Here is a 142250-nt window from a genome sequence, read left to right on the forward strand (position 1 = left end):
CCTGGTCTGCCCTCCGAAGACGCGGGTACTTACCTGCAGGCAGACTGGAACCGGGGCACCCCCTTCTCTCCATTGAAGCCTATGTGTTTTGGGCACCTCTTTGACCTTTGCACCTGACCGGCCCTGAGCTGCTGGTGTGATAACTTTGGGGTTGCTCTGAACCCCCAACGGTGGGCTACCTTGGACCAAAAACTGAAACCTGTAAGTCACTTACTTACCTGTTAAAACTAACAATAACTTACCTCCCCCAGGAACTGTGAAAATTGCACTGTGTCCACTTTTTAAACAGCTTATTGTGTTTTATGTGAAAAGTATACATACTAAAGTAATGATTCAAAGTTCCTAGAGTACTTACCTGCAATACCTTTCAAACAAGCTATTACATGTAAAATTTGAACCTGTGGTTCTTAAAATAAACTAAGAAAAGATATTTTTCTATAACAAAACCTATTGGCTGGATTTGTCTCTGAGTGTGTGTACCTCATTTATTGTCTATGTGTATGTACAACAAATGCTTAACACTACTCCTTGGATAAGCCTACTGCTCGACCACACTACCACAAAATAGAGCATTAGTATTATCTCTTTTACCACTATTTTACCTCTAAGGGGAACCCTTGGACTCTGTGCATGCTATTCCTTACTTTGAAGTAGCACATACAGAGCCAACTTCCTACAGGGGCTGTGGGAGATATATCACTTGGGGACTCATGGCAGGTTGTGTTACAATACCACCAGGCGGTACCATTTGTTGGCCATAATTTGCCCTGGTCTGGTTGCTAAGTTCATCTTCCTTTTTAAACCTACAGTCTCTAATGAAATGTCCTGTCATTTTGCAACAGTGGCATGTCTGTCCCCTCTGGAATGTGTTTACTCTATTTCCCCCAAACCTTCCTCGCCCTCCTCTTCCATTATTCCTGTTATTGCTTCTCTGGGCATACTGGTAGGGTTGCATTGGGGTGCCTGAAGGGGGCATTCCCAGGGAAACTGCAGCTAACTGGGTGGTGGCAGTGGCAATTCCTTCCTCTGTTTTCTTGGCTAGTTTCTGCTGGACCAATTTAGCTGCTGCTTTCTCTATTTTATCTTTCTCGCTCTTTTCCTTTTCTTGTCTCTTCTTACAAAAATGTATTATGTGTGCTTGTATCTCTGTCCATGGTTTGGCCTCCAAGGCCACTATATTATCTAATTTATCCTGCACTTCAACTGGCAGACCCTTTTTCACTATATTGAAAAATAGTATTGCATTCTGTCCAGTGACATCCCAACTCTCCCCCACTTCCTGTGTCCATTTTTCCTTCATTTTGCTAAGGAATTGGGCTGGGCCATCATTTGGCTGCATTGTTTGTGCCATAAGGGACCCAATGTCTGGCCTGTCTGGATACATTTTCCTCAGTTGTTTCCAAACAATTCCCCTTACTCTATTAAAGGGTGCCCCATCACATTTTGGGTTAGTCAGTGTCACATCTTTTACTCCTGCCTTTGTGAACAGTGTGTCTGTCTCATCCCCTATAAGGGAACTTAGTAAACTCTTAATGTCCCCTATTGCAAGAGTAATCCCTGCAGTATGTTTTTCCAGAGCTGCTATCCATTTCCCAGCACCCTCAGCAAGTTGTGGCAACTGTTTTTTAAGATTTTCTTTGTCCATCTGGGGCCATGGTAAATATTGAAGCGCCCCTGGGCCCTTGAATATCAAGGGCAGTTGTGACAGGACTGTAGTCCTATTGCCAGTAGGGTGACGTGAGTCATACTTACAAGCATATCTCTGCCACACTCTTAAACGTTCAAAGGAACCCTCTCGTGGCCATGGTGTCATCTGTGATGCCAATCCTTCTGTCCAACCTGCTAGGTTGTCAGTAAAAGGGACAACATTATACCAACTATTTTCATACTGAGCTACTATTTCATTGGGTGTCAAATTATTGCCAGGACATACAGGGAATGCACGTGTCATGTCTTTTCTCAGTGTCATTTTTCCTGCCATATCAAATGTTCCCTTTCTCTCATATGGGCGTGCATGCGCCCCATCAAATACTAATCTCTGTAATTCTCTTGGCTTCTTTTGTAAAGTCTGTCCTGTCTTACTGTTTTCGTCTCCCTCACAGGCATATTGTGACTGTTCCTTGTTATGATCCTCAAGAAGGGACATTCTTTTAACATGTTCAGTGACGTCATCTAATGCCCCCTCTGATCCTTTGTAGGATTTTTCTAAACCCATATCTTCTTCATCTAAGCTGCTATGTGTGGAGACTGTGTCATCTAGTCCTTCTTGTTCAATTATTTGTGGGCTAATGTGGGCTCTTGACTGCCTCAGGGGCCCTTCCCCCTTTTCCCAAGCCGCTCTTTTGTCTACCCATCCATCTTCCTGCTCTGTGAACCACTTGCCTACACTATTCTCTTCTGCTCCTGAGTGCATGAACCTCCAGCACCCTGTGGGAGGACTTTCTGGTGTGAAAGCTAACCTTCTTGTCTCATTTTTAATATTGGCACTCAGTTTTTTCAAAACACCTTCCTTTTTTCTAGCCCCCTCCATTCTCTGTACCCCTCTTGATCCCTCATTAGGTATACCTTCATTCTTTCTAGTGGGGGACATCTCGTCCTCTAAATGAAGTGTAAATGTAGCATCTACTGTCCCTATGTATTTAGTACTGTCCCCACCTGACATTTCCTGTGGTGTACTGGCCATTTGAGGACATGGAGATGGGTGAACATATTCTCTATGTTTAGAAAAAGATTCTAATGGTGGGCTATACTCTGGGTCTGTATATCCCACAGCAGGGGGATGTGAAGAGATAGGTAATGAGTGTGGGGCACCAGGTTGCAATGTATACATGCCCTGTACCTTTGCACTGCCTAACCTTAATGGCACATCTTGATAGGGGGGTGGAGGAGCCGAAGGGAGGGTTTGAGGCTTTGTATTTGACTCATTCATATTTGTTTCACAAAAGACCCTCCATTGGTCTAGTGTGATCTTCCTTTTCTCTAGTTTATTTCCCTTGTATTTACTCTGTAGGAAGGTGCCCATGTGTTCTATTATTGTATTATCAAGTGTGCCCTCTTTGGGCCATGCATGTGCAAGTTTTAATGTTGTTTTGTGCCATTCCTTACAGTATTTTCCTATCCTGTCCCTGTCTCCTGAGAACACTTTAACCATGTATTCTAAAGGAGACCCCATGTCTGTTTAGTGAACTTAATCTTTTGTACCATATGTTTTTCACTCTAAATGGACTTCTATTTACTTCCTAGGGTATTTCCAGACTTCACATAAACTATTATTAGGCTATGAAGGTGAACATTAGATATACATATATATATATACATACATATATCCCTAATCTCTTTAACAACTTTGTTCATTTACATATATATTGGGTAGGTGCATTAATGTGTGGCCTAAGTGGTTTGTTTGCCTGACACAACAAACAATAATGTTATTGTGATATATGCATTTTTATAAATTATTCATATCCTAAATTCCATACTGGGAGGTCCCTAATAAATGCATACAGTAGGAGGTCTAATACTAAATATGAGTCTGTTATTATTGCAGGGAATTCATGTGACTGTTGCCCATGGTTCCACTGAAAAATTGCAGTAACTTCAATATATTCACTTTCCTGCCACAAGGTGGCACCAGTGTCACACATGAAAACAAATTTAAAACTTTACTCTTGGAAAGACAACTGCAACAGGTTTTGTAGATTTCAAAATAAACTCTTTTATTCTAATTATGCGAAAATCCTGTTCACATTTATCTGAAAGGTAGTTAAATATATTTGTATGTATAGTAGCTGATAATTCTCCTTCTATTTGTATATCTTCAATATATGTGTGTATGTCCCAGTCTATACTATTTGATATTTCATCTAGCCTCCAATATTGAGGCTCTATAGTTTCATAATGGGAATAATAGTTAGTAGTGTCAATATTTGTCATGGGGTTCATGAGGCTACTACACTACGTTTAACTTGGAGGATAATGTCCTTGTATTAGTTCTTTGAATATTGTTTTTATAATTGTCTAACAAGCATTTATTTTATGTCAATGTAGATTGTTTTTAAGGCCTAGGGGTGATATACTATAAATACTTAGACATTCCTAAACTTCTGACTTAAAAAATGATTCTATGTTATTGATATTGCTGATCTACTAAGGTCAGTTCTGTTGCAGAGGGCGACAGCCTGAATGTTATAAAAATGAATAATTAATTCAGGGATGTGGAATTAATTAGTTGACTTTTTTGGGACAGTACTTCACTTTTGAGTATACTGTTATGACTTAACCTTCATAAGAATAGGAGGTCAGATACTTATTCCTAAATTATACACTAAATAACAAACTTATATATTGACATTATTATGTGGCCACATTTCTGTCTATACATGCATATACATACACCATAAATTTTAATATACATACACAGTCATTCTTAATTTCATACTAGGGCAAACAAAATACTACTGGTCACTTCCCTCTGGATTCATAGAGGGGACAACTTTTCACTATTTTCAACAACAACAAAAAATGGTGACTTCCAGATTCAATATCTGGGTTAGGTTGACATGAGTGTTCTTTAAAACATACACTGATTGCTCAGCCCCCAAGCCCAACACTACTCCTGACCACTTTTGACTTACTTAGTCAAGCTCCCTGTATCTTCCGGATTTACCACCGGGATCCCTTAATATTATCTCAATTCATACACAATCTTGCATGCAAACACAAAAATTACATACATTACAGTGTCAAAATTGTAACTGTCTTTATAAAATAAAAGGAACAGACCTCATACTTTGTCCACTTCACTACCTTCCACTGAGACCCATCTGTCCCCACGAAATCAGAGATTTTTAAATAAATGTTGGCATCTCTCTTACCTCTTTAAAAAGTGCGCAAATCACCTCGTGGAGACAGGCTGGGCCCCCAGTCCAGCAGTTGGTGAGATCAAAGTAGTGCTCCTGGCTTAGCTGGCCAATATGTTAGAGGGAAATCTGTTAACAAAATGAGACAGATCAATTTGACACAATAATATAGGTTTAATCGATTTTCAGCTGGGAACAACAGGCAGTCTCAACATAGAGGCCATGACTGAAGTTCAAAGTTCTGGTTCAAACACCAGTAGCATTTATACTGTAAAAACTACAAAAAACTGTGGTGAAGAGTTCACCATTGACGTAAGCAACTACAAGCAGTACAGATAAGATAATGAGGTGCCTTTGGAAAGAAGCACATGCACTTGTTGGCCTCATGGGTGGGTAAGTTACACTGACGTCATTCACCATATCTATCTTTCTGCACAACAAGAGATTATATGTTGCGTGCTGCTCATGGTAGCCCTGCCTTGCAACTACTTATCTGACCCGTTACACAATTCCCCTTAACACGATATGAATGACTTGTGGTTTTTAGGACCCCTGTGCTAAGGAAGGATACACCCTTCTGTTCCACCCTGTTCATGCTGAGTGAACATTATGAAAGCAACAGTTGGTGCAGCTTTAAAGAAAAAAAATCATTCTAATGTGGCTGGGGCCTCTTGTGTGTTTCAGCACAGCTAACTTAACAATGCAGCATGTATATATGTTTCCTAACTAATAAGTGTTTGTTTGTCCTAAATATGACCTGTCTTTTCTATTGAACCCACAGTCTGTCTTTTTTAAACATGTCATGTATTAAGCCTTTCACTACTTACATTGGTTTACAACTATCTAGCCTAAAATGCTTGTATTGGGTTTTGGGAATTTATGTTTGTTTGTATGTGATGTATTCCTATTCTTCCTACATCAGATTAAAGTAGGTATGAAAACTACTTTATGTCGGCAGCGGTATTTGATCACAGGACTGGGGAAGATACTGCTCTTGAATGTGGCGCCTTACACCTCTCGGCCATTCCGGCAGCCTCAGGAACACAGCTCTGGAGGCTGACTGCCACCTCGCGAAACAAGGAGCGTTCACACTGTTCTCTACTGGACATTTAAGTATGTGCCCAGAGAGAGGTTGAGAGGACAGATGCATGTGCCTGTGTCGAGTCAGCAGCAGAAAAAATGAAACAAAGGGGCCTCCTGGGATAACCACACACTACTTCCTCACAAAGAACACACAGAGGGTGTGCGATATGACATAGGCACAGCAGCCCGGGTAGCTCAGTCGGTAGAGCATGAAACTCTTAAGCTCAGGGTCGTGGGTTCGAGCCCACTTTGGGCGTGATGCTTTTTAAAGGCTTCTCCATTTTCGGGTTTAACATTAACTCTCACCTTTTTCAGATATTTTGCTGAGGCTTAAAACTACACACACACACACATCCTGCAGTTTGCCTCACGATTCCCACAGGACTCCACACAACGCAACACTTCCCGCCCTGGTAGGCGCAGCTGGGAGCGGTCCTAGGCCGAGCCTTTCCTGCGCCCTTTCCTAGCCTGAGCCGCCCGTGCTTACAGCGAGCTCTGAGTCCGCTCCAGTCCGTCCTGTCCCCCCCCATCCTTTCAAAAAGAGGAGTTTAAGGTCTCATCCCCGCTGGTGTTTATGATTAAAGTAGGTATGAAAACTACTTTATGTCAGCAGAGGGATTTGATCACGGGATTGGGGAAGATGCTGCTCTTGAATGTGGCGCCTTACACCGCTCGGCCCTTCCAGCAGCCTCTGGAGCACGGCTCAGGAGGCTGACTGCCACCTCGCGAAACAGGGAGAGTTCACACTGTTCTCTACTGGACATTTAAGTATGTGCCCAGAGACAGGTTGAGAGGACAGATGCATGTATTTACCAGAGTGAGCTCCAGAGAGACTGATGGGGACATAAGACTGGGGTAGAGCGAGAGATGGAGAAAGAGAAAGGTGCCTGTGTCGAGTCAGCAGCAGAGAAAATGAAACTAAGGGGCCTCCTGGGATAACCACACACTACTTCCTCACAAAGAACACACAGAGGGTGTGTGATATGACATAGGCACAGCAGCCCGGCTAGCTCAGTTGGTAGAGCATGAGATGCTGAATCTCAGGGTCGTGGGTTCGAGCCCCGTGTTGGGTGTGATGCTTTTTAAAGGCTTCTCCATTTTCGGGTTTAACATTAACTCTCACCTTTTTCAGATATTTCGCTGAGGCTTAAAACTACACACACACACACACATCCTGCAGTTTGCCTCACGATTCCCACAGGACTCCACACAAAGCAGCACTTCCCGCCATGGGAGGTGCCGCTGGGAGCGGTCCTAGGCCAAGCCTTTCCTGCGCCCTTTCCTAGCCTGAGCCGCCTGTGCTTACAGCGAGCTCGGAGTCCTCTCCGCTCCGTCCTGTCCCCTCCCATCCTTTCAAAAAGAGTATTTTAAGGTCTCATCCCCGCTGGTGTTATGATTAAAGTAGGTATGAAAACTACTTTATGTTGGCAGCGGTATTTGATCACAGGACTGGGAAAGATACTGCTCTTGAATGTGGTGCCTCACACCGCTCGGCCATTCCGGCAGCCTCTCAAACACAGCTCTGGAGGCTGACTGCCACCTCTCGAAACAGGGAGAGTTCACACTGTTCTCTACTGGACATTTAAGTATGTGCCCAGAGACAGGTTGAGAGGACAGATGCATGTATGCACCAGAGTGAGCTCCAGAGAGACTGATGGGGACATAAGACTGGGGTAGAGCGAGAGATGGAGAAAGAGAAAGGTGCCTGTGTCGAGTCAGCAGCAGAGAAAATGAAACAAAGGGGCCTCCTGGGATAACCACACACTACTTCCTTACAAAGAACACACAGAGGGTGTGTGAAATGACATAAGAACAGCAGCCTGGCTACCTCAGTCGGGAGAGCATGAGACTCTTAATCTCAGGGTCGTGGGTTCGAGCTCCGCGTTGGGCGTGATGCTTTTTAAAGTCTTCTCCATTTTCGGGTTTAACATTAACTCTCACCTTTTTCAGATATTTTGCTGAGGCTTAAAACTACACACACACACACATCCTGCAGTTTGCCTCACGATTCCCACAGGACTCCACACAACGCAACACTTCCCGCCCTGGGATGCGCCGCTGGGAGCGGTCCTATGCCGAGCCTTTCCTGCGCCCTTTCCTAGCCTGAGCCGCCCGTGCTTACAGCGAGCTCGGAGTCCGCTCCGGTCCGTCCTGTCACCCCCCATCCTTTCAAAAAGAGGAGTTTAAAGTCTCATCCCCGCTGGTGTTATGATTAAAGTAGGTATGAAAACTACTTTATGTCAGCAGCAGGATTTGATCACAGGACTGGGGAAGATACTGCTCTTGAATATGGCACCTTACACCGCTCGGCCATTCCGGCAGCCTGCGGAACACAGCTCTGGAGGCTGACTGCCGCCTCGCGACACAGGGAGAGTTCACACTGTTCTCTACTGGACATTTAAGTATGTGCCCAGAGACAGGTTGAGAGGACAGATGCATGTATGTACCAGAGTGAGCTCCAGAGAGACTGATGGGGACATAAGACTGGGGTAGAGCGAGAGATGGAGAAAGAGAAAGGTGCCTGTGTCGAGTCAGCAGCAGAGAAAATGAAACAAAGGGGCCACCTGGGATAACCACACACTACTTCCTCACAAAGAACACACAGAGGGTGTGTGAAATGACATAGGGACAGCAGCCCGGCTAGCTCAGTTGGTAGAGCATGAGACTCTTAATCTCAAGTTCGTGGGTTCGAGCCCCATGTTGGGCATGATGCTTTTTAAAGGCTTCTCCATTTTCGGGTTGAACATTAACTCTCACTTTTTTAAGATATTTTGCTGAGGCTTAAAACTACACACACACACATCCTGCAGTTTGCCTCACGATTCCCACAGGACTCCACACAACGCAGTACTTCCCGCCCTGGGTGGCGCCGCTGGGAGCGTTCCTAGGCCGAGCCTTTCCCGTGCCCTTTCCTAGCCTGAGCCGCCCGTGCTTACAGCGAGCTCGGAGTCCGCTCCGGTCCGTCCTGTCCCCGCCCATCCTTTCAAAAAGAGGAGTTTAAGGTCTCATCCCCGCTGGTGTTATGATTAAAGTATGTATGAAAGCAACTTTATGTCAGCAGCGGGATTTGACCACGGGACTGGGGAAGATACTGCTCTTGAATGTGGAGCCTTACACCGCTCGGCCATTCCGGCAGCCTCCGGACACGCCTCTGGAGGCTCACTGCCACCTCGCGACACAGGGAGAGTTCACACTGTTCTCTACTGGACATTTAAGTATGTGCCCAGAGACAGGTTGAGAGGACAGATGCATGTATGTACCCGAGTGAGCTCCAGAGAGACTGATGGGGACATAAGACTGGGGTAGAGCGAGAGATGGAGAAAGAGAAAGGTGCCTGTGTCGAGTCAGCAGCAGAGAAAATGAAACAAAGGGGCCACCTGGGATAACCACACACTACTTCCTCACAAAGAACACACAGAGGGTGTGTGAAATGACATAGGCACAGTAGCCCGGCTAGCTCAGTTGGGAGAGCATGAGACTCTTAATCTCAGGTTTGTGGATTCGAGCCCCATGTTGGGTGTGATGCTTTTTAAAGGCTTCTCCATTTTCGGGTTTAACATTAACTCTCACCTTTTTCAGATATTTCGCTGAGGCTTAAAACTACACACACACACACATCCTGCAGTTTGCCTCACGATTCCCCCAGGACTCCACACAACGCAGCACTTCCCGCCATGGGAGGCGCCGCTGGGAGCGGTCCTAGGCCAAGCCTTTCCTGCTCCCTTTCCTAGCCTGAGCCGCCTGTGCTTACAGCGAGCTCGGAGTCCGCTCCGCTCCGTCCTGTCCCCTCCCATCCTTTCAAAAAGAGTATTTTAAGGTCTCATCCCCGCTGGTGTTATGATTAAAGTAGGTATGAAAACTACTTTATGTTGGCAGCGGTATTTGATCACAGGACTGGGGAAGATACTGCTCTTGAATGTGGTGCCTCACACTTCTCGGCCATTCCGGCAGCCTCCCAAACACGGCTCTGGAGGCTGACTGCCACGTCTCGAAACAGGGAGAGTTCACACTGTTCTCTACTGGACATTTAAGTATGTGCCCAGAGACAGGTTGAGAGGACAGATGCATGTATGCACCAGAGTGAGCTCCAGAGAGACTGATGGGGACATAAGAATGGGGTAGAGCGAGAGATGGAGAAAGAGAAAGGTGCCTGTGTCGAGTCAGCAACAGAGAAAATGAAACAAAGGGGCCTCCTGGGATAACCACACACTACTTCCTCACAAAGAACACACAGAGGGTGTGTGAAATGACATAGGCACAGCAGCCTGACTAGCTCAGTCGGTAGAGCATGAGACTCTTAGTCGTGGGTTCGAACCCCACGTTGGGCGTGATGCTTTTTAAAGGCTTCTCCATTTTCCGGTTTAACATTAACTCTCACCTTTTTCAGATATTTTGCTGAGGCTTAAAACTACACACACACACATCCTGCAGTTTGCCTCACGATTCCCACAGGACTCCACACAACGCAGCACTTCCCGCCCTGAGAGGCGCCGCTGGGAGCGGTCCTAGGCCGAGCCTTTCCTGCGCCCTTTCCTAGCCTGAGCCGCCCGTGCTTACAGCGAGGTCGGAGTCCGCTCCGGTCCGTCCTGTCCCCCCATCCTTTCAAAAAGAGGAGTTTAAGGTCTCATCCCCGCTGGTGTTATGATAAAGTAGGTATGAAAACTACTTTATGTCAGCAGCGGGATTTGGCCACGGGACTGGGGAAGATACTGCTCTTGAATGTGGCACCTTACACCGCTCGGCCATTCCGGCAGCCTCCGGAACACGGCTCTGGAGGCTGACTGCCACCTCGCGAAACAGGGAGAGTTCACACTGTTCTCTACTGGACATTTAAGCATGTGCCCAGAGACAGGTTGAGAGGACAGATGCATGTATGTACCAGAGTGTGCTCCAGAAAGACTGATGGGGACATAAGACTGGGGTAGAGCGAGAGATGGAGAAAGAGAAAGGTGCCTGTGTCGAGTCAGCAGCAGAGAAAATGAAACAAAGGGGCATCCTGGGATAACCACACACTACTGCCTCACAAAGAACACACAGAGGGTGTGTGAAATGAGATAGACACAGCAGCCCGGCTAGCTCAGTCGGTAGTGCATGAGACTCTTAATCTCAGGGACGTGGGTTCGAGCCCCACGTTGGGTGTGATGCTTTTTAAAGGCTTCTCCATTTTCGGGTTGAACATTAACTCTCACTTTTTTCAGATATTTCGCTGAGGCTTAAAGCTACACACACACACATCCTGCAGTTTGCCTCACGATTCCCACAGGACTCCACACAACGCAGCACTTCCCGCCCTGGGTGGCGCCGCTGGGAGTTGTCCTAGGCCGAGCCTTTCCCGCGCCCTTTCCTAGCCTGAGCCGCCCGTGCTTACAGCGAGCTCGGAGTCCGCTCCGGTCCGTCCTGTCCCCCCCCATCCTTTCAAAAAGAGGAGTTTAAGGTCTCATCCCCGCTGGTGTTATGATTAAAGTAGGTATGAAAACAACTTTATGTCAGCAGCGGGATTTGACCACGGGACTGGGGAAGATACTGCTCTTGAATGTGGCACCTTACACCGCTCGGCCATTCCGGCAGCCTCCGGACACGCCTCTGGAGGCTGACTGCCACCTCGCGAAACAGGGAGAGTTCACACTGTTCTCTACTGGACATTTAAGTATGTGCCCAGAGACAGGTTGAGAGGACAGATGCATGTATGCACCAGAGTGAGCTCCAGAGAGACTGATGGGGACATAAGACTGGGGCAGAGCGAGAGATGGAGAAAGAGAAAGGTGCCTGTGTCGAGTCAGCAGCAGAGAAAATGAAACAAAGGTGCCTCCTGGGATAACCACACCCTACTTCCTCACAAAGAACACACAGAGGGTGTGTGAAATAAGATACGCACAGCAGCCCGACTAGCTCAGTCGGTAGCGCATGAGACTCTTAATCTCAGGGTCGTGTGTAGGAGGCTGGACTGGCTTGTAGTGAGTACCAAGGGGTACTTGCACCTTGCACCAGGCCCAGTTATCCCTTATTAGTGTATAGGGTGTCTAGCAGCATAGGCTGATAGATAATGGTAGCTTAGCAGAGCAGCTTAGGCTGAACTAGGAGACGAGTGAAGCTCCTACAGTACCACAAGTGTCACTTGCCCAATATCATAAGAAAACACAATACACAGATATACTAAAAATAAAGGTACTTTATTTTTATGACAATATGCCAAAGTATCTCAGTGAGTACCCTCAGTATGAGGATAGCAAATATACACAAGTTATATGTACACAATACCAAAAATATGCAGTATAGTCTTAGAAAACAGTGCAAACAATGTATAATTACAATAGGATGCAATGGGGACACATAGGGATAGGGGCAACACAAACCATATACTCCAAAAGTGGAATGTGAACCACGAATGGACTCCAAACCTATGTGACCTTGTAGAGGGTCGCTGGGACTATTAGAAAATAGTGAGGGTTAGAAAAATAGCCCTCCCCAAGACCCTGAAAAGTGAGTGCAAAGTGCACTGAAGTTCCCCAAAGGACAAAGAAGTCGTGATAGGGGAATAATGCAGGAAAGACACAAACCAGCAATGCAACAACGATGGATTTCCAATCTAGGGTACCTGTGGAACAAGGGGACCAAGTCCAAAAGTCACAAGCAAGTCGGAGATGGGCAGATGCCCAGGAAATGCCAGCTGTGGGTGCAAAGAAGCTTCTACTGGACATAAGAAGCTGAGGTTTCTGCAGGAACGAAAAGGGCTAGAGACTTCCGCTTTCGTGGACGGATCCCACTTGCCGTGGAGAGTTGTGCAGAAGTGTTTTCCCGCCGAAAGACCGCCAACAAGCCTTGCTAGCTGCAAATCGTGCGGTAAGCATTTTTGGATGCTGCTATGGCCCAGGAGGGACCAGGATGTCGCCACTTGTGTCAGGAGAGAGAGGGAATGTGGTGCAAGAGAAGGAGCCCTCTCAGCAGCAGGTAGCACCTGGAGAAGTGCCAGAAACAGGCACTACGAGGATGCAAGAAACGGTGCTCGCCGAAGTTGCACAAAGGAGTCGCCGGAGACCAACTTAGAAAGTCGTGCAATGCAGGTTAGAGTGCCGTGGACCCGGGCTTGGCTGTGCACAAAGGATTTCCGCCAGAAGTGCACGGAAGCCGGAGTAGTTGCAAAAGACGCAGTTTCCAACAATGCAGTCTGGCGTGGGGAGGCAAGGACTTACCTCCACCAAACTTGGACTGAAGAGTCACTGGACTGTGGGAGTCACTTGGACAGAGTTGCTGGATTCAAGGGACCTCGCTCGTCGTGCTGAGAGGAGACCCAAGGGACCGGTAATGCAGCTTTTTGGTGCCTGCGGTTGCAGGGGGAAGATTCCGTCGACCCACTGGAGATTTCTTCGGAGCTTCTAGTGCAGAGAGGAGGCAGACTACCCCCACAGCATGCACCACCAGGAAAACAGTCGAGAAGGCGGCAGGATCAGCGTTACAGAGTTGCAGTAGTCGTCTTTGCTACTATGTTGCAGTTTTGCAGGCTTCCAGCGCGGTCAGCAGTCGATTCCTTGGCAGAAAGTGAAGAGAGAGATGCAGAGGAACTCTGATGAGCTCATGCATTCGTTATCTAAGGAAATCCCCAAAGCAGAGACCCTAAATAGCCAGAAAAGAGGGTTTTGCTACCTAGGAGAGAGGATAGGCTAGCAACACCTGAAGGAGCCTATCAGAAGGAGTCTCTGACGTCACCTGGTGGCACTGGCCACTCAGAGCAGTCCAGTGTGCCAGCAGCACCTCTGTTTCCAAGATGGCAGAGGTCTGGAGCACCCCGGAGGAGCTCTGGACACCTCCCAGGGGAGGTGCAGGTCAGGGGAGTTGTCACTCCCCTTTCCTTTGTCCAGTTTCGCGCCAGAGCAGGGCTAAGGGGTCCCCTGAACCGGTGTAGACTGGCTTATGCAGAATTGGGCACATCTGTGCCCATGAAAGCATTTCCAGAGGCTGGGGGAGGCTACTCCTCCCCTGCCTTCACACCATTTTCCAAAGGGAGAGGGTGTAACACCCTCTCTCAGAGGAAGTCCTTTGTTCTGCCATCCTGGGAGAAGCCTGGCTTGACCCCAGGGGGGTAGAAACCTGTCTGAGGGGTTGGCAGCAGCAGCAGCTGCAGTGAAACCCCAGAAAAAGCAGTTTGGCAGTACCAGGGTCTGTGCTACAGACCACTGGGATCATGGGATTGTGCCAACTATGCCAGGATGGCATAGAGGGGGCAATTCCATGATCATAGACATGTTACATGGCCATATTCGGAGTTACCATTGTGAAGCTACATATAGGTAGTGACCTATACATAGTGCACGCGTGTAATGGTGTCCCCGCACTCACAAAGTCTGGGGAATTGGCCCTGAACAATGTGGGGGCACCTTGGCTAGTGCCAGGGTGCCCTCACACTAAGTAACTTTGCACCTAAACTTTACCAGGTAAAGGTTAGACATATAGGTGACTTATAAGTTACTTAAGTGCAGTGTAAAATGGCTGTGAAATCACGTGGACGTTATTTCACTCAGGCTGCAGTGGCAGGCCTGAGTAAGAATTGTCAGAGCACCCTATGGGTGGCAAAAGAAATGCTGCAGCCCATAGGGATCTCCTGGAACCCCAATACCCTGGGTACCTCAGTACCATATACTAGGGAATTATAAGGGTGTTCCAGTAAGCCAATGTAAATTGGTAAAATTGGTCACTAGCCTGTTAGTGACAATTTGTAAAGAAATGAGAGAGCATAACCACTGAGGTTCTGGTTAGCAGAGCCTCAGTGAGACAGTTAGGCACCACACAGGGAACACATACATATAGGCCACAACCTTATGAGCACAGGGGTCCTGACTAGCAGGGTCCCAGTGACACATAACAAACATACTGAAAACATAGGGTTTTCACTATGAGCACTGGGCCCTGGCTAGCAGGATCCCAGTGAGACAGTGAAAACACCCTGACATACACTCACAAACAGGCCAAAAGTGGGGGTAACAAGGCTAGAAAGAGGCTACTTTCTCACACAGTGGGTTCGAGCCCCACGTTGGGCGTGATGCTTTTTAAAGGCTTCTCCATTTTCGGGTTTAACATTAACTCTCACCTTTTTCAGATATTTCGCTGAGGCTTAAAACTACACACACACACATCCTGCAGTTTGCCTCACGATTCCCACAGGACTCCACACAACGCAGCACTTCCCGCCCTGGGAGGCGCCGCTGGGAGCGGTCCTAGGCCGAGCCTTTCCTGAGCCCTTTCCTAGCCTGAGCCGCCTGTGCTTACAGCGAGCTCGGAGTCTGCTCCGGTCCGTCCTGTCCGCCCCCCATCCTTTCAAAAAGAGGACTTTAAGGTCTCATCCCGCTGGTGTTATGATTAAAATAGGTATGAAAACTACTTTATGTCAGCAGCGGAATTTGACCACGGGACTGGGGAAGATACTGCTCTTGAATGTGGCGCCTTACACCGTTCGGCCATTCCGGCAGCCTCCAGAACACGGCTCTGGAGGCTGACTGCCACCTCGCGAAACAGCGAGAGTTCACACTGTTCTCTACTGGACATTTAAGTATGTGCCCAGAGGCAGGTTGAGAGGACAGATGCATGTATGTACCAGAGTGAGCTCCAGAGAGACTGATGGGGACATAAGACTGGGGTAGAGCGAGAGATGGAGAAAGAGAAAGGTGCCTGTGTCGAGTCAGCAGCAGAGAAAATGAAACAAAGGGGCCTCCTGGGATAACCACACACTACTTCCTCACAAAGAACACACAGAGGTTGTGTGAAATGTCATAGGCACAGCAGCCCGACTAGCTCAGTCGGTAGAGCATGAGACTCTTAATCTCAGGGTCGTGGGTTCGAGCCCCACGTTGGGCGTGATGCTTTTTAAAGGCTTCTCCATTTTCGGGTTTAACATTATCTCTCACCTTTTTCAGATATTTCGCTGAGGCTTAAAACTACACACACACACATCCTGCAGTTTGCCTCACGATTCCCACAGGACTCCACACAACGCAGCACTTCCCGCCCTGAGAGGCGCCGCTGGGAGCGGTCCTAGGCCGAACCTTTCCTGCGCCCTTTCCTAGCCTAAGCCGCCTGTGCTTACAGCGAGGTCGGAGTCCGCTCCGGTCCGTCCTGTCCACCCCCATCCTTTCAAAAAGAGGAGTTTAAGGTCTCATCCCCGCTGGTGTTATGATTAAAGTAGGTATGAAAACTACTTTATGTCAGCAGCGGGATTTGGCCACGGGACTGGGGAAGATACTGCTCTTGAATGTGGCACCTTACACCGCTCGGCCATTCTGGCAGCCTCCGGAACACGGCTCTGGAGGCTGACTGCCACCTCGCGAAACAGGGAGAGTTCACACTGTTCTCTACTGGACATTTAAGCATGTGCCCAGAGACAGGTTGAGAGGACAGATGCATGTATGTACCAGAGTGAGCTCCAGAAAGACTGATGGGCACATAAGACTGGGGTAGAGCGAGAGATGGAGAAAGAGAAAGGTGCCTGTGTCGAGTCAGCAGCAGAGAAAATGAAACAAAGGGGCCTCCTGGGATAACCACACACTACTGCCTCACAAAGAACACACAGAGGGTGTGTGAAATAAGATAGGCACAGCAGTCCGGCTAGCTCAGTCGGTAGCGCATGAGACTCTTAATCTCAGGGTCGTGGGTTCGAGCCCCAGGTTGGGCGTGATGCTTTTTAAAGACTTCTCCATTTTCGGGTTTAACATTAACTCTCACCATTTTCAGATATTTCTCCGAGGCTTAAAACTACACACACACACACATCCTGCAGTTTGCCTCACGATTCCCACACGACTCCACACAACGCAGTACTTCCCGCCCTGGGAGGCGCCGCTGGGAGCGGTCCTAGGCCGAGCCTTTCCTGCGCCCTTTCCTAGCCTGCGCCGCCCGTGCTTACAGCGAGCTCGGAGTCCGCTCCGGTCCGTCCTGTTCCCCCCCCCCCCATTCTTTCAAAAAGAGGAGTTTAAGGTCTCATCCCCGCTGGTGTTATGATTAAAGTAGGTATGAAAACTACTTTATGTCAGCAGCGGAATTCGACCACGGGACTGGGGAAGATACTGCTCTTGAATGTGGCGCCTTACACCGCTCGGCCATTCCGGCAGCCTCCAGAACACAGCTCTGGAGGCTGACTGCCACCTCGCGAAACAGGGAGAGTTCACACTGTTCTCTACTGGACATTTAAGTATGTGCCCAGAGACAGGTTGAGAGGACAGATGCATGTATGTACCAGAGTGAGCTCCAGAGAGACTGATGGGGACATAAGACTGGGGTAGAGCAAGAGATGGAGAAAGAGAAAGGTGCCTGTGTCGAGTCAGCAGCAGAGAAAATGAAACAAAGGGGCCTCCTGGGTTAACCACACACTACTCCCTCACAAAGGACACACAGAGGGTGTGTGAAATGACATAGGCACAGCAGCCTGGCTAGCTAAGTTGGTAGAGCATGAGACTCTTAATCTCAGGGTCGTGGGTTCAAGCCCCACGTTGGATGTTATGCTTTTTAAAGGCTTATCCATTTTCGGGTTTAACATTAACTCTCACCTTTTTCAGATATTTCGCTGAGGCTTAAAACTACACACACACACATCCTGCAGTTTGCCTCACGATTCCCACAGGACTCCACACAACGCAGCACTTCCCGCCCTGGGAGGCGCCGCTGGGAGTGGTCCTAGGCCGAGCCTTTCCTGCGCCCTTTCCTAGCCTGAGCCGCCCGTGCTTACAGCGAGCTCGGAGTCCGAACCTGTCCATCCTGTCTCCCCCCCATCCTTTCAAAAAGAGGAGTTTAAGGTCTCAACCCCGCTGGTGTTATGATTAAAGTAGGTATAAAAACTACTTTATGTCGGCAGCGGGAATTGATCACGGGACTGGGGAAGATACTGCTCTTGAATGTGGCGCCTTACACCGCTCGGAAATTCCGGCATCCTTCTGAACACGGCTCTGGAGGCTGACTGCCACCTCGCGAAACAGGGAGAGTTCACACTGTTCTCTACTGGACATTCAAGTAAGTGCCCAGAGACAGGTTGAGAGGACAGATGCATGTATGTACCAGAGTGAGCTCCAGAGAGACTGATGGGGACATAAGACTGGGGTAGAGCGAGAGATGGAGAAAGAGAAAGATGCCTGTGTCGAGTCAGCAGCAGAGAAAACGAAACAAAGGGGCGTCCTGGGATAACCACACACTACTTCCTCACAAAGAACACACAGAAGGTGTGTGAAATGACATAGGCACAGCAGCCCGGCTAGCTCAGTCGGTAGAACATGAGACTCTTAATCTCAGGGTAGTGGGTTTGAGCCCCACGTTGGGTGTGATGCTTTTTAAAGGCTTCTCCATTTTCGGGTTTAACATTAACTCTCACCTTTTTCAGATATTTCGTTGAGGCTTAAAACTACACACACACACACATCCTGCCATTTGCCTCACGATTCCCACAGGACTCCACACAACGCAGCACTTCCCGCCCTGGGAGGCGCCGCTGGGAGCGGTCCTAGGCCGAGCCTTTCCTGCGCCCTTTCCTAGCCTGAGCCGCCCGTTGTAGGAGGCTGGACTGGCTTGTAGTGAGTACCAAGGGGTACTTGCACCTTGCACCAGGCCCAGTTATCCCTTATTAGTGTATAGGGTGTCTAGCAGCTTAGGCTGATAGATAATGGTAGCTTAGCAGAGCAGCTTAGGCTGAACTAGGAGACGTGTGAAGCTACTACAGTACCACTTAGTGTCATATGCACAATATCATAAGAAAACACAATACACAGTTATACTAAAAATAAAGGTACTTTATTTTTATGACAATATGCCAAAGTATCTTAGAGTGTACCCTCAGTGAGAGGATAGGAAATATACACAAGATATATATACACAATAGCAAAAATATGCAGTATAGTCTTAGAAAACAGTGCAAACAATGTATAGTTACAATAGGATGCAATGGGGAAACATAGGGATAGGGGCAACACAAACCATATACTCCAAAAGTGGAATGCGAACCACGAATGGACCCCAAACCTATGTGACCTTGTAGAGGGTCGCTGGGACTATTAGAAAATAGTGAGAGTTAGAAAAATAACCCTCCCCAAGACCCTGAAAAGTGAGTGCAAAGTGCACTAAAGTTCCCCTAAGGACAAAGAAGTCGTGTTAGAGGAATAATGCAGGAAAGACACAAACCAGCAATGCAACAACTGTGGATTTCCAATCTAGGGTACCTGTGGAACAAGGGGACCAAGTCCAAAAGTCACAAGCAAGTCGGAGATGGGCAGATGCCCAGGAAATGCCAGCTGCGGGTGCAAAGAAGCTTCTACTGGACAGAAGAAGCTGAGGTTTCTGCAGGAACGAAAAGGGCTAGAGACTTCCCCTTTGGTGGACGGATCCCTCTCGCCGTGGAGAGTCGTGCAGAAGTGTTTTCCCGCCGAAAGAACGCTAACAAGCCTTGCTAGCTGCAAATCGTGCGGTTAGCGTTTTTGGACGCTGCTGAGGCCCCGGAGGGACCAGGAGGTAGCACATTGGACCAGCAGAGAGAGGGGACGTCGAGCAAGACAAGGAGCCCTCTCTGAAGCCAGTAGCTCCCGTAGAAGTGCCAGAAACAGGCACTACAAGGATGCGTGAAACGGTGCTCGCCAAAGTTGCACAAAGGAGTCCCACGTCGCCGGAGACCAACTTAGAAAGTCGTGCAATGCAGGTTAGAGTGCCATGGACCCAGGCCTGGCTGTGCACAAAGGATTTCCTCCGGAAGTGCACAGGGGCCGGAGTAGCTGCAAAGTCGCGGTTCCCAGCAATGCAGCCCAGCGAGGTGAGGCAAGGACTTACCTCCACCAAACTTGGACTGAAGAGTCACTGGACTGTGGGGGTCACTTGGACAGAGTTGCTGGATTCGAGGGACCTCGCTCGTCGTGCTGAGAGGAGACCCAAGGGACCGGTAATGCAGCTTTTTGGTGCCTGCGGTTGCAGGGGGAAGATTCCGTCGACCCACGGGAGATTTCTTCGGAGCTTCTGGTGCAGAGAGGAGGCAGACTACCCCCACAGCATGCACGAGCAGGAAAACAGTCGAGAAGGCGGCAGGATCAGCGTTACAGAGTTGCAGTAGTCGTCTTTGCTACTATGTTGCAGGTTTGCAGGCTTCCAGCGCGGTCAGCAGTCGATTCCTTATCAGAAGGTGAAGAGAGAAATGCAGAGGAACTCAGATGAGCTCTTGCATTCATTATCTAAAGTTTCCCCAGAGACAGAGACCCTAAATAGCCAGAAAAGAGGGTTTGGCTACCTAGGAGAGAGGATAGGCTAGTAACACCTGAAGGAGCCTATCACAAGGAGTCTCTGACATCACCTGGTGGCACTGGCCACTCAGAGCAGTCCAGTGTGCCAGCAGCACCTCTGTTTCCAAGATGGCAGAGGTCTGGAGCACACTGGAGGAGCTCTGGACACCTCCCAGGGGAGGTGCAGGTCAGGGGAGTGGTCACTCCCCTTTCCTTTGTCCAGTTTCGCGCCAGAGCAGGGCTAAGGGGTCCCCTGAACCGGTGTAGACTGGCTTATGCAGAATTAGGCACCTCTGTGCCCAACAAAGCATTTCCAGAGGCTGGGGGAGGCTACTCCTCCCCTGCCTTCACACCATTTTCCAAAGGGAGAGGGTGTCACACCCTCTCTCAGAGGAAGTTCTTTGTTCTGCCATCCTGGGCCAGGCCTGGCTGGACCCCAGGAGGGCAGATGCCTGTCTGAGGGGTTGGCAGCAGCAGCAGCTGCAGTGAAACCCCAGGAAGGGCAGTTTGGCAGTACCAGGGTCTGTGCTACAGACCACTGGGATCATGGGATTGTGCCAACTATGCCAGGATGGCATAGAGGGGGCAATTCCATGATCATAGACATGTTACATGGCCATATTCGGAGTTACCATTGTGAAGCTACATATAGGTAGTGACCTATATGTAGTGCACGCGTGTAATGGTGTCCCCGCCCTCACAAAGTTCAGGGAATTGGCTCTGAACAATGTGGGGGCACCTTGGCTAGTGCCAGGGTGCCCTCACACTAAGTAACTTTGCACCTAACCTTTACCAGGTAAAGGTTAGACATATAGGTGACTTATAAGTTACTTAAGTGCAGTGTAAAATGGCTGTGAAATAACGTGGACGTTATTTCACTCAGGCTGCAGTGGCAGGCCTGTGTAAGAATTGTCAGAGCTCCCTATGGGTGGCAAAAGAAATGCTGCAGCCCTTTGGGATCTCCTGGAACCCCAATACCCTGGGTACCTCAGTACCATATACTAGGGAATTATAAGGGTGTTCCAGTAAGCCAATGTAAATTGGTAAAAATGGTCACTAGCCTGTTAGTGACAATTTGAAATAAATGAGAGAGCATAACCACTGAGGTTCTGGTTAGCAGAGCCTCAGTGAGACAGTTAGGCACCACACAGGGAACACATACATATAGGCCACCAACTTATGAGCACTGGGGCCCTGACTAGCAGGGTCCCAGTGACACATAACAAACATACTGAAAACATAGGGTTTTCACTATGAGCACTGGGCCCTGGCTAGCAGGATCCCAGTGAGACAGTAAAAACACCCTGACATACACAGGCCAAAAGTGGGGGTAACAAGGCTAGAAAGAGGCTACTTTCTCACACCCATGCTTACAGCGAGCTCGGAGTCCGCTCCGGTCCGTCCTGTCCCCACCATCCTTTCAAAAAGAGGAGTTTAAGGTCTCAACCCCGCTGGTGTTATGATTAAAGTAGGTATGAAAACTACTTTATGTCGGCAGCAGGAATTGATCACGGGACTGGGGAAGATACTCCTCTTGAATGTGGCACCTTACACCGCTCGGCCATTCCGGCAGCCTCTGGAACATGGCTCTGGAAGCTGACTGCCACCTCACAAAACAGTGAGAGTTCACACTGTTCTCTACTGGACATTCAAGTATGTGCCCAGAGACAGGTTGAGAGGACAGATGCATGTATGTACCAGAGTGAGCTCCAGAGAGACTGATGGGGACATAAGACTGGGGTAGAGCGAGAGATGGAGAAAGAGAAAGGTGCCTGTGTCGAGTCAGCAGCAGAGAAAATGAAACAAAGGGGCCTCTTGGGATAACCACACACTACTTCCTCACAAAGAACACACAGAGGATGTGTGAAATGACTTAGGCACAGCAGCCTGGCTAGCTCAGTCGCTAGAGCATGAGACTCTTAATCTCAGGGTCGTGGGTTTGAGCCCCACGTTGGGCGTGATTCCTTTTTAAAGGCTTAACCATTTATGGGTTTAACATTAACTCTCACCTTTTTCAGATATTTCACTGAGGCTTAAAACTACACACACACACATCCTGCAGTTCGCCTCCCGATTCCCACAGGACTCCACACAACGCAGCACTTCCCACCCTGGGAGGCGCCACTGGGAGCGGTCCTAGGCCGAGCCTTTCCTGCGCCCTTTCCTAGCCTGAGCCGCCCGTGCTTACAGCGAGCTCGGAGTCTGCTCCGGTCCGTCCTGTCTCCACCTCATCCTTTCAAAAAGAGGAGTTTAAGGTCTCAACCCCGCTGGTGTTATGATTAAAGTAGGTATGAAAACTACTTTATGTCGGCAGCGGGAATTGATCACAGGACTGGGGAAGATACTGCTCTTGAATGTGGCACCTTACACCGCTCGGAAATTCCGGCAGCCTCCCGAACACGGCTCTGGAGGCTGACTGCCACCTCGCGAAACAGGGAGAGTTCACACTGTTCTCTACTGGACATTCAAGTATGTGCCCAGAGACAGGTTGAGAAGACAGATGCATGTATGTACCAGAGTGAGCTCCAGAGAGACTGATGGGGACATAAGACTGGGGTAGAGCGAGAGATGGAGAAAGAGAAAGATGCCTGTGTCGAGTCAGCAGCAGAGAAAATGAAACAAAGGGGCCTCCTGGGATAACCACACACTACTTCCTCACAAAGAACACACAGAGGGTGTGTGAAATGACCTAGGCACAGCAGCCCAGCTAGCTCAGTCGGTAGAGCATGAGACTCTTAATCTCAGGGTCGTGGGTTCAAGCCCCACGTTGGGCGTGATGCTTTTTAAAGGGTTCTCCATTTTCGGGTTTAACATTAACTCTCACCTTTTTCAGATATATTTCGCTGAGGCTTAAAACTACAAAGACACACACATCCTGCAGTTTGCCTCACGATTCCCACAGGACTCCACACAACGCAACACTTCCCGCCCTGGTAGGCGCAGCTGGGAGCGGTCCTAGGCCGAGCCTTTCCTGCGCCCTTTCCTAGCCTGAGCCGCCCGTGCTTACAGAGAGCTCGGTGTCTGCTCCGGTCCGTCCTGTCCCCCCCATCCTTTCAAAAAGAGGAGTTTAAGGTCTAATACCCGCTGGTGTTATGATTAAAGTAGGTATGAAAACTACTTTATGTCGGCAACGGGAATTGATCATGGTACTGGGGAAGATACTGCTCTTGAATGTGGCGCCTTACACCGCTTAGCCATTCCGGCAGCATACGGAACACGGCTCTGGAAGGTGACTGCCACCTCGCGAAACAGGGAGAGTTCACACTGTTCTCTTCTCGACATTTAAGTATGTGCCCAGAGACAGGGTGAGAGGACAGATGCATGTATGTACCAGAGTGAGCTCCAGAGAGACTTCCGGGGACATAAGACTGGGGTAGAGCGAGAGATGGAGAAAGAGAAAGGTGCCTGTGTCGAGTCAGCAGCAGAGAAAATGAAACAAAGGGGCCTCCTGGGATAACCACACACTACTTCCTCACAAAGAACACACAGAGGGTGTGTGAAACGACATAGGCACAGTAGCCTGACTAGCTCAGTCGGTAGAGCATGAGACTCTTAATCTCAGTGTCGTGGGTTCGAGCCCCACGTTGGGCGTGATGTTTTTTAAAGGCTTCTCCATTTTCGGGTTTAACATTAACTCTCACCTTTTTCAGATATTTCACTGAGGCTTAAAACCACACACACACACACATCCTGCAGTTTGCCTCACGATTCCCACTGGACTCCACACAACGCAGCACTTCCCGCCCTGGGAGGCGCCGCTGGGAGCGGTCCTAGGCCGAGCCTTTCCTGCTCCCTTTCCTAGCCTGAGCCGCCCGTGCTTTCAGTGTGCTCGGAGTCCGCTCCTGTCCGTCCTGTCCCCCCCCGATCCTTTCAAAAATAGGAGTTTAAGATCTCATCCCCGCTGGTGTTATGATTAAAGTAGGTATGAAAACTACTTTATGTCGACAGCGGGATTTGATCACAGGACTGGGGAAGATACTGCTTTTGAATGTGGCACCTTACACTGCTCGGCCATTCCGGCAGCCTCCAGAGCACAGCTCTGGAGGCTGACTGCCAGCTCGCGAAACAGAGAGATTTCACACTGTTCTCTACTGGACATTTAAGTATGTGCCCAGAGACAGGTTGAGAGGACAGATGCATGTATGTACCAGAGTGAGCTCCAGAGAGACTGACGGGGACATAAGACTGGGGTAGAGCGAGAGATGGAGAAAGAGAAAGGTGCCTCTGTCGAGTCAGCAGCAGAGAAAATGAAACAAAGGGGCCTCCTGGGATAACCACACACTACTTTCTCACAAAGAACACACAGACGGTGTGTGAAATGACATTGGCACTGCAGTCCGGCTAGCTCAGTCGGTAGAGCATGAGACTCTTAACCTCAAGGTCGTGGGCTCGAGCCCAATGCTGGGCGTGATGATTTCTAAAGGCTTCTCCATTTTCGGGTTTAACATTAACTCTCACCTTTTTCAGATATTTCACTGAGGCTTAAAACTACACACACACACATCCTGCAGTTTGCCTCACGATTCCCACAGGACTCCACACAACGCAGCACTTCCCGCCCTGGGAGGCGCCGCTGGGAGCGGTCCTAGGCCGAGCCTTTCCTGCGCCCTTTCCTAGCCTGAGCCGCCCGAGCTTACAGCGAGCTCGGAGTCCGCTCTCGTCCGTCCTGTCCCCCCCATCATTCAAAAAGAGGAGTTTAAGGTCTCATCCCCGCTGGTGTTATGATTAAAGTAGGTATGAAAACTACTTTAATTCGGCAGAGGGATTTGATCACGGGACTGGGGAAGATACTGCTCTTGAATGTGGCGCTTTACACCGCTCGGCAATTCCAGCAGCCTCCGGAACACGGCTCTGGAGGCTGACTGCCACCTCTCGAAACAGGGAGAGTTCACACTGTTCTCTACTGGACATTTAAGTATGTGCCCAGAGACAGTTTGAGAGGACAGATGCATGTATGTACCAGAGTGAGCTCCAGAGAGACTGATGGGGACATAAGACTGGGGTAGAGCGAGAAATGGAGAAAGAGAAAGGTGCCTGTGTCAAGTCAGCAGCAGAGAAAATGAAACAAAGGGGCCTCCTGGGATAACCACACACTACTTCCTCACAAAGAACACACAGAGGGTGTGTGAAATGACATAGGCATAGTTGCCCGGCTAGCTCAGTTGGTAGAGCATGAGACTCTTAATCTCAGGGTTGTGGGTTTGAGCCCCACGTTGGGCGTGATGCTTTTTAAAGGCTTCTCCATTTTCGGGTTTAACATTATCTCTCAACTATTTCATATATATTTCGCTGAGGCTTAAAACTACACACACACACACATTCTGCAGTTTGCCTCACGATTCCCACAGGACTCCACACAACGCAGCACTTCCCGCCTTGGGAGGCGCCGCTGGGAGCGGTCCTAGGCCGAGTTTTTCCTGCGCCCTTTCCTAGCCTGAGCCGCCCTTGCTTACAGCGAGATCGGAGTCCGCTCCGGTCCATCCTGTCCCCCCCAATCTTTAAAAAAGTGGAGTTTAAAGTCTCATCCCCGCTGGTGTTATGATTAACATAGATATGAAAACTTCTTTATGTCGGCAGCGGGATTTGATCACGGGACTGGGGAAGATACTGTTCTTGAATGTGTCACCTTACACCGCTCAGCCATTTCGGCAGCCTCATGGACACGTCTCTGGAGGCTGACTGCCACCTCGCGAAACAGGGAGAGTTCACACTGTTCTCTTCTGGACATTTAAGTATGTGCCCAGAGACAGGTTGAGAGGACAGATGCATGTATGTACCAGAGTGAGCTCCAGAGAGACTGATGGGGACATAAGACTGGGGTAGAGCGAGAGATGGAGAAAGAGAAAGGTGCCTGTTTCGAGTCAGCAGCAGAGAAAATGAAACAAAGGGGCCTCCTGGAAAAACCACACACTACTTCCTCACAAAGAACACACAGAGAGTGTGTGAAAGAATATAGGCACAGCAACCTGGTTAGCTCAGGCGGTAGAGCATGAGACTCTTAATCTCAGGGTCGTGGGTTCGAGCCCCAGGTTGGGTGTGATGCTTTTTAAAGGCTTTTCCATTTTCGGGTTTAACATTAACTCTCACCTTTTTCAGATATTTCGCTGAGGCTTAAAACTACACACACACACACACATCCTGCAGTTTGCCTCACAATTCCCACAGGACTCCACATAACGCAGCAGTTCCCGCCCTGGGAGGCGCCGCTGGGAGCGGTCCTAGTCCGAGCCTTTCCTGCGCCCTTTCCTAGCCTGAGCCGCCCGTGCTTACAGTGAGCTCAGAGTCCGCTCCGGTCCGTCCTGTCCCCCCCCCATCCTTACAAAAAGAGGAGTTTAAGATCTCATCCCCGCTGGTGTTATGATTAAAGTAGGTATGAAAACTACTTTATGTCAGCAGTGGGATTTGATCACAGGACTGGGGAAGATACTGCTCTTGAATGTGGCGCCTTACACCGCTCGGCCATTCCGGCAGCCTCCGGAATACAGCGCTGGAAGCTGAGTGCCACATCGTGAAACAGGGAGAGTTCACAGTGTTCTCTACTGGACATTTAAGTATGTGCCTAGAGACAGGTTGAGAGGACAGATACATGTATGTACCAGAGTGAGGTCCAGAGAGACTGATGGGGACATAAGACTGGGATAGAGCCAGAGATGGAGAAAGAGAAAGGTGCTTGTGTCCAGTCAGCAGCAGAGAAAATAAAACAAAGGGGCCTCCTGGGATAACCACACACTACTTCCTCACAAAGAACACACAGATGGTGTGTGAAATGACATAGACACCGAAGCCCGGCTAGCTCAGTCGGTAGGGCATGAGACTCTTAATTTCAGGGTTGTGGGTTCGAGCTCCACATTGGGTGAGATGCTTTTTAAAGGCTTCTCCATTTTCGAGTTTAACATTAACTCTCACCTTTTTCAGATATTTCGCTGAGGCTTAAAACTACACACACACACCTCCTGCAGTTTGCCTCACGATTCCCACCGGACTCCACACAACACAGCACTTCCCGCACTGGGAGGCACCGCTGGGAGCGGTCCTAGGCCAAGCCTTTCCTGCGCCCTTTCCTAGCCTGAGCCGCCCGTGCTTACAGCGAGCTCGGAGTCCGCTCCGGTCCGTCCTGTCCCCCCCCCAATCTTTCAAAAAGAGAAGTTTAAGGTCTCATCCCCGCTGGTGTTATGATTAAAGTAGGTATGAAAACTACTTTATTTCAGCAGTGGGATTTGATCACGGGACTGGGGAAGATACTGCTCTTGACTGTGGCGCCTTACACTGCTCAGACATTCCGGCAGCCTCCGGAGCACGGCTCTGGAGGCTGACTGCCAGCTCGCGAAACAGGGAGAGTTCACACTGTTCTCTACTGGACATTTAAGTATGTGCCCAGAGTCAGGTTGAGAGGACAGATGCATGTATGTACCAGAATGAGCTCCAGAGAGACTGATGGGGACATAAGACTGCAGTAGAGCGAGAGATGGAGAAAGAGAAAGGTGCCTGTGTCGAGTCAGCAGCAGAGAAAATGAAACAAAGGGGCCTTCTGGGATAACCACACACTACTTCCTCACAAAGAACACACAGAGAGTGTGTGAAAGAATATTGGCACAGCAACCTGGCTAGCTCAGGTGGTAGAGCATGAGACTCTTAATCTCAGGGTCGTGGGTTCGAGCCCCAGGTTGGGTGTGATGCTTTTTAAAGGCTTTTCCATTTTCGGGTTTAACATTAAGTCTCACCTTTTTCAAATATTTCGCTGAGGCTTAAAACTACACACACACACACACATCCTGCAGTTTGCCTCACAATTCCCACAGGACTCCACACAACGCAGCAGTTCCCGCCCTGGGAGGCGCCGCTGGGAGCGGTCCTAGTACGAGCCTTTCCTGCGCCCTTTCCTAGCCTGAGCCGCCCGTGCTTACAGTGAGCTCAGAGTCCGCTCCGGTCCGTCCTGTCCCCCCCCATCCTTACAAAAAGAGGAGTTTAAGATCTCATCCCCGCTGGTGTTATGATTAAAGTAGGTATGAAAACTACTTTATGTCAGCAGTGGGATTTGTTCACAGGACTGGGGAAGATACTGCTCTTGAATGTGGCGCCTTACACCGCTCGGCCATTCCGGCAGCCTCCGGAATACAGCTCTGGAAGCTGAGTGCCACATCGTGAAACAGGGAGAGTTCACAGTGTTCTCTACTGGACATTTAAGTATGTGCCTAGAGACAGGTTGAGAGGACAGATACATGTATGTACCAGAGTGAGGTCCAGAGATACTGATGGGGACATAAGACTGGGATAGAGCCAGAGATGGAGAAAGAGAAAGGTGCTTGTGTCCAGTCAGCAGCAGAGAAAATAAAACAAAGGGGCCTCCTGGGATAACCACGCACTACTTCCTCACAAAGAACACACAGATGGTGTGTGAAATGACATAGACACAGAAGCCCGGCTAGCTCAGTCGGTAGGGCATGAGACTCTTAATTTCAGGGTTGTGGGTTCGAGCCTCACATTGGGTGAGATGCTTTTTAAAGGCTTCTCCATTTTCGGGTTTAACATTAACTCTCACCTTTTTCAGATATTTCGCTGAGGCTTAAAACTACACACACACACCTCCTGCAGTTTGCCTCACGATTCCCACCGGACTCCACACAACACAGCACTTCCCGCACTGGGAGGCACCGCTGGGAGCGGTCCTAGGCCAAGCCTTTCCTGCGCCCTTTCCTAGCCTGAGCCGCCCGTGCTTACAGCGAGCTCGGAGTCCGCTCCGGTCCGTCCTGTCCCCCCCCCCAATCTTTCAAAAAGAGAAGTTTAAGGTCTCATCCCCGCTGGTGTTATGATTAAAGTAGGTATGAAAACTACTTTATTTCAGCAGTGGGATTTGATCACGGGACTGGGGAAGATACTGCTCTTGACTGTGGCGCCTTACACTGCTCAGACATTCCGGCAGCCTCCGGAGCACGGCTCTGGAGGCTGACTGCCAGCTCGCGAAACAGGGAGAGTTCACACTGTTCTCTACTGGACATTTAAGTATGTGCCCAGAGACAGGTTGAGAGGACAGATGCATGTATGTACCAGAATGAGCTCCAGAGAGACTGATGGGGACATAAGACTGCAGTAGAGCGAGAGATGGAGAAAGAGAAAGGTGCCTGTGTCGAGTCAGCAGCAGAGAAAATGAAACAAAGGGGCCTTCTGGGATAACCACACACTACTTCCTCACAAAGAACACACAGAGGGTGTGCGAAATGACATTGGCACAGTAGCCCGGCTAGCTCAGTCGGTAGAGCATGAGACTCTTAATCTCAGGGTCGTGGGTTTGAGCCTGACGTTGGGCGTGATGCTTTTTTAAGGCTTCTACATTTTCGGGTTTAACATTAACTCTTACCTTTTTCAGATATTTTGCTGAGGCTTAAAACTACACACACACACATCCTGCAGTTTGCCTCATGATTCCCACAGGACTCCACACAACGCAGCACTTCCCGCCCTGGGAGGCGCCGCTGGGAGCGGTCCGAGGCCGAGTCTTTCCTGTGCCCTTTCCTAGCTTGAGCCGCCCGTGCTTACAGCGAGCTCGGAGTCCGCTCCGGTCCGTCCTGTCCCCCCCCATCCTTTCAAAAAGAGCAGTTTAAGGTCTCATCCCCGCTGGTGTTATGATTAAAGTAGGTATGAAAACTACTTTATGTTGGCAGCAGGATTTGATCACTGGACTGGGGAAGATACTGCTCTTGAATGTGGCGCCTTACACCGCTCGGGCATTCCAGCAGCCTCTGGAACACGGCTCTGGAGGCTGACTGCCACCTCGCAAAACAGGGAGAGTTCACACTGTTCTCTACTGGACATTTAAGTATGTGCCCAGAGACAGGTTGAGAGGACAGATGCATGTATGTACCAGAGTGAGCTCCAGAGAGACTGATGGGGACATAAGACTGGGGTAGAGCGAGAGATGGAGAAAGAGAAAGGTGCCTGTGTCGAGTCAGCAGCAGAGAAAATGAAACAAAGGGGCCTCCTGGGATAACCACACACTACTTCCTCACAAAGAACACACAGAGGGTGTATGAAAAAACATAGGCACAGTAGCCTGGCTAGCTTATTGGTAGAGCATGAGACTCTTAATCTCAGGGTCGTGGGTTAGAGCCCCATGTTGGGCGTGATGCTTTTTAAAGGCTTCTCCATTTTCGGGTTTAACATTAACTCTCAACTTTTTCAGATATATTGCGCTGAGGCTTAAAACTACACACACATATTGCAGTTTGCCTCACGATTCCCACAGGACTCCACACAACGCAGCACTTCCCGCCCTGGGAGGCGCCGCTGCGAGAGGTCCTAGGCCGAGCCTTTCCTGCGCCCTTTCCTAGCCTGAGCCGCGCGTGCTTACAGCGAGCTCGGAGTCGGCTCCGGTCCGTTTTGTCCCCCCCATCCCTTCAAAAAGAGGAGTTTAAGGTCTCATCCCGCTGGTGTTATGATTAAAGTAGGTATGAAAACTACTTTAATTCGTCAGCAGGATTTGATCACGGGACTGGGGAAGATACTGCTCTTGAACATGGCGCCTTACACCGCTCGGCCATTCCAGCAGCCTCCGGAACGTGGCTCTGGAGGCTGACTGCCACCTCGCGAAACAGGGAGAGTTCACACTGTTCTCTACTGGACATTTAAGTATTTGCCCAGAGACAGGTTGAGAGGACAGATGCATGTTTGTACCAGAGTGAGCTCCAGAGAGACTGATGGGGACATAAGACTGGGGTAGAGCGAGAGATGGACAAAGAGAAAGGTGCCTGTGTCGAGTCAGCAGCAGAGAAAATGAAACAAAGGGGCCTCCTGGGATAACCACACACTACTTCCTCACAAAGAACACACAGAGGGTGTGTGAAATGACATAGGCACAGCAGCCCGGCTAGCTCAGTCGGTAGAGCATGAGACTCTTAATCTCAGGGTCGTGGGTTCGAGCCCCAAGTTGGGTGTGATGCTTTTTAAAGGCTTCTCCATTTTCGGGTTTAACATTAACTCTCACCTTTTTCAGATACTTCGCTGAGGCTTAAAACTACACACACACACATCCTGCAGTTTGCCTCACGATTCCCACAGGACTCCACACAACGTAGCACTTCCCGCCCTGGGAGGCGCCTCTGGGAGCGGTCCTAGGCCGAGCCTTTCCTGCGCCCTTTCCTAGCCTGAGCCGCCCGTGCTTACAGCGAGCTCGGAGTCCGCTCCGGTCCGTCCTGTCCCCCCCCATCCTTTCAAAAAGAGGAGTTTAAGGTCTCATCCCCACTGGTGTTATGATTAAAGTAGGTATGAAAACTACTTTATATCGGCAGCGGAATTTGATCACAGGACTGGGGAAAATACTGCTCTTGAATGTGGCACCTTACACCGCTCGGCCATTCCGGCAGCCTCCGGAACACAGCTCTGGAGGCTGACTGCCACCTCGCGAAACCGGGAGAGTTCACACTGTTCTCTTCTGGACATTTAAGTATGTGCCCAGAGACAGGTTGAGAGGACAGATGCATGTATGTACCAGAGTGAGCTCCAGAGAGACTGATGGGGACATAACACTGGGGTAGATCGAGAGATGTAGAAAGAGAAAGTTGCCTGTGTCGAGTCAGCAGCAGAGAAAATGAAACAAAGGGGCCTCCTGGGATAACCACACACTACTTCCTCACACAGAACACACAGAGGGTGTGTGAAACAAAATAGGCACAGGGGTCTGGCTAGCTCAGTAGGTAGAGCATGAAACTCTTAATCTCAGGGTCGTGGGTTCGAGCCCCACGTTGGGCGTGATGCTTTTTAAAGGCTTCTCCATTTTCGGGTTTAACATTAACTCTCACCTTTTTCAGATATTTCGCTGAGGCTTAAAACTACACACACACACATCCAGCAGTTTGCCTCACGATTCCCACAGGACTCCACACAACGCAGCACTTTGCGCCGCTGGGAGTGGTCCTAGGCCGAGCCTTTCCTGTGCACTTTCCTAGCCTGAGCCGCCCGTGCTTACAGCGAGCGCGGAGTCCGCTCCGGTCCGTCCTGTCACCCCCCCATCCTTTCAAAAAGAGGAGTTTAAGGTCTCATCCCCGCTGGTGTTATGATTAAAGTAGGTATGAAAACTACTTTATATCGGCAGCGGAATTTGATCACAGGACTGGGGAAGATACTGCGCTTGAATGTGGCACCTTACACCGCTCGGCCATTCCGGCAGCCTCCAGAACACGGCTCTGGAGCCTGACTGCCACCTCGCAAAACAGGGAGAGTTCACACTGTTCTCTACTGGACATTTAAGTATGTGCCCAGAGACAGGTTGAGAGGACAGATGCATGTATGTACCAGAGTGAGCTCCAGAGAGACTGATGGGGACATAAGACTGGGGTAGAGCGAGAGATGGAGAAAGAGAAAGGTGCCTGTGTCGAGTCAGCAGCAGAGAAAATGAAACAAAGGGGCCTCCTGGGATAACCACACACTACTTCCTGACAAAGAACACACAGAGGATGTGTGAAATAAAATAGGTACAGCAATCCGGCTAGCTCAGTTGGTAGAGTATGAGACTCTTAATCTCAGGGTTGTGGGTTCGAGCCCAACATTGGGAGTGATGATTTTTAAAGGCTTCTCCAGTTTCGGGTTTAACATTAACTCTCACCTTTTTCAGATATTTCGCTGAGGCTTAAAACTACACACACACACATCCTGCATTTTGCCTCACAATTCCCACAGGACTCCACACAACGCAGCACTTCCCGCCCTGGGAGGCACCGCTGGGAGCGGTCCTAGGCCGAGCCTTTCCTGCGCCCTTTCCTAGCCTGAGCCGCGCGTGCTTACAGCGAGCTCGGAGTCCACTCCGGTCCGTCCTGTCCCCCCCCATCCTTTCAAAAAGAGGAGTTTAAGGTCTCATCCCCGCTGGTGTTATGATTAAAGTAGGTATGAAAACTACTTTATGTCTGCAGCAGGATTTGATCACGGGACTGGGGAAGATAATGCTCTTGATTGTGGCACCTTACAGCGCTCGGCCATTCCGGAAGCCTCCGGAACATGGTTCTGGAAGCTGACTGCCACCTCGTGAAACAGGGAGAGTTCACACTGTTCTCTACTGGACATTTAAGTATGTGCCCAGAGACAGGTTGAGAGGACAGATGCATGTATGTACCAGAGTGAGCTCCAGAGAGACTGATGGGGACATAAGACTGGGGTAGAGCGAGAGATGGAGAAAGAGAAAGGTGCCTGTGTCGAGTCAACAGCAGAGAAAATGAAAAAAGGGGCCTCCTGGGATAACCACACACTACTTCCTCACAAAGAACACACAGAGGATGTGTGAAATAACATCGGCACAGCAGCCCGGCTAGTTTGTCCGTAGTGCATGAGACTCTTGATCTCAGGGTTGTGGGTTCGAGCCCCACATTGGGCGTGATGCTTTTTAAAGGCTTATCCATTTTCGGGTTTAACATTAACTCTCACCTTTTTCAGATATTTCGCTGAGGCTTAAAACTACACACACACACATCGTGCAGTTTGCCTCACGATTCCCACAGGACTCCACACAACACAGCACTTCCCGCCCTGGGAGGCACCGCTGGGAGCGGTCCTAGGCCGAGCCTTTCCTGCGCCCTTTCCTATCCTGAGCCGCCCGTGCTTACAGCGAGCTCGGAGTCCGCTCCGGTCCGTCCTGTCCCCCCCCAATCTTTCAAAAAGAGAAGTTTAAGGTCTCATCCCCGCTGGTGTTATGATTAAAGTAGGTATGAAAACTACTTTATTTCAGTAGCGGGATTTGATCACGGGACTGGGGAAGATATTGCTCTTGACTGTGGCGCCTTACACCACTCGGCCATTCCGGTAGCCTCCGAAGCACGGCTCTGGAGCCTGACTGCCAGCTCGCGAAACAGGGAGAGTTCACACTGTTCTCTACTGGACATTTAAGTATGTGCCCAGAGACAGGTTGAGAGGACAGATGCATGTATGTACCAGAGTGAGCTCCAGAGAGACTGATGGGGACATAAGACTGGGGTAGAGCGAGAGATGGAGAAAGAGAAAGGTGCCTGTGTCGAGTCAGCAGCAGAGAAAATGAAACAAACGGGCCTCCTGGGATAACCACACACTACTTCCTCACAAAGAACACACAGAGGGTGTGTGAAATGACATAGGCACAGCAGCCCGGCTAGCTCAGTCGGTAGAGCATGAGACTCATAATCTCAGGGGCGTGGGTTCGAGCCCCACGTTGGGTGTGATGCTTTTTAAAGGCTTCTCCATTTTCGGGTTTAACATTAACTCTCACCTTTTTCAGGTATTTTGCTGAGGCTTAAAACTACACACACACACATCCTGCAGTTTGCCTCACGATTCCCACAGGACTCCACACAACGTAGCACTTCCCGCCCTGGGAGGCGCCTCTGGGAGCGGTCCTAGGCCGAGCCTTTCCTGCGCCCTTTCCTAGCCTGAGCCGCCCGTGCTTACAGCGAGCTCGGAGTCCTCTCCGGTCCGTCCTGTCACCCCCCATCCTTTCAAAAAGAGGAGTTTAAGGTCTCATCCCCACTGGTGTTATATTTAAAGTAGGTATGAAAACTACTTTATATCGGCAGTGGAATTTGATCACAGGACTGGGGAAGATACTGCTCTTGAATGTGGCACCTTACACCGCTCGGCCATTCCGGCAGCCTCCGGAACACAGCTCTGGAGGCTGACTGCCACCTCGCGAAACAGGGAGAGTTCACACTGTTCTCTACTGGACATTTAAGTATGTGCCCAGAGACAGGTTGAGAGGACAGATGCATGTATGTACCAGAGTGAGCTCCAGAGAGACTGATGGGGACATAAGACTGGGGTAGAGCGAGAGATGTAGAAAGAGAAAGGTGCCTGTGTCGAGTCAGCAGCACAGAAAATGAAACAAAGGGGCCTCCTGGGATAACCACACACTACTTCCTCACAAAGAACACACAGAGAATGTGTGACATGATTTAGGCACAGCAGCCCGGCTAGCTCAGTCGGTAGAGCATGAGACTCTTAATCTCAGGGTCGTGGGTTCAAGCCCCACATTGGGCGTGATGCTTTTTAAAGGCTTATCCATTTTCGGGTTTAACATTAACTCTCACCTTTTTCAGATATTTCGCTGAGGCTTAAAACTACACACACACACATCCTGCAGTTTGCCTCACGATTCCCACAGGACTTCTCATAACGCAGCACTTCGAGCTGCTGGGAGCGGTCCTAGGCTGAGCCTTTCCTGTGCACTTTCCTAGCCTGAGCCGCCCGTGCTTACAGCGAGCGCGGAGTCCGCTCCGGTCCGTCCTGTCCCCCCCCCCATCCTTTCAAAAAGAGGAGTTTAAGGTCTCATCCCCGCAGGTGTTATGATTAAAGTATGTATGAAAACTACTTTATATCGGCAGCGGAATTTGATCACAGGACTGGGGAAAATACTGCTCTTGAATGTGGCACCTTACACCGCTCGGCCATTCCGGCAGCCTGCTGAACACTGCTCTGGAGGCTGACTGCCACCTCGCGAAACAGGGAGAGTTCACACTGTTCTCTACTGGACATTTAAGTATGTGCCCAGAGACAGGTTGAGAGGACAGATGCATGTATGTACCAGAGTGAGCACCAGAGAGACTGACGGGGACATAAGACTGGGGTAGAGCGAGAGATGGAGAAAGAGAAAGGTGCCTGTGTCGAGTCAGCAGCAGAGAAAATGAAACAAAGGGGCCTCCTGGGATAACCACACACTACTTCCTCACAAAGAACACACAGAGGATGTGTGAAATAACATCGGCACAGCACCCCGGCTAGTTTGTCGGTAAAGCATGAGACTCTTGATCTCAGGGTTGTGGGTTCGAGCCCCACGTTGGGCGTGATGCTTTTTAAAGGCTTATCCATTTTCGGGTTTAACATTAACTCTCACCTTTTTCAGATATTTCGCTGAGGCTTAAAACTACACACACACACATCGTGCAGTTTGCCTCACGATTCCCACAGGACTCCACACAACGCAGCACTTCCCGCCCTGGGAGGCACCGCTGGGAGCGGTCCTAGGCCGAGCCTTTCCTGCGCCCTTTCCTATCCTGAGCCGCCCGTGCTTACAGCGAGCTCGGAGTCCGCTCCGGTCCGTCCTGTCCCCCCCCAATCTTTCAAAAAGAGAAGTTTAAGGTCTCATCCCCGCTGGTGTTATGATTAAAGTAGGTATGAAAACTAATTTATTTCAGAAGCGGGATTTGATCACGGGACTGGGGAAGATATTGCTCTTGACTGTGGCGCCTTACACCGCTCGGCCATTCCGGTAGCCTCAAGAGCACATCTCTGGAGGCTGACTGCCAGCTCGCGAAACAGGGAGAGTTCACACTGTTCTCTACTGGAAATTTAAGTATGTGCCCAGAGACAGGTTGAGAGGACAGATGCATGTATGTACCAGAATGAGCTCCAGAGAGACTGAATGGGACATAAGACTGCAGTAGAGCGAGAGATAGAGAAAGAAAAAGGTGCCTGTGTCGAGTCAGCAGCAGAGAAAATTAAACAAAGGGGCCTCCTGGGATAACCACACAATAATTCCTCACAAAGAACACACAGAGGGTGTGTGAAACAACATAGACACAGCAGCCCGGTTAGCTCAGTCGGAAGAGCATGCGACTCTTAATCTGAGGGTTGTGGGTTTGAGCCCCATGTTTGGTGTGATGCTTTTTAAAGGCTTCTCCATTTTCGGGTTTAACATTAACTCTCACCTTTTTCAGATATATTGCGCTGAGGCTTAAAACTACACACACACACACACACACTGCAGTTTCCCTCACGATTCCCACAGGACTCCACACAACGCAGCACTTCCCGCCCTGGGAGGCGCCGCTGGGAGAGGTCCTAGGCCGAGCCTTTCCTGCGCCCTTTCCTAGCCTGAGCCGCCCGTGCTTACAGCGAGCTCGGAGTCCGCTCCGGTCCGTTTTGTCCCCCCCCCCATCCCTTCAAAAAGAGGAGTTTAAGGTCTCATCCCTGCTGGTGTTATGATTAAAGTAGGTATGAAAACTACCTTAATTCGTCAGCAGGATTTGATCACGGGACTGTGGAATATACTGCTCTTGAACGTGGCGCCTTACACTGCTCGGCCATTCCGGCAGCCTCCGGAACGTGGCTCTGGAGGCTGACTGCCACCTCGCGAAACAGGGAGAGTTCACACTGTTCTCTATTGGACATTTAAGTATTTGCCCAGAGACAGGTTGAGAGGACAGATGCATGTATGTACCAGAGTGAGCTCCAGAGAGACTGATGGGGACATAAGACTGGGGAAGAGCGAGAGATGGAGAAAGAGAAAGGTGCCTGTGTCGAGTCAGCAGCAGAGAAAATGAAACAAAGGGGCCTCCTGGGATAACCACACACTACTTCCTCACAAAGAACACACAGAGGGTGTGTGAAATGACATAGGCACAGCAGCCCGGCTAGCTCAGTCGGTTGTGCATGAGACTCTTAATCTCAGGGGCGTGGGTTCGAGCCCCACGTTGGGTGTGATGCTTTTTAAAGGCTTCTCCATTTTCGGGTTTAACATTAACTCTCACCTTTTTCAGATATATTGCGCTGAGGCTTAAAACTACACACACACACACACACACACTGCAGTTTCCCTCACGATTCCCACAGGACTCCACACAACGCAGCACTTCCCGCCCTGGGAGGCGCCGCTGGGAGAGGTCCTAGGCCGAGCCTTTCCTGCGCCCTTTCCTAGCCTGAGCCGCCCGTGCTTACAGCGAGCTCGGAGTCCGCTCCGGTCCGTTTTGTCCCCCCCCATCCCTTCAAAAAGAGGAGTTTAAGGTCTCATCCCTGCTGGTGTTATGATTAAAGTAGGTATGAAAACGACCTTAATTCGTCAGCAGGATTTGATCACGGGACTGTGGAATATACTGCTCTTGAACGTGGCGCCTTACACCGCTCGGCCATTCCGGCAGCCTCCAGAACGTGGCTCTGGAGGCTGACTGCCACCTCGCGAAACAGGGAGAGTTCACACTGTTCTCTACTGGACATTTAAGTATTTGCCCAGAGACAGGTTGAGAGGACAGATGCATGTATGTACCAGAGTGAGCTCCAGAGAGACTGATGGGGACATAAGACTGGGGTAGAGCGAGAGATGGAGAAAGAGAAAGGTGCCTGTGTCGAGTCAGCAGCAGAGAAAATGAAACAAAGGGGCCTCCTGGGATAACCACACACTACTTCCTCACAAAGAACACACAGAGGGTGTGTGAAATGACATAGGCACAGCAGCCCGGCTAGCTCAGTCGGTAGAGCATGAGACTCTTAATCTCAGGGGCGTGGGTTCGAGCCCCACGTTGGGTGTGATGCTTTTTAAAGGCTTCTCCATTTTCGGGTTTAACATTAACTCTCACCTTTTTCAGGTATTTCTCTGAGGCTTAAAACTACACACACACACATCCTGCAGTTTGCCTCACGATTCCCACAGGACTCCACACAACGTAGCACTTCCCGCCCTGGGAGGCGCCTCTGGGAGCGGTCCTAGGCCGAGCCTTTCCTGCGCCCTTTCCTAGCCTGAGCCGCCCGTGCTTAAAGCGAGCTCGGAGTCCTCTCCGGTCCGTCCTGTCCCCCCCCATCCTTTCAAAAAGAGGAGTTTAAGGTCTCATCCCCACTGGTGTTATGATTAAAGTAGGTATGAAAACTACTTTATATCGGCAGTGGAATTTGATCACAGGACTGGGGAAGATACTGCTCTTGAATGTGGCACCTTACACCGCTCAGCCATTCCGGCAGCCTCCGGAACGTGGCTCTGGAGGCTGACTGCCACCTCGCGAAACAGGGAGAGTTCACACTGTTCTCTACTGGACATTTAAGTATGTGCCCAGAGACAGGTTGAGAGGACAGATGCATGTATGTACCAGAGTGAGCTCCAGAGAGACTGATGGGGACATAAGACTGGGGTAGAGCGAGAGATGTAGAAAGAGAAAGGTGCCTGTGTCGAGTCAGCAGCACAGAAAATGAAATAAAGGGGCCTCCTGGGATAACCACACACTACTTCCTCACAAAGAACACACAGAGAATGTGTGACATGATCGAGGCCCAGCAGCCCGGCTAGCTCAGTCGGTAGAGCATGAGACTCTTAATCTCAGGGTCGTGGGTTCAAGCCCCACATTGGGTGTGATGCTTTTTAAAGGCTTATCCATTTTCGGGTTTAACATTAACTCCCACCTTTTTCAGATATTTCGCTGAGGCTTAAAACTACACACACACACATCCTGCAGTTTGCCTCACGATTCCCACAGGACTTCTCACAACGCAGCACTTCGCGCTGCTGGGAGCGGTCCTAGGCCGAGCCTTTCCTATGCACTTTCCTAGCCTGAGCCGCCCGTGCTTACAGCGAGCGCGGAGTCCGCTCCGGTCCGTCCTGTCCCCCCCCCCCCCCATCCTTTCAAAAAGAGGAGTTTAAGGTCTCATCACCACTGGTGTTATGATTAAAGTAGGTATGAAAACTACTTTATGTCGGCAGCAGGATTTGATCATAGGACTGGGGAAGATACTGCTCTTGAATGTGGCACCTTACACCGCTCGGCCATTCCGGCAGCCTCCGGAGCAACGCTCTGGAAGCTGACTGCCACCTCGCGAAACAGGGAGAGTTTACACTGTTCTCTACTGGACATTTAAGTATGTGCCCAGAGACAGGTTGAGAGGACAGATGCATGTATGTACCAGAGTGAGCTCCAGAGAGACTGATGGGGACATAAGACTGGGGTAGAGCGAGAGATGGAGAAAGAGAAAGGTGCCTGTGTCGAGTCAGCAGCAGAGAAAATGAAACAAAGGGGCCTCCTGGGATAACCACACACTACTTCCTCACAAAGAACACACAGAGGGTGTGTGAAATGACATAGGCACAGCAGCCCGGCTAGCTCAGTCGGTAGAGCATGAGACTCTTAATCTCAGGGGCGTGGGTTCGAGCCCCACGTTGGGTGTGATGCTTTTTAAAGGCTTCTCCATTTTCGGGTTTAACATTAACTCTCACCTTTTTCAGGTATTTCTCTGAGGCTTAAAACTACACACACACACATCCTGCAGTTTGCCTCACGATTCCCACAGGACTCCACACAACGTAGCACTTCCCGCCCTGGGAGGCGCCTCTGGGAGCGGTCCTAGGCCGAGCCTTTCCTGCGCCCTTTCCTAGCCTGAGCCGCCCGTGCTTAAAGCGAGCTCGGAGTCCTCTCCGGTCCGTCCTGTCCCCCCCCATCCTTTCAAAAAGAGGAGTTTAAGGTCTCATCCCCACTGGTGTTATGATTAAAGTAGGTATGAAAACTACTTTATATCGGCAGTGGAATTTGATCACAGGACTGGGGAAGATACTGCTCTTGAATGTGGCACCTTACACCGCTCAGCCATTCCGGCAGCCTCCGGAACGTGGCTCTGGAGGCTGACTGCCACCTCGCGAAACAGGGAGAGTTCACACTGTTCTCTACTGGACATTTAAGTATGTGCCCAGAGACAGGTTGAGAGGACAGATGCATGTATGTACCAGAGTGAGCTCCAGAGAGACTGATGGGGACATAAGACTGGGGTAGAGCGAGAGATGTAGAAAGAGAAAGGTGCCTGTGTCGAGTCAGCAGCACAGAAAATGAAATAAAGGGGCCTCCTGGGATAACCACACACTACTTCCTCACAAAGAACACACAGAGAATGTGTGACATGATCGAGGCCCAGCAGCCCGGCTAGCTCAGTCGGTAGAGCATGAGACTCTTAATCTCAGGGTCGTGGGTTCAAGCCCCACATTGGGTGTGATGCTTTTTAAAGGCTTATCCATTTTCGGGTTTAACATTAACTCCCACCTTTTTCAGATATTTCGCTGAGGCTTAAAACTACACACACACACATCCTGCAGTTTGGCTCACGATTCCCACAGGACTTCTCACAACGCAGCACTTCGCGCTGCTGGGAGCGGTCCTAGGCCGAGCCTTTCCTATGCACTTTCCTAGCCTGAGCCGCCCGTGCTTACAGCGAGCGCGGAGTCCGCTCCGGTCCGTCCTGTCCCCCCCCCCCATCCTTTCAAAAAGAGGAGTTTAAGGTCTCATCACCACTGGTGTTATGATTAAAGTAGGTATGAAAACTACTTTATGTCGGCAGCAGGATTTGATCATAGGACTGGGGAAGATACTGCTCTTGAATGTGGCACCTTACACCGCTCGGCCATTCCGGCAGCCTCCGGAGCAACGCTCTGGAAGCTGACTGCCACCTCGCGAAACAGGGAGAGTTTACACTGTTCTCTACTGGACATTTAAGTATGTGCCCAGAGACAGGTTGAGAGGACAGATGCATGTATGTACCAGAGTGAGCTCCAGAGAGACTGATGGGGACATAAGACTGGGGTAGAGCGAGAGATGGAGAAAGAGAAAGGTGCCTGTGTCGAGTCAGCAGCAGAGAAAATGAAACAAAGGGGCCTCCTGGGATAACCACACACTACTTCCTCACAAAGAACACAAAGAGGATGTGAGAAATGACAAAGGCACAGCAGCCCGGCTAGCTCAGTCGGTAGAGCATGAGACTCTTAATCTCAGGGTCATGGGTTCGAGCCCCACGTTGGGTGTGATGCTTTTTAAAGGCTTATCCATTTTCGGGTTTAACATTAACTCTCACCTTTTTCAGATATTTCGCTGAGGCTTAAAACTACACACACACACATCCTGCAGTTTGCCTCACTATTCCCACAGGACTCCACACAACGCAGCACTTCCCACCCTGGGAGGCGCCTCTGGGAGCGGTCCTAGGCCGAGCCTTTCCTGCGCCCTTTTCTAGCCTGAGCCGCCTGTGCTTAAAGCGAGCTCGGAGTCCGCTCCGGTCCGTCCTGTCTCCCCCCCATCCTTTCAAAAAGAGGAGTTTAAGGTCTCAACCCAGCCGGTGTTATGATTAAAGTAGGTATGAAAACTACTTTATGTCGGCAGCGGGAATTGATCACGGGACTGGGGAAGATACTGCTCTTGAATGTGGCGCCTTACACCGCTCGGAAATTCCGACAGCCTCCCGAACACGGCTCTGGAGGCTGACTGCCACCTCGCGAAACAGGGAGAGTTCACACTGTTCTCTACTGGACATTCATTTATGTGCCCAGAGACAGGTTGAGAGGACAGATGCATTTATGTACCAGAGAGACTGATGGGGACATAAGACTGGGGTAGAGCGAGAGATGGAGAAAGGTGCCTGTGTCGAGTCAGCAGCAGAGAAAATGAAACAAAGGGGCCTCTTGGGATAACCACACACTACTTCCTCACAAAGAACACACAGAGGTTGTGTGAAATACCACAGGCACAGCAGCCCGGCTAGCTCAGTCGGTAGAGCATGAGACTCTTAATCTGAGGGTCGTGGGTTCGAGCACCATGTTGGGCGTGATGATTTTTAAAGGCTTTTCCATTTTCGGGTTTAACATTAACTCTCACCTTTTTCAGATATTTTGCTGAGGCTTAAAACGACACACACACACATCCTGCCGTTTGCCTCACGATTCCCACAGGACTCCACACAACGCAGCACTTCCAGCCCTGGGAGGCGCCGCTGGGAGCGGTCCTAGGCCCAGCCTTTCCTGCGCCCTTTCCTAGCCTGAGCCGCCCGTGCTTACAGCGAGGTCGGAGTCCGCTCCGGTCCGTCCTGTCCCCCCCCATCCTTTCAAAAAGAGGAGTTTAAGGTCTCATCCCCGCTGGTGTTATGATTAAAGTAGGTATGAAAACTACTTTATGTCAGCAGCAGGATTTGATCACGGGACTGGGGACGATACGGCTCTAGAATGTGAAACCTTACACCGCTCGGCCATTCCGGCAGCCTGCGGAGCACTGCTCTGGAGGCTGACTGCCACCTCGCAAAACAGGGAGAGTTCACACTGTTCTCTACTGGACATTTAAGTATGTGCCCAGAGACAGGTTGAGAGGACAGATGCATGTATGTACCAGAGTGAGCTCCAGAGAGACTGATGGGGACATAAGACTGGGGTAGAGCGAGAGATGGAGAAAGAGAAAGGTGCCTGTGTCGAGTCAGCAGCAGAGAAAATGAAACAAAGGGGCCTCCTGGGTTAACCACACACTACTTCCTCACAAAGAACACACAGAGGATGTGTGAAATGACATGGGCACAGCAGCCCGGCTGGCTCAGTTGGTAGAGCATGAGACTCTTAATCTCAGGTTTGTGGGTTCGAGCCCCACGTTGGGCGTGATGCTTTTTAAAGGCTTATCCATTTTCGGGTTTAACATTAACTCTCACCTTTTTCAGATATTTCGCTGAGGCTTAAAACTACACACACACACACACATCCTGCAGTTTGCCTCGAGATTCCCACAGGACTCCACACAACGCAGCACTTCCCACCCTGGGAGGCGCCGCTGGGAGCAGTCCTAGGCCGAGCCTTTCCTACGCCCTTTCCTAGCCTGAGCCGCCCGTGCTTACAGTGAGATGGGAGTCCGCTCCGGTCCGTCCTAACTCCCCCCCATCCTTTCAAAAAGAGGAGTTTAAGGTCCCAACCCCGCTGGTGTTATGATTAAAGTAGGTATGAAAACTAATTTATGTCGGCAGCGGGAATTGATCACGGGACTGGGGAAGATACTGCTCTTGAATGTGGCGCCTTACACCGCTCGGAAATTCCGGCAGCCTCCCGAACACGGCTCTGGAGGCTGACTGCCACCTCGCGAAACAGGGAGAGTTCACACTGTTCTCTACTGGACATTCAAGTATGTGCCCAGAGACAGGTTGAGGGGACAGATGCATGTATGTACCAGAGTGAGCTCCAGAGAGACTGATGGGGACATAAGACTGGGGTAGAGTGAGAGATGGAGAAAGAGAAAGATGCCTGTGTCGAGTCAGCAGCAGAGAAAATGAATCAAAGGGGCCTCCTGGGATAACTACACACTACTTCCTCACAAAGAACACACAGAGGGTGTGTGAAATGACATAGGCACAAGAGCCCGGCTAGCTCAGTCGGTAGAGCATGAGACTCTTAATCTCAGGGTCGTGGATTCAAGCCCCACGTTGGGCGTGATGCTTTTTAAAGGCTTCTCCATTTTCGGGTTTAACATTAACTCTCACCTTTTTCAGATATATTTAGCTGAGGCTTAAAACTACACACACACACACACACATCCTGCAGTTTGCCTCACGATTCCCACAGGACTCCACACAACGCAGCACTTCCCACCCTGGGAGGCGCCGCTTGGAGCGGTCCTAGGCCGAGCCTTTCCTGCGCCCTTTTCTAGCCTGAGCCGCCCGTGCTTACAGCGAGCTCGGAGTCCGCTCCGGTCCGTCCTGTCTCCCCCCCATCCTTTCAAACAGAGGAGTTTAAGGTCTTAACCCCGCCGGTGTTATGATTAAAGTAGGTATGAAAACTACTTTATGTCGGCAGCGGGAATTGATCACAGGACTGGGGAAGATACTGCTCTTGAATGTGGCGCCTTACACCGCTCGGAAATTCCGGCAGCCTCCCGAACACGGCTCTGGAGGCTGACTGCCACCTCGCGAAACAGGGAGAGTTCACACTGTTCTCTACTGGACATTCAAGTATGTGCCCAGAGACAGGTTGAGAGGACAGATGCATGTATGTACCAGAGTGAGCTCCAGAGAGACTGATGGGGACATAAGACTGGGGTAGAGCGAGAGATGGAGAAAGAGAAAGGTGCCTGTGTCGAGTCAGCAGCAGAGAAAATGAAACAAAGGGGCCTCCTGGGATAACCACACACTACTTCCTCACAAAGAACACACAGAGGGTGTGTGAAATGACATAGGCACCGAAGCCTGGCTAGCTCAGTCGGTAGAGCATGAGCCTCTTAATCTCAGGGTTGTGGGTTCGAGCCCCACGTTGGGCGTGATGCTTTTTAAAGGCTTCTCCATTTTCCGGTTTAACATTAACTCTCACCTTTTTCAGATGTTTCGCTGAGGCTTAAAACGACACACACACACACATCCTGCCGTTTGCCTCACGATTCCCACTGGACTCCACACAACGCAGCACTTCCCGCCCTGGGAGGCGCCGCTGGGAGCGGTCCTAGGCCCAGCCTTTCCTGCGCCCTTTCCTAACCTGAGCTGCCCGTGCTTACAGCGAGCTCGGAGTCCGCTCCGGTCCGTCCTGTCCTTCCCATCCTTTCAAAAAGAGGAGTTTAACGTCTCATCCCCGCTGGTGTTATGATTAATGTAGGTATGAAAACTACCTTATGTCAGCAGCGGGATTTGATCACGGGACTGGGGACAATACTGCTCTAGAATGTGGCACCTTACACCGCTCGGCCATTCGGGCAGCCTCCAGAACACAGCTCTGGAGGCTGACTGCCACCTCGCAAAACAGGGAGAGTTCACACTGTTCTCTACTGGACATTTAAGTATGTGCCCAGAGACAGGTTGAGACGACAGATGCATGTATGTACCAGAGTGAGCTCCAGAGAGACTGATGGGGACATAAGACTGGAGTAGAGCGAGAGATGGAGAAAGAGAAAGGTGCCTGTATCGAGTCAGCAGCAGAGAAAATGAAACCAAAGGGCCTCCTGGGATAACCACACACTACTTCCTCACAAAGAACACACAGAGGATGTGTGAAATGACATAGGCACAGCAGCCCGGCTAGCTCAGTCAGTAGAGCATGAGACTCTTAATCTCAGGGTCGTGGGTTCAAGCCCCACGTTGGGTGTGATGCTTTTTAAAGGCTTCTCCATTTTCGGGTTTAACATTAACTCTCACCTTTTTCAGATATATTTCGCTGAGGCTTAAAACTACACACACACATCCTGCAGTTTGCCTCACTATTCCCACAGGACTCCACACAACGCAGCACTTCCCACCCTGGGAGGCGCCGCTGGGAGCGGTCCTAGGCCGAGCCTTTCCTACGCCCTTTCCTAGCCTGAGCCGCCCGTGCTTACAGCGAGCTGGGAGTCCGCTCCGGTCCGTCCTATCTCCCCCCCCATCCTTTCAAAAAGAGGAGTTTAAGGTCTCAACCCCGCTGGTGTTATGATTAAAGTAGGTATGAAAACTAATTTATGTCGGCAGCGGGAATTGATTACGGGACAGGGGAAGATACTGCTCTTGAATGTGGCGCCTTACACGGCTCGGAAATTCCGGCAGCCTCCCGAACACGGCTCTGGAGGCTGACTGCCACCTCGCGCAACAGGGAGAGTTCACACTGTTCTCTACTGGACATTCAAGTAAGTGCCCAGAGACAGGTTGAGAGGACAGATGCATGTATGTACCAGAGTGAGCTCCAGAGAGACTGATGGGGACATAAGACTGGGGTAGAGCGAGAGATGGAGAAAGGTGCCTGTGTCGAGTCAGCAGCAGAGAAAATGAAACAAAGGGGCCTCTTGGGATAACCACACACTACTTCCTCACAAAGAACACACAGAGGTTGTGTGAAATACCACAGGCACAGCAGCCCGGCTAGCTCAGTCGGTAGAGCATGAGACTCTTAATCTCAGGGTCGTGGGTTCGAGCCCCACGTTGGGCGTGATGATTTTTAAAGGCTTTTCCATTTTTGGGTTTAACATTAACTCTCACCTTTTTCAGATATTTCGCTGAGGCTTAAAACGACACACACACACACATCCTGCCGTTTGCCTCACGATTCCCACAGGACTCCACACAACGCAGCACTTCCAGCCCTGGGAGGCGCCGCTGGGAGCGGTCCTAGGCCCAGCCTTTCCTGCGCCCTTTCCTAGCCTGAGCCGCCCGTGCTTACAGCGAGCTCGGAGTCCGCTCCGGTCCGTCCTGTCCCCCCCCATCCTTTCAAAAAGAGGAGTTTAAGGTCTCATCCCCGCTGGTGTTATGATTAAAGTAGGTATGAAAACTACTTTATGTCAGCAGCGGGATTTGATCACGGGACTGGGGACAATACGGCTCTAGAATGTGAAACCTTACACCGCTCGGCAATTCCGGCAGCCTGCGGAGCACTGCTCTGGAGGCTGACTGCCACCTCGCAAAACAGGGAGAGTTCACACTGTTCTCTACTGGACATTTAAGTATGTGCCCAGAGACAGGTTGAGAGGACAGATGCATGTATGTACCAGAGTGAGCTCCAGAGAGACTGATGGGGACATAAGACTGGGGTAGAGCGAGAGATGGAGAAAGAGAAAGGTGCCTGTGTCGAGTCAGCAGCAGAGAAAATGAAACAAAGGGGCCTCCTGGGTTAACCACACACTACTTCCTCACAAAGAACACACAGAGGATGTGTGAAATGACATAGGCACAGCAGCCCGGCTGGCTCAGTCGGTAGAGCATGAGACTCTTAATCTGAGGGTCGTGGGTTCGAGCCCCACGTTGGGCGTGATGCTTTTTAAAGGCTTATCCATTTTCGGGTTTAACATTAACTCTCACCTTTTTCAGATATTTCGCTGAGGCTTAAAACTACACACACACACACACATCCTGCAGTTTGCCTCACGATTCCCACAGGACTCCACACAACGCAGCACTTCCCACCCTGGGAGGCGCCGCTGGGAGCAGTCCTAGGCCGAGCCTTTCCTACGCCCTTTCCTAGCCTGAGCCGCCCGTGCTTACAGCGAGATGAGAGTCCGCTCCGGTCCGTCCTAACTCTCCCCCATCCTTTCAAAAAGAGGAGTTTAAGGTCTCAACCCCGCTGGTGTTATGATTAAAGTAGGTATGAAAACTAATTTATGTCGGCAGCGGGAATTGATTACGGGACTGGGGAAGATACTGCTCTTGAATGTGGCGCCTTACACCGCTCGGAAATTCCGGCAGCCTCCCGAACACGGCTCTGGAGGCTGACTGCCACCTCGCGAAACAGGGAGAGTTCACACTGTGCTCTACTGGACATTCAAGTATGTGCCCAGAGACAGGTTGAGAGGACAGATGCATGTATGTACCAGAGTGAGCTCCAGAGAGACTGATGGGGACATAAGACTGGGGTAGAGCGAGAGATGGAGAAAGAGAAAGATGCCTGTGTCGAGTCAGCAGCAGAGAAAATGAATCAAAGGGGCCTCCTGGGATAACCACACACTACTTCCTCACAAAGAACACACAGAGGGTGTGTGAAATAACATAGGCAAAGGAGCCCGGCTAGCTCAGTCGTTAGAGCATGAGACTCTTAATCTCAGGGTCGTGGGTTCGAGCCCCATGTTGGGCGTGATGCTTTTTAAAGGCTTCTCCATTTTCGGGTTTAACATTAACTCTCACCTTTTTCAGATATATTTAGCTGAGGCTTAAAACTACACACACACACACACACACACACATCCTGCAGTTTGCCTCACGATTCCCACAGGACTCCACACAACGCAGCACTTCCCACCCTGGGAGGCGCCGCTTGGAGCGGTCCTAGGCCGAGCCTTTCCTGCGCCCTTTTCTAGCCTGAGCCGCCCGTGCTTACAGCGAGCTCGGAGTCCGCTCCGGTCCGTCCTGTCTCCCCCCCATCCTTTCAAACAGAGGAGTTTAAGGTCTTAACCCCGCCGGTGTTATAATTAAAGTAGGTATGAAAACTACTTTATGTCGGCAGCGGGAATTGATCACGGGACTGGGGAAGATACTGCTCTTGAATGTGGCGCCTTACACCGCTCGGAAATTCCGGCAGCCTCCCGAACACGGCTCTGGAGGCTGACTGCCACCTCGCGAAACAGGGAGAGTTCACACTGTTCTCTACTGGACATTCAAGTATGTGCCCAGAGACAGGTTGAGAGGACAGATGCATGTATGTACAAGAGTGAGCTCCAGAGAGACTGATGGGGACATAAGACTGGGGTAGAGCGAGAGATGGAGAAAGAGAAAGGTGCCTGTGTCGAGTCAGCAGCAGAGAAAATGAAACAAAGGGGCCTCCTGGGATAACCACACACTACTTCCTCACAAAGAACACACAGAGGGTGTGTGAAATGACATAGGCACCGTAGCCTGGCTAGCTCAGTCGGTAGAGCATGAGCCTCTTAATCTCAGGGTTGTGGGTTCGAGCCCCACGTTGGGCGTGATGTTTTTTAAAGGCTTCTCCATTTTCCGGTTTAACATTAACTCTCACCTTTTTCAGATATTTCACTGAGGCTTAAAACGACACACACACACACATCCTGCCGTTTGCCTCACGATTCCCACAGGACTCCACACAACGCAGCACTTCCCGCCCTGGGAGGCGCCGCTGGGAGCGGTCCTAGGCCCAGCCTTTCCTGCGCCCTTTCCTAACCTGAGCTGCCCGTGCTTACAGTGAGCTCGGAGTCCGCTCCGGTCCGTCCTGTCCTTCCCATCCTTTCAAAAAGAGGAGTTTAACGTCTCATCCCCGCTGGTGTTATGATTAAAGTAGGTATGAAAACTACCTTATGTCAGCAGCGGGATTTGATCACGGGACTGGGGACAATACTGCTCTAGAATGTGGCACCTTACACCGCTCGGCCATTCGGGCAGCCTCCGGAACACGGCTCTGGAGGCTGACTGCCACCTCGCAAAACAGGGAGAGTTCACACTGTTCTCTACTGGACATTTAAGTATGTGCCCAGAGACAGGTTGAGACGACAGATGCATGTATGTACCAGAGTGAGCTCCAGAGAGACTGATGGGGACATAAGACTGGAGTAGAGCGAGAGATGGAGAAAGAGAAAGGTGCCTGTATCGAGTCAGCAGCAGAGAAAATGAAACCAAAGGGCCTCCTGGGATAACCACACACTTCTTCCTCACAAAGAACACACAGAGGATGTGTGAAATGACATAGGCACAGCAGCCCGGCTAGCTCAGTCGGTAGAGCATGAGACTCTTAATCTCAGGGTTGTGGGTTCAAGCCCCAAGTTGGGTGTGATGCTTTTTAAAGGCTTCTCCATTTTCGGGTTTAACATTAACTCTCACCTTTTTCAGATATATTTCGCTGAGGCTTAAAACTACACACACACATCCTGCAGTTTGCCTCACTATTCCCACAGGACTCCACACAACGCAGCACTTCCCACCCTGGGAGGCGCCGCTGGGAGCGGTCCTAGGCCGAGCCTTTCCTACGCCCTTTCCTAGCCTGAGCCGCCCGTGCTTACAGCGAGCTGGGAGTCCGCTCCGGTCCGTCCTATCTCCCCCCCCATCCTTTCAAAAAGAGGAGTTTAAGGTCTCAACCCCGCTGGTGTTATGATTAAAGTAGGTATGAAAACTAATTTATGTCGGCAGCGGGAATTGATTACGGGACTGGGGAAGATACTGCTCTTGAATGTGGCGCCTTACACGGCTCGGAAATTCCGGCAGCCTCCCGAACACGGCTCTGGAGGCTGACTGCCACCTCGCAAAACAGGGAGAGTTCACACTGTTCTCTACTGGACATTCAAGTATGTGCCCAGAGACAGGTTGAGAGGACAGATGCATGTATGTACCAGAGTGAGCTCCAGAGAGACTGATGGGGACATAAGACTGGGGTAGAGCGAGAGATGGAGAAAGGTGCCTGTGTCGAGTCAGCAGCAGAGAAAATGAAACAAAGGGGCCTCTTGGGATAACCACACACTACTTCCTCACAAAGAACACAGAGAGGTTGTGTAAAATACCACAAGCACAGCAGCCCGGCTAGCTCAGTCGGTAGAGCATGAGACTCTTAATCTCAGGGTCGGGGGTTCGAGCCCCACGTTGGGCGTGATGATTTTTAAAGGCTTTTCCATTTTCGGGTTTAACATTAACTCTCACCTTTTTCAGATATTTTGCTGAGGCTTAAAATGACACGCACACACACATCCTGCCGTTTGCCTCACGATTCCCACAGGACTCCACACAACGCAGCACTACCAGCCCTGGGAGGCGCCGCTGGAAGCGGTCCTAGGCCCAGCCTTTCCTGCGCCCTTTCCTAGCCTGAGCCGCCCGTGCGTACAGCGAGCTCGGAGTCCGCTCCGGTCCGTCCTGTCCCCCCCCATCCTTTCAAAAAGAGGAGTTTAAGGTCTCATCCCCGCTGGTGTTATGATTAAAGTAGGTATGAAAACTACTTTATGTCAGCAGCGGGATTTGATCACGGGACTGGGGACGATACGGCTCTAGAATGTGAAACCTTACAACGCTCGGCCATTCCGGCAGCCTGTGGAGCACTGCTCTGGAGGCTGACTGCCACCTCGCAAAACAGGGAGAGTTCACACTGTTCTCTACTGGACATTTAAGTATGTGCCCAGAGACAGGTTGAGAGGACAGATGCATGTATGTACCAGAGTGAGCTCCAGAGAGACTGATGGGGACATAAGACTGGGGTAGAGCGAGAGATGGAGAAAGAGAAAGATGCCTGTGTCGAGTCAGCAGCAGAGAAAATGAATCAAAGGGGCCCCCTGGGATAACCACACACTACTTCCTCACAAAGAACACACAGAGGGTGTGTGAAGTGACATAGGCACAGGAGCCCGGCTAGCTCAGTCGGTAGAGCATGAGACTCTTAATCTCAGGGTCGTGGGTTCGAGCCCCACGTTGGGCGTGATGCTTTTTAAAGGCTTCTCCATTTTCGGGTTTAACATTAACTCTCACCTTTTTCAGATATATTTAGCTGAGGCTTAAAACTACACACACACACACACACACACATCCTGCAGTTTGCCTCACGATTCCCACAGGACTCCACACAACGCAGCACTTCCCACCCTGGGAGGCGCCGCTTGGAGCGGTCCTAGGCCGAGCCTTTCCTGCGCCCTTTTCTAGCCTGAGCCGCCCGTGCTTACAGCGAGCTCGGAGTCCGCTCCGGTCCGTCCTGTCTCCCCCCCATCCTTTCAAACAGAGGAGTTTAAGGTCTTAACCCCGCCGGTGTTATGATTAAAGTAGGTATGAAAACTACTTTATGTCGGCAGCGGGAATTGATCACAGGACTGGGGAAGATACTGCTCTTGAATGTGGCGCCTTACACCGCTCGGAAATTCCGGCAGCCTCCCGAACACGGCTCTGGAGGCTGACTGCCACCTCGCGAAACAGGGAGAGTTCACACTGTTCTCTACTGGACATTCAAGTATGTGCCCAGAGACAGGTTGAGAGGACAGATGCATGTATGTACCAGAGTGAGCTCCAGAGAGACTGATGGGGACATAAGACTGGGGTAGAGCGAGAGATGGAGAAAGAGAAAGGTGCCTGTGTCGAGTCAGCAGCAGAGAAAATGAAACAAAGGGGCCTCCTGGGATAACCACACACTACTTCCTCACAAAGAACACACAGAGGGTGTGTGAAATGACATAGGCACCGTAGCCTGGCTAGCTCAGTCGGTAGAGCATGAGCCTCTTAATCTCAGGGTTGTGGGTTCGAGCCCCACGTTGGGCGTGATGCTTTTTAAAGGCTTCTCCATTTTCCGGTTTAACATTAACTCTCACCTTTTTCAGATATTTCGCTGAGGCTTAAAACGACACACACACACACATCCTGCCGTTTGCCTCACGATTCCCACAGGACTCCACACAACGCAGCACTTCCCGCCCTGGGAGGCGCCGCTGGGAGCGGTCCTAGGCCCAGCCTTTCCTGCGCCCTTTCCTAACCTGAGCTGCCCGTGCTTACAGTGAGCTCGGAGTCCGCTCCGGTCCGTCCTGTCCTTCCCATCCTTTCAAAAAGAGGAGTTTAACATCTCATCCCCGCTGGTGTTATGATTAAAGTAGGTATGAAAACTACCTTATGTCAGCAGCGGGATTTGATCACGGGACTGGGGACAATACTGCTCTAGAATGTGGCACCTTACACCGCTCGGCCATTCGGGCAGCCTCCGGAACACGCCTCTGGAGGCTGACTGCCACCTCGCAAAACAGGGAGAGTTCACACTGTTCTCTACTGGACATTTAAGTATGTGCCCAGAGACAGGTTGAGACGACAGATGCATGTATGTACCAGAGTGAGCTCCAGAGAGACTGATGGGGACATAAGACTGGAGTAGAGCGAGAGATGGAGAAAGAGAAAGGTGCCTGTATCGAGTCAGCAGCAGAGAAAATGAAACCAAAGGGCCTCCTGGGATAACCACACACTACTTCCTCACAAAGAACACACAGAGGATGTGTGAAATTACATAGGCACAGCAGCCCGGCTAGCTCAGTCGGTAGAGCATGAGACTCTTAATCTCAGGGTCATGGGTTCAAGCCCCACGTTGGGTGTGATGCTTTTTAAAGGCTTCTCCATTTTCGGGTTTAACATTAACTCTCACCTTTTTCAGATATATTTCGCTGAGGCTTAAAACTACACACACACATCCTGCAGTTTGCCTCACTATTCCCACAGGACTCCACACAACGCAGCACTTCCCCCCCAGGGAGGCGCCGCTGGGAGCGGTCCTAGGCCGAGCCTTTCCTACGCCCTTTCCTAGCCTGAGCCGCCCGTGCTTACAGCGAGCTGGGAGTCCGCTCCGGTCCGTCCTATCTCCCCCCCCATCCTTTCAAAAAGAGGAGTTTAAGGTCTCAACCCCGCTGGTGTTATGATTAAAGTAGGTATGAAAACTAATTTATGTCGGCAGCGGGAATTGATTACGGGACTGGGGAAGATACTGCTCTTGAATGTGGCGCCTTTCACCGCTCGGAAATTCCGGCAGCCTCCCGAACACGGCTCTGGAGGCTGACTGCCACCTCGCGAAACAGGGAGAGTTCACACTGTTCTCTACTGGACATTCAAGTATGTGCCCAGAGACAGGTTGAGAGGACAGATGCATGTATGTACCAGAGTGAGCTCCAGAGAGACTGATGGGGACATAAGACTGGGGTAGAGCGAGAGATGGAGAAAGAGAAAGATGCCTGTGTCGAATCAGCAGCAGAGAAAATGAATCAAAGGGGCCTCCTGGGATAACCACACACTACTTCCTCACAAAGAATACACAGAGGGTGTGTGAAATGACATAGGCACAGGAGCCCGGCTAGCTCAGTCGGTAGAGCATGAGACTCTTAATCTCAGGGTCGTGGGTTCGAGCCCCACGTTGGGCGTGATGCTTTTTAAAGGCTTCTCCATTTTCGGGTTTAACATTAACTCTCACCTTTTTCAGATATATTTAGCTGAGGCTTAAAACTACACACACACACACACACACACACATCCTGCAGTTTGCCTCACGATTCCCACAGGACTCCACACAACGCAGCACTTCCCACCCTGGGAGGCGCCGCTTGGAGCGGTCCTAGGCCGAGCCTTTCCTGCGCCCTTTTCTAGCCTGAGCCGCCCGTGCTTACAGCGAGCTCGGAGTCCGCTCTGGTCCGTCCTGTCTCCCCCCCATCCTTTCAAACAGAGGAGTTTAAGGTCTTAACCCCGCCGGTGTTATGATTAAAGTAGGTATGAAAACTACTTTATGTCGGCAGCGGGAATTGATCACAGGACTGGGGAAGATACTGCTCTTGAATGTGGCGCCTTACACCGCTCGGAAATTCCGGCAGCCTCACGAACACGGCTCTGGAGGCTGACTGCCACCTCGCGAAACAGGGAGAGTTCACACTGTTCTCTACTGGACATTCAAGTATGTGCCCAGAGACAGGTTGAGAGGACAGATGCATGTATGTACCAGAGTGAGCTCCAGAGAGACTGATGGGGACATAAGACTGGGGTAGAGCGAGAGATGGAGAAAGAGAAAGGTGCCTGTGTCGAGTCAGCAGCAGAGAAAATGAAACAAAGGGGCCTCCTGGGATAACCACACACTACTTCCTCACAAAGAACACACAGAGGGTGTGTGAAATGACATAGGCACCGTAGCCTGGCTAGCTCAGTCGGTAGAGCATGAGCCTCTTAATCTCAGGGTTGTGGGTTCGAGCCCCACGTTGGGCGTGATGCTTTTTAAAGGCTTCTCCTTTTTCCGGTTTAACATTAACTCTCACCTTTTTCAGATATTTCGCTGAGGCTTAAAACGACACACACACACACATCCTGCCGTTTGCCTCACGATTCCCACAGGACTCCACACAACGCAGCACTTCCCGCCCTGGGAGGCGCCGCTGGGAGCGGTCCTAGGCCCAGCCTTTCCTGCGCCCTTTCCTAACCTGAGCTGCCCGTGCTTACAGCGAGCTCGGAGTCCGCTCCGGTCCGTCCTGTCCTTCCCATCCTTTCAAAAAGAGGAGTTTAACGTCTCATCCCCGCTGGTGTTATGATTAAAGTAGGTATGAAAACTACCTTATGTCAGCAGCGGGATTAGATCACGGGACTGGGGACAATACTGCTCTAGAATGTGGCACCTTACACCGCTCGGCCATTCGAGCAGCCTCCGGAACACGGCTCTGGAGGCTGACTGCCACCTCGCAAAACAGGGAGAGTTCACACTGTTCTCTACTGGACATTTAAGTATGTGCCCAGAGACAGGTTGAGACGACAGATGCATGTATGTACCAGAGTGAGCTCCAGAGAGACTGATGGGGACATAAGACTGGAGTAGAGCGAGAGATGGAGAAAGAGAAAGGTGCCTGTATCGAGTCAGCAGCAGAGAAAATGAAACCAAAGGGCCTCCTGGGATAACCACACACTACTTCCTCACAAAGAACACACAGAGGATGTGTGAAATGACATAGGCACAGCAGCCCGGCTAGCTCAGTCGGTAGAGCATGAGACTCTTAATCTCAGGGTCGTGGGTTCAAGCCCCACGTTGGGTGTGATGCTTTTTAAAGGCTTCTCCATTTTCGGGTTTAACATTAACTCTCACCTTTTTCAGATATATTTCGCTGAGGCTTAAAACTACACACACACATCCTGCAGTTTGCCTCACTATTCCCACAGGACTCCACACAACGCAGCACTTTCCACCCTGGGAGGCGCCGCTGGGAGCGGTCCTAGGCCGAGCCTTTCCTACGCCCTTTCCTAGCCTGAGCCGCCCGTGCTTACAGCGAGCTGGGAGTCCGCTCCAGTCCGTCCTATCTCCCCCCCCATCCTTTCAAAAAGAGGAGTTTAAGGTCTCAACCCCGCTGGTGTTATGATTAAAGTAGGTATGAAAACTAATTTATGTCGGCAGCGGGAATTGATTACGGGACTGGGGAAGATACTGCTCTTGAATGTGGTGCCTTACACCGCTTGGAAATTCCGGCTGCCTCCCGAACACGGCTCTGGAGGCTGACTGCCACCTCGCGAAACAGGGAGAGTTCACACTGTTCTCTACTGGACATTCAAGTATGTGCCCAGAGACAGGTTGAGAGGACAGATGCATGTATGTACCAGAGTGAGCTCCAGAGAGACTGATGGGGACATAAGACTGGGTTAGAGCGAGAGATGGAGAAAGAGAAAGATGCCTATGTCGAGTCAGCAACAGAGAAAATGAATCAAAGGGGCCTCCTGGGATAACCACACACTACTTCCTCACAAAGAACACACAGAGGGTGTGTGAAATGACATAGGCACAGGAGCCCGGCTAGCTCAGTCGGTAGAGCATGAGACTCTTAATCTCAGGGTCGTGGGTTCGAGCCCCACGTTGGGCGTGATGCTTTTTAAAGGCTTCTCCATTTTCGGGTTTAACATTAACTCTCACCTTTTTCAGATATATTTAGCTGAGGCTTAAAACTACACACACACACACACACACACATCCTGCAGTTTGCCTCACGATTCCCACAGGACTCCACACAACGCAGCACTTCCCACCCTGGGAGGCGCCGCTTGGCGCGGTCCTAGGCCGAGCCTTTCCTGCGCCCTTTTCTAGCCTGAGCCGCCCGTGCTTACAGCGAGCTCGGAGTCCGCTCCGGTCCCTCCTGTCTCCCCCCCATCCTTTCAAACAGAGGAGTTTAAGGTCTTAACCCCGCCGGTGTTATGATTAAAGTAGGTATGAAAACTACTTTATGTCGGCAGCGGGAATTGATCACAGGACTGGGGAAGATACTGCTCTTGAATGTGGCGCCTTACACCGCTCGGAAATTCCGGCAGCCTCCCGAACACGGCTCTGGAGGCTGACTGCCACCTCGCGAAACAGGGAGAGTTCACACTGTTCTCTACTGGACATTCAAGTATGTGCCCAGAGACAGGTTGAGAGGACAGATGCATGTATGTACAAGAGTGAGCTCCAGAGAGACTGATGGGGACATAAGACTGGGGTAGAGCGAGAGATGGAGAAAGAGAAAGGTGCCTGTGTCGAGTCAGCAGCAGAGAAAATGAAACAAAGGGGCCTCCTGGGATAACCACACACTACTTCCTCACAAAGAACACACAGAGGGTGTGTGAAATGACATATGCACTGTAGCCTGGCTAGCTCAGTCGGTAGAGCATGAGCCTCTTAATCTCAGGGTTGTGGGTTCGAGCCCCACGTTGGGCGTGATGCTTTTTAAAGGCTTCTCCATTTTCCGGTTTAACATTAACTCTCACCTTTTTCAGATATTTCGCTGAGGCTTAAAACGACACACACACACACATCCTGCCGTTTGCCTCACGATTCCCACAGGACTCCACACAACGCAGCACTTCCCGCCCTGGGAGGCGCCGCTGGGAGCGGTCCTAGGCCCAGCCTTTCCTGCGCCCTTTCCTAACCTGAGCTGCCCGTGCTTACAGCGAGCTCGGAGCCCGCTCCGGTCCGTCCTGTCCTTCCCATCCTTTCAAAAAGAGGAGTTTAACGTCTCATCCCCGCTGGTGTTATGATTAAAGTAGGTATGAAAACTACCTTATGTCAGCAGCGGGATAAGCTGTGTTACTCTCTGGCAAAGAAGGAACCCCCTGATGGAATAAGAGCTCATTCCACCAGAGCTAAGTCGGCCTCTTCAGCCTTGGCTAAAGGTGTTCCTGTGGTTGACATCTGCAAGGCCGCAACTTGGTCATCCCTTGACACTTTTGCAAAGCATTATTGCTTGGATTCGGAGGTGAGGAGGGATGGCCATTTTGCATGGTCGGTGCTGCAGGATTTCTTGGTTTGACCATTCAGGCACCCTCCACCGAGTGCGGTACTGCTTTGGGACTCTATTTAATGAGCGAGGAATCCACAGGTAGTTGTATCCATCAGAAGAACAAGTTACTTACCTTGGGTAATGCCTTTTCTGGTGGATACACTAGCTACCTGTGGATTCCTCACGGTCCCACTCGCCTCCCCGTTGCCTGTCTGGTCTTTCCAAGATTTCTTTGGGTGAGCTCCTGTAAGTTATTGATTTGTTTATACTGGTGCAGATGTTATTCATGCTTGTGTTGTTTTTATATATGTATATATCTATATAATTCTATATATGCATATATATTTTTGTTATGGTATATTTGTTTATAATTTATATGTATATATTTTTGCATATATGCATATTTATATGAATGTTTTTTCGATTTAATTTAATTAAATATTATGGCATAAGATTTTATTTGATGTGGTCGTTTCAGATATATTTTGTTGGTATTTGCTTGTTCGCCTCAAAGGCACGTAAGGAATGTTGGTGCTGACGTCGGCACGCCGGCGAGGGCCTCTTGTTGCCCGTATGACGTCAGACGGCGTCGCGTGGGAGCCGGCCAGTTGTGATGTCCTCGTCGGCGTGCAGAGGCTGGGGGGGGGTTTCCGTCGGATGCTGGCGCATGGGGGAAAATTCGGTGAGTGAGGAATCCACAGGTAGCTAGTGTATCCACCAGAAAAGGCGTTACCGAAGGTAAGAAACTTGTTCTTCAGGTCTGCTTTGTGAATAGGCTCAAACGGTTGCTTCATCAATTGGGAGAGCACAATATTTAAATGCCAGGAAGGTGGAGGACGGTGAATCGGCGGAAACATCCTGAACAAGCCTTTTAGAAATTGCTTTATTATCCTGGATGACCATAAAGATGGTAAGTGTGATGTTCGTCGGAAACGGGATATAGCAGCGAGGTGGACCTTGATAGACGAGTGGGAAAGACATGACTTCGCTAAATGCAACATGTATGGAAGGAGCTGTTATGGAGAGGACTTCAGAGGATGAACGTTAGAAGTTGAACACCATATGCAGAACCTCTTCCACTTGAGCTTATACGTCCTATTTGTAGACTGGGCTCTGGCAAAGGCAAGCACTTCCCTGCAGTCTGAAGGGATATCTAGGCCGTCAAACTCATAGAATTCAGCAGCCAGGCTGATAATCGAAGAGAAGTCTGGTTGGGATGACAGACCTGCCCCTGATTCATTGTTAGCAAGTTTGGTGCTGGTCTCAGTCGTATGTGAGGCTGTTCCGAGAGCAATATGTGGACGCGGCAGATGCCACGGTTGAAGCTCACCTTCTGGAAAGGACGGCCCACCTTGGCTCTTGGGCTTAGCAGGGATGGGGCGGGGCGGGGCTGAGCGCTCAGAGATCCCATGGCAGAGGGGATCTGGAATCCTTCCTGGAGGTGAGCTGATGATGTGCTGGAGCGTGGTCTATGTCTGACTGGGACGCGCGGTTTCTGTCTTCCTCTGCTGGAGACACAGAGTGGAGGGTTTCTCCCTTTGTGGAGCACCTGTGGGCTCCGCCCGCTGGGCCACGCCCCGTCCACCCTCGAGGTAGGTGGGGGAGTTCCCGCCTTTTTACCAGGATGATGGATGGACGACTAAGTATTTTTTACCCATGATTCTAATTATGTATTGTATGTGCAGATGTGTGTGTATAGTCATGTGTGTGTGTGTATAAATATATATATATATGTGTATGTATGTGTATATGTTGTTTCTGTGCCTGGCATGTTTCTATGAATTTCTGCTCTCTTTTTATCACACTTATCTACTCATTGCTCTTATGTCATGTCTCTATCAAACTATCCTCCATTCTCACTCGGACTCATCCCAAATCCCTTCGACCACTTTCATCTCCTAAATATCTCTGCCTAAGCTCATCCCTCCACCCCCACATCTAACTCACCAAACCTCACTCTACCTCTGTGACCTCCCACACAACCCTACTAAATTCTCCTGCATTCATCTCACCCTGCTACTATGCTCTCCCTAACCCTTCCACATCCTCTTTCCCCTCCGCCCCCCTTTTATTCATCTCAAGCCTTTGGATTGAGTAAATGAAGGATAAACTCCCAATTAACACTTCTGGATTTCTTTCCTCCTCCACCCCTCCATTACTCCAGTCAATCTAACTAACAAACTCTCATATCCGCAACTCAAATTAACTCATAATAATACTAAAACTGTACTCCTTATTAAATTATACTAATCCATCACTAATTCTTGTTGGGTACCGGAGTAGCGTGCTACTCATCGAAAAGCGCTTCGACGCCTCGTCAGGGGTAGTAAGCGCTATATAAATACGATTACAATTACAATAACAATTACAATTTGATCACGGGACTGGGGACAATACTGCTCTAGAATGTGGCACCTTACACCGCTCGGCCATTCGGGCAGCCTCCGGAACACAGCTCTGGAGGCTGACTGCCACCTCTCAAAACAGGGAGAGTTCACACTGTTCTCTACTGGACATTTAAGTATGTGCCCAGAGACAGGATGAGACGACAGATGCATGTATGTACCAGAGTGAGCTCCAGAGAGACTGATGGGGACATAAGACTGGAGTAGAGCGAGAGATGGAGAAAGAGAAAAGTGCCTGTATCGAGTCAGCAGCAGAGAAAATGAAACCAAAGGGCCTCCTGGGATAACCACACACTACTTCCTCACAAAGAACACACAGAGGATGTGTGAAATGACATAGGCACAGCAGCCCGGCTAGCTCAGTCGGTAGAGCATGAGACTCTTAATCTCAGGGTCGTGTATTCAAGCCCCACGTTGGGTGTGATGCTTTTAAAAGGCTTCTCCATTTTCGGGTTTAACATTAACTCTCACCTTTTTCCAGATATATTTCGCTGAGGCTTAAAACTACACACACACATCCTGCAGTTTGCCTCACTATTCCCACAGGACTCCACACAACGCAGCACTTCCCACCCTGGGAGGCGCCGCTGGGAGCGGTCCTAGGCCGAGCCTTTCCTACGCCCTTTCCTAGCCTGAGCCGCCCGTGCTTACAGCGAGCTGGGAGTCCGCTCCGGTCCGTCCTATCTCCCCCCCCATCCTTTCAAAAAGAGGAGTTTAAGGTCTCAACCCCGCTGGTGTTATGATTAAAGTAGGTATGAAAACTAATTTATGTCGGCAGCGGGAATTGATTACGGGACTGGGGAAGATACTGCTCTTGAATGTGGCGCCTTACACGGCTCGGAAATTCCGGCAGCCTCCCGAACACGGCTCTGGAGGCTGACTGCCACCTCGCAAAACAGGGAGAGTTCACACTGTTCTCTACTGGACATTCAAGTATGTGCCCAGAGACAGGTTGAGAGGACAGATGCATGTATGTACCAGAGTGAGCTCCAGAGAGACTGATGGGGACATAAGACTGGGGTAGAGCGAGAGATGGAGAAAGGTGCCTGTGTCGAGTCAGCAGCAGAGAAAATGAAACAAAGGGGCCTCTTGGGATAACCACACACTACTTCCTCACAAAGAACACACAGAGGTTGTGTGAAATATCACAGGCACAGCAGCCCGGCTAGCTCAGTCGGTAGAGCATGAGACTCTTAATCTCAGGGTCGTGGGTTCAAGCACCACGTTGGGCGTGATGATTTTTAAAGGCTTTTCCATTTTCGGGTTTAACATTAACTCTCACCTTTTTCAGATATTTTGCTGAGGCTTAAAATGACACACACACACACATCCTGCCGTTTGCCTCACGATTCCCACAGGACTCCACACAACGCAGCACTACCAGCCCTGGGAGGCGCCGCTGGGAGCGGTCCTAGGCCCAGCCTTTCCTGCGCCCTTTCCTAGCCTGAGCCGCCCGTGCGTACAGCGAGCTCGGAGTCCGCTCCGGTCCGTCCTGTCCCCCCCCCATCCTTTCAAAAAGAGGAGTTTAAGGTCTCATCCCCGCTGGTGTTATGATTAAAGTAGGTATGAAAACTACTTTATGTCAGCAGCGGGATTTGATCACGGGACTGGGGACGATACGGCTCTAGAATGTGAAACCTGACACCGCTCGCCAATTCCGGCAGCCTGCGGAGCACTGCTCTGGAGGCTGACTGCCACCTCGCAAAACAGGGCGAGTTCACACTGTTCTCTACTGGACATTTAAGTATGTGCCCAGAGACAGGTTGAGACGACAGATGCATGTATGTACCAGAGTGAGCTCCAGAGAGACTGATGGGGACATAAGACTGGGGTAGAGCGAGAGATGGAGAAAGAGAAAGGTGCCTGTGTCGAGTCAGCAGCAGAGAAAATGAAACAAAGGGGCCTCCTGGGTTAACCACACACTACTTCCTCACAAAGAACACACAGAGGATGTGTGAAATGTCATAGGCACAGCAGCCCGGCTGGCTCAGTCGGTAGAGCATGAGACTCTTAATCTCAGTGCTGTGGGTTCGAGCCCCACGTTGGGCGTGATGCTTTTTAAAGGCTTATCCATTTTCGGGTTTAAAATTAACTCTCACCTTTTTCAGATATTTCGCTGAGGTTTAAAACTACACACACACACACACATCCTGCAGTTTGCCTCACAATTCCAACAGGACTCCACACAACGCAGCACTTCCCACCCTGGGAGGCGCAGCTGGGAGCAGTCCTAGGCCGAGCCTTTCCTACGCCCTTTCCTAGCCTGAGCCGCCCGTGCTTACAGCGAGATGGGAGTCCGGTCCGGTCCGTCCTAACTCCCCCCCATCCTTTCAAAAAGAGGAGTTTAAGGTCTCAACCCCGCTGGTGTTATGATTAAAGTAGGTATGAAAACTAATTTATGTCGGCAGCGGGAATTGATTACGGGACTGGGGAAGATACTGCTCTTGAATGTGGCGCCTTACACCGCTCGGAAATTCCGGCAGCCTCCCGAACACGGCTCTGGAGGCTGACTGCCACCTCGCGAAACAGGGAGAGTTTACACTGTTCTCTACTGGACATTCAAGTATGTGCCCAGAGACAGGTTGAGAGGACAGATGCATGTATGTACCAGAGTGAGCTCCAGAGAGACTGATGGGGACATAAGACTGGGTTAGAGCGAGAGATGGAGAAAGAGAAAGGTGCCTGTGTCGAGTCAGCAGCAGAGAAAATGAAACAAAGGGGCCTCCTGGGATAACCACACACTACTTCCTCACAAAGAACACACAGAGGATGTGTGAAATAACATAGGCACAGCAGCCCGGCTAGCTCAGTCGGTAGAGCCTGAGACTCTTAATCTCAGGGTCGTGGGTTCAAGCCCCACGTTGGGTGTGATGCTTTTTAAAGGCTTCTCCATTTTCGGGTTTAACATTAACTCTCACCTTTTTCAGATATATTTCGCTGAGGCTTAAAACTACACACACACATCCTGCAGTTTGCCTCACTATTCCCACAGGACTCCACACAACGCAGCACTTCCCACCCTGGGAGGCGCCGCTGGGAGCGGTCCTAGGCCAAGCCTTTCCTACGCCCTTTCCTAGCCTGAGCCGCCCGTGCTTACAGCGAGCTGGGAGTCCGCTCCGGTCCGTCCTATCTCCCCCCCCATCCTTTCAAAAAGAGGAGTTTAAGGTCTCAACCCCGCTGGTGTTATGATTAAAGTAGGTATGAAAACTACCTTATGTCAGCAGCGGGATTTGATCACGGCACTGGGGACAATACTGCTCTAGAATGTGGCACCTTACACCGCTCGGCCATTCGGGCAGCCTCCGGAACACGGCTCTGGAGGCTGACTGCCACCTCTCAAAACAGGGAGAGTTCACACTGTTCTCTACTGGACATTTAAGTATGTGCCCAGAGACAGGTTGAGACGACAGATGCATGTATGTACCAGAGTGAGCTCCAGAGAGACTGATGGGGACATAAGACTGGAGTAGAGCGAGAGATGGAGAAAGAGAAAAGTGCCTGTATCGAGTCAGCAGCAGAGAAAATGAAACCAAAGGGCCTCCTGGGATAACCACACACTACTTCCTCACAAAGAACACCCAGAGGATGTGTGAAATGACATAGGCACAGCAGCCCGGCTAGCTCAGTCGGTAGAGCATGAGACTCTTAATCTCAGGGTCGTGTATTCAAGCCCCACGTTGGGTGTGATGCTTTTAAAAGGCTTCTCCATTTTCGGGTTTAACATTAACTCTCACCTTTTTCCAGATATATTTCGCTGAGGCTTAAAACTACACACACACATCCTGCAGTTTGCCTCACTATTCCCACAGGACTCCACACAACGCAGCACTTCCCACCCTGGGAGGCGCCGCTGGGAGCGGTCCTAGGCCGAGCCTTTCCTACGCCCTTTCCTAGCCTGAGCCGCCCGTGCTTACAGCGAGCTGGGAGTCCGCTCCGGTCCGTCCTATCTCCCCCCCCATCCTTTCAAAAAGAGGAGTTTAAGGTCTCAACCCCGCTGGTGTTATGATTAAAGTAGGTATGAAAACTAATTTATGTCGGCAGCGGGAATTGATTACGGGACTGGGGAAGATACTGCTCTTGAATGTGGCGCCTTACACGGCTCGGAAATTCCGGCAGCCTCCCGAACACGGCTCTGGAGGCTGACTGCCACCTCGCAAAACAGGGAGAGTTCACACTGTTCTCTACTGGACATTCAAGTATGTGCCCAGAGACAGGTTGAGAGGACAGATGCATGTATGTACCAGAGTGAGCTCCAGAGAGACTGATGGGGACATAAGACTGGGGTAGAGCGAGAGATGGAGAAAGGTGCCTGTGTCGAGTCAGCAGCAGAGAAAATGAAACAAAGGGGCCTCTTGGGATAACCACACACTACTTCCTCACAAAGAACACACAGAGGTTGTGTGAAATACCACAGGCACAGCAGCCCGGCTAGCTCAGTCGGTAGAGCATGAGACTCTTAATCTCAGGGTCGTGGGTTCGAGCACCACGTTGGGCGTGATGATTTTTAAAGGCTTTTCCATTTTCGGGTTTAACATTAACTCTCACCTTTTTCAGATATTTTGCTGAGGCTTAAAATGACACACACACACACATCCTGCCGTTTGCCTCACGATTCCCACAGGACTCCACACAACGCAGCACTACCAGCCCTGGGAGGCGCCGCTGGGAGCGGTCCTAGGCCCAGCCTTTCCTGCGCCCTTTCCTAGCCTGAGCCGCCCGTGCGTACAGCGAGCTCGGAGTCCGCTCCGGTCCGTCCTGTCCCCCCCCCATCCTTTCAAAAAGAGGAGTTTAAGGTCTCATCCCCGCTGGTGTTATGATTAAAGTAGGTATGAAAACTACTTTATGTCAGCAGCGGGATTTGATCACGGGACTGGGGACGATACGGCTCTAGAATGTGAAACCTGACACCGCTCGCCAATTCCGGCAGCCTGCGGAGCACTGCTCTGGAGGCTGACTGCCACCTCGCAAAACAGGGCGAGTTCACACTGTTCTCTACTGGACATTTAAGTATGTGCCCAGAGACAGGTTGAGACGACAGATGCATGTATGTACCAGAGTGAGCTCCAGAGAGACTGATGGGGACATAAGACTGGGGTAGAGCGAGAGATGGAGAAAGAGAAAGGTGCCTGTGTCGAGTCAGCAGCAGAGAAAATGAAACAAAGGGGCCTCCTGGGTTAACCACACACTACTTCCTCACAAAGAACACACAGAGGATGTGTGAAATGTCATAGGCACAGCAGCCCGGCTGGCTCAGTCGGTAGAGCATGAGACTCTTAATCTCAGTGCTGTGGGTTCGAGCCCCACGTTGGGCGTGATGCTTTTTAAAGGCTTATCCATTTTCGGGTTTAAAATTAACTCTCACCTTTTTCAGATATTTCGCTGAGGTTTAAAACTACACACACACACACACATCCTGCAGTTTGCCTCACAATTCCAACAGGACTCCACACAACGCAGCACTTCCCACCCTGGGAGGCGCAGCTGGGAGCAGTCCTAGGCCGAGCCTTTCCTACGCCCTTTCCTAGCCTGAGCCGCCCGTGCTTACAGCGAGATGGGAGTCCGGTCCGGTCCGTCCTAACTCCCCCCCATCCTTTCAAAAAGAGGAGTTTAAGGTCTCAACCCCGCTGGTGTTATGATTAAAGTAGGTATGAAAACTAATTTATGTCGGCAGCGGGAATTGATTACGGGACTGGGGAAGATACTGCTCTTGAATGTGGCGCCTTACACCGCTCGGAAATTCCGGCAGCCTCCCGAACACGGCTCTGGAGGCTGACTGCCACCTCGCGAAACAGGGAGAGTTCACACTGTTCTCTACTGGACATTCAAGTATGTGCCCAGAGACAGGTTGAGAGGACAGATGCATGTATGTACCAGAGTGAGCTCCAGAGAGACTGATGGGGACATAAGACTGGGGTAGAGCGAGAGATGGAGAAAGAGAAAGGTGCCTGTGTCGAGTCAGCAGCAGAGAAAATGAAACAAAGGGGCCTCCTGGGATAACCACACACTACTTCCTCACAAAGAACACACAGAGGATGTGTGAAATAACATAAGCACAGCAGCCCGGCTAGCTCAGTCGGTAGAGCCTGAGACTCTTAATCTCAGGGTCGTGGGTTCAAGCCCCACGTTGGGTGTGATGCTTTTTAAAGGCTTCTCCATTTTCGGGTTTAACATTAACTCTCACCTTTTTCAGATATATTTCGCTGAGGCTTAAAACTACACACACACATCCTGCAGTTTGCCTCACTATTCCCACAGGACTCCACACAACGCAGCACTTCCCACCCTGGGAGGCGCCGCTGGGAGCGGTCCTAGGCCAAGCCTTTCCTACGCCCTTTCCTAGCCTGAGCCGCCCGTGCTTACAGCGAGCTGGGAGTCCGCTCCGGTCCGTCCTATCTCCCCCCCCATCCTTTCAAAAAGAGGAGTTTAAGGTCTCAACCCCACTGGTGTTATGATTAAAGTAGGTATGAAAACTAATTTATGTCGGCAGCGGGAATTGATTACGGGACTGGGGAAGATACTGCTCTTGAATGTGGCGCCTTACACGGCTCGGAAATTCCGGCAGCCTCCCGAACACGGCTCTGGAGGCTGACTGCCACCTCGCGAAACAGGGAGAGTTCACACTGTTCTCTACTGGACATTCAAGTATGTGCCCAGCGACAGGTTGAGAGGACAGATGCATGTATGTACCAGAGTGAGCTCCAGAGAGACTGATGGGGACATAAGACTGGGGTAGAGCGAGAGATGGAGAAAGGTGCCTGTGTCGAGTCAGCAGCAGAGAAAATGAAACAAAGGGGCCTCTTGGGATAACCACACACTACTTCCTCACAAAGAACACACAGAGGTTGTGTGAAATACCACAGGCACAGCAGCCCGGCTAGCTCAGTAGGTAGAGCATGAGACTCTTAATCTCAGGGTCGTGGGTTCGAGCCCCACGTTGGGCGTGATGATTTTTAAAGGCTTTTCCATTTTCGGGTTTAACATTAACTCTCACCTTTTTCAGATATTTCGCTGAGGCTTAAAACGACACACACACACACATCCTGCCGTTTGCCTCACGATTCCCACAGGACTCCACACAACGCAGCACTTCCAGCCCTGGGAGGCGCCGCTCGGAGCGGTCCTAGGCCCAGCCTTTCCTGCGCCGTTTCCTAGCCTGAGCCGCCCGTGCTTACAGCGAGCTCGGAGTCCGCTCCGGTCCGTCCTGTCCCCCCCCATCCTTTCAAAAAGAGGAGTTTAAGGTCTCATCCCCGCTGGTGTTATGATTAAAGTAGGTATGAAAACTACTTTATGTCAGCAGCGGGATTTGATCACGGGACTGGGGACGATACGGCTCTAGAATGTGAAACCTTACACCGCTCGGCCATTCCGGCAGCCTGCGGAGCACTGCTCTGGAGGCTGACTGCCACCTCGCAAAACAGGGAGAGTTCACACTGTTCTCTACTGGACATTTAAGTATGTGCCCAGAGACAGGTTGAGAGGACAGATGCATGTATGTACCAGAGTGAGCTCCAGAGAGACTGATGGGGACATAAGACTGGGGTAGAGCGAGAGATGGAGAAAGAGAAAGGTGCCTGTGTCGAGTCAGCAGCAGAGAAAATGAAACAAAGGGGCCTCCTGGGTTAACCACACACTACTTCCTCACAATTGAACACACAGAGGATGTGTGAAATGACATAGGCACAGGAGCCCGGCTAGCTCAGTTGGTAGAGCATGAGACTCTTAATCTCAGGGTCCTGGGTTCGAGCCCCACGTTGGGGGTGATGCTTTTTAAAGGCTTCTCCATTTTCGGGTTTAACATTAACTCTCACCTTTTTCAGATATTTCGCTGAGGCTTAAAACGACACACACACACACATCCTGCCGTTTGCCTCACGATTCCCACAGGACTCCACACAACGCAGCACTTCCCGCCCTGGGAGGCGCCGCTGGGAGCGGTCCTAGGCCCAGCCTTTCCTGCGCCCTTTCCTAACCTGAGCCGCCCGTGCTTACAGCGAGATGGGAGTCCGCTCCGGTCCGTCCTAACTCCCCCCCATCCTTTCAAAAAGAGGAGTTTAAGGTCTCAACCCCGCTGGTGTTATGATTAAAGTAGGTATGAAAACTAATTTATGTCGGCAGCGGGAATTGATTACGGGACTGGGGAAGATACTGCTCTTGAATGTGGCGCCTTACACCGCTCGGAAATTCCGGCAGGCTCCCGAACACGGCTCTGGAGGCTGACTGCCACCTCGCGAAACAGGGAGAGTTCACACTGTTCTCTACTGGACATTCAAGTATGTGCCCAGAGACAGGTTGAGAGGACAGATGCATGTATGTACCAGAGTGAGCTCCAGAGAGACTGATGGGGACATAAGACTGGGGTAGAGCGAGAGATGGAGAAAGAGAAAGATGCCTGTGTCGAGTCAGCAGCAGAGAAAATTAATCAAAGGGACCTCCTGGGATAACCACACACTACTTCCTCACAAAGAACACACAGAGGGTGTGTGAAATGACATAGGCACAGGAGCCCGGCTAGCTCAGTCGGTAGAGCATGAGACTCTTAATCTCAGGGTCGTGGGTTCGAGCCCCACGTTGGGCGTGATGCTTTTTAAAGGCTTCTCCATTTTCGGGTTTAACATTAACTCTCACCTTTTTCAGATATATTTAGCTGAGGCTTAAAACTACACACACACACACACACATCCTGCAGTTTGCCTCACGATTCCCACAGGACTCCACACAACGCAGCACTTCCCACCCTGGGAGGCGCCGCTTGGAGCGGTCCTAGGCCGAGCCTTTCCTGCGCCCTTTTCTAGCCTGAGCCGCCCGTGCTTACAGCGAGCTCGGAGTCCGCTCCGGTCCGTCCTGTCTCCCCCCCATCCTTTCAAACAGAGGAGTTTAAGGTCTTAACCCTGCCGGTGTTATGATTAAAGTAGGTATGAAAACTACTTTATGTCGGCAGCGGGAATTGATCACGGCACTGGGGAAGATACTGCTCTTGAATGTGGCGCCTTACACCGCTCGGAAATTCCGGCAGCCTCCCGAACACGGCTCTGGAGGCTGACTGCCACCTCGCGAAACAGGGAGAGTTCACACTGTTCTCTACTGGACATTCAAGTATGTGCCCAGAGACAGGTTGAGAGGACAGATGCATGTATGTACAAGAGTGAGCTCCAGAGAGACTGATGGGGACATAAGACTGGGGTAGAGCGAGAGATGGAGAAAGAGAAAGGTGCCTGTGTCGAGTCAGCAGCAGAGAAAATGAAAGAAAGGGGCCTCCTGGGATAACCACACACTACTTCCTCACAAAGAACACACAGAGGGTGTGTGAAATGACATAGGCACCGTAGCCTGGCTAGCTCAGTCGGTAGAGCATGAGCCTCTTAATCTCAGGGTTGTGGGTTCGAGCCCCACGTTGGGCGTAATGCTTTTTAAAGGCTTCTCCATTTTCCGGTTTAACATTAACTCTCACCTTTTTCAGATATTTCGCTGAGGCTTAAAATGACACACACACACACATCCTGCCGTTTGCCTCACGATTCCCACAGGACTCCACACAACGCAGCACTTCCCGCCCTGGGAGGCGCCGCTGGGAGCGGTCCTAGGCCCAGCCTTTCCTGCGCCCTTTCCTAACCTGAGCTGCCCGTGCTTACAGCGAGCTCGGAGTCCGCTCCGGTCCGTCCTGTCCTTCCCATCCTTTCAAAAAGAGGAGTTTAACGTCTCATCCCCGCTGGTGTTATGATTAAAGTAGGTATGAAAACTACCTTATGTCAGCAGCGGGATTTGATCACGGGACTGGGGTGTGAGAAGGTAGCCTCTTTCTAGCCTTGTTACCCCCACTTTTGGCCTGTTTGTGAGTGTATGTCAGGGTGTTTGTCACTGTTTTCACTGTCTCACTGGGATCCTGATGGCCAGGCCTCAGTGCTCATAGTGAAAACACTATGTTTTCAGTATGGTTGTTATGTGTCACTGGGATCCTGCTAGTCAGGACCCCAGTGCTCATAGGTTTGTGGCCTATATGTATGTGTCACTGGGACCCTGTCACACTTGGAACCAGTGCTCATAGGTGTGCATGTATATGTTCCCTGTGTGGTGCCTAACTGTCTCACTGAGGCTCTGCTAACCAGAACCTCAGTGGTTATGCTCTCTCATTTCTTTCCAAATTGTCACTGACAGGCTAGTGACCATTTTTACCAATTTACATTGGCTTACTGGAACACCCTTATAATTCCCTAGTATATGGTACTGAGGTACCCAGGGTATTGGGGTTCCAGTAGATCCCTATGGGCTGCAGCATTTCTTTTGCCACCCATAGGGAGCTCTGACAATTCTTACACAGGCCTGCCACTGCAGCCTGAGTGAAATAACGTCCACGTTATTTCACAGCCATTTTACACTGCACTTAAGTAACTTATAAGTCACCTATATGTCTTACCTTTACCTGGTAAAGGTTAGGTGCAAAGTTACTTAGTGTGAGGGCACCCTGGCACTAGCCAAGGTGCCCCCACATTGTTCAGAGCCAATTCACTGAACTTTGTGAGTGCGGGGACACCATTACACGCGTGCACTACATATAGGTTACTACCTATATGTAGCTTCACCATGGTAACTCCAAATATGGCCATGTAACATGTCTATGATCATGGAATTGCCCCCTCTATGCCATCCTGGCATTGATGGTACAATTCCATGATCCCAGTGGTCTGTAGCACATACCCTGGTACTGCCAGACTGCCCTTCCTGGGGTTTCACTGCAGCTGCTGCTGCTGCCAACCCCTCAGACAGGCAGCTGCCCTCCTGGGGTCCAGCCAGGCCTGGCCCAGGATGGCAGAACAAAGAACTTCCTCTGAGAGAGGGTGTGACACCCTCTCCCTTTGGAAAATGGTATGAAGGCAGGGGAGGAGTAGCCTCCCCCAGCCTCTGGAAATGCTTTGTTGGGCACAGATGTGCCCAATTCTGCATAAGCCAGTCTACACCGGTTCAGGGACCCCTTAGCCCCTGCTCTGGTGCGAAACTGGACAAAGGAAAGGGGAGTGACCACTCCCCTGACCTGCACCTCCCTTGGGAGGTGTCCAGAGCTCCTCCAGTGTGCTCCAGACCTCTGCCATCTTGGAAACAGAGGTGCTGCTGGCACACTGGACTGCTCTGAGTGGCCAGTGCCACCAGGTGATGTCAGAGACTCCTGCTGATAGGCTCCTTCAGGTGTTAGTAGCCTTTCCTCTCTCCTAGGTAGCCAAACCCTCTTTTCTGGCTATTTAGGGTCTCTGTCTCTGGGGAAACTTTAGATAACGAATGCAAGAGCTCATCCGAGTTCCTCTGCATCTCCCTCTTCACCTTCGGATAAGGAAACGACCGCTGACCGCGCTGGAAGCCTGCAAACCTGCAACATAGTAGCAAAGACGACTACTGCAACTCTGTAACGCTGATCCTGCCGCCTTCTCGACTGATTTCCTGCTTGTGCATGCTGTGGGGGTAGCCTGCCTCCTCTCTGCACCAGAAGCTCCGAAGAAATCTCCCGTGGGTCGACGGAATCTTCCCCCTGCAACCGCAGGCACCAAAAAGCTGCATTACCGGTCCCTTGGGTCTCCTCTCAGCACAACGAGCGAGGTCCCTCAAATCCAGCGACTCTGTCCAAGTGACCCACACAGTCCAGTGACTCTTCAGTCCAAGTTTGGTGGAGGTAAGTCCTTGCCTCACCTCGCTGGGCTGCATTGCTGGGAACCGCGACTTTGCAGCTACTCCGGCCCCTGTGCACTTCCGGCGGAAATCCTTTGTGCACAGCCAAGCCTGGGTCCACGGCACTCTAACCTGCATTGCACGACTTTCTAAGTTGGTCTCCGGCGACGTGGGACTCCTTTGTGCAACTTCGGCGAGCACCGTTTCACGCATCCTCGTAGTGCCTGTTTCTGGCACTTCTCCGGGTGCTACCTGCTTCAGTGAGGGCTCTTTGTCTTGCTCGACGGCCCCTCTCTCTGCAGGTCCAATTTGCGACCTCCTGGTCCCTCCTGGGCCCCAGCAGCGTCCAAAAATGCCAAACGCACGATTTGCGTGTAGCAAGGCTTGTTGGCGTCCTTTCGGCGGGAAAACACATCTTCACGACTCTCCAAGGCGAGAGGGATCCGTCCACCAAAGGGGAAGTCTCTAGCCCTTTTCGTTCCTGCAGAAACCTCAGCTTCTTCTGTCCAGTCGAAGCTTCTTTGCACCCGCAGCTGGCATTTCCTGGGCATCTGCCCATCTCCGACTTGCTTGTGACTTTTGGACTTGGTCCCCTTGTTCCACAGGTACCCTAGATTGGAAATCCACAGTTGTTGCATTGCTGGTTTGTGTCTTTCCTGCATTATTCCTCTAACACGACTATTTTGTCCTTAGGGGAACTTTAGTGCACTTTGCACTCACTTTTCAGGGTCTTGGGGAGGGTTATTTTTCTAACTCTCACTATTTTCTAATAGTCCCAGCGACCCTCTACAAGGTCACATAGGTTTGGGGTCCATTCGTGGTTCGCATTCCACTTTTGGAGTATATGGTTTGTGTTGCCCCTATCCCTATGTTTCCCCATTGCATCCTATTGTAACTATACATTGTTTGCACTGTTTTCTAAGACTATACTGCATATTTTTGCTATTGTGTATATATATCTTGTGTATATTTCCTATCCTCTCACTGAGGGTACACTCTAAGATACTTTGGCATATTGTCATAAAAATAAAGTACCTTTATTTTTAGTATAACTGTGTATTGTGTTTTCTTATGATATTGTGCATATGACACTAAGTGGTACTGTAGTAGCTTCACACGTCTCCTAGTTCAGCCTAAGCTGCTCTGCTAAGCTACCATTATCTATCAGCCTAAGCTGCTAGACACCCTATACACTAATAAGGGATAACTGGGCCTGGTGCAAGGTGCAAGTACCCCTTGGTACTCACTACAAGCCAGTCCAGCCTCCTACATGGGGACAATACTGCTCTAGAATGTGGCACCTTACACCGCTCGGCCATTCGGGCAGCCTCCGGAACACGGCTCTGGAGGCTGACTGCCACCTCGTAAAACAGGGAGAGTTCACACTGTTCTCTACTGGACATTTAAGTATGTGCCCAGAGACAGGTTGAGACGACAGATGCATGTATGTACCAGAGTGAGCTCCAGAGAGACTGATGGGGACATAAGACTGGAGTAGAGCGAGAGATGGAGAAAGAGAAAGGTGCCTGTATCGAGTCAGCAGCAGAGAAAATGAAACCAAAGGGCCTCCTGGGATAACCACACACTACTTCCTCACAAAGAACACACAGAGGATGTGTGAAATGATATAGGCACAGCAGCCCGGCTAGCTCGGTCGGTAGAGCATAAGACACTTAATCTCAGGGTCGTGGGTTCAAGCCCCACGTTGGGTGCGATGCTTTTTAAAGGCTTCTCCATTTTCGGGTTTAACATTAACTCTCACCTTTTTCAGATATGTTTCGCTGAGGCTTAAAACTACACACACACATCCTGCAGTTTGCCTCACGATTCCCACAGGACTCCACACAACGCAGCACTACCAGCCCTGGGAGGCGCCGCTGGGAGCGGTCCTAGGCCCAGCCTTTCCTGCGCCCTTTCCTAGCCTGAGCCGCCCGTGCGTACAGCGAGCTCGGAGTCCGCTCCGGTCCGTCCTATCTCCCCCCCCATCCTTTCAAAAAGAGGAGTTTAAGGTCTCAACCCCGCTGGTGTTATGATTAAAGTAGGTATGAAAACTAATTTATGTCGGCAGCGGTATTTGATCATGGGCCTGGGGAAGATACTGCTCTTGAATGTGGCACCTTACACCTCTCGGCCATTCCGGCAGCCTCCGGAACACAGCTCTGGAGGCTGACTGCCACCTCGCGAAACAGGGAGAGTTCACACTGTTCTCTACTGGACATTTAAGTATGTGCCCACAGACAGGTTGAGAAGACAGATGCATGTATGTACCAGATTGAGCTCCAGAGAGGCTGATGGGGACATAAGACTGGGATAGAGCCAGAGATGGAGAAAGAGAAAGGAGCCTGTGTCGAGTCAGCAGCAGAGAAAATGAAACAAAGGGGCCTCCTGGGATAACCACACACTACTTCCTCACAAAGAACACACAGAGGGTGTGTGAAATGACATAGGTAGAGCAGCCTGGCTAGCTCAGTCGGTCAAGCATGAGACTCTTAATCTCAGGGTTGTGAGCTTGAGCCCCATGTTGGGTGTGATGCTTTTTAAAGGCTTCTACATTTTCGAGTTTAACATTAGCTCTCACCTTTTTCAGATATGTCGCTGAGGCTTAAAACTACACACACACACACATCCTGCAGTTTGCCTCACGTTTCCCACAGGACTCCACACAACGAAGCACTTCCCGCCCTGGAAGGCGCCGCTGAGAGCAGTCCTAGGCCGATCCTTTCCTGTGCCCTTTCCTAGCCTGCGCCGCCCGTGCTTACAGCGAGCTCGGAGTCCGCTCCGGTCCGTCCTGTCCCCTCCATCTTTTCAAAAAGGAGTTTAAGGTCTCATCCCCGCTGGTGTTATGATTAAAGTAGGTATGAAAACTACTTTATGTCGGCAGCAGTGTTTGATCACAGGACTGGGGAAGATACTGCTCTTGAATGGGGCACCTTACACCTCTCAGCCATTCTGGCAGCCTCTGGAACACGGCTCTGGAGGCTGACTGCCACCTCGCGAAACAGAGAGAGTTCACACTGTTCTCTACTGGCCATTTAAGTATGTGCCCAGAGACAGGTTGAGAGGACAGATGCATGTATGTACCAGAGTGAGCTCCAGAGAGACTGATGGGGACATAAGACTGGGGTAGAGCGAGAGATGGAGAAAGAGAAAGGTGCCTGTGTCAAATCAGCAGCAGAGAAAATGAAACAAAGGGGCCTCCTGGGATAACCACACACTACTTCCTCACAAAGAACACACAGCGGGTGTGTGAAATAACATAGGTAGAGCAGCCTGGCTAGCTCAGTCGGTAGAGCATGAGACTCTTAATCTCAGGGTTGTGGGATCGAGCCACACGTTGGGCGTGATGCTTTTTAAAGGCTTCTCCATTTTCGAGTTTAACATTAGCTCTCAACTTTTTCAGATATTTCGCTGAGGCTTAAAACTACACACACACACACATCCTGCAGTTTGCCTCACGATTCCCACGGGACTCCATACAATGCAGCACTTCCCGCCCTGGGAGGCGCCGCTAGGAGCGGTCCTAGGCCGAGCCTTTCCTGCGCCCTTTTCTAGCCTGAGCCGCCCGTGCTTACAGCGAGCTCGGAGTCCTCTCTGGTCCGTTCTGTCCCCCCCCCATCCTTTCAAAAAGAGGAGTTTAAGGTCTCATCCCCGCTGGTGTTATGATTGAAGTAGGTATGAAAACTACTTTATGTCGGCAGCAGGATTTGATCATAGAACTGGGAGAGATACTGCTCTTGAATGTGGCACCTTACACCGCTCAGCCATTCCGGCAGCCTTCGGAACACAGCTCTGGAGGCTGACTGCCACCTCGCGAAACAGGGAGAGTTCACACTGTTCTCTACTGGACATTTAAGTATGTGCCCAGAGACAGGTTGAGATGACAGATGCATGTATGTACCAGAGTGAGCTCCAGAAAGACTGATGGGGACATAAGACTGGGGTAGAGCGAGAGATGGAGAAAGAGAAAGGTGCCTGTGTCGAATCAGCAACAGAGAAAATGAAACAAAGGGGCCTCCTGGGATACCCACACACTACTTCCTCACAAAGAACACACAGAGGGTGTGTGAAATGAAATAGGCACAGCAGCCTGGCTAGCTCAGTTGGTAGAGCATGAGACTCTTAATCTCAGGGTTGTGGGTTCGAGTCCCACGTTGGGCATGATGCTTTTTAAAGGCTTCTCCATTTTCGGGTTTAACATTAACTCTCACCTTTTTCAGATATTTCCCTGAGGCTTAAAACTACGCACACACACACACACATCCTGCAGTTTGCCTCACGATTCCCACAGGACTCCACACAACGCAGCACTTCCCGCCCTGGGAGGCGCCACTGGGAGTGGTCCTAGGCCGAGCCTTTACTGCGCCCTTTCCTAGCCTGAGCCACCCGTGCTTACAGCGAGCTCGGAGTCCGCTCCGGTCCGTCCTGTCCCCCCCCCATCCTTACAAAAAGAGGAGTTTAAAGTCTCATCCCCGCTGGTGTTATGATTAAAGTAGGTATGAAAACTACTTTATGTTGGCAGGGGGATTTGATCACGGGACTGGGGAAAATACTGCTCTTGAATGTGGCACCTTACACCGCTCGGCCATTCCGGCTGCCTCCGGAACATGGCTCTGGAGGCTGACTGCCACCTCGCGAAACAGGGAGAGTTCACACTGTTCTCTACTGGACATTTAAGTATGTGCCCAGAGACAGGTTGAGAGGACAGATGCATGTATGTACCAGTGTGAGCTCCAGAGAGACTGATGGGGACATAAGACTGGGGTAGAGCGAGAGATGGTGAAAGAGAAAGGTGCCTGTGTCGAGTCAGCAGCAGAGAAAATGAAACAAAGGGGCCTCCTAGGATAACCACACACTACTTCCTCACAAAGAACACACAGAGGGTGTGTGAAATGACATAGGTACAGCAGCCCGGCTAGCTCAGTCGGTAGAGCATGAGACTCTTAATTTCAGGGTCGTGGGTTCATGCCCACGTTGGGCGTGATGCTTTTTAAAGGCTTCTCCATTGTCGGGTATAACATTAACTCTCACCTTTTTCAGATATTTCGCTGAGGCTTAAAACTACACACACACACATCCTGCAGTTTGCCTCACGATTCCCACGGGACTCCACACAACGCAGCACTTCCCTCCCTGGGAGGCGCACTGGGAGCGGTCCTAGGCCGAGCCTTTCCTGCGCCCTTTCCTAGCCTGAGCCGCCCGTGCTTACAGCGAGCTCGGAGTCCGCTGCAGTCCGTCCTGTCCCCCCACATCCTTTCAAAAAGAGGAGTTTAAGGTCTCATCCCCGCTGGTGTTATGATTAAAGTAGGTATGAAAACTACTTTATGTCGGCAGCGGTATTTGATCACAGGACTGGGGAAGATATTGCTCTTGAATGGGGCACCTTACACCTCTCAGCCATTCCGTCAGCCTCCTGAACACGGCTCTGGAGGCTGACTGCCACCTCGCGAAACAGAGAGAGTTCACACTGTTCTCTACTGGCCTTTAAGTATGTGCCCAGAGACAGGTTGAGAGGACAGATGCATGTATGTACCAGATTGAGCTCCAGAGAGACTGATGGGGACATAAGACTGGGGTAGAGCGAGAGATGGAGAAAGAGAAAGGTGCCTGTGTCGAGTCAGCAGCAGAGAAAATGAAACAAAGGGGCCTCCTGGGATAACCACACACTACTTCCTCACAAAGAACACACAGAGGGTGTGTGAACTGACATAGGCACAGCAGCCTGGCTAGCTCAGTCGGTAGAGCATGAGACTCTTAATCTCAGGGTTGTGGGCTCGAGCCCCACGTGGGCTGTTATGCTTTTTAAAGGCTTCTCCATTTTTGGGTTTAACATTAACTCTCACCTTTTTCAGATATTTCGCTGAGGCTTAAAACTACACACACACACATCCTGCAGTTTGCCTCACGATTCCCACAGGACTCCACACAACGCAGCACTTCCCGCCCTGGGAGGCGCAGCTGGGAGCGGTCCTAGGCTGAGCCTTTCCTGCGCCCTTTCCTAGCCTGAGCCGCCCGTGCTTACAGCGAGCTCGGAGTACGCTCCGGTCCGTCCTGTCCCCCCCCCCCCACATCCTTTCAAAAAGAGGAGTTTAAGGTCTCATCCCCGCTGGTGTTATGATTAAAGTAGGTATGAAAACTGTTTTATGTCGGCAGCAGGATTTGATCACAGGACTGGTCAAGATACTGCTCTTGAATGTGGCACCTTACACCGCTCGGCCACTCCTGCAACCTCCAGAACACAGCTCTGGAGTCTGACTGCCACCTCGCGAAACAGGGAGAGTTCACACTGTTCTCTACTGGACATTTAAGTATGTACCCAGAGACAGGTTGAGATGACAGATGCATGTATGTACCAGAGTGAGCTCAAGAGAGACTGATGGGGACATAAGACTGGGGTAGAGCGAGAGATGGAGAAAGAGAAAGGTGCCTGTGTCGAATCAGCAGCAGAGAAAATGAAACAAAGGGGCCTCCTGGGATAACCACACACTACTTCCTCACAAAGAACACACAGAGGGTGTGTTAAATACCATAGGCACAGCAGCCTGGCTAGCTCAGTCGGTAGAGCATGAGACTCTTAATGTCAGGGTTGTGGGTTCGAGCCCCATGTTGGGAGTGATGCTTTTTAAAGGCTTCTCCATTTTCGGGATTAACATTAACTCTCACCTTTTTCAGATATTTCGCTGAGGCTTAAAACTACACACACACACATCCTGCAGTTTGCCTCATGATTCCCACAGGACTCCACACAACGCAGCACTTTCCGCCCTGGGAGGCGCCGCTGGGAGCGGTCCTAGGCCGAGCCTTTCCTGCGCTCTTTCCTAGCCTGAGCCGCCCGTGCTTACAGCGACCTCAGAGTATGCTCCGGTCCGTCCTGTCCACCCCCCCCATCCTTTCAAGAAGAGGAGTTTAAGGTCTCATCCCCACTGGTGTTATGATTACAGTAGGTATGAAAACTACTTTATGTCGGCAGCGGGATTTGATCACAGTACTGTGCAAGATACTGCTCTTGAATGTGGCACATTACACCGCTCGGCCTTCCGGCAGCCTCCAGCCTGCAGCTCTGGAGGCTGACTGCCACCTCGCGAAACAGGGAGAGTTCACACTGTTCTCTACTGGACATTTAAGTATGTACCCAGAGACAGGTTGAGATGACAGATGCATGTATGTACCAGAGTGAGCTCCAGAGAGACTGATGGGGACATAAGACTGGGGTAGAGCGAGAGATGGAGAAAGAGAAAGGTGCCTGTGTCGAATCAGCAGCAGAGAAAATGAAACAAAGGGGCCTCCTGGGATCACCACACACTACTTCCTCACAAAGAACACACAGAGGGTGTGTGAAATGACATAGATAGATCAGCCTGGCTAGCTCAGTCGGTAGAGCATGAGATTCTTAATCTCAGGGTTGTGGGCTCGAGCCCCACGTTGGGCGTGATGCTTTTTAAAGGCTTCTCCATTTTCGGGTTTAACATTAACTCTCACCTTTTTCAGATATTTTGCTGAGGCTTAAAACTACACACACACACATCCTGCAGTTTGCCTCACGATTCCCACAGGACTCCACACAACACAGCACTTCCCGCCCTGGGAGGCGCCGCTGGGAGCGGTCCTAGGCTGAGCCTTTCCTGCGCCCTTTCCTAGCCTGAGCCGCCCGTGCTTACAGCGAGCTCGGAGTACTCTCCGGTCCGTCCTGTCCCCCCCCACATCCTGTCAAAAAGAGGAGTTTAAGGTCTCATCCCCGCTGGTGTTATGATTAAAGTAGGTATGAAAACTACTTTATGTCAGCAGCGGTGTTTGATCACGGGACTGGGGAAGATACTGCTCTTGAATGGGGCACCTTACACCTCTCAGCCATTCTGGCAGCCTCCTTAACATGACTCTGGAGGCTGACTGCCACCTCGCGAAACAGAGAGAGTTCACACTGTTCTCTACTGGCCATTTAAGTATGTGCCCAGAGACAGGTTGAGAGGACAGATGCATGTATGTACCAGAGTGAGCTCCAGAGAGACTGAAGGGGACATTAGACTGGGTTAGAGCGAGAGATGGAGAAAGAGAAAGGTGCCTGTGTCGAGTCAGCAGCAGAGAAAATGAAGCAAAGGGGCCTCCTGGGATAACCACACACTACTTCCTCACAAAGAACACACAGAGGGTGTGTGAAATGACATAGATAGAGCAGCCTGGCTAGCTCAGTTGGTCAAGCATGAGACTCTTAATCTCAGGGTTGTGAGCTCGAGCCCCACGTTGGGTGTGATGCTTTTTAAAGGCTTCTACATTTTCGAGTTTAACATTAGCTCTCACCTTTTTCAGATATTTCGCTGAGGCTTAAAACTACACACACACACACATCCTGCAGTTTGCCTCACGTTTCCCACAGGACTCCACACAACGCAGCACTTCCCGCCCTGGAAGGCGCCGCTGGGAGCAGTCCTAGGCTGAGCCTTTCCTGTGCCCTTTCCTAGCCTGCGCCGCCCGTGCTTACAGCGAGCTCGGAGTCCGCTCCGGTCCGTCCTGTCCCCTGCATCTTTTCAAAAAGGAGTTTAAGGTCTCATCCCCACTGGTGTTATGATTAAAGTAGGTATGAAAACTACTTTATGTCAGCAGCGGTGTTTGATCACAGGACTGGGGAAGATACTGCTCTTGAATGGGGCACCTTACACCTCTCAGCCATTCTGGCAGCCTCCGGAACACGGCTCTGAAGGCTGACTGACCCCTCGCGAAACAGAGAGAGTTCACACTGTTCTCTACTGGCCATTTAAGTATGTGCCCAGAGACAGGTTGAGAGGACAGATGCATGTATGTACCAGAGTGAGCTCCAGAGAGACTGATGGGGACATAAGACTGGGGTAGAGCGAGAGATGGAGAAAGAGAAATGTGCCTGTGTCGAATCAGCAGCAGAGAAAATGAAACAAAGGGGCCTCCTGGGATAACCACACACTACTTCCTCACAAAGAACACACAGAGGGTGTGTGAAATGACATAGGTAGAGCAGCCTGGCTAGCTCAGTCGGTAGAGCATGAGACTCTTAATCTCAGGGTTGTGGGCTCGAGCCCCATGTTGGGTGTGATGCTTTTTAAAGGCTTCTCCATTTTCGAGTTTAACATTAGCTCTCAACTTTTTCAGATATTTCGCTGAGGCTTAAAACTACACACACACACAGATCCTGCAGTTTGCCTCACGATTCCCACGGGACTCCATACAATGCAGCACTTCCCGCCCTGGGAGGCGCTGCTAGGAGCGGTCCTTGGCCGAGCCTTTCCTGCGCCCTTTTCTAGCCTGAGCCGCCCGTGCTTACAGCGAGCTCGGAGTCCGATCCGGTCCGTCCTGTCCCCCCCATCCTTTCAAAAAGAGGAGTTTAAAGTCTCATCCCCACTGGTGTTATGATTAAAGTAGGTATGAAAACTACTTTATGTCAACAGCGGGATTTGATCACGGGACTGGGGAAAAGACTGCTCTTGAATGTGGCACCTTACACCGCTCGGCCATTCCGGCAGCCTCTCAAACACACCTCTGGAGGCTGACTGCCACCTCGCGAAACAGGGAGAGTTCACACTGTTCTCTACTGGACATTTAAGTATGTGCCCAGAGACAGGTTGAGAGGACAGATGCATGTATGTACCAGAGTGAGCTCCAGAGAGACTGATGGGGACATAAGACTGGGGTAGAGCGAGAGATGGAGAAAGAGAAAGGTGCCTGTGTCGAATCAGCAGCAGAGAAAATGAAACAAAGGGGCCTCCTGGGATAACCACACACTACTTCCTCACAAAGAACACACAGAGGGTGTGTGAAATGACATAGGCACAGCAGCCTGGCTAGCTCAGTCGGTAGAGCATGAGACTCTTAATTTCAGTGTTGTGGGCTTTAGCCCAACGTTGGGCGTGATGCTTTTTAAAGGCTTCTCCATTTTCGGGTTTAACATTAACTCTCACCTTTTTCAGATATTTCGCTAAGGCTTAAAACTACACACACACACACACACACATCCTGCAGTTTGCCTCACGATTCCCACAGGACTCCACACAACGCAGCACTTCCCGCCCTGGGAGGCGCCACTGGAAGCGGTCCTAGGCAGAGCCTTTCCTGCGCCCTTTCCTAGCCTGAGCCGCCCGTGCTTACAGCGAGCTCGGAGTCCTCTCTGGTCAGTTCTGTCCCCCCCCCATCCTTTCAAAAAGAGGAGTTTAAGGTCTCATCCCCGCTGGTGTTATGATTGAAGTAGGTATTAAAACTACTTTATGTCAGCAGCAGGATTTGATCACAGAACTGGGCAAGATACTGCTCTTGAATGTGGCGCCTTACACCGCTCGGCCATTCCGCGGCCTCTGGAACACGGCTCTGGAGGCTGACTGCCACCTCGCGAAACAGGGAGAGTTCACACTGTTCTCTACTGGACATTTAAGTATGTGCCCAGAGACAGGTTGAGATGACAGATGCATGTATATACCAGAGTGAGCTCCAGAGAGACTGATGGGGCCATAAGACTGGGGTAGAGCGAGAGATGGAGAAAGAGAAAGGTGCCTGTGTCGAATCAGCAGCAGAGAAAATGAAACAAAGGGGCCTCCTGGGATAACCACACACTACTTCCTCACAAAGAACACACAGAGGGTGTGTGAAATGAAATAGGCACAGCAGCCTGGCTAGCTCAGTTGGTAGAGCATAAGACTCTTAATCTCAGGGTTGTGGGTTTAAGCCCCACATTGGGCGTGATGCTTTTTAAAGGCTTCTCCATTTTCGGGTTTAACATTAACTCTCACCTTTTTCAGATATTTCGCTGAGGCTTAAAACTACACACACAAACACACATCCTGCAGTTTGCCTCACGATTCCCACAGGACTCCACACAACGCAGCACTTCCCTCCCTGGGAGGCGCGCTGGGAGCGGTCCTAGGCCGAGCCTTTCCTGCGCCCTTTCCTAGCCTGAGCCGCCCGTGCTTACAGCGAGCTCTGAGTCCGCTCCGGTCCGTCCTGTCCACCCCCATCCTTTCAAAAAGAGGAGTTTTACGGTCTCATCCCCGCTGGTGTTATGATTAAAGTAGGTATGAAAACAACTTTATGTCGGTAGGGGGATTTGATCTCAGGACTGGGGAAGATACTGCTCTTGAATGTGGCACCTTACACCGCTCAGTCATTCCAGCAGCCTCCGGAACAAGACTCTGGAGGCTGACTGCCACCTCGCGAAACAGGGAGAGTTCACACTGTCCTCTACTGGACATTTAAGCATGTGCCCAGAGACAGGTTGAGAGGACAGATGCATGTATGTACCAGAGTGAGCTCCAGAAAGACTGATGTGGACATAAGACAGGGGTAGAGCGAGAGATGGAGAAAGAGAAAGGTGCCTGTGTCGAGTCAGCAGCAGAGAAAATGAAACAAAGGGGCCTCCTGGGATAACCACACACTACTGCCTCACAAAGAACACACAGAGGGTGTGTGAGATAAGACAGGCACAGCAGCCCGGCTATCTCAGTCAGTAGCACATGAGACTCTTAATCTCAGTGTTGTGGGTTCAAGCCCCACGTTGGGTGTGATGCTTTTTAAAGGCTTCTCCATTTTCGGGTTTAACATTAACTCTCACCTTTTTCAGATATTTTGCCTAGGCTTAAAACTACACACACACACATCCTGCAGTTTGCCTCACGAATTCCACAAGACTCCACACAACGCAGCACTTCCCGCCCTGGGAGGCGCCGCTGGGAGCGGTCCTAGGCCGAGCCTTGCCTGAGCCGCCCGTGCTTACAGCGAGCTCGGAGTCCGCTCCGGTCCGTCCTGTCCACCCCCATCCTTTCAAAAAGAGGAGTTTAAGGTCTCATCCCCGCTGGTGTTATGATTAAAGTAGGTATGAAAACTACTTTATGTCAGCAGCGGGATTTGACCACATGACTGGGGAAGATACTGCTCTTGAATATGGCACCTTACACCGCTCGGCCATTCCGGCAGCATTCGGAACACTGCTCTGGAGGCTGACTGCCACCTCGCGAAACAGGGAGAGTTCACACTGTTCTCTACTGGACATTTAAGCATGTGTCCAGAGACAGGTTGACGACAGATGCATGTATGTACTAGAGTGAGCTCCAGAGAGACTGATGGGGACATAAGACTGGGGTAGAGCGAGAGATGGAGAAAGAGAAAGGTGCCTGTGTCGAGTCAGCAGCAGAGAAAATGAAACAAAGGGGCCTCCTTGGATAACCACACACTACTGCCTCACAAAGAACACACAGAGGGTGTGTGAAATGACATAGGGACAGCAGCCTGGCTAGCTCAGTCGGTAGAGCATGAGACTCTTAATCTCAGGGTTGTGGTTTCGAGCCTCACGTTGGCTGTGATGCTTTTTAAAGGCTTCTCCATTTTCGGGTTTAACATTAACTCTCACCTTTTTCAGATATTTCGCTGAGGCTTAAAACTACACACACATCCTGCAGTTTGCCTCACGATTCCCACAGGACTCCACACAACGCAGCACTTCCCCCCCTGGGAGGCGCCGCTGGGAGCGGTCCTAGGCCGAGCCTTTTCTGCGCCCTTTCCTAACCTGAGCCGCCTGTGCTTACAGCGACCTCTGAGTCCGCTCCGGTCCGTCCTGTCCCCCCCCCCATCCTTTCAAAAAGAGGAGTTTAAGGTCTCATCCCTGCTGGTGTTATGATTAAAGTAGGTATGAAAACTACTTTATGTCGGCAGCGGGATTTAATTACGGGACTGGGGAAGATACTGCTCTTGAATGTGGCGCCTTACACCGCTCGGCCATTCCGGCAGCCTCCGGAACACAGCTCTGGAGGCTGACTGCCCCCTCGCGAAACAGGGAGAGTTCACACTGTTCTCCACTGGACATTTAATTATGTGCCCAGAGACAGGTTGAGAGGACAGATGCATGTATGTATCAGAGTGAGCTCCAGAGAGACTGATGGGGACATAAGACTGGGGTAGAGCGAGAGATGGAGAAAGAGAAAGGTGCCTGTGTCGAGTCAGCAGCAGAGAAAATGAAACAAAGGGGCCTCCTTCGATAACCACACACTACTTCCTCACAAAGAACACACAGAGGGTGTGTGAAATTATTAAATGCACAGCAGCCCGGCCAGCTCATCCTGTAGAGCATGAGACTCTTAATCTCAGGGTTGTGGGTTCGAGCCCCACGTTGGCCGTGATGCTTTTTAAAGGCTTCTCCATTTTCGGGTTTAACATTAACTCTCACCTTTTTCAGATATTTCGCTGAGGCTTAAAACTACACACACACACACACATCCTGCAGTTTGCCTCACGATTCCCACAGGACTCCACACAACGAACAACTTCCCACCCTGGGAGGCGCCGCTGGCAGCGGTCCTAGGCCGAGCCTTTCCTGCGCCCTTTCCTAGCCTGAGCCGCCCGTGCTTACAGCGAGCTCGGAGTCCGCTCCGGTCCGTCCTGTCCCCCGCCATCCTTTCAAAAAGAGGAGTTTAAGGTCTCATCCCCGCTGGTGTTATGATTAAAGTAGGTATGAAAACTACTTTATGTCAGCAGCTGGATTTGACCACAGTACTGGGGAAGATACTGCTCTTGAATGTGGCGCCTTACACCACTCGTCCATTCCGGCAGCCTCCGGAACACGGCTCTGGAGGCTGACTGCCACCTCGTGAAACAGGGAGAGTTCACACTGTTCTCTACTGGACATTTAAGCATGTGCCCAGAGACAGGTTGAGGGGACAGATGCATGTATGTACCAGAGTGAGCTCCAGAAAGACTGATGGGGACATAAGATTGGGGTAGAGCGAGAGATGGAGAAAGAGAAAGGTGCCTGTGTCGAGTCAGCAGCAGAGAAAATGAAACAAAGGGGCCTCCTGGGATAACCACACACTACTGCCTCACAAAGAACACACAGAGGGCGTGTAAAATAAGACAGGCACAGCAGCCCGGCTAGCTCAGTCGGTAGCACATGAGACTCTTAATCTCAGGGTCGTGGGTTCAAGCCCCACGTTTGGCTAGATGCTTTTTAAAGGCTTCTCCATTTTCGGGTTTAACATTAACCCTCACCTTTTTCAGATATTTCGCTGAGGCTTAAAACTACACACACACACATCCTGGAGTTTGCCTCACGATTCCCACAGGACTCCACACAACGCAGCACTTCCCGCCCTGGGAGGCGCCGCTGGGAGCGGTCCTAGGCCGAGCCTTTCCTGCGCCCTTTTCTAGCCTGAGCCGCCCGCGCTTACAGCGAGCTCGGAGTCCTCTCCGGTCCGTTCTGTCCCCCCCCCATCCTTTCAAAAAGAGGAGTTTAAGGTCTCATCCCCGCTGGTGTTATGATTAAAGTAGGTATGAAAACTACTTTATGTCAGCAGCAGGATTTGACCACAGGACTGGGGAAGATACTGCTCTTAAATGTAGCACCTTACACCACTCGGCCATTCCGGCAGCCTCTGGAACACAGCTCTGGAGGCTGACTGCCACCTAGCGAAACAGGGAGAGTTCACACTCTTCTCTACTGGACATTTAAGCATGTGCCCAGAGACAGGTTGAGAGGACAGATGCATGTATGTACCAGAGTGAGCTCCAGAGAGACTGATGGGGACATAAGACTGGGGTAGAGCGAGAGATGGAGAAAGAGAAAGGTGCCTGTGTCGAGTCAGCAGCAGAGAAAATGAAACAAAGGGGCCTCCTGGGATAACCACACACTACTGCCTCACAAAGAACACACAGAGGGTGTGTGAGATAAGACAGGCACAGCAGCCCGGCTATCTCACTCAGTAGCGCATGAGACTCTTAATCTCAGTGTTGTGGGTTCAAGCCCCACGTAGGGTGTGATGCTTTTTAAAGGCTTCTCCATTTTCGGGTTTAACATTAACTCTCACCTTTTTCAGATATTTTGCTGAGGCTTAAAACTACACACACACACATCCTGCAGTTTGCCTCACGATTCCCACAGGACTCCACACAACGCAGCACTTCCCGCCCTGGGAGGCGCCGCTGGGAGCAGTCCTAGGCCGAGCCTTTCCTGCGCCCTTTCCTAGCCTGAGCCGCCCTTGCTTACAGCGAGCTCGAAGTCCGCTCCGGTCCGTCCTGTCCCCCCCCATCCTTTCAAAAAGAGGAGTTTAAGGTCTCATCCCTGCTGGTGTTATGATTAAAGTAGGTATGAAAACTACTTTATGTCGGCAGCGGAATTTAATTACGGGACTGGGGAAGATACTGCTCTTGAATGTGGCGCCTTACACCGCTCGGCCATTCCGGCAGCCTCCAGAACACAGCTCTGGAGGCTGACTGCCCCCTCGCGAAACAGGGAGAGTTCACACTGTTCTCCACTGGACATTTAATTATGTGCCCAGAGACAGGTTGAGAGGACAGATGCATGTATGTATCAGAGTGAGCTCCAGAGAGACTGATGGGGACATAAGACTGGGGTAGAGCGAGAGATGGAGAAAGAGAAAGGTGCCTGTGTCGAGTCAGCAGCAGAGAAAATGAAACAAAGGGGCCTCCTTGGATAACCACACACTACTTCCTCACAAAGAACACACAGAGGGTGTGTGAAATTATTAAATGCACAGCAGCCCGGCTAGCTCATCCTGTAGAGCATGAGACTCTTAATCTCAGGGTTGTGGGTTCGAGCCCCACGTTGGCCGTGATGCTTTTTAAAGGCTTCTCCATTTTCAGGTTTAACATTAACTCTCACCTTTTTCAGATATTTCGCTGAGGCTTAAAACTACACACACACACACACATCCTGCAGTTTGCCTCACGATTCCCACAGGACTCCACACAACGAACAACTTCCCACCCTGGGAGGCGCCGCTGGCAGCGGTCCTAGGCCGAGCCTTTCTTGCGCCCTTTCCTAGCCTGAGCCGCCCGTGCTTACAGCGAGCTCGGAGTCCGCTCCGGTCCGTCCTGTCCCCCCCCATCCTTTCAAAAAGAGGAGTTTAAGGTCTCATCCCCGCTGGTGTTATGATTAAAGTAGGTATGAAAGCTACTTTATGTCAGCAGCTGGATTTGACCACAGGACTGGGGAAGATACTGCTCTTGAATGTGGCGCCTTACACCGCTCGTCCATTCCGGCAGCCTCCGGAACACGGCTCTGGAGGCTGACTGCCACCTCGCGAAACAGGGAGAGTTCACACTGTTCTCTACTGGACATTTAAGCATGTGCCCAGAGACAGGTTGAGGGGACAGATGCATGTATGTACCAGAGTGAGCTCCAGAAAGACTGATGGGGACATAAGACTGGGGTAGAGCGAGAGATGGAGAAAGAGAAAGGTGCCTGTGTCGAGTCAGCAGCAGAGAAAATGAAACAAAGGGGCCTCCTGGGATAACCACACACTACTTCCTCACAAGAAACACACAGAGGGTGTGTGAAATGACATAGGCACAGCAGCCCGGCTAGCTCAGTCGGTAGAGCATGAGTCTCTTAATCTCAGGGTCGTGGGTTCAAGCCCCACATTGGGTGTGATGCTTTTTAAAGGCTTCTCCATTTTCGGGTTTAACATTAACTCTCACCTTTTTCAGATATTTAGCTGAGGCTTAAAACTACACACACACACATCCTGCAGTTTGCCTCACGATTCCCACAGGACTCCACACAACGCAGCACTTCCCGCCCTGGGAGGTGCCGCTGGGAGCGGTCCTAGGCCGAGCCTTTCCTGCGCCCTTTCCTAGCCTGAGCCGCCCGTGCTTACAGCGAGCTCGGAGTCCGCTCCGGTCCGTCCTGTCCCCCCCCATCCTTTCAAAAAGAGGAGTTTAAGGTCTCATCCCCACTGGTGTTATGAATAAAGTAGGTATGAAAACTACTTTATGTCAGCAGCGGGATTTGACCACAGGACTGGGGAAGATACTGCTCTTTAATGTGGCACCTTACACCGCTCAGCCATTCTGGCAGCCTCCGGAACACGGCTCTCGAGGCTGACTGCCACCTCGCGAAACAGGGAGAGTTCACACTCTTCTCTACTGGACATTTAAGCATGTGCCCAGAGACAGGTTGAAAGGACAGATGCATGTATGTACCAGAGTGAGCTCCAGAGAGACTGATGAGGACATAAGACTGGGGTAGAGCGAGAGATGGTGAAAGAGAAAGGTGCCTGTGTCGAGTCAGCAGCAGAGAAAATGAAACAAAGGGGCCTCCTAGGATAACCACACACTACTTCCTCACAAAGAACACACAGAGGGTGTGTGAAATGACATAGGTACAGCAGCCCGGCTAGCTCAGTCGGTAGAGCATGAGACTCTTAATCTCAGGGTCGTGGGTTCAAGCCCACGTTGGGCGTGATGCTTTTTAAAGGCTTCTCCATTGTCGGGTATAACATTAACTCTCACCTTTTTCAGATATTTTGCTGAGGCTTAAAACTACACACACACACACATCCTGCAGTTTGCCTCTCAATTCCCATAGGACTCCACACAACGCAGAACTTCCCGCCCTGGGAGGTGCCGCTGGGAGCGGTCCTAGGCCGAGCCTTTCCTGCGCCCTTTCCTAGCCTGAGCCGCCCGCGCTTACAGCGAGCTCGGAGTCCGCTCCGGTCCGTTCTGTCCCCCCCCATCCTTTCAAAAAGAGGAGTTTAAGGTCTCATCCCCGCTGGTGTTATGATTAAAGTAGGTATGAAAACTACTTTATGTCAGCAGCGGGATTTGACCACAGGACTGGGGAAGATACTGCTCTTAAATGTAGCACCTTACACCACTCGGCCATTCCGGCAGCCTCTGGAACACGGCTCTGGAGGCTGACTGCCACCTCGCGAAACAGGGAGAGTTCACACTCTTCTCTACTGGACATTTAAGCATGTGCCCAGAGACAGGTTGAGAGGACAGATGCATGTATGTACCAGAGTGAGCTCCAGAGAGACTGATGGGGACATAAGACTGGGGTAGAGCGAGAGATGGAGAAAGAGAAAGGTGCCTGTGTCGAGTCAGCAGCAGAGAAAATGAAACAAAGGGGCCTCCTGGGATAACCACACACTACTTCCTCACAAAGAACACACAGAGGGTGTGTGAAATGTCATAGGCACAGCAGCCCGGCTAGCTCAGTCTGTAGAGCATGAGACTCTTAATCTCAGGGTCGTGGGTTCGAACCCCACGTTGGGCGTGATGCTTTTTAAAGGCTTTTCCATTTTCGGGTTTAACATTAACTCTCACCTTTTTCAGATATTTCGCTGAGGCTTAAAGCTACACACACACACATCCTGCAGTTTGCCTCACGATTCCCACAGGACTCCACACAACACAGCACTTCCCGCCCTGGGAGGCGCCGCTGGGAGCGGTCCTAGGCCGAGCCTTTCCTGCGCCCTTTCCTAGCCTGAGCCGCCCGTGCTTACAGCGAGCTCTGAGTCCGCTCCGGTCCGTCCTGTCCACCCCCATCCTTTCAAAAAGAGGAGTTTTACGGTCTCATCCCCGCTGGTGTTATGATTAAAGTAGGTATGAAAACTACTTTATGTCGATAGGGGGATTTGATCACAGGACTGGGGAAGATACTGCTCTTGAATGTGGCACCTTACACCGCTCAGTCATTCCAGCAGCCTCCGGAACAAGACTCTGGAGGCTGACTGCCACCTCGCGAAACAGGGAGAGTTCACACTGTCCTCTACTGGACATTTAAGCATGTGCCCAGAGACAGGTTGAGAGGACAGATGCATGTATGTACCAGAGTGAGCTCCAGAAAGACTGATGTGGACATAAGACAGGGGTAGAGCGAGAGATGGAGAAAGAGAAAGGTGCCTGTGTCGAGTCAGCAGCAGAGAAAATGAAACAAAGGGGCCTCCTGGGATAACCACACACTACTGCCTCACAAAGAACACACAGAGGGTGTGTGAGATAAGACAGGCACAGCAGCCCGGCTATCTCAGTCAGTAGCGCATGAGACTCTTAATCTCAGTGTTGTGGGTTCAAGCCCCACGTTGGGTGTGATGCTTTTTAAAGGCTTCTCCATTTTCGGGTTTAACATTAACTCTCACCTTTTTCAGATATTTTGCTGAGGCTTAAAACTACACACACACACATCCTGCAGTTTGCCTCACGATTCCCACAGGACTCCACACAACGCAGCACTTCCCGCCCTGGGAGGCGCCGCTGGGAGCAGTCCTAGGCCGAGCCTTTCCTGCGCCCTTTCCTAGCCTGAGCCGCCCTTGCTTACAGCGAGCTCGAAGTCCGCTCCGGTCCGTCCTGTCCCCCCCCATCCTTTCAAAAAGAGGAGTTTAAGGTCTCATCCCTGCTGGTGTTATGAATAAAGTAGGTATGAAAACTACTTTATGTAGGCAGCGGGATTTAATTACGGGACTGGGGAAGATACTGCTCTTGAATGTGGCGCCTTACACCGCTCGGCCATTCCGGCAGCCTCCGGAACACAGCTCTGGAGGCTGACTGCCCCCTCGCGAAACAGGGAGAGTTCACACTGTTCTCCACTGGACATTTAATTATGTGCCCAGAGACAGGTTGAGAGGACAGATGCATGTATGTATCAGAGTGAGCTCCAGAGAGACTGATGGGGACATAAGACTGGGGTAGAGCGAGAGATGGAGAAAGAGAAAGGTGCCTGTGTCGAGTCAGCAGCAGAGAAAATGAAACAAAGGGGCCTCCTTGGATAACCACACACTACTTCCTCACAAAGAACACACAGAGGGTGTGTGAAATTATTAAATGCACAGCAGCCCGGCTAGCTCATCCTGTAGAGCATGAGACTCTTAATCTCAGGGTTGTGGGTTCGAGCCTCACGTTGGCTGTGATGCTTTTTAAAGGCTTCTCCATTTTCGGGTTTAACATTAACTCTCACCTTTTTCAGATATTTCGCTGAGGCTTAAAACTACACACACACACACACATCCTGCAGTTTGCCTCACGATTCCCACAGGACTCCACACAACGAACAACTTCCCACCCTGGGAGGCGCCGCTGGCAGCGGTCCTAGGCCGAGCCTTTCTTGCGCCCTTTCCTAGCCTGAGCCGCCCGTGCTTACAGCGAGCTCGGAGTCCGCTCCGGTCCGTCCTGTCCCCCCCCATCCTTTCAAAAAGAGGAGTTTAAGGTCTCATCCCCGCTGGTGTTATGATTAAAGTAGGTATGAAAGCTACTTTATGTCAGCAGCTGGATTTGACCACAGGACTGGGGAAGATACTGCTCTTGAATGTGGCGCCTTACACCGCTCGTCCATTCCAGCAGCCTCCGGAACACGGCTCTGGAGGCTGACTGCCACCTCGCGAAACAGGGAGAGTTCACACTGTTCTCTACTGGACATTTAAGCATGTGCCCAGAGACAGGTTGAGGGGACAGATGCATGTATGTACCAGAGTGAGCTCCAGAAAGACTGATGGGGACATAAGACTGGGGTAGAGCGAGAGATGGAGAAAGAGAAAGGTGCCTGTGTCGAGTCAGCAGCAGAGAAAATGAAACAAAGGGGCCTCCTGGGATAACCACACACTACTGCCTCACAAAGAACACACAGAGGGCGTGTAAAATAAGACAGGCACAGCAGCCCGGCTAGCTCAGTCGGTAGCACATGAGACTCTTAATCTCAGGGTCGTGGGTTCAAGCCCCATGTTGGGCCAGATGCTTTTTAAAGGCTTCTCCATTTTCGGGTTTAACATTAACTCTCACCTTTTTCAGATATTTCGCTGAGGCTTAAAACTACACACACACACATCCTGCAGTTTGCCTCACGATTCCCACAGGACTCCACACAACGCAGCACTTCCCGCCCTGGGAGGCGCCGCTGGGAGCGGTCCTAGGCCGAGCCTTTTTCTGCGCCCTTTCCTAGCCTGAGCCGCCCGTGCTTACAGCGAGCTCGGAGTCCGCTCCGGTCCGTCCTGTCCCCCCCCCCGTCCTTTCAAAGAGAGGAGTTTAAGGTCTCATCCCCGCTGGTGTTATGATTAAAGTAGGTATGAAAACTACTTTATGTCAGCAGCGTGATTTGCCCACGGGACTGGGGAAGATACTGCTCTTGAATGTGGCGCCTTACACCACTCGACCATTCCGGCAGCGTCCAGAACACGGCTCTGGAGGCTGACTGCCACCTTGTGAAACAGGGAGAGTTCACACTGTTCTATACTGGACATTTAAGTATGTGCCCAGAGACAGGTTGAGAGGACAGATGCATGTATGTACCAGAGTGAGCTCAAGAGAGACTGATGGGGACATAAGACTGGGATAGAGCGAGAGATGGAGAAAGAGAAAGGTGCCTGTGTCAAATCAGCAGCAGAGAAAATGAAACAAAGGGGCCTCCTGGGATAACCACACACTACTTCCTCACAAAGAACACACAGAGGGTGTGTGAAATGACATAGGGTCAGCAGCCCGGCTAGCTCAATCGGTAGAGCATGAGACTCTTAATCTCAGGGTTGTGGGTTCGAGCCCCATGTTGGGTGTGATGCTTTTTAAAGGCTTCTCCATTTTCGGGTTTAACAATTACTCTCACCTTTTTCAGATATTTAGCTGAGGCTTAAAACTACACACACACACATCCTGCAGTTTGCCTCACGATTCCCACAGGACTCCACACAACGCAGCACTTCCCGCCCTGGGAGGTGCCGCTGGGAGCGGTCCTAGGCCGAGCCTTTCCTGCGCCCTTTCCTAGCCTGAGCCGCCCGTGCTTACAGCGAGCTCGGAGTCCGCTCCGGTCCGTCCTGTCCCCCCCCATCCTTTCAAAAAGAGGAGTTTAAGGTCTCATCCCCGCTGGTGTTATGATTAAAGTAGGTATGAAAACTACCTTATGTCAGCAGCAGGATTTGACCACAGGACTGGAGAAGATACTGCTCTTTAATGTGGCACCTTACACCGCTCAGCCATTCTGGCAGCCTCCGGAACACGGCTCTCGAGGCTGACTGCCACCTCGCGAAACAGGGAGAGTTCACACTCTTCTCTACTGGACATTTAAGCATGTGCCCAGAGACAGGTTGAAAGGACAGATGCATGTATGTACCAGAGTGAGCTCCAGAGAGACTGATGAGGACATAAGACTGGGGTAGAGCGAGAGATGGTGAAAGAGAAAGGTGCCTGTGTCGAGTCAGCAGCAGAGAAAATGAAACAAAGGGGCCTCCTAGGATAACCACACACTACTTCCTCACAAAGAACACACAGAGGGTGTGTGAAATGACATAGGTACAGCAGCCCGGCTAGCTCAGTCGGTAGAGCATGAGACTCTTAATCTCAGGGTCGTGGGTTCAAGCCCACGTTGGGCGTGATGCTTTTTAAAGGCTTCTCCATTGTCGGGTATAACATTAACTCTCACCTTTTTCAGATATTTTGCTGAGGCTTAAAACTACACACACACACACATCCTGCAGTTTGCCTCACAATTCCCACAGGACTCCACACAACGCAGAACTTCCCGCCCTGGGAGGTGCCGCTGGGAGCGGTCCTAGGCCGAGCCTTTCCTGCGCCCTTTCCTAGCCTGAGCCGCCCGCGCTTACAGCGAGCTCGGAGTCCGCTCCGGTCCGTTCTGTCCCCCCCCATCCTTTCAAAAAGAGGAGTTTAAGGTCTCATCCCCGCTGGTGTTATGATTAAAGTAGGTATGAAAACTACTTTATGTCAGCAGCGGGATTTGACCACAGGACTGGGGAAGATACTGCTCTTAAATGTAGCACCTTACACCACTCGGCCATTCCGGCAGCCTCTGGAACACGGCTCTGGAGGCTGACTGCCACCTCGCGAAACAGGGAGAGTTCACACTCTTCTCTACTGGACATTTAAGCATGTGCCCAGAGACAGGTTGAGAGGACAGATGCATGTATGTACCAGAGTGAGCTCCAGAGAGACTGATGGGGACATAAGACTGGGGTAGAGCGAGAGATGGAGAAAGAGAAAGCTGCCTGTGTCGAGTCAGCAGCAGAGAAAATTAAACAAAGGGGCCTCCTGGGATAACCACACACTACTTCCTCACAAAGAACACACAGAGGGTGTGTGAAATGTCATAGGCACAGCAGCCCGGCTAGCTCAGTCTGTAGAGCATGAGACCCTTAATCTCAGGGTCGTGGGTTCGAACCCCACGTTGGGCATGATGCTTTTTAAAGGCTTTTCCATTTTCGGGTTTAACATTAACTCTCACCTTTTTCAGATATTTCGCTGAGGCTTAAAACTACACACACACACATCCTGCAGTTTGCCTCACGATTCCCACAGGACTCCACACAACCCAGCACTTCCCGCCCTGGGAGGCGCCGCTGGGAGCGGTCCTAGGCCGAGCCTTTCCTAGCCTGAGCCGCCCGTGCTTACAGCAAGCTCGGAGTCCGCTGCGGTCCGTCCTGTCCACCCCCATCCTTTCAAAAAGAGGAGTTTTACTGTCTCATTCCCACTGGTGTTATGATTAAAGTAGGTATGAAAACTACTTTATGTCTGCAGCGGGATTTGATCACAGGACTGGGGAAGATACTGCTTTTGAATGTGGCACCTTACACCGCTCAGTCATTCCGGCAGCCTCCGGAGCAAGACTCTGGAGGCTGACTGCCACCTCGCGAAACAGGGAGAGTTCACACTGTTCTCTACTGGACATTTAAGTATGTGCCCAGAGACAGGTTGAGAGGACAGATGCATGTATGTACCAGAGTGAGCTCCAGAGAGACTGGTGAGGACATAAGACTGGGGTAAAGCGAGAGATGGAGAAAGAGAAAGGTGCCTGTGTCGAGTCAGCAGCAGAGAAAATGAAACAAAGGGGCCTCCTGGGATAACCACACACTACTTCCTCACAAAGAACACACAGAGGGTGTGTGAAATGACATAGGCACAGCAGCCCGGCTAGCTCAGTCGGTAGAGCATGAGACTCTTAATCTCAGGGTCGTGTGTTTGAGCCCCACGTTGGGCGTGATGCTTTTTAAAGGCTTCTCCATTTTCGGGTTTAACATTAACTCTCACCTTTTTCAGATATTTCGCTGAGGCTTAAAACTACACACACACACATCCTGCAGTTTGCCTCACGATTCCCAAAGGACCCCACACAACGCAGCACTTCCCACCCTGGGAGGCGCCGCTGGGAGCGGTCCTAGGCCGAGCCTTTCCTGCGCCCTTTCCTAGCCTGAGCCGCCCTTGCTTACAGCGAGCTCGAAGTCCGCTCCGGTCCGTCCTGTCCCCCCCCATCCTTTCAAAAAGAGGAGTTTAAGGTCTCATCCCTGCTGGTGTTATGATTAAAGTAGGTATGAAAACTACTTTATGTCGGCAGCGGGATTTAATTACGGGACTGGGGAAGATACTGCTCTTGAATGTGGCACCTTACACCACTCGACCATTCCGGCAGCCTCCAGAACACGGCTCTGGAGGCTGATTGCCACCTCGTGAAACAGGGAGAGTTCACACTGTTCTATACTGGACATTTAAGTATGTGCCCAGAGACAGGTTGAGAGGACAGATGCATGTATGTACCAGAGTGAGCTCAAGAGAGACTGATGGTGACATAAGACTGGGATAGAGCGAGAGATGGAGAAAGAGAAAGGTGCCTGTGTCAAATCAGCAGCAGAGAAAATTAAACAAAGGGGCCTCCTGGGATAACCACACACTACTTCCTCACAAAGAACACACAGAGGGTGTGTGAAATGATATAGGCTCAGCAGCCTGGCTAGCTCAATCGGTAGAGCATGAGACTCTTTATCTCAGGGTCGTGGGTTCGAGCCCCACGTTGGGTGTGATGCTTTTTAAAGGCTTCTCCATTTTCGGGTTTAACATTAACTCTCACCTTTTTCAGATATTTCGCTGAGGCATAAAACTACAGACACACACATCCTGCAGTTTGCCTCACGATTCCCACAGGACACCACACAACGCAGCACTTCCCGCCCTGGGAGGCGCCGCTGGGAGCGGTCCTAGGCCGAGCCTTTTTCTGCGCCCTTTCCTAGCCTGAGCCGCCCGTGCTTACAGCGAGCTCGGAGTCCGCTCCGGTCCGTCCTGTCCCCCCCCCCGTCCTCTCAAAAAGAGGAGTTTAAGGTCTCATCCCCGCTGGTGTTATGATTAAAGTAGGTATGAAAACTACTTTATGTCAGCAGCGGGATGTGACCACGGGACTGGGGAAGATACTGCTCTTGAATGTGGCACCTTACACCACTCGACCATTCCGGCAGCCTCCAGAACACGGCTCTGGAGGCTGACTGCCACCTCGTGAAACAGGGAGAGTTCACACTGTTCTATACTGGACATTTAAGTATGTGCCCAGAGACAGGTTGAGAGGACAGATGCATGTATGTACCAGAGTGAGCTCAAGAGAGACTGATGGGGACATAAGACTGGGATAGAGCGAGAGATGGAGAAAGAGAAAGGTGCCTGTGTCAAATCAGCAGCAGAGAAAATGAAACAAAGGGGCCTCCTGGGATAACCACACACTACTTCCTCACAAAGAACACACAGAGGGTGTGTGAAATGACATAGGCTCAGCAGCCTGGCTAGCTCAATCGGTAGAGCATGAGACTCTTAATCTCAGGGTCGTGGGTTCGAGCCCTAGGTTGGGTGTGATGCTTTTTAAAGGCTTCTCCATTTTCGGGTTTAACATTAACTCTCACCTTTTTCAGATATTTTGCTGAGGCTTAAAACTACACACACACACATCCTGCAGTTTGCCTCACGAATCCCACAGGACTCCACACAACGCAGCACTTCCCGCCCTGGGAGGCGCCGCTGGGAGCGGTCCTAGGCCGAGCCTTTCCTGCGCCCTTTTCTAGCCTGAGCCGCCCGTGCTTACAGCGAGCTCGGAGTCCACTCCGGTCCGTCCTGTCCACCCCCATCCTTTCAAAATGAGGAGTTTTACGGTCTCATCCCGGCTGGTGTTATGATTAAAGTAGGTATGAAAACTACTTTATGTCTGCAGCGGGATTTGATCACAGGACTGGAGAAGATACTGCTTTTGAATGGGGCACCTTACACCGCTCAGCCATTCCGGCAGCCTCCAGAAAACAGCTCTGGAGGCTGACTGCCACCTCGCGAAACAGGGAGAGTTCACACTGTTCTCTACTGGACATTTAAGTATGTGCCCATAGACAGGTTGAGAGGACAGATGCATGTATGTACCAGAGTGAGCTACAGAGAGACTGATGAGGACATAAGACTGGGGTAGAGCGAGAGATGGAGAAAGAGAAAGGTGCCTGTGTCGAGTCAGCAGCAGAGAAAATGAAACAAAGGGGCCTCCTGGGATAACCACACACTACTTCCTCACAAAGAACACACAGAGGGTGTGTGAAATGACATAGGCACAGCAGCCCGGCTAGCTCAGTCGGTAGAGCATGAGACTCTTAATCTCAGGGTCGTGGGTTCAAGCCCCACGTAGGGTGTGATGCTTTTTAAAGGCTTCTCCATTTTCGGGTTTAACATTAACTCTCACCTTTTTCAGATATTTCGCTGAGGCTTAAAACTACACACAGACACATCCTGCAGTTTGCCTCACGATTCCCACAGGACTGCACACAACGCAGCACTTCCCGCCCTGGGAGGTGCCGCTGGGAGTGGTCCTAGGCCGAGCCTTTCCTGCGCCCTTTCCTAGCCTGAGCCGCCCGTGCTTACAGCGAGCTCGGAGTCCGCTCCGGTCCGTCCTGTCCCCCCCATCCTTTCAAAAAGAGGAGTTTAAGGTCTCATCCCCGCTGGTGTTATGATTAAATTAGGTATGAAAACTACTTTATGTCAGCAGCGGGATTTGACGACGGGACTGGAGAAGATACTGTTCTTGAATGCGGAGCCTTACACCGCTCAGCCATTCTGGCAGCCTCCGGAACACGGCTCTCGAGGCTGACTGCCACCTCGCGAAACAGGGAGAGTTCACACTCTTCTCTACTGGACATTTAAGCATGTGCCCAGAGACAGGTTGAAAGGACAGATGCATGTATGTACCAGAGTGAGCTCCAGAGAGACTGATGAGGACATAAGACTGGGGTAGAGCGAGAGATGGTGAAAGAGAAAGGTGCCTGTGTCGAGTCAGCAGCAGAGAAAATGAAACAAAGGGGCCTCCTAGGATAACCACACACTACTTCCTCACAAAGAACACACAGAGGGTGTGTGAAATGACATAGGTACAGCAGCCCGGCTAGCTCAGTCGGTAGAGCATGAGACTCTTAATCTCAGGGTCGTGGGTTCAAGCCCACGTTGGGTGTGATGCTTTTTAAAGGCTTCTCCATTGTCAGGTATAACATTAACTCTCACCTTTTTCAGATATTTTGCTGAGGCTTAAAACTACACACACACACACATCCTGCAGTTTGCCTCACAATTCCCACAGGACTCCACACAACGCAGAACTTCCCGCCCTGGGAGGTGCCGCTGGGAGCGGTCCTAGGCCGAGCCTTTCCTGCGCCCTTTCCTAGCCTGAGCCGCCCGCGCTTACAGCGAGCTCGGAGTCCGCTCCGGTCCGTTCTGTCCCCCCCCATCCTTTCAAAAAGAGGAGTTTAAGGTCTCATCCCCGCTGGTGTTATGATTAAAGTAGGTATGAAAACTACTTTATGTCAGCAGCGGGATTTGACCACAGGACTGGGGAAGATACTGCTCTTAAATGTAGCACCTTACACCACTCGGCCATTCCGGCAGCCTCTGGAACACGGCTCTGGAGGCTGACTGCCACCTCGCGAAACAGGGAGAGTTCACACTCTTCTCTACTGGACATTTAAGCATGTGCCCAGAGACAGGTTGAGAGGACAGATGCATGTATGTACCAGAGTGAGCTCCAGAGAGACTGATGGGGACATAAGACTGCGGTAGAGCGAGAGATGGAGAAAGAGAAAGGTGCCTTTGTCGAGTCAGCAGCAGAGAAAATGAAACAAAGGGGCCTCCTGGGATAACCACACACTACTTCCTCACAAAGAACACACAGAGGGTGTGTGAAATGTCATAGGCACAGCAGCCCGGCTAGCTCAGTCGGTAGAGCATGAGACTCTTATTCTCAGGGTCGTGGGTTTGAACCCCACGTTGGGCGTGATGCTTTTTAAAGGCTTTTCCATTTTCGGGTTTAACATTAACTCTCACCTTTTTCAGATATTTCGCTGAGGCTTAAAGCTACACACACACACATCCTGCAGTTTGCCTCACGATTCCCACAGGTCTCCACACAACACAGCACTTCCCGCCCTGGGAGGCGCCGCTGGGAGCGGTCCTAGGCCGAGCCTTTCCTGCGCCCTTTCCTAGCCTGAGCCGCCCGTGCTTACAGCGAGCTCTGAGTCCGCTCCGGTCCGTCCTGTCCACCCCCATCCTTTCAAAAAGAGGAGTTTTACGGTCTCATCCCCGCTGGTGTTATGATTAAAGTAGGTATGAAAACTACTTTATGTCGGTAGGGGGATTTGATCACAGGACTGGGGAAGATACTGCTCTTGAATGTGGCACCTTACACCGCTCAGTCATTCCAGCAACCTCCGGAACAAGACTCTGGAGGCTGACTGCCACCTCGCGAAACAGGGAGAGTTCACACTGTCCTCTACTGGACATTTAAGCATGTGCCCAGAGACAGGTTGAGAGGACAGATGCATGTATGTACCAGAGTGAGCTCCAGAAAGACTGATGTGGACATAAGACAGGGGCAGAGCGAGAGATGGAGAAAGAGAAAGGTGCCTGTGTCGAGTCAGCAGCAGAGAAAATGAAACAAAGGGGCCTCCTGGGATAACCACACACTACTGCCTCACAAAGAACACACAGAGGGTGTGTGAGATAAGACAGGCACAGCAGCCCGGCTATCTCAGTCAGTAGCACATGAGACTCTTAATCTCAGTGTGGTGGGTTCAAGCCCCACGTTGGGTGTGATGCTTTTTAAAGGCTTCTCCATTTTCGGGTTTAACATTAACTCTCACCTTTTTCAGATATTTTGCCTAGGCTTAAAACTACACACACACACATCCTGCAGTTTGCCTCACGAATTCCACAGGACTCCACACAACGCAGCACTTCCCGCCCTGGGAGGCGCCGCTGGGAGCGGTCCTAGGCCGAGCCTTTCCTGGGCCTTTTTCTAGCCTGAGCCGCCCGTGCTTACAGCGAGCTCGGAGTCCGCTCCGGTCCGTCCTGTCCACCCCCATCCTTTCTAAAAGAGGAGTTTAAGGTCTCATCCCCGCTGGTGTTATGATTAAAGTAGGTATGAAAACTACTTTATGTCAGCAGCGGGATTTGACCACAGGACTGGGGAAGATACTGCTCTTGAATGTGGCACCTTACACCGCTCGGCCATTCCGGCAGCCTCCGGAACACGGCTCTCGAGGATGACTGCCACCTCGCGAAACAGGGAGAGTTCACACTCTTCTCTACTGGACATTTAAGCATGTGCCCAGAGACAGGTTGAAAGGACAGATGCATGTATGTACCAGAGTGAGCTCCAGAGAGACTGATGAGGACATAAGACTGGGGTAGAGCGAGAGATGGAGAAAGAGAAAGGTGCCTGTGTCGAGTCAGCAGCAGAGAAAATGAAACAAAGGGGCCTCCTGGGATAACCACACACTACTTCCTCACAAAGAACACACAGAGGGTGTGTGAAATGACATAGGCACAGCAGCCCGGCTAGCTCAGTCGGTAGAGCATGAGACTCTTAATCTCAGGGTCGTGGGTTCAAGCCCACGTTGGGCGTGATGCTTTTTAAAGGCTTCTCCATTTTCGGGTTTAACATTAACTCTCACCTTTTTCAGATATTTCGCTGAGGCTTAAAACTACACACACACACATCCTGCAGTTTGCCTCACGATTCCCACAGGACTCCACACAACGCAGCACTTCCCGCCCTGGGAGGCGCCGCTGGGAGCAGTCCTAGGCCGAGCCTTTCCTGCGCCCTTTCCTAGCCTGAGCCGCCCTTGCTTACAGCGAGCTCGAAGTCCGCTCCGGTCCGTCCTGTCCCCCCCCATCCTTTCAAAAAGAGGAGTTTAAGGTCTCATCCCTGCTGGTGTTATGATTAAAGTAGGTATGAAAACTACTTTATGTCGGCAGCGGGATTTAATTACGGGACTGGGGAAGATCCTGCTCTTGAATGTGGCGCCTTACACCGCTCGGCCATTCCGGCAGCCTCCGGAACACAGCTCTGGAGGCTGACTGCCCCCTCGCGAAACAGGGAGAGTTCACACTGTTCTCCACTGGACATTTAATTATGTGCCCAGAGACAGGTTGAGAGGACAGATGCATGTATGTATCAGAGTGAGCTCCAGAGAGACTGATGGGGACATAAGACTGGGGTAGAGCGAGAGATGGAGAAAGAGAAAGGTGCCTGTGTCGAGTCAGCAGCAGAGAAAATGAAACAAAGGGGCCTCCTTGGATAACAACACACTACTTCCTCACAAAGAACACACAGAGGGTGTGTGAAATTATTAAATGCACAGCAGCCCGGCCAGCTCATCCTGTAGAGCATGAGACTCTTAATCTCAGGGTTGTGGGTTCGAGCCCCACGTTGGCCGTGATGCTTTTTAAAGGCTTCTCCATTTTCGGGTTTAACATTAACTCTCACCTTTTTCAGATATTTCGCTGAGGCTTAAAACTACACACACACACACACATCCAGCAGTTTGCCTCACGATTCCCACAGGACTCCACACAACAAACAACTTCCCACCCTGGGAGGCGCCGCTGGCAGCGGTCCTAGGCCGAGCCTTTCCTGCGCCCTTTCCTAGCCTGAGCCGCCCGTGCTTACAGCGAGCTCGGAGTCCGCTCCGGTCCGTCCTGTCCCCCCCCATCCTTTCAAAAAGAGGAGTTTAAGGTCTCATCCCCGCTGGTGTTATGATTAAAGTAGGTATGAAAACTACTTTATGTCAGCAGCTGGATTTGACCACAGTACTGGGGAACATACTGCTCTTGAATGTGGCACCTTACACCGCTCGTCCATTCCGGCAGCCTCCGGAACACGGCTCTGGAGGCTGACTGCCACCTCGCGAAACAGGGAGAGTTCACACTGTTCTCTACTGGACATTTAAGCATGTGCCCAGAGACAGGTTGAGGGGACAGATGCATGTATGTACCAGAGTGAGCTCCAGAAAGACTGATTGGGACATAAGATTGGGGTAGAGCGAGAGATGGAGAAAGAGAAAGGTGCCTGTGTCGAGTCAGCAGCAGAGAAAATGAAACAAAGGGGCCTCCTGGGATAACCACACACTACTGCCTCACAAAGAACACACAGAGGGCGTGTAAAATAAGACAGGCACAGCAGCCCGGCTAGCTCAGTCGGTAGCACATGAGACTCTTAATCTCAGGGTTGTGGGTTCAAGCCCCACGTTGGGCTAGATGCTTTTTAAAGGCTTCTCCATTTTCGGGTTTAACATTAACTCTCACCTTTTTCAGATATTTCGCTGAGGCTTAAAACTACACACACACACATCCTGCAGTTTGCCTCACGATTCCCACAGGACTCCACACAACGCAGCACTTCCCGCCCTGGGAGGCGCCGCTGGGAGCGGTCCTAGGCCGAGCCTTTCCTGCGCCCTTTCCTAGCCTGAGCCGCCCCCGCTTACAGCGAGCTCGGAGTCCGCTCCGGTCCGTTCTGTCCCCCCCCCATCCTTTCAAAAAGAGGAGTGTAAGGTCTCATCCCCGCTGGTGTTATGATTAAAGTAGGTATGAAAACTACTTTATGTCAGCAGCGGGATTTGACCACAGGACTGGAGAAGATACTGCTCTTAAATGTAGCACCTTACACCACTCAGCCATTCCGGCAGCCTCTGGAACACAGCTCTGGAGGCTGACTGCCACCTAGCGAAACAGGGAGAGTTCACACTCTTCTCTACTGGACATTTAAGCATGTGCCCAGAGACAGGTTGAGAGGACAGATGCATGTATGTACCAGAGTTAGCTCCAGAGAGACTGATGGGGACATAAGACTGGGGTAGAGCGAGAGATGGAGAAAGAGAAAGGTGCCTGTGTCGAGTCAGCAGCAGAGAAAATGAAACAAAGGGGCCTCCTGGGATAACCACACACTACTTCCTCACAAAGAACACACAGAGGGTGTGTGAAATGTCATAGGCACAGCAGCCTGGCTAGCTCAGTCGGTAGAGCATGAGACTCTTAATCTCAGGGTCGTGGGTTCGAACCCCACGTTGGGCGTGATGCTTTTTAAAGGCTTTTCCATTTTCGGGTTTAACATTAACTCTCACCTTTTTCAGATATTTCGCTGAGGCTTAAAGCTACACACACACACATCCTGCAGTTTGCCTCACGATTCCCACAGGACTCCACACAACACAGCACTTCCCGCCCTGGGAGGCGCCGCTGGGAGCGGTCCTAGGCCGAGCCTTTCCTGCGCCCTTTCCTAGCCTGAGCCGCCCGTGCTTACAGCGAGCTCTGAGTCCGCTCCGGTCCGTCCTGTCCACCCCCATCCTTTCAAAAAGAGGAGTTTTACGGTCTCATCCCCGCTGGTGTTATGATTAAAGTAGGTATGAAAACTACTTTATGTCGGTAGGGGGATTTGATCACAGGACTGGGGAAGATACTGCTCTTGAATGTGGCACCTTACACCGCTCAGTCATTCCAGCAGCCTCCGGAACAAGACTCTGGAGGCTGACTGCCACCTCGCGAAACAGGGAGAGTTCACACTGTTCTCTACTGGACATTTAAGCATGTGCCCAGAGACAGGTTGAGAGGACAGATGCATGTATGTACCAGAGTGAGCTCCAGAAAGACTGATGTGGACATAAGACTGGGGTAGAGCGAGAGATGGAGAAAGAGAAAGGTGCCTGTGTCAAGTCAGCAGCAGAGAAAATGAAACAAAGGGGCCTCCTGGGATAACCACACACTACTGCCTCACAAAGAACACACAGAGGGTGTGTGAGATAAGACAGGCACAGCAGCCCGGCTATCTCAGTCAGTAGCGCATGAGACTCTTAATCTCAGTGTTGTGGGTTCAAGCCCCACGTTGGGTGTGATGCTTTTTAAAGGCTTCTCCATTTTCGGGTTTAACATTAACTCTCACCTTTTTCAGATATTTTGCTGAGGCTTAAAACTACACACACACACATCCTGCAGTTTGCCTCACGATTCCCACAGGACTCCACACAACGCAGCACTTCCCGCCCTGGGAGGCGCCGCTGGGAGCAGTCCTAGGCCGAGCCTTTCCTGCGCCCTTTCCTAGCCTGAGCCGCCCTTGCTTACAGCGAGCTCGAAGTCCGCTCCGGTCCGTCCTGTCCCCCCCCATCCTTTCAAAAAGAGGAGTTTAAGGTCTCATCCCTGCTGGTGTTATGATTAAAGTAGGTATGAAAACTACTTTATGTCGGCAGCGGGATTTAATTACGGGACTGGGGAAGATACTGCTCTTGAATGTGGCGCCTTACACCGCTCAGCCATTCCGGCAGCCTCCGGAACACAGCTCTGGAGGCTGACTGCCCCCTCGCGAAACAGGGAGAGTTCACACTGTTCTCCACTGGACATTTAATTATGTGCCCAGAGACAGGTTGAGAGGACAGATGCATGTATGTATCAGAGTGAGCTCCAGAGAGACTGATGGGGACATAAGACTGGGGTAGAGCGAGAGATGGAGAAAGAGAAAGGTGCCTGTGTCGAGTCAGCAGCAGAGAAAATGAAACAAAGGGGCCTCCTTGGATAACCACACACTACTTCCTCACAAAGAACACACAGAGGGTGTGTGAAATTATTAAATGCACAGCAGCCTGGCTAGCTCATCCTGTAGAGCATGAGACTCTTAATCTCAGGGTTGTGGGTTCGAGCCCCACGTTGGCCGTGATGCTTTTTAAAGGCTTCTCCATTTTCGGGTTTAACATTAACTCTCACCTTTTTCAGATATTTCGCTGAGGCTTAAAACTACACACACACACACACATCCTGCAGTTTGCCTCACGATTCCCACAGGACTCCACACAACGCAGCACTTCCCGCCCTGGGAGGTGCCGCTGGCAGCGGTCCTAGGCCGAGCCTTTCTTGCGCCCTTTCCTAGCCTGAGCCGCCCGTGCTTACAGCGAGCTCGGAGTCCGCTCCGGTCCGTCCTGTCCCCCCCCCGTCCTTTCAAAAAGAGGAGTTTAAGGTCTCATCCCCGCTGGTGTTATGATTAAAGTAGGTATGAAAACTACTTTATGTCAGCAGCAGGATTTGACCACGGGACTGGGGAAGATACTGCTCTTGAATGTGGCGCCTTACACCACTCGACCATTCCGGCAGCGTCCAGAACACGGCTCTGGAGGCTGACTGCCACCTCATGAAACAGGGAGAGTTCACACTGTTCTATACTGGACATTTAAGTATGTGCCCAGAGACAGGTTGAGAGGACAGATGCATGTATGTACCAGAGTGAGCTCAAGAGAGACTGATGGGGACATAAGACTGGGATAGAGCGAGAGATGGAGAAAGAGAAAGGTGCCTGTGTCAAATCAGCAGCAGAGAAAATGAAACAAAGGGGCCTCCTGGGATAACCACACACTACTTCCTCACAAAGAACACACAGAGGGTGTGTGAAATGACATAGGCTCAGCAGCCCGGCTAGCTCAATCGGTAGAGCATGAGACTCTTAATCTCAGGGTCGTGGGTTCGAGCCCCATGTTGGGTGTGATGCTTTTTAAAGGCTTCTCCATTTTCGGGTTTAACATTAACTCTCACCTTTTTCAGATATTTTGCTGAGGCTTAAAACTACACACACACATCCTGCAGTTTGCCTCACGAATCCCACAGGACTCCACACAACGCAGCACTTCCCGCCCTGGGAGGCGCCGCTGGGAGCGGTCCTAGGCCGAGCCTTTCCTGCGCCCTTTTCTAGCCTGAGCCGCCCGTGCTTACAGCGAGCTCGGAGTCCACTCCGGTCCGTCCTGTCCACCCCCATCCTTTCAAAATGAGGAGTTTTACGGTCTCATCCCGGCTGGTGTTATGATTAAAGTAGGTATGAAAACTACTTTATGTCAGCAGCGGGATTTGACCACGGGACTGGGGAAGATACTGCTCTTGAATGTGGCGCCTTACACCACTCGACCATTCCGGCAGCCTTCAGAAAACAGCTCTGGAGGCTGACTGCCACCTCGCGAAACAGGGAGAGTTCACACTGTTCTCTACTGGACATTTAAGTATGTGCCCAGAGACAGGTTGAGAGGACAGATGCATGTATGTACCAGAGTGAGCTACAGAGAGACTGATGAGGACATAAGACTGGGGTAGAGCGAGAGATGGAGAAAGAGAAAGGTGCCTGTGTCGAGTCAGCAGCAGAGAAAATGAAACAAAGGGGCCTCCTGGGATAACCACACACTACTTCCTCACAAGAAACACACAGAGGGTGTGTGAAATGACATAGGCACAGCAGCCCGGCTAGCTCAGTCGGTAGAGCATGAGTCTCTTAATCTCAGGGTTGTGGGTTCAAGCCCCACGTTGGGTGTGATGCTTTTTAAAGGCTTCTCCATTTTCGGGTTTAACATTAACTCTCACCTTTTTCAGATATTTAGCTGAGGCTTAAAACTACACACACACACATCCTGCAGTTTGCCTCACGATTCCCACAGGACTCAACACAACGCAGCACTTCCCGCCCTGGGAGGTGCCGCTGGGAGCGGTCCTAGGCCGAGCCTTTCCTGCGCCCTTTCCTAGCCTGAGCCGCCCGTGCTTACAGCGAGCTCGGAGTCCGCTCCGGTCCGTCCTGTCCCCCCCCATCCTTTCAAAAAGAGGAGTTTAAGGTCTCATCCCCGCTGGTGTTATGATTAAAGTAGGTATGAAAACTACTTTATGTCAGCAGCGGGATTTGACCACAGGACTGGGGAAGATACTGCTCTTAAATGTAGAACCTTACACCACTCGGCCATTCCGGCAGCCTCGGGAACACGGCTCTGGAGGCTGACTGCCACCTCGCGAAACAGGGAGAGTTCACACTCTTCTCTACTGGACATTTAAGCATGTGCCCAGAGACAGGTTGAAAGGACAGATGCATGTATGTACCAGAGTGAGCTCCAGAGAGACTGATGAGGACATAAGACTGGGGTAGAGCGAGAGATGGTGAAAGAGAAAGGTGCCTGTGTCGAGTCAGCAGCAGAGAAAATGAAACAAAGGGGCCTCCTAGGATAACCACACACTACTTCCTCACAAAGAACACACAGAGGGTGTGTGAAATGACATAGGTACAGCAGCCCGGCTAGCTCAGTCGGTAGAGCATGAGACTCTTAATCTCAGGGTCGTGGGTTCATGCCCACGTTGGGCGTGATGCTTTTTAAAGGCTTCTCCATTGTCGGGTATAACATTAACTCTCACCTTTTTCAGATATTTTGCTGAGGCTTAAAACTACACACACACACACATCCTGCAGTTTGCCTCACAATTCCCACAGGACTCCACACAACGCAGAACTTCCCGCCCTGGGAGGTGCCGCTGGGAGCGGTCCTAGGCCGAGCCTTTCCTGCGCCCTTTCCTAGCCTGAGCCGCCCGTGCTTACAGCAAGCTCTGAGTCCGCTCCGGTCCGTCCTGTCCACCCCCATCCTTTCAAAAAGAGGAGTTTTATGGTCTCATTCCCACTGGTGTTATGATTAAAGTAGGTATGAAAACTACTTTATGTCTGCAGCGGGATTTGATCACAGGACTGGGGAAGATACTGCTTTTGAATGTGGCACCTTACACCGCTCAGTCATTCCGGCAGCCTCCGGAGCAAGACTCTGGAGGCTGACTGCCACCTCGCGAAACAGGGAGAGTTCACACTGTTCTCTACTGGACATTTAAGTATGTGCCCAGAGACAGGTTGAGAGGACAGATGCATGTATGTACCAGAGTGAGCTCCAGAGAGACTGGTGAGGACATAAGACTGGGGTAAAGCGAGAGATGGAGAAAGAGAAAGGTGCCTGTGTCGAGTCCGCAGCAGAGAAAATGAAACAAAGGGGCCTCCTGGGATAACCACACACTACTTCCTCACAAAGAACACACAGAGGGTGTGTGAAATGACATAGGCACAGCAGCCCGGCTAGCTCAGTCGGTAGAGCATGAGACTCTTAATCTCAGGGTCGTGGGTTTGAGCCCCACGTTGGGCGTGATGCTTTTTAAAGGCTTCTCCATTTTCGGGTTTAACATTAACTCTCACCTTTTTCAGATATTTCGCTGAGGCTTAAAACTACACACACACACATCCTGCAGTTTGCCTCACGATTCCCAAAGGACCCCACACAACGCAGCACTTCCCGCCCTGGGAGGCGCCGCTGGGAGCGGTCCTAGGCCGAGCCTTTCCTGCGCCCTTTCCTAGCCTGAGCCGCCCTTGCTTACAGCGAGCTCGGAGTCCGCTCCGGTCCGTTCTGTCCCCCCCCATCCTTTCAAAAAGAGGAGTTTAAGGTCTCATCCCCGCTGGTGTTATGATTAAAGTAGGTATGAAAGCTACTTTATGTCAGCAGCGGGATTTAATTACGGGACTGGGGAAGATACTGCTCTTGAATGTGGCACCTTACACCGCTCAGTCATTCCAGCAGCCTCCGGAACACAGCTCTGGAGGCTGACTGCCACCTAGCGAAACAGGGAGAGTTCACACTCTTCTCTACTGGACATTTAAGCATGTGCCCAGAGACAGGTTGAGAGGACAGATGCATGTATGTACCAGAGTGAGCTCCAGAGAGACTGATGGGGACATAAGACTGGGGTAGAGCGAGAGATGGAGAAAGAGAAAGGTGCCTGTGTCGAGTCAGCAGCAGAGAAAATGAAACAAAGGGGCCTCCTGGGATAACCACACACTACTTCCTCACAAAGAACACACAGAGGGTGTGTGAAATGTCATAGGCACAGCAGCCTGGCTAGCTCAGTCGGTAGAGCATGAGACTCTTAATCTCAGGGTTGTGGGTTCGAACCCCACGTTGGGCGTGATGCTTTTTAAAGGCTTTTCCATTTTCGGGTTTAACATTAACTCTCACCTTTTTCAGATATTTCGCTGAGGCTTAAAGCTACACACACACACATCCTGCAGTTTGCCTCACGATTCCCACAGGACTCCACACAACACAGCACTTCCCGCCCTGGGAGGCGCCGCTGGGAGCGGTCGTAGGCCGAGCCTTTCCTGCGCCCTTTCCTAGCCTGAGCCGCCCGTGCTTACAGCGAGCTCTGAGTCCGCTCCGGTCCGTCCTGTCCACCCCCATCCTTTCAAAAAGAGGAGTTTTACGGTCTCATCCCCGCTGGTGTTATGATTAAAGTAGGTATGAAAACTACTTTATGTCGGTAGGGGGATTTGATCACAGGACTGGGGAAGATACTGCTCTTGAATGTGGCACCTTACACCGCTCAGTCATTCCAGCAGCCTCCGGAACAAGACTCTGGAGGCTGACTGCCACCTCGCGAAACAGGGAGAGTTCACACTGTTCTCTACTGGACATTTAAGCATGTGCCCAGAGACAGGTTGAGAGGACAGATGCATGTATGTACCAGAGTGAGCTCCAGAAAGACTGATGTGGACATAAGACTGGGGTAGAGCGAGAGATGGAGAAAGAGAAAGGTGCCTGTGTCGAGTCAGCAGCAGAGAAAATGAAACAAAGGGGCCTCCTGGGATAACCACACACTACTGCCTCACAAAGAACACACAGAGGGTGTGTGAGATAAGACAGGCACAGCAGCCCGGCTATCTCAGTCAGTAGCGCATGAGACTCTTAATCTCAGTGTTGTGGGTTCAAGCCCCACGTTGGGTGTGATGCTTTTTAAAGGCTTCTCCATTTTCGGGTTTAACATTAACTCTCACCTTTTTCAGATATTTTGCTGAGGCTTAAAACTACACACACACACATCCTGCAGTTTGCCTCACGATTCCCACAGGACTCCACACAACGCAGCACTTCCCGCCCTGGGAGGCGCCGCTGGGAGCAGTCCTAGGCCGAGCCTTTCCTGCGCCCTTTCCTAGCCTGAGCCGCCCTTGCTTACAGCGAGCTCGAAGTCCGCTCCGGTCCGTCCTGTCCCCCCCCATCCTTTCAAAAAGAGGAGTTTAAGGTCTCATCCCTGCTGGTGTTATGATTAAAGTAGGTATGAAAACTACTTTATGTCGGCAGCGGGATTTAATTACGGGACTGGGGAAGATACTGCTCTTGAATGTGGCGCCTTACACCGCTCAGCCATTCCGGCAGCCTCCGGATCACAGCTCTGGAGGCTGACTGCCCCCTCGCGAAACAGGGAGAGTTCACACTGTTCTCCACTGGACATTTAATTATGTGCCCAGAGACAGGTTGAGAGGACAGATGCATGTATGTATCAGAGTGAGCTCCAGAGAGACTGATGGGGACATAAGACTGGGGTAGAGCGAGAGATGGAGAAAGAGAAAGGTGCCTGTGTCGAGTCAGCAGCAGAGAAAATGAAACAAAGGGGCCTCCTTGGATAACCACACACTACTTCCTCACAAAGAACACACAGAGGGTGTGTGAAATTATTAAATGCACAGCAGCCTGGCTAGCTCATCCTGTAGAGCATGAGACTCTTAATCTCAGGGTTGTGGGTTCGAGCCCCACGTTGGCCGTGATGCTTTTTAAAGGCTTCTCCATTTTCGGGTTTAACATTAACTCTCACCTTTTTCAGATATTTTGCTGAGGCTTAAAACTACACACACACACACACATCCTGCAGTTTGCCTCACGATTCCCACAGGACTCCACACAACGCAGCACTTCCCGCCCTGGGAGGTGCCGCTGGCAGCGGTCCTAGGCCGAGCCTTTCTTGCGCCCTTTCCTAGCCTGAGCCGCCCGTGCTTACAGCGAGCTCGGAGTCCGCTCCGGTCCGTCCTGTCCCCCCCCCATCCTTTCAAAAAGAGGAGTTTAAGGTCTCATCCCCGCTGGTGTTATGATTAAAGTAGGTATGAAAACTACTTTATGTCAGCAGCAGGATTTGACCACGGGACTGGGGAAGATACTGCTCTTGAATGTGGCGCCTTACACCACTCGACCATTCCGGCAGCGTCCAGAACACGGCTCTGGAGGCTGACTGCCACCTCATGAAACAGGGAGAGTTCACACTGTTCTATACTGGACATTTAAGTATGTGCCCAGAGACAGGTTGAGAGGACAGATGCATGTATGTACCAGAGTGAGCTCAAGAGAGACTGATGGGGACATAAGACTGGGATAGAGCGAGAGATGGAGAAAGAGAAAGGTGCCTGTGTCAAATCAGCAGCAGAGAAAATTAAACAAAGGGGCCTCCTGGGATAACCACACACTACTTCCTCACAAAGAACACACAGAGGGTGTGTGAAATGACATAGGCTCAGCAGCCCGGCTAGCTCAATCGGTAGAGCATGAGACTCTTAATCTCAGGGTCGTGGGTTCGAGCCCCATGTTGGGTGTGATGCTTTTTAAAGGCTTCTCCATTTTCGGGTTTAACATTAACTCTCACCTTTTTCAGATATTTTGCTGAGGCTTAAAACTACACACACACACATCCTGCAGTTTGCCTCACGAATTCCACAGGACTCCACTCAACGCAGCACTTCCCGCCCTGGGAGGCGCCGCTGGGAGCGGTCCTAGGCCGAGCCTTTCCTGCGCCCTTTTCTAGCCTGAGCCGCCCGTGCTTACAGCGAGCTCGGAGTCCACTCCGGTCCGTCCTGTCCACCCCCATCCTTTCAAAATGAGGAGTTTTACGGTCTCATCCCGGCTGGTGTTATGATTAAAGTAGGTATGAAAACTACTTTATGTCAGCAGCGGGATTTGACCACGGGACTGGGGAAGATACTGCTCTTGAATGTGGCGCCTTACACCACTCGACCATTCCGGCAGCCTCCGGAACACGGCTCTCGAGGCTGACTGCCACCTCGCGAAACAGGGAGAGTTCACACTCTTCTCTACTGGACATTTAAGCATGTGCCCAGAGACAGGTTGAAAGGACAGATGCATGTATGTACCAGAGTGAGCTCCAGAGAGACTGATGAGGACATAAGACTGGGGTAGAGCGAGAGATGGTGAAAGAGAAAGGTGCCTGTGTCGAGTCAGCAGCAGAGAAAATGAAACAAAGGGGCCTCCTAGGATAACCACACACTACTTCCTCACAAAGAACACACAGAGGGTGTGTGAAATGACATAGGTACAGCAGCCCGGCTAGCTCAGTCGGTAGAGCATGAGACTCTTAATTTCAGGGTCGTGGGTTCATGCCCACGTTGGGCGTGATGCTTTTTAAAGGCTTCTCCATTGTCGGGTATAACATTAACTCTCACCTTTTTCAGATATTTTGCTGAGGCTTAAAACTACACACACACACACATCCTGCAGTTTGCCTCACAATTCCCACAGGACTCCACACAACGCAGAACTTCCCGCCCTGGGAGGTGCCGCTGGGAGCGGTCCTAGGCCGAGCCTTTCCTGCGCCCTTTCCTAGCCTGAGCCGCAAGCGCTTACAGCGAGCTCGGAGTCCGCTCCGGTCCGTTCTGTCCCCCCCCATCCTTTCAAAAAGAGGAGTTTAAGGTCTCATCCCCGCTGGTGTTATGATTAAAGTAGGTATGAAAACTACTTTATGTCAGCAGCGGGATTTGACCACAGGACTGGGGAAGATACTGCTCTTAAATGTAGAACCTTACACCACTCGGCCATTCCGGCAGCCTCTGGAACACGGCTCTGGAGGCTGACTGCCACCTCGCGAAACAGGGAGAGTTCACACTCTTCTCTACTGGACATTTAAGCATGTGCCCAGAGACAGGTTGAAAGGACAGATGCATGTATGTACCAGAGTGAGCTCCAGAGAGACTGATGAGGACATAAGACTGGGGTAGAGCGAGAGATGGTGAAAGAGAAAGGTGCCTGTGTCGAGTCAGCAGCAGAGAAAATGAAACAAAGGGGCCTCCTAGGATAACCACACACTACTTCCTCACAAAGAACACACAGAGGGTGTGTGAAATGACATAGGTACAGCAGCCCGGCTAGCTCAGTCGGTAGAGCATGAGACTCTTAATTTCAGGGTCGTGGGTTCATGCCCACGTTGGGCGTGATGCTTTTTAAAGGCTTCTCCATTGTCGGGTATAACATTAACTCTCACCTTTTTCAGATATTTTGCTGAGGCTTAAAACTACACACACACACACATCCTGCAGTTTGCCTCACAATTCCCACAGGACTCCACACAACGCAGAACTTCCCGCCCTGGGAGGTGCCGCTGGGAGCGGTCCTAGGCCGAGCCTTTCCTGCGCCCTTTCCTAGCCTGAGCCGCAAGCGCTTACAGCGAGCTCGGAGTCCGCTCCGGTCCGTTCTGTCCCCCCCCATCCTTTCAAAAAGAGGAGTTTAAGGTCTCATCCCCGCTGGTGTTATGATTAAAGTAGGTATGAAAACTACTTTATGTCAGCAGCGGGATTTGACCACAGGACTGGGGAAGATACTGCTCTTAAATGTAGAACCTTACACCACTCGGCCATTCCGGCAGCCTCTGGAACACGGCTCTGGAGGCTGACTGCCACCTCGCGAAACAGGGAGAGTTCACACTCTTCTCTACTGGACATTTAAGCATGTGCCCAGAGACAGGTTGAGAGGACAGATGCATGTATGTACCAGAGTGAGCTCCAGAGAGACTGATGGGGACATAAGACTGGGGTAGAGCGAGAGATGGAGAAAGAGAAAGGTGCCTGTGTCGAGTCAGCAGCAGAGAAAATGAAACAAAGGGGCCTCCTGGGATAACCACACACTACTTCCTCACAAAGAACACACAGAGGGTGTGTGAAATGTCATAGGCACAGCAGCCCGGCTAGCTCAGTCTGTAGAGCATGAGACCCTTAATCTCAGAGTCGTGGGTTCGAACCCCACGTTGGGCATGATGCTTTTTAAAGGCTTTTCCATTTTCGGGTTTAACATTAACTCTCACCTTTTTCAGATATTTCGCTGAGGCTTAAAACTACACACACACACATCCTGCAGTTTGCCTCACGATTCCCACAGGACTCCACACAACCCAGCACTTCCCGCCCTGGGAGCGGTCCTAGGCCGAGCCTTTCCTGCGCCCTTTCCCAGCCTGAGCCGCCCGTGCTTACAGCAAGCTCTGAGTCCGCTCCGGTCCGTCCTGTCCACCCCCATCCTTTCAAAAAGAGGAGTTTTATGGTCTCATTCCCACTGGTGTTATGATTAAAGTAGGTATGAAAACTACTTTATGTCTGCAGCGGGATTTGATCACAGGACTGGGGAAGATACTGCTTTTGAATGTGGCACCTTACACCGCTCAGTCATTCCGGCAGCCTCCGGAGCAAGACTCTGGAGGCTGACTGCCACCTCGCGCAACAGGGAGAGTTCACACTGTTCTCTACTGGACATTTAAGTATGTGCCCAGAGACAGGTTGAGAGGACAGATGCATGTATGTACCAGAGTGAGCTCCAGAGAGACTGGTGAGGACATAAGACTGGGGTAAAGCGAGAGATGGAGAAAGAGAAAGGTGCCTGTGTCGAGTCCGCAGCAGAGAAAATGAAACAAAGGGGCCTCCTGGGATAACCACACACTACTTCCTCACAAAGAACACACAGAGGGTGTGTGAAATGACATAGGCACAGCAGCCCGGCTAGCTCAGTCGGTAGAGCATGAGACTCTTAATCTCAGGGTCGTGGGTTTGAGCCCCACGTTGGGCGTGATGCTTTTTAAAGGCTTCTCCATTTTCGGGTTTAACATTAACTCTCACCTTTTTCAGATATTTCGCTGAGGCTTAAAACTACACACACACACATCCTGCAGTTTGCCTCACGATTCCCAAAGGACCCCACACAACGTAGCACTTCCCGCCCTGGGAGGCGCCGCTGGGAGCGGTCCTAGGCCGAGCCTTTCCTGCGCCCTTTCCTAGCCTGAGCCGCCCTTGCTTACAGCGAGCTCGAAGTCCGCTCCGGTCCGTCCTGTCCCCCCCATCCTTTCAAAAAGAGGAGTTTAAGGTCTCATCCCTGCTGGTGTTATGATTAAAGTAGGTATGAAAACTACTTTATGTCGGCAGCGGGATTTAATTACGGGACTGGGGAAGATACTGCTCTTGAATGTGGCGCCTTACACCGCTCGGCCATTCCGGCAGCCTCCGGAACACAGCTCTGGAGGCTGACTGCCCCCTCGCGAAACAGGGAGAGTTCACACTGTTCTCCACTGGACATTTAATTATGTGCCCAGAGACAGGTTGAGAGGACAGATGCATGTATGTATCAGAGTGAGCTCCAGAGAGACTGATGGGGACATAAGACTGGGGTAGAGCGAGAGATGGAGAAAGAGAAAGGTGGCTGTGTCGAGTCAGCAGCAGAGAAAATGAAACAAAGGGGCCTCCTTGGATAACCACACACTACTTCCTCACAAAGAACACACAGAGGGTGTGTGAAATTATTAAATGCACAGCAGCCTGGCTAGCTCATCCTGTAGAGCATGAGACTCTTAATCTCAGGGTTGTGGGTTCGAGCCCCACGTTGGCTGTGATGCTTTTTAAAGGCTTCTCCATTTTCGGGTTTAACATTAACTCTCACCTTTTTCAGATATTTCGCTGAGGCTTAAAACTACACACACACACACACATCCTGCAGTTTGCCTCACGATTCCCACAGGACTCCACACAACGAACAACTTCCCACCCTGGGAGGCGCCGCTGGCAGCGGTCCTAGGCCGAGCCTTTCCTGCGCCCTTTCCTAGCCTGAGCCGCCCGTGCTTACAGCGAGCTCGGAGTCCGCTCCGGTCCGTCCTGTCCCCCCCCATCCTTTCAAAAAGAGGAGTTTAAGGTCTCATCCCCGCTGGTGTTATGATTAAAGTAGGTATGAAAGCTACTTTATGTCAGCAGCTGGATTTGACCACAGGACTGGGGAAGATACTGCTCTTGAATGTGGCGCCTTACACCGCTCGTCTATTCCGGCAGCCTCCGGAACACGGCTCTGGAAGCTGACTGCCACCTCGCGAAACAGGGAGAGTTCACACTGTTCTCTACTGGACATTTAAGCATGTGCCCAGAGACAGGTTGAGGGGACAGATGCATGTATGTACCAGAGTGAGCTCCAGAAAGACTGATGGGGACATAAGACTGGGGTAGACCGAGAGATGGAGAAAGAGAAAGGTGCCTGTGTCGAGTCAGCAGCAGAGAAAATGAAACAAAGGGGCCTCCTGGGATAACCACACACTACTGCCTCACAAAGAACACACAGAGGGCGTGTAAAATTTGACAGGCACAGCAGCCCGGCTAGCTCAGTCGGTAGCACATGAGACTCTTAATCTCAGGGTCGTGGGTTCAAGCCCCATGTTGGGCTAGATGCTTTTTAAAGGCTTCTCCATTTTCGGGTTTAACATTAACTCTCACCTTTTTCAGATATTTCGCTGAGGCTTAAAACTACACACACACACATCCTGCAGTTTGCCTCACGATTCCCACAGGACTCCACACAACGCAGGACTTCCCGCCCTGGGAGGCGCCGCTAGGAGCGGTCCTAGGCCGAGCCTTTTTCTGCGCCCTTTCCTAGCCTGAGCCGCCCGTGCTTACAGCGAGCTCGGAGTCCGCTCCTGTCCGTCCTGTCCCCCCCCCGTCCTTTCAAAAAGAGGAGTTTAAGGTCTCATCCCCGCTGGTGTTATGATTAAAGTAGGTATGAAAACTACTTTATGTCAGCAGCGGGATTTGACCACGGGACTGGGGAAGATACTGCTCTTGAATGTGGCACCTTACACCACTCGTCCATTCCGGCAGCCTCCGGAACACGGCTCTGGAAGCTGACTGCCACCTCGCGAAACAGGGAGAGTTCACACTGTTCTCTACTGGACATTTAAGCATGTGCCCAGAGACAGGTTGAGGGGACAGATGCATGTATGTACCAGAGTGAGCTCCAGAAAGACTGATGGGGACATAAGACTGGGGTAGAGCGAGAGATGGAGAAAGAGAAAGGTGCCTGTGTCGAGTCAGCAGCAGAGAAAATGAAACAAAGGGGCCTCCTAGGATAACCACACACTACTTCCTCACAAAGAACACACAGAGGGTGTGTGAAATGACATAGGTACAGCAGCCCGGCTAGCTCAGTCGGTAGAGCATGAGACTCTTAATCTCAGGGTCGTGGGTTCAAGCCCACGTTGGGCGTGATGCTTTTTAAAGGCTTCTCCATTGTCGGGTATAACATTAACTCTCACCTTTTTCAGATATTTTGCTGAGGCTTAAAACTACACACACACACACATCCTGCAGTTTGCCTCACAATTCCCACAGGACTCCACACAACGCAGAACTTCCCGCCCTGGGAGGTGCCGCTGGGAGCGGTCCTAGGCCGAGCTTTTCCTGCGCCCTTTCCTAGCCTGAGCCGCAAGCGCTTACAGCGAGCTCGGAGTCCGCTCCGGTCCGTTCTGTCCCCCCCCATCCTTTCAAAAAGAGGAGTTTAAGGTCTCATCCCCGCTGGTGTTATGATTAAAGTAGGTATGAAAACTACTTTATGTCAGCAGTGGGATTTGACCACAGGACTGGGGAAGATACTGCTCTTAAATGTAGAACCTTACACCACTCGGCCATTCCGGCAGCCTCTGGAACACGGCTCTGGAGGCTGACTGCCACCTCGCGAAACAGGGAGAGTTCACACTCTTCTCTACTGGACATTTAAGCATGTGCCCAGAGACAGGTTGAGAGGACAGATGCATGTATGTACCAGAGTGAGCTCCAGAGAGACTGATGGGGACATAAGACTGGGGTAGAGCGAGAGATGGAGAAAGAGAAAGGTGCCTGTGTCGAGTCAGCAGCAGAGAAAATGAAACAAAGGGGCCTCCTGGGATAACCACACACTACTTCCTCACAAAGAACACACAGAGGGTGTGTGAAATGTCATAGGCACAGCAGCCCGGCTAGCTCAGTCTGTAGAGCATGAGACCCTTAATCTCAGAGTCGTGGGTTCGAACCCCACGTTGGGCATGATGCTTTTTAAAGGCTTTTCCATTTTCGGGTTTAACATTAACTCTCACCTTTTTCAGATATTTCGCTGAGGCTTAAAACTACACACACACACATCCTGCAGTTTGCCTCACGATTCCCACAGGACTCCACACAACCCAGCACTTCCCGCCCTGGGAGGCGCCGCTGGGAGCGGTCCTAGGCCGAGCCTTTCCTGCGCCCTTTCCTAGCCTGAGCCGCCCGTGCTTACAGCAAGCTCTGAGTCCGCTCCGGTCCGTCCTGTCCACCCCCATCCTTTCAAAAAGAGGAGTTTTACGGTCTCATTTCCACTGGTGTTATGATTAAAGTAGGTATGAAAACTACTTTATGTCTGCAGCGGGATTTGATCACAGGACTGGGGAAGATACTGCTTTTGAATGTGGCACCTTACACCGCTCAGTCATTCCGGCAGCCTCCGGAGCAAGACTCTGGAGGCTGACTGCCACCTCGCGAAACAGGGAGAGTTCACACTGTTCTCTACTGGACATTTAAGTATGTGCCCAGAGACAGGTTGAGAGGACAGATGCATGTATGTACCAGAGTGAGCTCCAGAGAGACTGCTGAGGACATAAGACTGGGGTAAAGCGAGAGATGGAGAAAGAGAAAGGTGCCTGTGTCGAGTCAGCAGCAGAGAAAATGAAACAAAGGGGCCTCCTGGGATAACCACACACTACTTCCTCACAAAGAACACACAGAGGGTGTGTGAAATGACATAGGCACAGCAGCCCGGCTAGCTCAGTTGGTAGAGCATGAGACTCTTAATCTCAGGGTCGTGGGTTTGAGCCCCACGTTGGGCGTGATGCTTTTTAAAGGCTTCTCCATTTTCGGGTTTAACATTAACTCTCACCTTTTTCAGATATTTCGCTGAGGCTTAAAACTACACACACACACATCCTGCAGTTTGCCTCACGATTCCCAAAGGACCCCACACAACGCAGCACTTCCCGCCCTGGGAGGCGCCGCTGGGAGCGGTCCTAGGCCGAGCCTTTCCTGCGCCCTTTCCTAGCCTGAGCCGCCCTTGCTTACAGCGAGCTCGAAGTCCGCTCCGGTCCGTCCTGTCCCCCCCATCCTTTCAAAAAGAGGAGTTTAAGGTCTCATCCCTGCTGGTGTTATGATTAAAGTAGGTATGAAAACTACTTTATGTCGGCAGCGGGATTTAATTACGGGATCTGGGGAAGATACTGCTCTTGAATGTGGCGCCTTACACCGCTCGGCCATTCCGGCAGCCTCCGGAACACAGCTCTGGAGGCTGACTGCCCCCTCGCGAAACAGGGAGAGTTCACACTGTTCTCCACTGGACATTTAATTATGTGCCCAGAGACAGGTTGAGAGGACAGATGCATGTATGTATCAGAGTGAGCTCCAGAGAGACTGATGGGGACATAAGACTGGGGTAGAGCGAGAGATGGAGAAAGAGAAAGGTGCCTGTGTCGAGTCAGCAGCAGAGAAAATGAAACAAAGGGGCCTCCTTGGATAACCACACACTACTTCCTCACAAAGAACACACAGAGGGTGTGTGAAATTATTAAATGCACAGCAGCCTGGCTAGCTCATCCTGTAGAGCATGAGACTCTTAATCTCAGGGTTGTGGTTCGAGCCCCACGTTGGCCGTGATGCTTTTTAAAGGCTTCTCCATTTTCGGGTTTAACATTAACTCTCACCTTTTTCAGATATTTCGCTGAGGCTTAAAACTACACACACACACACACATCCTGCAGTTTGCCTCACGATTCCAACAGGACTCCACACAACGAACAACTTCCCACCCTGGGAGGCGCCGCTGGCAGCGGTCCTAGGCCGAGCCTTTCCTGCGCCCTTTCCTAGCCTGAGCCGCCCGTGCTTACAGCGAGCTCGGAGTCCGCTCCGGTCCGTCCTGTCCCCCCCCATCCTTTCAAAAAGAGGAGTTTAAGGTCTCATCCCCGCTGGTGTTATGATTAAAGTAGGTATGAAAGCTACTTTATGTCAGCAGCTGGATTTGACCACAGGACTGGGGAAGATACTGCTCTTGAATGTGGCGCCTTACACCGCTCGTCCATTCCGGCAGCCTCCGGAACACGGCTCTGGAGGCTGACTGCCACCTCGCGAAACAGGGAGAGTTCACACTGTTCTCTACTGGACATTTAAGCATGTGCCCAGAGACAGGTTGAGGGGACAGATGCATGTATGTACCAGAGTGAGCTCCAGAAAGACTGATGGGGACATAAGACTGGGGTAGACCGAGAGATGGAGAAAGAGAAAGGTGCCTGTGTCGAGTCAGCAGCAGAGAAAATGAAACAAAGGGGCCTCCTGGGATAACCACACACTACTGCCTCACAAAGAACACACAGAGGGCGTGTAAAATAAGACAGGCACAGCAGCCCGGCTAGCTCAGTCGGTAGCACATGAGACTCTTAATCTCAGGGTCGTGGGTTCAAGCCCCATGTTGGGCTAGATGCTTTTTAAAGGCTACTCCATTTTCGGGTTTAACATTAACTCTCACCTTTTTCAGATATTTCGCTGAGGCTTAAAACTACACACACACACATCCTGCAGTTTGCCTCACGATTCCCACAGGACTCCACACAACGCAGGACTTCCCGCCCTGGGAGGCGCCGCTAGGAGCGGTCCTAGGCCGAGCCTTTTTCTGCGCCCTTTCCTAGCCTGAGCCGCCCGTGCTTACAGCGAGCTCGGAGTCCGCTCCGGTCCGTCCTGTCCCCCCCCCCGTCCTTTCAAAAAGAGGAGTTTAAGGTCTCATCCCCGCTGGTGTTATGATTAAAGTAGGTATGAAAACTACTTTATGTCAGCAGCGGGATTTGACCACGGGACTGGGGAAGATACTGCTCTTGAATGTGGCACCTTACACCACTCGACCATTCCGGCAGCGTCCAGAACACAGCTCTGGAGGCTGACTGCCACCTCGTGAAACAGGGAGAGTTCACACTGTTCTATACTGGACATTTAAGTATGTGCCCAGAGACAGGTTGAGAGGACAGATGCATGTATGTACCAGAGTGAGCTCAAGAGAGACTGATGGGGACATAAGACTGGGATAGAGTGAGAGATGGAGAAAGAGAAAGGTGCCTGTGTCAAATCAGCAGCAGAGAAAATGAAACAAAGGGGCCTCCTGGGATAACCACACACTACTTCCTCACAAAGAACACACAGAGGGTGTGTGAAATGACATAGGCTCAGCAGCCCGGCTAGCTCAATCGGTAGAGCATGAGACTCTTAATCTCAGGGTCGTGGGTTCGAGCCCCACGTTGGGTGTGATGCTTTTTAAAGGCTTCTCCATTTTCGGGTTTAACATTAACTCTCACCTTTTTCAGATATTTTGCTGAGGCTTAAAACTACACACACACACATCCTGCAGTTTGCCTCACGAATCCCACAGGACTCCACACAACGCAGCACTTCCCGCCCTGGGAGGCGCCGCTGGGAGCGGTCCTAAGCCGAGCCTTTCCTGCGCCCTTTTCTAGCCTGAGCCGCCCGTGCTTACAGCGAGCTCGGAGTCCACTCCGGTCCGTCCTGTCCACCCCCATCCTTTCAAAATGAGGAGTTTTACGGTCTCATCCCGGCTGGTGTTATGATTAAAGTAGGTATGAAAACTACTTTATGTCTGCAGCGGGATTTGATCACAGGACTGGGGAAGATACTGCTTTTGAATGTGGCACCTTACACCGCTCAGTCATTCCGGCAGCCTCCGGAGCAAGACTCTGGAGGCTGACTGCCACCTCGCGAAACAGGGAGAGTTCACACTGTTCTCTACTGGACATTTAAGTATGTGCCCAGAGACAGGTTGAGAGGACAGATGCATGTATGTACCAGAGTGAGCTCCAGAGAGACTGGTGAGGACATAAGACTGGGGTAAAGCGAGAGATGGAGAAAGAGAAAGGTGCCTGTGTCGAGTCAGCAGCAGAGAAAATGAAACAAAGGGGCCTCCTGGGATAACCACACACTACTTCCTCACAAAGAACACACAGAGGGTGTGTGAAATGACATAGGCACAGCAGCCTGGCTAGCTCAGTCGGTAGAGCATGAGACTCTTAATCTCAGGGTCGTGGGTTTGAGCCCCACGTTGGGCGCAATGCTTTTTAAAGGCTTCTCCATTTTCGGGTTTAACATTAACTCTCACCTTTTTCAGATATTTCGCTGAGGCTTAAAACTACACACACACACATCCTGCAGTTTGCCTCACGATTCCCACAGGACTCCACACAACGCAGCACTTCCCGCCCTGGGAGGCGCCGCTGGGAGCAGTCCTAGGCCGAGCCTTTCCTGCGCCCTTTCCTAGCCTGAGCCGCCCGTGCTTACAGCGAGCTCGGAGTCCGCTCCGGTCCGTCCTGTCCCCCCCCCATCCTTTCAAAAAGAGGAGTTTAAGGTCTCATCCCCGCTGGTGTTATGATTAAAGTAGGTATGAAAGCTACTTTATGTCAGCAGCTGGATTTGACCACAGGACTGGGGAAGATACTGCTCTTGAATGTGGCGCCTTACACCGCTCGTCCATTCCGGCAGCCTCCGGAACACGGCTCTGGAGGCTGACTGCCACCTCGCGAAACAGGGAGAGTTCACACTGTTCTCTACTGGACATTTAAGCATGTGCCCAGAGACAGGTTGAGGGGACAGATGCATGTATGTACCAGAGTGAGCTCCAGAAAGACTGATGGGGACATAAGACTGGGGTAGACCGAGAGATGGAGAAAGAGAAAGGTGCCTGTGTCGAGTCAGCAGCAGAGAAAATGAAACAAAGGGGCCTCCTGGGATAACCACACACTACTGCCTCACAAAGAACACACAGAGGGCGTGTAAAATAAGACAGGCACAGCAGCCCGGCTAGCTCAGTCGGTAGCACATGAGACTCTTAATCTCAGGGTCGTGGGTTCAAGCCCCATGTTGGGCTAGATGCTTTTTAAAGGCTACTCCATTTTCGGGTTTAACATTAACTCTCACCTTTTTCAGATATTTCGCTGAGGCTTAAAACTACACACACACACATCCTGCAGTTTGCCTCACGATTCCCACAGGACTCCACACAACGCAGGACTTCCCGCCCTGGGAGGCGCCGCTAGGAGCGGTCCTAAGCCGAGCCTTTTTCTGCGCCCTTTCCTAGCCTGAGCCGCCCGTGCTTACAGCGAGCTCGGAGTCCGCTCCGGTCCGTCCTGTCCCCCCCCCCGTCCTTTCAAAAAGAGGAGTTTAAGGTCTCATCCCCGCTGGTGTTATGATTAAAGTAGGTATGAAAACTACTTTATGTCAGCAGCGGGATTTGACCACGGGACTGGGGAAGATACTGCTCTTGAATGTGGCGCCTTACACCACTCGACCATTCCGGCAGCGTCCAGAACACAGCTCTGGAGGCTGACTGCCACCTCGTGAAACAGGGAGAGTTCACACTGTTCTATACTGGACATTTAAGTATGTGCCCAGAGACAGGTTGAGAGGACAGATGCATGTATGTACCAGAGTGAGCTCAAGAGAGACTGATGGGGACATAAGACTGGGATAGAGTGAGAGATGGAGAAAGAGAAAGGTGCCTGTGTCAAATCAGCAGCAGAGAAAATGAAACAAAGGGGCCTCCTGGGATAACCACACACTACTTCCTCACAAAGAACACACAGAGGGTGTGTGAAATGACATAGGCACAGCAGCACGGCTAGCTCAGTCGGTAGAGCATGAGACTTTTAATCTCAGGGTCGTGGGTTCAAGCCCACGTTGGGCGTGATGCTTTTTAAAGGCTTCTCCATTGATGGGTATAACATTAACTATCACCTTTTTCAGATATTTCGCTGAGGCTTAAAACTACACACACACACACATCCTGCAGTTTGCCTCACAATTCCCACAGGACTCCACACAACGCAGCACTTCCCGCCCTGGGAGGCGCCGCTGGGAGCGGTCCTAGGCCGAGCCTTTCCTGTGCCCTTTCCTAGCCTGAGCCGCCCGCACTTACAGCGAGCTCGGAGTCCGCTCCGGTCCGTCCTGTCCCCCCCCATCCTTTCAAAAAGAGGAGTTTAAGGTCTCATTCCCGCTGGTGTTATGATTAAAGTAGGTATGAAAACTACTTTATGTCAGCAGCGGGATTTGACCACAGGACTGGGGAAGATATTGCTCTTGAATCTGGCGCCTTACACTGCTCTGCCATTCCGGCAGCCTCCGGCACACGGCTCTCGAGGCTGACTGCCACCTCGCGAAACAGGGAGAGTTCACACTCTTCTCTACTGGACATTTAAGCATGTGCCCAGAGACAGGTTGAAAGGACAGATGCATGTATGTACCAGAGTGAGCTCCAGAGAGACTGATGAGGACATAAGACTGGGGTAGAGCGAGAGATGGAGAAAGAGAAAGGTGCCTGTGTCGAGTCAGCAGCAGAGAAAATGAAACAAAGGGGCCTCCTGGGATAACCACACACTACTTCCTCACAAAGAACACACAGAGGGTGTGTGAAATGAAATAGGCACAGCAGCCCAACTAGCTCAGTCGGTAGAGCATGAGACTCTTAATCTCCGGGTTGTGGGTTCGAGCCCACGTTGGGCGTGATGCTTTTTAAAGGCTTCTCCATTGTCGGGTATAACATTAACTCTCACCTTTTTCAGATATTTCGCTGAGGCTTAAAACTACACACACACACATCCTGCAGTTTGCCTCACAATTCCCACAGGACTCCACACAACGCAGCACTTCCCGCCCTGGGAGGCGCCGCTGGGAGCGGTCCTAGGCCGAGCCTTTCCTGCGCCCTTTCCTAGCCTGAGCCGCCGGCGCTTACAGCGAGCTCGGAGTCCGCTCCGGTCCGTCCTGTCCCCCCCCATCCTTTCAAAAAGAGGAGTTTAAGGTCACATCCCCGCTGGTGTTATGATTAAAGTAGGTATGAAAACTACTTTATGTCAGCAGCGGGATTTGACCACGGGACTGGGGAAGATACTGCTCTTAAATGTAGCGCCTTACACCACTCGGCCATTCCGGCAGCCGCCGGAACACGGCTCTGGAGGCTGACTGCCACCTCGCGAAACAGGGAGAGTTCACACTCTTCTCTAGTGGACATTTAAGCATGTGCCCAGAGAGAGGTTGAGAGGACAGATGCATGTATGTACCAGAGTGAGCTCCAGAGAGACTGATGGGGACATAAGACTGGGGTAGAGCGAGAGATGGAGAAAGAGAAAGGTGCCTGTGTCGAGTCAGCAGCAGAGAAAATGAAACAAAGGGGCCTCCTGGGATAACCACACACTACTTCCTCACAAAGAACACACAGAGGGTGTGTGAAATGTCATAAGCACAGCAGCCTGGCTAGCTCAGTCTGTAGAGCATGAGACTCTTAATCTCAGGGTCGTGGGTTCGAACCCCACGTTGGGCATGATGCTTTTTAAAGGCTTTTCCATTTTCGGGTTTAACATTAACTCTCACCTTTTTCAGATATTTCGCTGAGGCTTAAAACTACACACACACACATCCTGCAGTTTGCCTCACGATTCCCACAGGACTCCACACAACCCAGCACTTCCCGCCCTGGGAGGCGCCGCTGGGAGCGGACCTAGGCCGAGCCTTTCCTGCGCCCTTTCCTAGCCTGAGCCGCCCATGCTTACAGCAAGCTCGGAGTCCGCTCCGGTCCGTCCTGTCCACCCCCATCCTTTCAAAAAGAGGAGTTTTACGGTCTCATTCCCACTGGTGTTATGATTAAAGTAGGTATGAAAACTACTTTATGTCGGTAGGGGGATTTGATCACAGGACTGGGGAAGATACTGCTCTTGAATGTGGCACCTAACACCGCTCAGTCATTCCGGCAGCCTCCGGAACAAGACTCTGGAGGCTAACTGCCACCTCGCGAAACAGGGAGAGTTCACACTGTTCTCTACTGGACATTTAAGCATGTGCCCAGAGACAGGTTGAGAGGACAGATGCATGTATGTACCAGAGTGAGCTCCAGAAAGACTGATGGGGACATAAGACTGGGGTAGAGCGAGAGATGGAGAGTAGAAAGGTGCCTGTGTCGAGTCAGCAGCAGAGAAAATGAAACAAAGGGGCCTCCTGGGATAACCACACACTACTTCCTCACAAAGAACACACAGAGGGTGTGTGAAATGTCATACGCACAGCAGCCCGGCTAGCTCAGTCGTTAGAGCATAAGACTCTTAAACTCAGGGTCGTGGGTTAGAACCCCACGTTGGGCGTGATGCTTTTTAAAGGCTTCTCCATTTTCGGGTTTAACACTAACTCTCACCTTTTTCAGATATTTTGCTGAGGCTTAAAACTACACACACACACACACACATCCTGCAGTTTGCCTCACGATTCCCACAGGACTCCACACAACGCAGCACTTCCCGCCCTGGGAGGCGCCTCTGGGAGCGGTCCTAGACCGAGCCTTTCCTGCGCCCTTTCCTAGCCTGAGCCGCCCGTGCTTACAGCGAGCTCGGAGTCCGCTCCGGTCCGTCCTGTCCCCCCCCATCCTTTCAAAAAGAGGAGTTTAAAGTCTCATCCCCGCTGGTGTTATGATTAAAGTAGGTATTAAAACTACTTTATGTCAGCAACGGGATTTGATCAAAGGACTGGGCAAGATACTGCTTTTGAATGTGGCACCTTACACCGCTCGGCCATTCCGGCAGCCTCCAGAACACAGCTCTGGAAGCTGACTGCCACCTCTCGAAACAGGGAGAGTTCACACTGTTCTCTACTGGACATTTAAGTATGTGCCCAGAGACAGGTTGAGAGGACAGATGCATGTATGTACCAGATTGAGCTCCAGAGAGACTGATGGGGACATAAGACTGGGGTAGAGCGAAAGATGGAGAAAGAGAAAGGTGCCTGTGTCGAGTCAGCAGCAGAGAAAATGAAACAAAGGGGCCTCCTGGGATAACCACACACTACTTCCTCACAAAGAACACACACAGGGTGTGTGAAATGATATAGGCACAGCAGCCCGGCTAGCTCAGTGGGTGGCGCATGAGACTCTTAATCTCAGGGTTGTTGGTTCGAGCCCCATTTTGGGCGTGATGCTTTTTAAAGGCTTCTCCTTTTTCGGGTTTAACATTAACTCTCACCTTTTTCAGATATTTCGCTGAGGCTTAAAACTACACACACAAACATCCTGCAGTTTGCCTCACGATTCCCACAGGACTCCACACAACGCAGCACTTCCCGGCCTAGGAGGTGCCGCTGGGAGCGGTCCTAGGCCGAGCCTTTCCTGCGCCCTTTCCTAGCTTGAGCCGCCCGTGCTTACAGCGAGCTCGGAGTCCGCTCCGGTCCGTCCTGTCCCCCCCCATCCTTTCAAAAAGAGGAGTTTAAAGTCTCATCCCCACTGGTGTTATGATTAAAGTAGGTATGAAAACTACTTTATGTGGGCAGCGGGATTTCATCACAGGACTGGGGAAGATACTGCTCTTGAATGTGGAGCCTTACACCGCTCGGCCATTCCGGCAGCCTGCGGAACACGGCTCTGGAGGCTGACTGCCACCTCGCGAAACAGGGAGAGTTCACACTGGACATTTAAGTATGTGCCCAGAGACAGGTTGAGAGGACAGATGCATGTATGTACCAGAGTGAGCTCCAGAGAGACTGATGGGGACATAAGACTGGGGTAGAGCGAGAGATGGAGAAAGAGAAAGGTGCCTGTGTCGAGTCAGCAGCAGAGAAAATGAAACAAAGGGGCCTCCTGGGATAACCACACACTACTTCCTCACAAAGAACACACAGAGGGTGTGTGAAATGACATAAGCACAGCAGCCCGGCTAGCTCAGTCGGTAGAACATGAGACTCTTAATCTCAGGGTCGTGGGTTCGAGCTCCACGTTGGGTGTGATGCTTTTTAAAGGCTTCTCCATTTTTGGGTTTAACATTAACTCTCACCTTTTTCAGATATTTCGCTGAGGCTTAAAACTACACACACACACATCCTGCAGTTTGCCTCACGATTCCCACAGGACTCCACACAACGCAGCACTTACCGCCCTGGGAGGCGCCGCTGGGAGCGGTCCTAGGCCGAGCTTTTCCTGTGCCCTTTCCTAGCCTGAGCCGCCTGTGCTTACAGCGAGCTTGAAGTCCGCTCCAGTCCGTCCTGTCCCCCCCCATCCTTTCAAAAAGAGGAGTTTAAAGTCTCATCCCCGCTGGTGTTATGATTAAAGTAGATATGAAAGCTACTTTCTGTTGGCAGCGGGGTTTGATCACAGGACTGGGGAAAACACTGCTCTTGAATGTGGCGCCTTGCACCACTCGGCCATTCCGGCAGCCTCCGGAACACTGCTCTGGAGGCTGACTGCCACCTCGCGAAACAGGGAGAGTTCACACTGTTCTCTATTGGACATTTAAGTATGTGCCCACAGACAGGTTGATAGGACAGATGCATGTATGTATCAGAGTGAGCTCCAGAGAGACTGATGGGGACATAAGACTGGAGTAGAGCGAGAGATGGAGAAAGAGAAAGGTGCCTGTGTCGAATCAGCAGCAGAGAAAATGAAACAAAGGGACCTCCTGGGATAACCACACACTACTTCCTCACAAAGAACACACAGAGGGTATGTGAAATAACATCGGCACAGCAGCCCGGCTAGCTCAGTCGGTAGAGCATGAAACTTTTAATCTCAGGGTCGTGGGTTCGAGCCCCACGTTGGGTGTGATGCTTTTTAAAGGCTTCTTCATTTTCGGGTTTAACATTAACTCTCACCTATTTCAGATATTTTGCTGAGGCTTAAAACTACACACACACACACACACATCCTGCAGTTTGCCTCACGATTCCCACAGGACTCCACACAACGCAGCACTTCCCGTCCTGGGAGGCGCCACTGGGAGCGGTCCTAGGCCGAGCCTTTCCTGCGCCCTTTCCTAGCCTGAGCCGCCCGTGCTTACAGCGAGCTCGGAGTCCGCTCCGGTCCGTCCTGTCCCCCCCCATCCTTTCAAAAAGAGGAGTTTAAAGTCTCATCCCCACTGGTGTTATGATTAAAGTAGGTATGAAAACTACTTTATGTGGGCAGCGGGATTTCATCACAGGACTGGGGAAGATACTGCTCTTGAATGTGGAGCCTTACACCGCTCGGCCATTCCGGCAGCCTGCGGAACACGGCTCTGGAGGCTGACTGCCACCTCGCGAAACAGGGAGAGTTCACACTGGACATTTAAGTATGTGCCCAGAGACAGGTTGAGAGGACAGATGCATGTATGTACCAGAGTGAGCTCCAGAGAGACTGATGGGGACATAAGACTGGGGTAGAGCGAGAGATGGAGAAAGAGAAAGGTGCCTGTGTCGAGTCAGCAGCAGAGAAAATGAAACAAAGGGGCCTCCTGGGATAACCACACACTACTTCCTCACAAAGAACACACAGAGGGTGTGTGAAATGACATAAGCACAGCAGCCCGGCTAGCTCAGTCGGTAGAACATGAGACTCTTAATCTCAGGGTCGTGGGTTCGAGCTCCACGTTGGGTGTGATGCTTTTTAAAGGCTTCTCCATTTTCGGGTTTAACATTAAATCTCACCTATTTCAGATATTTTGCTGAGGCTTAAAACTACACACACACACACATCCTGCAGTTTGCCTCACGATTCCCACAGGACTCCACACAACGCAGCTCTTCCCGTCCTGGGAGGCGCCGCTGGGAGCGGTCCTAGGCCGAGCCTTTCCTGCGCCCTTTCCTAGCCTGAGCCGCCAGTGCTTACAGCGAGATCTGAGTCCGCTCCGGTCCGTCCTGTCCCCCCCCATCCTTTCAAAAAGAGGAGTTTAAAGTCTAATCCCCGCTGGTGTTATGATTAAAGTAGGTATGAAAACTACTTTATGTCAGCAGCGGGATTTCATCACGGGACTGGGGAGGATACTGCTCTTGAATGTGGCGCCTTACACCGCTCGGCCATTCCGGCAGCCTGCGGAACACGGCTCTGGAGGCTGACTGCCACCTCGCAAAACAGGGAGAGTTCACACTGTTCTCTACTGGGCACTTAAGTATGTGCCCAGAGACAGGTTGAGGGGACAGATGCATGTCTGTACCAGAGTGAGCTCCAGAGAGACTGATGGGGACATAAGACTGGGGTAGAGCGAGAGATGGAGAAAGAGAAAGGTGCCTGTGTCGAGTCAGCAGCAGAGAAAATGAAACAAAGGGGCCTCCTGGGATAACCACACACTACTTCCTCACAAAGAACACACAGAGGGTGTGTGAAATAACATAGGCACAGCAGCCTGGCTAGCTCAGTCGTTAGAGCATGAGACTCTTAATCTCAGGATCTTCGGTTCGAGCCCCAGATTGGGTGTGATACTTTTTAAAGGCTGATCCAATTTCGGGTTTAACATTAACTCTCACCTTTTTCAGATATTTCGCTGAGACTTAAAACTACACACACACACATCCTGCAGTTTGCCTCACGATTCCCACAGGACTCCACACAACGCACCACTTCCCGCCCTGGGAGGCGCCGCTGGGAGCGCACCTAGGCCGAGCCTTTCCTGTGCCCTTTCCTAGCCTGAGCCGCCCGTGCTTACAGCGAGCTCGGATTCCGCTCTGGTCCGTCCTGTCCCCCCCCCATCCTTTCAAAAAGAGGAGTTTAAGGTCTTATCCCCGCTGGTGTTATGATTAAAGTAGGTTTGAAAACCACTTTATGTCAGCAGCGGGATTTGATCACAGGACTGGGGAAGATACTGCTCTTGAATGTGGCACCTTACACCGCTCGGCCATTCCGGCAGCCTCCGGAACACCGCTCTGGAGGCTGACTGCCACCTCTCGAAACAGGGAGAGTTCACACTGTTCTCTACTGGACATTTAAGTATGTGCCCAGAGAGAGGTTGAGAGGACAGATGCATGTATGTACCAGAGTGAGCTCCAGAGAGACTGATGGGGACATAAGACTGGGGTAGAGCGAAAGATGGAGAAAGAGAAAGGTGCCTGTGTCGAGTCAGCAGCAGAGAAAATGAAACAAAGGGGCCTCCTGGGATAACCACACACTATTTCCTCACAAAGAACACACACAGGGTGTGTGAAATGATATAGGCACAGCAGCCCGGCTAGCTCAGTGGGTGGCGCATGAGACTCTTAATCTCAGGGTTGTGGGTTCGAGGCCCATTTTGGGCGTGATGCTTTTTAAAGGCTTCTCCATTTTCGGGTTTAACATTAACTCTCACCTTTTTCAGATATTTCGCTGAGGCTTAAAACTACACACACAAACATCCTGCAGTTTGCCTCACGATTCCCACAGGACTCCACACAACGCAGCACTTCCCGCCCTGGGAGGTGCCGCTGGGAGCGGTCCTAGGCCGAGCCTTTCCGGCGCCCTTTCCTAGCTTGAGCTTGCCCGTGCTTACAGCGAGCTCGGAGTCCGCTCCGGTCCGTCCTGTCCCCCCCCCCATCCTTTCAAAAAGAGGAGTTTAAGGTCTCATCCCCGCTGGTGTTATTATTAAAGTAGGTATGAAAACTACTTTATGTCGGCAGCGGGATTTGACCACGGGACTGGGGAAGATACTGCTCTTGAATGTGGCGCCTTACACCACTCGGCCATTCCGGCAGCCTCCAGAACACGGCTCTGGAGGCTGACTGCCACCTCGCGAAACAGGGAGAGTTCACACTGTTCTATACTGGACATTTAAGTATGTGCCCAGAGACAGGTTGAGAGGACAGATGCATGTATGTACCAGAGTGAGCTCCAGAGAGACTGATGGGGACATAAGACTGGGGTAGAGCGAGAGATGGAGAAAGAGAAAGGTGCCTGTGTCGAGTCAGCAGCAGAGAAAATGAAACAAAGGGGCCTCCTGGGATAACCACACACTACTTCCTCACAAAGAACACACAGAGGGTGTGTGAAATGATATAGGCACAGCAGCCCAGCTAGCTCAGTCGGTAGAGCATGAGACTCTTAATCTCAGAGTCGTGGGTTCGAACCCCATGTTAGGCGTGATGCTTTTTAAAGGCTTCTCCATTTTCGGCTTTAACATTAACTCTCACCTTTTTCAGATATTTCGCTGAGGCTTAAAACTACACACACACACATCCTACAGTTTGCCTCACGATCCCCACAGGACTCCACACAACGCAGCACTTCCCGCCCTGGGAGGCGCCGCTGGGAGCGGTCCTAGGCCGAGCCTTTCCTGCGCCCTTTCCTAGCCTGAGCCGCCCGTGCTTACAGCGAGCTCGGAGTCCGCTCCGGTCCGTCCTGTCCCCCCCCATGCTTTCAAAAAGAGGAGTTTAAAGTCTCATCCCCACTGGTGTTATGATTTAACATTAACTCTCACCTATTTCAGATATTTTGCTGAGGCTTAAAACTACACACACACACACATTGTAGGAGGCTGGACTGGCTTGTAGTGAGTACCAAGGGGTACTTGCACCTTGCACCAGGCCCAGTTATCCCTTATTAGTGTATAGGGTGTCTAGCAGCTTAGGCTGATAGATAATGGTAGCTTAGCAGAGCAGCTTAGGCTGAACTAGGAGACGTGTGAAGCTACTACAGTACCACTTAGTGTCATATGCACAATATCATAAGAAAACACAATACACAGTTATACTAAAAATAAAGGTACTTTATTTTTATGACAATATGCCAAAGTATCTTAGAGTGTACCCTCAGTGAGAGGATAGGAAATATACACAAGATATATATACACAATAGCAAAAATATGCAGTATAGTCTTAGAAAACAGTGCAAACAATGTATAGTTACAATAGGATGCAATGGGGAAACATAGGGATAGGGGCAACACAAACCATATACTCCAGAAGTGGAATGCGAACCACGAATGGACCCCAAACCTATGTGACCTTGTAGAGGGTCGCTGGGACTATTAGAAAATAGTGAGAGTTAGCAAAATAACCCTCCCCAAGACCCTGAAAAGTGAGTGCAAAGTGCACTAAAGTTCCCCTAAGGACAAAAGAGTCGTGTTAGAGGAATAATGCAGGAAAGACACAAACCAGCAATGCAACAACTGTGGATTTCCAATCTAGGGTACCTGTGGAACAAGGGGACCAAGTCCAAAAGTCACAAGCAAGTCGGAGATGGGCAGATGCCCAGGAAATGCCAGCTGCGGGTGCAAAGAAGCTTCGACTGGACAGAAGAAGCTGAGGTTTCTGCAGGAACGAAAAGGGCTAGAGACTTCCCCTTTGGTGGACAGATCCCACTCGCCTTGGAGAGTCGTGCAGAAGTGCCGGAAGGACGCCAACAAGCCTTGCTACACGCAAATCGTGCGTTTGGCGTTTTTGGACGCTGCTGGGGCCCAGGAGGGACCAGGAGGTCGCAAATTGGACCTACAGAGAGAGGGGACGGCGAGCAAGACAAAGAGCCCTAACTGAAGCAGGTAGCACCCGGAGAAGTGCCAGAAACAGGCACTACGAGGATGCGTGAAACGGTGCTCGCCGAAGTTGCACAAAGGAGTCCCACGTCGCCGGAGACCAACTTAGAAAGTCGTGCAATGCAGGTTAGAGTGCCGTGAACCCAGGCTTGGCTGTGCACGAAGGATTTCCGCCGGAAGTGCACAGGGGCCGGAGTAGCTGCAAAGTCGCGGTTCCCAGCAATGCAGCCCAGCGAGGTGAGGCAAGGACTTACCTCCACCAAACTTGGGCTGAAGAGTCACTGGACTGTGGGGGTCACTTGGACAGCGTCGCTGGATTCGAGGAACCTCGCTCGTCGTGCTGAGAGGAGACCCAAGGGACCGGTAATGCAGCTTTTTGGTGCCTGCGGTTGCAGGGGGAAGATTCCGTCGACCCACGGGAGATTTCTTCGGAGCTTCTGGTGCAGAGAGGAGGCAGACTACCCCCACAGCATGCACAAGCAGGAAAACAGTCGAGAAGGCGGCAGGATCAGCGTTACAGAGTTGCAGTAGTCGTCTTTGCTACTATGTTGCAGGTTTGCAGGCTTCCAGCGCGGTCAGCGGTCGATTCCTTATCAGAAGGTGAAGAGGGAGATGCAGAGGAACTCGGCTGAGCTCATGCATTCGTAATCTAAAGTTTCCCCAGAGACAGAGACCCTAAATAGCCAGAAAAGAGGGTTTGGCTACCTAGGAGAGAGGAAAGGCTACTAACACCTGAAGGAGCCTATCAGCAGGAGTCTCTGACGTCACCTGGTGGCACTGGCCACTCAGAGCAGTCCGGTGTGCCAGCAACACCTCTGTTTCCAAGATGGCAGAGGTCTGGAGCACACTGGAGGAGCTCTGGACACCTCCCAGGGGAGGTGCAGGTCAGGGGAGTGGTCACTCCCCTTTCCTTTGTCCAGTTTCGCGCCAGAGCAGGGGCTAAGGGGTCCCTGAACCGGTGTAGACTGGCTTATGCAGAATTGGGCACATCTGTGCCCAACAAAGCATTTCCAGAGGCTGGGGGAGGCTACTCCTCCCCTGCCTTCACACCATTTTCCAAAGGGAGAGGGTGTCACACCCTCTCTCAGAGGAAGTTCTTTGTTCTGCCATCCTGGGCCAGGCCTGGCTGGACCCCAGGAGGGCAGCTGCCTGTCTGAGGGGTTGGCAGCAGCAGCAGCTGCAGTGAAACCCCAGGAAGGGCAGTCTGGCAGTACCAGGGTCTGTGCTACAGACCACTGGGATCATGGAATTGTACCAACAATGCCAGGATGGCATAGAGGGGGCAATTCCATGATCATAGACATGTTACATGGCCATATTCGGAGTTACCATGGTGAAGCTACATATAGGTAGTGACCTATATGTAGTGCACGCGTGTAATGGTGTCCCCGCACTCACAAAGTTCAGTGAATTGGCTCTGAACAATGTGGGGGCACCTTGGCTAGTGCCAGGGTGCCCTCACACTAAGTAACTTTGCACCTAACCTTTACTAGGTAAAGGTTAGACATATAGGTGACTTATAAGTTACTTAAGTGCAGTGTAAAATGGCTGTGAAATAACGTGGACGTTATTTCACTCAGGCTGCAGTGGCAGGCCTGTGTAAGAATTGTCAGAGCTCCCTATGGGTGGCAAAAGAAATGCTGCAGCCCATAGGGATCTCCTGGAACCCCAATACCCTGGGTACCTCAGTACCATATACTAGGGAATTATAAGGGTGTTCCAGTAAGCCAATGTAAATTGGTAAAATTGGTCACTAGCCTGTTAGTGACAATTTGAAAGTAATGAGAGAGCATAACCACTGAGGTTCTGGTTAGCAGAGCCTCAGTGAGACAGTTAGGCACCACACAGGGAACATATACATGCACACCTATGAGCACTGGGGCCCTGTGTGACAGGGTCCCAGTGACACATACATATAGGCCACAAACCTATGAGCACTGGGGTCCTGACTAGCAGGATCCCAGTGACACATAACAACCATACTGAAAACATGGTGTTTTCACTATGAGCACTGAGGCCTGGCTATCAGGATCCCAGTGAGACAGTGAAAACAGTGACAAACACCCTGACATACACTCACAAACAGGCCAAAAGTGGGGGTAACAAGGCTAGAAAGAGGCTACCTTCTCACACAACCCCCCCCCCAAACGAAGGACAATAAGGCTAACCTTGGCCAGTTGAGACTTTATTGTCTAAGTGGTGATAAGTAGAGAGTAGCTCTGCAATAGACTGGTTACTCCCTTTATCATCCACTATATGGTTACTTCCCTGTGGGGATGTAAACCACCCTGTTTGAAGTTTTTTAGCTAAGCAACAATGTGAAGATGTATTTTCAGAGTTTTTATCAGTAAGTTTTAGTTTAGAGCAGTGGGAATTGTCCACTGAACCTATTTGTAGTGATGGAAATGCCAGACAGGGATGCTGTCTCAGAAAAGCCATAGCTGGGCAAAAACTTTGTCCATATGGCTGGAAGAGAGAACAGGGATGCTGTTTCTCTTGGGTTGGAGCAGGGCAGGGATGCTGTCCTATCAGCTCCACACTAGGGCAGGGATGCTGTCCTAAGTGTTGTGAGGCAGTGCAGAGTTTCTGCACTAAAGTTTCTCTGGGAGGGTTGGAGGGATGCTCCATGTTAACTAAAATGGTGCTCTTTTTCTCACCAATGTTAGTTATCCCACAGAGAGGTACTTCCACCTCAGGGAGTCCAGCTTTGCCAGCTGATGATTCCCTTGGAACAGGTGCCACCCCAGGAGAGGTTTCTCCCACCACAGGAATAGTATCCTGAATGGTAGGGTGGTTAGGGGATACTGTGATACCCATTTTACCTGTTGATGGAGAGGGATCCTGAGTTTTCAGGCCTTCTCTCCTTTGCTTTTTCATTTCACTTGAAATGAGAGGGAACAATTCCTCAGGGAGGCCCAGCATGGCTGCATGGGCATAAAACTCTACATCAGCCCAACCTGAGGCCTCTAGGTCATTACCTAAGAGACAGTCTACAGGTAAGCTAGGTGATACCACCACCTGCTTAGGGCCAGTAACTCCACCCCAACTAAACTGAATTATAGCTAAGGGAAGAAACTTAGTGGAGTTATGGACATCAATAATCTTATACTGTTGTCCAATGATGTGTTGTTCAGGAGGCACTAGGTTTTCAGTCACCAAAGTGAAACTGGCACCTGTGTCCCTGTAGGCCAAGGCCTCAACACCATTTATTGAAACTGTCTGCCTGTACTTATCCATTGTAAGGGGACAAGCAGCCAGTGTGGCAAGGCCAATGCCACTAGGTGTGACAGAAACTGTCTTGGGACTGATGACATCAGTTTTCACTATGGACCCATAAGTGAACCCAACTACACCCTTTGCTTGACTGTTGCCAGCAGTCCCACCACTAGTACCACTACTGCTAGGGGCACTAGAGCTTGATGTATTAGTGGTGGTAGGCTCAGGGGGTTTATCTGGACAGGACTTATCCCCTGGCCTATGGCCTCTGTTTTTACACACAAAGCACCAAGGCTTTTTAATGTGTGCAGGTTGGGAAGAAGAGGAAGAATTTGTTTTATCCCCACCCTCTGAAGAGTGTTTAAGATTTGAAGTGGGATCTTTGGTTTTACCCTTATCCCCATGCTTATCTTGAGATTTTTCACCATCTTTCTTCTTATTGCCATCTTTGTCACCCACTGTATGAACTTTTCTGTTCACCCTTGTTCTGACCCATTTGTCTGCCTTCTTTCCCAATTCTTGGGGAGAGGTCAGATCAGAGTCTACCAGGTACTGGTGCAACAAATCAGACACACAATTATTAAGTATATGCTCTCTCAGGATTGTGTTATACAGGCTTTCATAATCAGTAACTTTACTGCCATGTAACCACCCCTCCAAGGCCTTCACTGCCTGGTCAATGAAATCAACCCAGTCTTGTGAAGACTCCTTTTTGGTCTCTCTGAACTTTATCCTGTACTGTTCAGTGGTTAAGCCATAACCATCCAGGAGTGCATTCTTAAGAACTGTAACATTATTGGCATCATTTTCTTTCACAGTAAGGAGCCTATCCCTACCTTTTCCACTAAATGATAGCCATAGGATAGCAGCCCACTGCTTTTGAGGGACATCCTGTACAGCACAGGCCCTCTCAAGTGCAGCAAACCACTTGTTAATGTCATCCCCCTCCTTATAAGGGGGAACTATCTTGTGCAGATTCCTGGAATCATGCTCTTTTGCAGGATGACTATGGGGAATACTGCTGCTGCCACCATGGGTATCTAAACCCAACTTCTGTCTTTCCTTCTCTAATTCTAAAGACTGTCTATCCAAATCCAGCTGTTGCTTCTTGAGCTTCAGTCTGGTTTGTTCCACTCTCAATCTATTGAGCTCCCTTTCTAACAATCTGTCATCAGGGTGGGTGGGAGGGACATTTCTAGATACAGAGGTATGATGGCAATGAACAGAAGGAGACCTGTCCCTTACAGAGGGCACCCTAACAGCTTGGCTACCAGTATAATGTGAGAGCACACCATCAGTATGGTGTGATTCAACCTCTGTACCAACTATGCTAGACTGTCTAGTAATGGGCAGGCTGAGAAGTTTCTTTCCTGAACCTTTTCCTGGGGGAGTCCCTGGATCAGATTGAGAACCATTAGCTACTTTTTCACCAGATTGGGCACTTATGGCCTTATCCTGTACTCTAAGCATATTAATTAACAGTTCTAAGGAAGGATTCTTCCCTACACTCAAACCTCTCTCTATGCAGAGACTCCTTGCTCCTTTCCAGCTAAGGTCATCATATGCAAGTTTGGACAGTTCAACATTTTTTCCTGTGCCAGACATTTTTTAGAGAGAGTTAAAGTGATAGAAAAAGAAAAAAAAATTTCAGAACTTTTTGGAAAAGACAGAAAAAACTTTTTAAACTTTTAAGAACTTTTTGAAAGTTTTAGAAGTACTTTTCAGCACTTAGAAAAGAGTGAAAAGAGGAAATGCAAAACTTTTTGGCTATGTGTATATACACTGACCTTGTTTTGTATATTTTTCTCTTATGAAAAGTACAATGACAAGAGTGGTAAGTAGTCTCAAGCACTAATCCCACCGCTGCCACCAATGTAGGAGGCTGGACTGGCTTGTAGTGAGTACCAAGGGGTACTTGCACCTTGCACCAGGCCCAGTTATCCCTTATTAGTGTATAGGGTGTCTAGCAGCTTAGGCTGATAGATAATGGTAGCTTAGCAGAGCAGCTTAGGCTGAACTAGGAGACGTGTGAAGCTACTACAGTACCACTTAGTGTCATATGCACAATATCATAAGAAAACACAATACACAGTTATACTAAAAATAAAGGTACTTTATTTTTATGACAATATGCCAAAGTATCTTAGAGTGTACCCTCAGTGAGAGGATAGGAAATATACACAAGATATATATACACAATAGCAAAAATATGCAGTATAGTCTTAGAAAACAGTGCAAACAATGTATAGTTACAATAGGATGCAATGGGGAAACATAGGGATAGGGGCAACACAAACCATATACTCCAGAAGTGGAATGCGAACCACGAATGGACCCCAAACCTATGTGACCTTGTAGAGGGTCGCTGGGACTATTAGAAAATAGTGAGAGTTAGCAAAATAACCCTCCCCAAGACCCTGAAAAGTGAGTGCAAAGTGCACTAAAGTTCCCCTAAGGACAAAAGAGTCGTGTTAGAGGAATAATGCAGGAAAGACACACACCAGCAATGCAACAACTGTGGATTTCCAATCTAGGGTACCTGTGGAATAAGGGGACCAAGTCCAAAAGTCACAAGCAAGTCGGAGATGGGCAGATGCCCAGGAAATGCCAGCTGCGGGTGCAAAGAAGCTTCGACAGGACAGAAGAAGCTGAGGTTTCTGCAGGAACGAAAAGGGCTAGAGACTTCCCCTTTGGTGGACGGATCCCTCTCGCCTTGGACAGTCGTGCAGAAGTGTTTTCCCGCCGGAAGGACGCCAACAAGCCTTGCTACAGGCAAATCGTGCGTTTGGCGTTTTTGGACGCTGCTGGGGCCCAGGAGGGACCAGGAGGTCGCAAATTGGACCTGCAGAGAGAGGGGACGTCGAGCAAGACAAAGAGCCCTCACTGAAGCAGGTAGCACCCGGAAAAGTGCCAGAAACAGGCACTACGAGGATGCGTGAAACGGTGCTCGCCGAAGTTGCACAAAGGAGTCCCACGTCGCCGGAGACCAACTTAGAAAGTCGTGCAATGCAGGTTAGAGTGCCGTGGACCCAGGCTTGGCTGTGCACGAAGGATTTCCGCCGGAAGTGCACAGGGGCCGGAGTAGCTGCAAAGTCGCGGTTCCCAGCAATGCAGCCCAGCGAGGTGAGGCAAGGACTTACCTCCACCAAACTTGGGCTGAAGAGTCACTGGACTGTGGGGGTCACTTGGACAGCGTCGCTGGATTCGAGGGACCTCGCTCGTCGTGCTGAGAGGAGACCCAAGGGACCGGTAATGCAGCTTTTTGGTGCCTGCGGTTGCAGGGGGAAGATTCCGTCGACCCACGGGAGATTTCTTCGGAGCTTCTGGTGCAGAGAGGAGGCAGACTACCCCCACAGCATGCACAAGCAGGAAAACAGTCGAGAAGGCGGCAGGATCAGCGTTACAGAGTTGCAGTAGTCGTCTTTGCTACTATGTTGCAGGTTTGCAGGCTTCCAGCGCGGTCAGCAGTCGATTCCTTATCAGAAGGTGAAGAGGGAGATGCAGAGGAACTCGGCTGAGCTCATGCATTCGTAATCTAAAGTTTCCCCAGAGACAGAGACCCTAAATAGCCAGAAAAGAGGGTTTGGCTACCTAGGAGAGAGGAAAGGCTACTAACACCTGAAGGAGCCTATCAGCAGGAGTCTCTGACGTCACCTGGTGGCACTGGCCACTCAGAGCAGTCCAGTGTGCCAGCAGCACCTCTGTTTCCAAGATGGCAGAGGTCTGGAGCACACTGGAGGAGCTCTGGACACCTCCCAGGGGAGGTGCAGGTCAGGGGAGTGGTCACTCCCCTTTCCTTTGTCCAGTTTCGCGCCAGAGCAGGGGCTAAGGGGTCCCTGAACCGGTGTAGACTGGCTTATGCAGAATTGGGCACATCTGTGCCCAACAAAGCATTTCCAGAGGCTGGGGGAGGCTACTCCTCCCCTGCCTTCACACCATTTTCCAAAGGGAGAGGGTGTCACACCCTCTCTCAGAGGAAGTTCTTTGTTCTGCCATCCTGGGCCAGGCCTGGCTGGACCCCAGGAGGGCAGCTGCCTGTCTGAGGGGTTGGCAGCAGCAGCAGCTGCAGTGAAACCCCAGGAAGGGCAGTCTGGCAGTACCAGGGTCTGTGCTACAGACCACTGGGATCATGGAATTGTACCAACAATGCCAGGATGGCATAGAGGGGGCAATTCCATGATCATAGACATGTTACATGGCCATATTCGGAGTTACCATGGTGAAGCTACATATAGGTAGTGACCTATATGTAGTGCACGCGTGTAATGGTGTCCCCGCACTCACAAAGTTCAGTGAATTGGCTCTGAACAATGTGGGGGCACCTTGGCTAGTGCCAGGGTGCCCTCACACTAAGTAACTTTGCACCTAACCTTTACCAGGTAAAGGTTAGACATATAGGTGACTTATAAGTTACTTAAGTGCAGTGTAAAATGGCTGTGAAATAACGTGGACGTTATTTCACTCAGGCTGCAGTGGCAGGCCTGTGTAAGAATTGTCAGAGCTCCCTATGGGTGGCAAAAGAAATGCTGCAGCCCATAGGGATCTCCTGGAACCCCAATACCCTGGGTACCTCAGTACCATATACTAGGGAATTATAAGGGTGTTCCAGTAAGCCAATGTAAATTGGTAAAATTGGTCACTAGCCTGTTAGTGACAATTTGAAAGTAATGAGAGAGCATAACCACTGAGGTTCTGGTTAGCAGAGCCTCAGTGAGACAGTTAGGCACCACACAGGGAACATATACATGCACACCTATGAGCACTGGGGCCCTGTGTGACAGGGTCCCAGTGACACATACATATAGGCCACAAACCTATGAGCACTGGGGTCCTGACTAGCAGGATCCCAGTGACACATAACAACCATACTGAAAACATGGTGTTTTCACTATGAGCACTGAGGCCTGGCTATCAGGATCCCAGTGAGACAGTGAAAACAGTGACAAACACCCTGACATACACTCACAAACAGGCCAAAAGTGGGGGTAACAAGGCTAGAAAGAGGCTACCTTCTCACACAACCCCCCCCCAAACGAAGGACAATAAGGCTAACCTTGGCCAGTTGAGACTTTATTGTCTAAGTGGTGATAAGTAGAGAGTAGCTCTGCAATAGACTGGTTACTCCCTTTATCATCCACTATATGGTTACTTCCCTGTGGGGATGTAAACCACTCTGTTTGAAGTTTTTTAGCTAAGCAACAATGTGAAGATGTATTTTCAGAGTTTTTATCAGTAAGTTTTAGTTTAGAGCAGTGGGAATTGTCCACTGAACCTATTTGTAGCGATGGAAATGCCAGACAGGGATGCTGTCTCAGAAAAGCCATAGCTGGGCAAAAACTTTGTCCATATGGCTGGAAGAGAGAACAGGGATGCTGTTTCTCTTGGGTTGGAGCAGGGCAGGGATGCTGTCCTATCAGCTCCACACTAGGGCAGGGATGCTGTCCTAAGTGTTGTGAGGCAGTG

The 142250-nt window shown here is 51.0% G+C and overlaps 23 non-coding genes across 23 annotated transcripts; all 23 read left to right on the forward strand.

The window, feature by feature from the left end:
- Window positions 1–6942: 6942 nt before the first annotated feature.
- Window positions 6943–7015, forward strand: TRNAQ-CUG (transfer RNA glutamine (anticodon CUG)). Its single transcript has one exon. It is a non-coding gene; the product is annotated as a tRNA-Gln (tRNA).
- Window positions 7016–8576: 1561 nt separating this feature from the next.
- TRNAK-CUU (transfer RNA lysine (anticodon CUU)) lies at window positions 8577–8649 on the forward strand. The gene has a single exon. It is a non-coding gene; the product is annotated as a tRNA-Lys (tRNA).
- Window positions 8650–15715: 7066 nt separating this feature from the next.
- TRNAK-CUU (transfer RNA lysine (anticodon CUU)) lies at window positions 15716–15788 on the forward strand. The gene has a single exon. It is a non-coding gene; the product is annotated as a tRNA-Lys (tRNA).
- Window positions 15789–22874: 7086 nt separating this feature from the next.
- On the forward strand, window positions 22875–22947 carry TRNAK-CUU (transfer RNA lysine (anticodon CUU)). The gene has a single exon. It is a non-coding gene; the product is annotated as a tRNA-Lys (tRNA).
- An 11324-nt stretch (window positions 22948–34271) lies between these two features.
- TRNAM-CAU (transfer RNA methionine (anticodon CAU)) lies at window positions 34272–34344 on the forward strand. The gene has a single exon. It is a non-coding gene; the product is annotated as a tRNA-Met (tRNA).
- A 741-nt stretch (window positions 34345–35085) lies between these two features.
- TRNAK-CUU (transfer RNA lysine (anticodon CUU)) lies at window positions 35086–35158 on the forward strand. The gene has a single exon. It is a non-coding gene; the product is annotated as a tRNA-Lys (tRNA).
- A 3188-nt stretch (window positions 35159–38346) lies between these two features.
- Window positions 38347–38419, forward strand: TRNAK-CUU (transfer RNA lysine (anticodon CUU)). The gene has a single exon. It is a non-coding gene; the product is annotated as a tRNA-Lys (tRNA).
- Window positions 38420–39968: 1549 nt separating this feature from the next.
- TRNAK-CUU (transfer RNA lysine (anticodon CUU)) lies at window positions 39969–40041 on the forward strand. The gene has a single exon. It is a non-coding gene; the product is annotated as a tRNA-Lys (tRNA).
- A 6424-nt stretch (window positions 40042–46465) lies between these two features.
- TRNAK-CUU (transfer RNA lysine (anticodon CUU)) lies at window positions 46466–46538 on the forward strand. Its single transcript has one exon. It is a non-coding gene; the product is annotated as a tRNA-Lys (tRNA).
- Window positions 46539–51370: 4832 nt separating this feature from the next.
- TRNAK-CUU (transfer RNA lysine (anticodon CUU)) lies at window positions 51371–51443 on the forward strand. The gene has a single exon. It is a non-coding gene; the product is annotated as a tRNA-Lys (tRNA).
- Window positions 51444–53828: 2385 nt separating this feature from the next.
- On the forward strand, window positions 53829–53901 carry TRNAK-CUU (transfer RNA lysine (anticodon CUU)). Its single transcript has one exon. It is a non-coding gene; the product is annotated as a tRNA-Lys (tRNA).
- Window positions 53902–55472: 1571 nt separating this feature from the next.
- TRNAK-CUU (transfer RNA lysine (anticodon CUU)) lies at window positions 55473–55545 on the forward strand. Its single transcript has one exon. It is a non-coding gene; the product is annotated as a tRNA-Lys (tRNA).
- Window positions 55546–56288: 743 nt separating this feature from the next.
- On the forward strand, window positions 56289–56361 carry TRNAK-CUU (transfer RNA lysine (anticodon CUU)). The gene has a single exon. It is a non-coding gene; the product is annotated as a tRNA-Lys (tRNA).
- Window positions 56362–67023: 10662 nt separating this feature from the next.
- TRNAK-CUU (transfer RNA lysine (anticodon CUU)) lies at window positions 67024–67096 on the forward strand. Its single transcript has one exon. It is a non-coding gene; the product is annotated as a tRNA-Lys (tRNA).
- Window positions 67097–68657: 1561 nt separating this feature from the next.
- Window positions 68658–68730, forward strand: TRNAK-CUU (transfer RNA lysine (anticodon CUU)). Its single transcript has one exon. It is a non-coding gene; the product is annotated as a tRNA-Lys (tRNA).
- Window positions 68731–75892: 7162 nt separating this feature from the next.
- Window positions 75893–75965, forward strand: TRNAK-CUU (transfer RNA lysine (anticodon CUU)). The gene has a single exon. It is a non-coding gene; the product is annotated as a tRNA-Lys (tRNA).
- A 27629-nt stretch (window positions 75966–103594) lies between these two features.
- On the forward strand, window positions 103595–103667 carry TRNAK-CUU (transfer RNA lysine (anticodon CUU)). The gene has a single exon. It is a non-coding gene; the product is annotated as a tRNA-Lys (tRNA).
- A 4819-nt stretch (window positions 103668–108486) lies between these two features.
- TRNAK-CUU (transfer RNA lysine (anticodon CUU)) lies at window positions 108487–108559 on the forward strand. Its single transcript has one exon. It is a non-coding gene; the product is annotated as a tRNA-Lys (tRNA).
- Window positions 108560–109300: 741 nt separating this feature from the next.
- Window positions 109301–109373, forward strand: TRNAK-CUU (transfer RNA lysine (anticodon CUU)). Its single transcript has one exon. It is a non-coding gene; the product is annotated as a tRNA-Lys (tRNA).
- A 5623-nt stretch (window positions 109374–114996) lies between these two features.
- Window positions 114997–115069, forward strand: TRNAK-CUU (transfer RNA lysine (anticodon CUU)). Its single transcript has one exon. It is a non-coding gene; the product is annotated as a tRNA-Lys (tRNA).
- Window positions 115070–119074: 4005 nt separating this feature from the next.
- Window positions 119075–119147, forward strand: TRNAK-CUU (transfer RNA lysine (anticodon CUU)). The gene has a single exon. It is a non-coding gene; the product is annotated as a tRNA-Lys (tRNA).
- A 4823-nt stretch (window positions 119148–123970) lies between these two features.
- On the forward strand, window positions 123971–124042 carry TRNAK-UUU (transfer RNA lysine (anticodon UUU)). The gene has a single exon. It is a non-coding gene; the product is annotated as a tRNA-Lys (tRNA).
- Window positions 124043–128850: 4808 nt separating this feature from the next.
- On the forward strand, window positions 128851–128923 carry TRNAK-UUU (transfer RNA lysine (anticodon UUU)). Its single transcript has one exon. It is a non-coding gene; the product is annotated as a tRNA-Lys (tRNA).
- The last annotated feature ends 13327 nt before the right edge of the window (window positions 128924–142250 follow it).

This window comes from Pleurodeles waltl, chromosome 6 (genome assembly GCF_031143425.1).
Source record: "Pleurodeles waltl isolate 20211129_DDA chromosome 6, aPleWal1.hap1.20221129, whole genome shotgun sequence".
Taxonomy (NCBI): Eukaryota; Metazoa; Chordata; class Amphibia; order Caudata; family Salamandridae; genus Pleurodeles; species Pleurodeles waltl.